Source organism: Brachyistius frenatus, unplaced genomic scaffold (genome assembly GCF_029030835.1).
Source record: "Brachyistius frenatus isolate BFR_SWC_R1_liver_20210118 unplaced genomic scaffold, ASM2903083v1 Contig_76, whole genome shotgun sequence".
Classification (NCBI taxonomy): Eukaryota; Metazoa; Chordata; class Actinopteri; family Embiotocidae; genus Brachyistius; species Brachyistius frenatus.
In genome coordinates this window covers 1499308-1643486 of record NW_027210675.1, presented here as the reverse complement: position 1 = coordinate 1643486, position 144179 = coordinate 1499308, and the positions used below count along the sequence as shown (strand labels likewise).

At 43.5% G+C, this 144179-nt stretch overlaps 2 protein-coding genes across 3 annotated transcripts in view; one reads left to right on the top strand and one right to left on the bottom strand.

Annotated features, from left to right (window-relative positions):
* LOC138626707 (zinc finger protein 239-like) overlaps nt 1-9709 on the top strand; it is a 23043-nt gene extending 13334 nt beyond the window's left edge. The window contains exons 5-7 of the mRNA XM_069708561.1: nt 4313-4455; nt 4723-4739; nt 9123-9709. Coding sequence (XP_069564662.1) covers nt 4313-4455; nt 4723-4739; nt 9123-9709 — 747 coding nt within the window. The remainder of the gene's footprint in view (nt 1-4312; nt 4456-4722; nt 4740-9122) is intronic.
* A 35858-nt stretch (nt 9710-45567) lies between these two features.
* fut8b (fucosyltransferase 8b (alpha (1,6) fucosyltransferase)) lies at nt 45568-127578 on the bottom strand. 2 transcript variants are annotated; one of them, XM_069708590.1, is made up of 10 exons: nt 127395-127578; nt 82593-83196; nt 74317-74435; nt 73058-73220; nt 68281-68395; nt 63617-63854; nt 55868-56114; nt 47299-47475; nt 47050-47200; nt 45568-45940 (listed from the first exon to the last, which is right to left on the bottom strand). In XM_069708590.1, exons 2-10 carry the CDS (start codon nt 82793-82795, stop codon nt 45602-45604), a joined length of 1752 nt encoding a protein of 583 aa, XP_069564691.1. In that variant the 5' UTR covers nt 82796-83196; nt 127395-127578; the 3' UTR covers nt 45568-45601. The 2 variants fall into 2 exon arrangements, with proteins under 2 accessions (XP_069564691.1, XP_069564693.1); XM_069708592.1 differs by lacking the exon at nt 127395-127578 and adding an exon at nt 126787-127351.
* Between the last annotated feature and the right edge of the window lie 16601 nt (nt 127579-144179).

Below are 144179 nucleotides of genomic sequence, written 5' to 3'. Positions count from 1 at the left end.
ACTACAAAATTGTTGACGTTAGACACAAATTAAATATAATGAATGTAGATACAGTTTAATAGTATGTATCTACACTTATAAAGGTCAGTTAGAGGTAGAAATATCCAGCGTTTCAGATTTGAAGAAGTAGTAAGCTATATAAGACCCTGTTCTGTCCTAACTTGCTATCCTCATCTTTATATTTCTATTATGAGCTCTTCCTTGATCCTCACAACAGGAAATCACTGGGTTCTGACCATTGGTATTGTAACCAATTAAATCCAATTGATGTTAAATAAAATTGTACTTACAAACCTTATCTAAGAGATCTTGGAACACAAATACATTTTTTTGAAGTAAAATACATTTTTTGTGTAAAACTGTACCCTGAAGTAATGTACTCAGAGTCACCTTTACTGCATTACATTTTTTAAATTGCCAGAGCGAGAAAAAACATTTTATGCTGATGATAATGTTGCATGATAGGACCATTAGCAAGAACACCTTTAGGCTACTGAAGTGTAATAAATGTCAATGTGTGCACTAATGGGGCAATATCCCGCTGCTCGGGGGTGAGAACCGTACCACCAAGCCGTAATGTTGAAACAATAACAATGAATATCTTTTTCTATAACCTGGCACTTTGTAGCTTGTGCATACTACTGATTAACAATTACAAATAAAGGTTCCCTCCCCAGCCACTATGATTCAATCCAACACAACAGAAGATTATAATATTCAGGGTAAATTTGTAAAAAAAAAACTTTCAGGGGTTGTTCTAGACTGCATAACACTGAAATAAGTTTCTAATATACTTTGGCACCCTTTTTTCTAAATCAAAAATACCAGATTATTTTCTATATAATGCAGTACATTACAACAGCACCTCAGTAATTACGTTGTTAAATGACTGCCTGTCTGACCATGTCAGTCAGACCTACAGATTATTGTCTCAGTAGTAAAAGTATAGTTGAGCTGTTCTATTGAAAAGCATTTTACAGATGTACCTAATAAAATATACACTGACACAAAACAGCATTCCCTGTATAGCTAAGTAGAATTAATCAGACAAAAGAAATTCTGACCATTGAACAATAAATAAAATGTCTATGGACACCGTAACACACACACACACACACACACACACACACACACACACACACACACACACACACACACACACACACACACACACACGGTGTGGCCGAATGGTTACATGCCTGTTTATGTCTGATTGTGGCTGCAGGGGAGCTTTGTTACACGCCATACTGCTCCCTCTCCGTGTTTCCCGTCTGTCTCTCTTCACTGTCAACACCAATCATCAGCGAGTTTTCTTGTTGTACTCACCCGTCTGTACAGCACTCCGTGATCTGCGAACTGAGAAGTCCTCCACAATCTCATGTCCCACTGCTCTCCTCAAGGTTTTTCAAACACCGAGCTGAACGATCTATCCAGGGCCACAACAGGGGACGTTAAAAAGAGCAGAAAGAGCATTTTTCCTCACCGAAGGCAGAAGGTTCCTTAGAAAACGTAGAAATCAGCAATGCCGTGAGCATGATATCCAAACCCAGCTTGCACCTGTTGGTCAAACACAATTGCGAGAGATTGATTTGAGTTACACAGCATGCTTGTCAGGTACGGTAAGTGATAAATCAAGGTAGCTGAAACTGTTTCTTTTTAACTAATGCCGAGGTACAAGCTAACCATTAATCCCCCCTTAACATCTGTTGTGATCCTGACATTCTGTTAGAACATATACAACGCGTATCTTTTACAAAACACAAGTGTTTCCTTTGTGCAGGCACACCAGCTTCAATCTGCTGCAGCTGCTGATCTGATTTATTTCTTTTGTTCCACTCTCACACAACTTATCATGACTTGTGCTTTCACTTTGTAAAGAGTGCTGACTTGAAATGTAGCAAAATTCCTGTGAAGTTTGGCACGCGGCAGGAAAGCTGCATCATGACTGGCTGCAAATGAGCCACAAGAGTGTTTTTGACAGAATGCCACGGGACAAACTGAAATGGATGAATGAAAAAGAAAAGGGATTTTTATCAAAATATACTTGCTTATTTGGAGGAAAGCACAAAAGTATATGAAATAGTATCCAAACAGTTCCTTGTTCAACTTTGACCACACTTACTGTAGTCGAGAGCTTCCACAGTTGTTAACTAACGGATTACTAGCAGTGGTGGATTGGAGTTGGGGTCAGGTTTGAGTATTATAAGACATGACTGGTTAGGGTTAGGGATAGCCTTAGGTTCATGGAAGGTAAAGCAGAAATCAATGGAGAAAACAGTTTCTTCATTTCGATATATTGTTTCTTTAGAGTGGAGTAGGTTTTGGTACTTTTTCATTTGGATGATATTGAAATAAATTAACCTTTTGAGATCCTGTTGTTTGTTATTTGTTGTCCAGTTGGTGGTGTGTTGTTTGCATGTTACTAAATGGTTTGATCAGCCAGTATACGTATATGTTACCCATTGTGTGCTGTTTGTTAGGTCTGTTCAGTTGACCTCTTTTGTGGGCCCAGACCTTGACTTAAACATTTTGTACATTGTTTCTGGGATTTTTTGGGTAAATAAAACCATTTCTTTAATAAACTACCTGTGACCTCTTGCCTGCCAGTTTGGTCTCTTACAAACACACATTGTAGTATTGCCACATCTGAGAATTTCTTCCAACAGTGATTATTACATTTTGGGCGCATTTACTTGTACCAGTTTATCACCTGATTCAGGGGTTATGACCACTCGTTTTGTCCCCATATTTCAGCAACTACTCTGAAAAACAAGATATTATAACAACCAGAAAGGAGAAAACATTTCAAAATAAGGGACAAGACGTATGAAACTGAAATGTCCTTTAAACTCACACATGCTGTAAGAGATTTCACTACCTTGGTTTCTATCCAGTGGTTCTTCATTATGTAACACCGTATATGCTTCCAACTAATCAGAAATCATTGTGACAATCTAGTGTGTACTGCCAGAGGAAGATTACAGGACCAGGAAGCTGGGCTTTGAAGGACAGAGAGCAACAGTGTGTTAAGATTTGAGCTTTAGTTGAGGAAGAAAAGGAGATGCTCAGGCCTTGAGAGGGCTTAGCGGATAAAAAGCATGCAAAAAACAAATACTTACAGGCAGCACATGTAAAATAGCTGGACTCTACAACCAAGGACGCAGCCTAATAACATCTAAAGTGTCTTTACCCATGAGCCCTTTTCATTCCAGGTGTGTGTCAGCTTCCACGACAGAGCTGCGGGTTGAAGCTCACAATTGCTTTTTTGCCAAGTGATGCTGCAAAATCCCCAGGCCCTGCTGACATGTAATGACAAATGTGTGAACACTGGCTGGGAAACCGGCTGTGATTTCTGAAACATTGTCTAAAATAATGTGGCGAGAGGGGGGGCAAAGACATTGAAAATTACAGCTAAGGCAATGGGCTGGAAAAAGAACAGCCTTGTTGATGAAAACACTGTGAGCTTTTGTGAGAGGCCCCTCACTTCAATATCCATCTCTCAACTTATTTCATAAAACACATTGTCAGCTCTGAGGGGAAATGGGCCACTGAATGGTACTACACCATAACAATTCCTGACTGAGATCTGAGGAGATGTGTATTGTAAATGTGTAAAAAAAAGAACGATTGTTGGGAGTGAGTAGTGCTCGCTCCCAACAATCTGATGTGGCACCGGATTGGAATTGATGTAAATATTATCTCAAGGTTAACCGCGAGCTGTTTGCTTTAAGTGTGCATTCTTAAACTATTCCGCCCGGTGAAGCTTCTCTAAAATTTCTTAATGAGAGCGGTTCTTGTGCCATATGTTTCTGCACACAATGAATACGAAATCAATTCCTGACGAGTTTAAATTGCTCTCTGGCATTTTTCACAAAACTAATGGGCCATGAGTGAATTATTGATGAGTTTTGATCAAGGAGAGAGCAGAAAATGGGTTACCTATATGCTCACACTCAAACATAGTGACATGCTTGAATATTTCATCAAAAGCGGTAAATAGGCATTTTATATTATGATAATATTCCGATGCTTTCCGTCTAATCACTAATTTGAAAAATAAAAGGAACTCCTGCGTTGCTATTGACTTGTGTCCTCTTCAATTCACGAGACCTCATTTGAGTGTGAAGCCTGGCTCGGCAGCAGTCTTATCTCTCTTTCCTTTAACCCCTGCGTCCCTCGCTCTCTCTTTCTCCCTCTGTTTGTGGGCAGCGGTAGCGTAAGAGTGATGTGAGTGACCTTGGCCTAGTTCTGTAGGCTCCAGAGGAAGGCCATGTCTCACAGCGATTCGTTCCTCCCCACCAATCCCGATTAGCAGGCGGGCAGCGGGCAAAGGATGGGAACTGTGCAGTGTCGCAGTGCAGTGAGGGCCATCGAGGAGGTGGAGCTGGATCTCTGGCCCAGAAGAGGTGTGAAGAGGGGAGGAGGAGCAGGCATGGGACACGGGAACAACAGCCTGTAGGGTGGATAGGGTGGAGTGTGTGCGCATGAAGAGAGGGTGCTGTAGGACGAGGAAAACAGAGGGATAGTTCAACAGTGGGTCAAGGAGGACAAAGAGTCCAAACTGAACACAGTGGGGAAGGAGATAAGAAGGCATTAAGGCCTGGGAGGAGGCTGCAATCTGGGCTGTGCTGCTAAAGGTTTTACTGCTCTTCAGAGCCTGCATTGCACACTGGGACACAACAGATGTGCACACAAACACTATTAGCGGCTTTCAAACTACAGAATATTGAACACTGGGAGTTCACTCTGTTTCTGTCCACACTAAAGGCCAGAGTATGCTGAAAACACTCTAGTTTATAACAAATGTTGCTCGACCATGTACAGTCATAAATGTTTATACCCGATCCACAAAGGCAAGTCCAAAAGCTCCACCTCAAAGGCATGTATGGAGCTGTACAGAGTGGTGCGCATGTTAAAAATGTTGGAAAATGGCTGTGGAAAGACATAAATAAAAAAATTATTGAAGAGATTTCTTAAAGAACCAAAACCTCACAGGTTCCTCTGTTTTTTGGAATATTTCACATGAACAACGATGTTTGAAATTCTGTAGTGTTACTTATGTAATGTGAAGTGCATCTCACGTGATGCTATAAAATAGGTGGGACGTCAGATGTTACTGGACTGTGACAAGAAAAGTGTTTCAATCTGCAAAAACTAACGTTTTTTTTTTTCCAATATACAAAAGCAGAAAAGAGATGCGGACACAATATTGTCATATAATAAACTTTTAAGTAGTTATGGTAAACATTTCCAGCAGATAGCAAGCAAAGTTACCATTCGTTTGGAGTTATGTCTCTGGCCTCTCGTTTAATCGAAGCCCAATATCCACTTTCCTTTTGGCTCTACTTTGCTCATTACAAACTCGTGATAAAAATCTTTAACTACTGAATGTTCCACTATATTAACCAGCTAGTTGCAAACTCCATCAGTGTCGGGCAAGTTGTACACAAACAGTGAGGTTTTAGATTTTTATTTTTTATTTTTTTTTAGGTGAAAACAGCTAATAATAAAAAAAACTAAACAAAAAGCAATGAAAATGTAAACAGTAGATTTGCCAGCCACAAAATCAAAACATATTAAACAAAATAATTAAACATAAAACATTTCCACTGGGAAGGCAGGCTTCTATCATAATTATTATGGCACTCATGGGTTGTTCAGAGACATAAAAAAAATAGACGCACCAGAACTGTTTGGAGTTTTTTCTTATTGATACACTGAGTTTTAAGAATCATGCAAAAAGTTTGTTTAACCTCCACGTTTTCCATCAGAGATTGCAACTAAATGACTGCATGTTTTCCTCCTGCCCTGAGGCCAACATTATGCTTTGTCCTCCTCAACCTTCTCCACGCAAACTTTCACCGCAACACACACACGCGCGCGTGCGGTCGCGCACATGCTCAGTACAAGGGTAATGTACACACATACAAACACCCAGCAGATGGGCTCATGCCATGACAGCCACCTTTTCAGTGTCCTTGGCTCCCTCGTCCTATTGCCCCTCCCCTTCCTGTAATTCTGCCCTCTGCCATCACTCCTTCTTCTTGATTCAAATCAATTTTAGGGCGCTTCACTTGCAAGACCCACGACAAGGTTTCCCGTGCAGAGGAAAGTGGAAATTTTCTATCTCTCTCCTTGCCTATACCTCCAAACCCATCCATTTCGCTCTCCCACCCATTATACGCTTCTCTTACATGAGGCCCGGGCAATCGACCCCAGTGATAATCCAGTCTTTCATATAGACAGATTAATATTGACTCAGCGTCCAGGCGCTGATGCCCGGCCCATCCTCCAGGTGCTGGTGCATGCAGCGCATGAGAGATGGAGCTTAATATACATTCTGCTCTCCCTCTCACCCCAGAAGAGCTGCACAAGAAACACTGTTGACAGTGAGGAAGTGATTGTGGTGTGCCAGATTTTTAACTATTGCATGCACGCAGCCACACACACACACACACACACACACACACACACACACACACACACACACACACACACACACACACACACACACACACACACACACACACACACACACACACACACACACACACACACACACACACCGTCACATAAGGCATATTCCCTGGCATACATGTATGTATGTATGTATGCATGTGCAGCACATACTTATATCTTAAACCCTTAGGCGGTACTGAGGTCAGAAAGAAACATACTGCGAATGACTAATAAAAGATGTGCTACAAGGTTTATTTAAATATTCTTTATCCATTTGCTCAGTCGAGCAAAAAGTGTGCAGGCTGCATCTGCTTTCCAGTGGAGTAACCATGATGAACACACACTGAGACAGTCATTTTCATGGTAATTAATGAAGATTTGATGAGGGCAAATCAATGATGTTCATTAAATAGAAATCAGTGAGACACATGAAATCGAATGCCCCCGTACACAAGATAAAAATAAAATTAAAAAATAACAAGTGAATATGAAACAAATGAAGACTAAATGGAGTCCGTGGCAGGATGACACGTGAATCCACAGCCATTGATTTATCGGCTAATTTGCTAACATTAAAATGCTCATAAGAAAAAAAAAACCCACAAAAAATGGTGTGTCAACATTAAGAAGTAAAAGCCGCTGTACATTAGTGCTCCCTGGTGTGTGTGAAGCTAAAAACCTCAGACTGGTGGGACGGATTCTGTTTTCACAGTCACGTGGTACAAAATAAATAAAAAAATAAAGCTCAATTGAAGCTTCCGGGTTCAGCTTCGGTTTCCATAGAAACCACCAGTGCATCTTTCCAACCTGTATGTTAACGCGTCAGGACAGACAGACAGACAGACAGACACAGACAGACACAGGTCATCAGTTTAACATCATTAACACAACGGTAAGAAAAAAAAAACAACCTTTGTTAACAGTAACAGTAAAAAAAAAAAAAACTGTCGCTGTTGTTTTAATATTGGTGAGTAACGTCGTGACGTCATCCTGCTCACGTCAGCGACGCTTATCTACTGTTGCTATGAGCTAACAGCAGCTATCAGTGGTGTCTGCGTGTTCTGCAGTTGTAATCAGCTGATTTCAGTCACGTGTGTTTTGTAGCCGTGTTGAACATCACAAGACATCAGTCTGTCTCTCTGTCTGTCTCTGTCTGTCTCTCAGTCTGTCTCTCTGTCTGTCTCTCTCTCTCTCTGTCTGTCTCTCAGTCTGTCTCTCAGTCTGTCTGTCAGTCTGTCTCTCTGTCTGTCTGTCTGTCTGTCTCTCTGTCTGTCTGTCAGTCTGTCTCTCTGTCTGTCTCTCTGTCTGTCTCTTTGTCTGTCTGTCTCAGAATTAAGCTGAGAAGAACATTAGGTGAAATGTATTTTCAGTCAGGGACTTAAGCACACATTTCTTTCTACTCAATTTCATCAGCCACTTTTTTCCTTGACATACAGTCTTATATATATATTTATACATAAATAATCTCTAAATATTATTAAATCAAATGATGAAGGATATTGATGGCCTACAATGTTTTGGGAACAAAACAGCATATATTATGAATGGCTAAGCCCCTATAATGACTAAGATATGAGCTTAAAAGTGAAGGGAGCAAAGCTAAAAATAGCAAAGGGTTCATGCTTCTTGTTATTTATTGACTTATACACGACTTATTGTCTTTGCTTGATCGTGTCAGCGGGGATTCACGAAAGGAGAAGAGTCGAGAAGAGTAAAACCAACAGGAAATGAGTCCATTGGCAGAGGTAAGTAACTTTAACTTGTTGCCACTGTGTGTACAATTTGAAATTTTGCTCATTTGGCCTCTTTGCCACTCCTTAACTGGTAGTAATAATATTTAAACTGGCTGTTAGGAAACATCTGACACACCTACCAAATGAAAACAATCCAAAATGTAGTTTGTGTTAGTTTCTTTTTAAGAAATAATACTAATTTGCAGTGAGATGAAAACACTTGATTATGCAACCCTAGTGATGTTATTGGTCATTTATTTTTTTGGTCATTATTTGCTTCAAGGTTTGTGGATTGAGATTTTGGAAGGGGTCAAATTTTGTTTAATTTACATGTAGTTTAATGGTTGTTGTCATAGTTACCTGCGTTGTATAACTTTCGAACTTGAGCACAAGCTTGTCAGCTGCAACCTATTTTTTGATTAAGTTATACAAACATATTCCCATTTTAAATAGGAGTGACACATTACACATTATTTCCCTGAACACATAAACTCTTGCTGGCATTTGATTTTAATTATTATTATTATTATTATTATTTTTATTTTTTTTAAAGTAAATTCTTAAATTTTGATTAGAAAAAGCCTTTTCTGGTTGAAAGATGAACTTCCGAAATCACAACTCTGAAATTGGCATATCCCTTCCTTTAACTTAGAAAAAGAAAAAACGGCCCCAAGAAACCACTTTTGTATTTGTGTCTACTATAAATGACATTGTCGGGGTGTAGGTCACTGTTGATCAGTAATGGAAAAGTAAAAACACTCTGCTAACATAAAAGCAACATTGGTTTGAATGTTTACCCAAAATCAAATAGACTATTCAGTGTGTTTATTCGGCTATAGAATCACAACTGCAAAACGCCAGGCAGACCTCATGATGAGGATGAGGGTGGGTTCAGTGAAGGACAGCTGGATCAGCCTACCAGCTCTGTAGAGAAACCACACCACTGTGACCAGTGTGGAAAGAGCTTCAAGCAGTCAGGGAATTTCAAGGCTCATCAGCGGATCCACACTGGAGAAAAGCCCTACTCCTGTACCCAGTGTGGGAAGAGCTTCACGACATCAAGGAATTTGGAGATTCATGAGTGTATCCACACTGGAGAAAAGCCTTACTCCTGTACCCAGTGTGGGAAGAGCTTCAAGCAGTCAAGGCATTTAAAACATCATCAGCGTATCCACACTGGAGAAAAGCCTTACTCCTGTACCCAGTGTGGGAAGAGCTTCAAGCAGTCAGGGAGTTTGAAAGGTTATCAGCGTATCCACACTGGAGAAAAGCCTTACTCCTGTACCCAGTGTGGGAAGAGTTTCACGACATCATGGAGTTTGGAGATTCATCAGCGTATCCACACTGGAGTAAAGCCCTACTTCTGTGACCAGTGTGGGAAGAGCTTCAAGCAGTCAGGGCATTTAAAACGTCATCAGCGTATCCACACTGGAGTAAAGCCCTACTCCTGTGACCAGTGTGGGAAGAGCTTCACAACATCAAGGAATTTGAATGTTCATCAGCGTATCCACACTTAAATTTAAACTGTATAAAACGGACACTTTGTAAACATTGTCATGAAACTATCTCATGCACGTAACTAAGTTGTGTTACGTTGTTTTATTATCATTATTAAAAGAAGAGTGAGTTAAAACTGATGCATTCTACAACATCGTGTTACCTTGCGAATCTAAAAAGCATGGTACAGCCTTCCAAATGTAGAGTGTGAGTATCTCAAAAGCAGTGCACAGCCAGGAATTTGATGTCAAGTGGCCCCAATTTGATACAGCGTGCATGCGGACACACACACACACACGCACATTGAATTGAATAACTTGAACAAAGTGGTCTAACCTGATCATATGAGTGAAGTATTATGTTCTAATGTACTTCAATCACACAATAACATTCAATAATACAAATCTATTGGGCTTGGCGCTGGAATTGCTTCATTTTTCTCCTTTCTCCTTCATCCTTTCCCTCTTTTCTTTAGAGCTTTGTTTACCTTTTTGTTTGCACTGTAGAGCAAGTAATTAACAAATCATTTTATTTCTGGCTATCAAATATTATATGGCTTACAGGCCATTTACAGTAGAAATCTGTAAATGGAAGAGAAATTTAGTGTTAACTTTTCTCAGTGTTTGTGAGTTGAACCTTTGAAATGCTCAAACCTGCGGTAGGCCTCTCGCATCGAAGCCAAGCGGCCACCAACTGTGACGTCACTTATTCGTTTGTGAACTGCTGTTCAAAAGCCTCAAGTTCAGTATTTTGGCCTCCGTCATCTGGCTACTTTGGAGCCAGAAGTAATCGTATTATAGGAGCTGGGGGAGAGCAAGCTGTGGATCTGACCTACAGCCACCCACCTATAGTGGAAACCTGACGGCATCACAGGCCTGTCAATCTGTTTGATCTGCCCAAAAACACACTACTTATGACACCAGTGTTTCCCCTCCCATTGTTTTGGGGGAGCGGGTTGCACCCCCAACAGGTCCTCGCGCTCCCATTGAAAAAGAAAAAGTCCAGTAAATACTATTTATTGACTTAGTTCCTGTGCAAGTGTTTCATTTCAGCTGAATGTGAAAGTCGCTCTTGTTTTTTTCTGTCACTGAAGGTGGTGCTAATTTCTGTCCTGTTCCTCCTGTTCGCTCTGTTTCATGAAGAGCGGGGCGGAGCTTCACACAAAACACACAGCGGTGCAAAAAAAAAAAAAAAGAGAAATAAAAGCCCAAAGTTTGACAATCAATGTAAAAACCTTAACTCCAGACTAACCCTAGCAGTCCAACCCAGAGTTGCCCCCCCTGCCCCCCAACCAGCAAAGTAAGACAGGCTTTGATTGATCTTTGCTATCAGAGAAGAAATACTCCATTCATTACAAAACTGATAGTGTTAACAGTAGGTAGTCAAATATAAAATCCACCCCTAACTCCCCACCCTTCAGCCCTTCAGATCACGTGAGAAAAAAAAGCACAATGCTGAGTGCTTTACAACCTTGGCAGTTACATTTCCACCTTTGTCCTTGGGCTTTATCACAAACAACCTGAAGTGCAGAATGATATAAATCGGACAGCAATGTGGCCATAAAACACAACCAGAGTTCAGTGTTAACAACCTCTTGGTCATTTCACCTCTGCCACTCAGAAATAATAACAACAATAACAACATGGTGACTCAGTGCACAAATAAGGAGACTGTGGCGGTGATGTGTCACTGATGTGTGCACAGTTATTTTACCAGCGAACGTACAGTCAAGTTTGAGCTGTTTGGAGTGTGTACAGTGGATGCAGTCATGTCGATGTTATGATTGGGCACAGATGCATGTCGACACTTTCTGTCCAGCACTTCAATTCATTATTTGAAAACTGTGACACAGATCTGCAGGAATGATTCATAGCTGAAAGAAAAATAGCTTTCCGCTTTGACATGAAAGATGCGATCACGGAAGGGAGACAACGAAAACGAAATGTTTGGCCATGTTTGAGAAATGGCTGACAACGTAGGGCCAGACAAGTTGACAGCCAAAGTGTTCCCAACCTTGCTGAATTTTGCTTCCATACTTACGCACAGCATGACTTTTAGCATAAGTTGGAGGACTGCAGAGCATTAGGAAATTATAAGCTTGGCTGTATGCAGTTCCATCTGTATTTCAAGTAGTTTTCAAGTATAAAGCATTTTGGTTGATGCCATCTATCAGTGAGATTAGAAAACAGCTGAGGGGGTATTAGACATCTCATGAAGTGGAAAAAAAAACAACAACCTTTGAACAGAATCTAAATCGCACAGTTGCACTTGACAACACTTGCACCATAATAGGGTGATTTGAAGCCCTACTGTTATTTGTCAAAATGAACAGTTTAGCTAATAAAGCCTCGCATATATAAGACATTTTACATCCCTGAATGTGACGCATCCTTTAAAATGTAACTTATCAGATTAATAGAGTTATTTTACAGATATTAACAATTTAAAAAAAAACAACTAAACAGTCAAATTCGGAGATCATTTAGAACGAGATGCATCTTCACAGTCCAAAAGTCTAAATTTTTTTTTTTTTTTTTTATCTCTTTCCCACAGACAACTCCTACCTTTATTTCTGACCACAGAACTAAACCCAGAGGCTACTGTCTTTTTGAGGCATGCAGCATGGAAATCTGAACTTTGCATGGCACTGCACCACTCAGAGATTGTTGTTGCTCAAGGTTCAGGCTTGACAACGGACATGCTTAGGGTAATGATCCATTGGCTGTGTGTATCTAATGAAGAAATAGATTATATGTGAATGCTTGCCCACTTCATTGGCTTGTTAATGAGCATATTTGTTTGCATGTATGTGGGAATCTAGCGGCAGTGTGTGCATATGTGTGTGCTGAATACATTCGAGGGGAGCGTGCAGTATAGCCAGCTTGTGGAGGAGGGGTTAATGAGCCAATCACAGTCCATCGGGGAAGCTATCAAGCGCTCAGATAAGTCCACTGGTCATTCAGTCTGTCTGGCTCTCCTTTTTACTCTTTCTCCAAACTGCCCTTCACTCTCCACCCATACCTCCCTTCTCTTTTGAACAGCCTCCATTCCCCCCCCCCCCACACACAGATTAGAGTTAACGAGGATATTAGCCATGGCAGTAAACACAGTCCCTTTCTCCAATCCATTTGGCCCTCCTGGCTGCTAAGGCTGGCACTACTTGAGAGTTACAAAGAAGTGTGTGTGTGCGCGTGCGCGTACGTGTGTGTGTGTGTGTGTGTGTCTGGGTAAGAATAGGTGGCGAGCTGGAAAATACAAAGGCAGAGGAGACAGTGCCACTGAGCGGGGTCGGATCACGTTGGCACCAGTTCACGTTAGAGGTCATGTAATTTTACCCGTCTGACTGGAGGAAAGGAAAAACCTTTTATCAACGAGAACACTCACCAGGCCAAAAATCCTCAGGATGCTTGGCTGTGAGGAAACCTACTCCCTCGCTATTTGTTGTTCTTTTAGCACACCCCAACTACTGCTGCAATATTATGTGGCCTGAAATGTGAACCTCATGCCAATTTTTTTTTTTTTTTTTTTAAATATATTTATAAGGTTTGCTTTCTCTGGGGGAGGAATTGACCATTTCCATCTGTAGAGAAGTACACATTTCCCCTGCGAGAGCTGGAGTGATTTAACAAGTACCCTGGGTTCACCTTTGTACCCTCCCAGAACACGCGCACGCACACACGCACACACGCACACACACACACACACACACACGCACGCACGCACGCACGCACGCACGCACGCACGCACGCACACACACACACACACACACACACACACACACACACATTTTGACACAAACCAATGCGATGCAGTGCGTTAACGTGGCGCAAAAACCTCAAGGGGAGGTCGCTTTGATAGAGGGGTTTATGTCCCTCCCAAAGGGCCTGGAGCAGTGCTCACGAAACAGCCACAAATCAATACCGTACACATCTGTCAGGATGTGATTAGATTCTCCCACTCCCTTGACATCACCCGGCCTATGCACACAAACATAACGTGAACGTACACATGAATGCACTTAAAATACACTCTTTGTGCCTGGCAGGGGGTAAATGAAAAAAAAAATAAAGAAATGTGAGAGGGACTTCAAGGCCTGAGAAAAGGTTAGCATGAAGTCATGCCAAGGAACACCCCAAGGAACGAAAGTCTGTAAATGTGATCTTAAAAGCGCAACTTCACATTGAAACAGAAACTTATGGGGTCATTTTCTCTTGACCCTGGTGTAGGGCTTCAAGCGACGCTGACATTTGCCCTGAGGATAAAGAGCGATTTGACCACCAGTTTAAGGCTTCGTTGGGACAAAGTCACAGAGACTGACCTAAATAGATGAATGTGCGTTGCTCTTTTTTGGACACAATGGGCTTCTGCCGCTGAGGTACCAAACGACATGGAGGAAAGAAATTCATCAAAAAGCAATCATCAGCTCTAGGTGGTGACTGATCTAGCGTGGCATCCATTCATTATGTAAATCTTGCAACCTAGGTTTCTTTATCATCAAAGACCCTCATTCTGAAAAAATTAGCCATTCTCTGTCTGTGGAAAAACAACTGAACACTAAAACTGGACTGTTGCTATGGAAACTATGTGGGAGAAACCATTTTAGGGAGCGTGGGCGGCAGGGGTGTGCGTACGTGTGAGTGTGTACGGTCAGGCGGGGAGCATGAGGAGAACAGCGTTAGCAATCAACAGGTGTAGTGGCAACAGCAACATCTGAGCCCCAAATGGAATGGTAAATTAGATTTAGGATGCCGTGACATCGGACAGTGGATTAGTCTGGCAGTGTGATGCCGTCTGTGTCAGCCAAGATTGAGTATTAAAGTGAAGGTGCTGTACTTATTGTCACTGCCGCAGATGGACCTCATTATTAGGAGATTAGTCCACGGCTGCACAAAAAATAAATCCCATTCATTGATGTCTATCAACATTGCAGAGCTGCAGTGGAGGTACAAGCTCCCAGTGTCAGCTTAAGCCAATATGAAATTTCTACTGAGGTTGGAAAAAAAAAAAGAAGCAAAAATAATACAGCCGGGTATGAATATTGCAGGATATTTTCAAAAAATACCACCCCCAAAACCCCAACATCACACATAGTTTTAACCAACTGCAGCTAACTTGGACTTGGTAAAAGATTCAAAGGAAAAAAAGAGAGAGAGGGAGAGGGAAAGGGAGAGCGAGAGCGAGCGAGAGAGAGAGACTACCTTCAAGGGCATATCAAACCCTGAATGATCATTTACATTCATGAATCAATAATCCTTGTCGGATGAAAGCAGGAGATAAAGGGTTGTCTCATCTTTGGAGTAATTTCTGTGTTGAGGGACCTAATTTTCATTACTTGGGATGAAACCCACCAAAGCGCAGGAAACCTCCTCGGTCATCTCTGATGGGCGCCCTAGCTGTTCATTTAGAAATTTATGAGGGCTTTTTATTCTCCCCCTTAGCCATAACTTAAGTCAGGTTTGACAGCAAACAATGTTCTCCATGCCGGCATCTAGGATGTTTGAGTCTGGAATATAAAATGTGATCTGTAGCTCCAGCCGCTGTATTTATTATCTGTTCGGAAAGCGTTAAACGCATCATAAGGAAGGATCAAAGTCTGGCCAAACAGTTTGTCTTTCGCTGTATGTTTGGTTAATGTAAACTGGGGTTAGAGCCAACTTCATCCTGGATTTGTTCTCATGCCATAAAAGATAATAACGGGGAGGTCCTCTGACGCGTTGAGCTGCTTCAACTGACAGAAAAGAGTGCACCCACACAAGCATGCATGTATACACACACTGTAAATACTACCAGAAATAAAATAGAAATATGGTGTCATGCCCTTCCTCATAGAGAAACTTTAATCAGATGGGATAAGGTTAAAAATGGATCGTGTCATTAAAAAAATAAGAATTGAAAAAAATGAATTGTTTAGGCATCTATCGTCTCGTCTCCTTTGTTTTTACCAGCCCTTGGTAGTAATGCATTACTTTTGCCAGAAGGTGGTGTTTATGCACCTGAAAGTTGTTTGGACAACTGCCTTTAAATAAAAACAAATAGGGGAAAAGGAGAACCTGTAACTACCAGGCTCCAGTAAAACGAGTAGACTGTGCGTCCACAGATCGCCAATCAACGGCTGGCTTTGTCACCGGACGAAGATAAGTTTGATGTTAGGCGTGCCGAGCAAAGAATGGCCCTCCTCTCAAAGATGACAGCTTAAAACCTTCTTCTCACCACCAAAGGAGAGGGTTAATAGTGTTAGCGAGTCTCTCACTGTGTGTCTTTCTTTGTGGGGGGACGGGTGGGGGGTGGGGGTGGGGGGGGGGGTTGCTTTCTCTGTGCTGAGCTGTTAACTCTAGCGTTCAGACACTTACAGACGCAAAATACGGCACCCCAAATCCGTCGTGATGACTGTCAGTCGTCAGTGATGTCAGACAAACTCAACGTTGTACATATAAAAACTTAAAAACAACACGAACAACAACCCCCCCCCCCCAAAAAAAGTATTTGTTATTAAATATCCTATCAATTTCCCTCAATATTGTTGTGCTGCTAATCGAGAGCTGAACTTAAGAGGAAAAATGAGTTCACTATCAGGCCATGCGTCAGTGTTGGATACATTTATGCCTTGCTGTTTTGTTTCCAGTTGCAACAGTGAAGCATTCTGAGTTTGCTAAAGCTCCCATTCATGCCTCCAGGACATATCTTCACCATAGCAACAGCTGCTGAGGCTAATGGTTACCATAGTATTTGGAGCAATTTGCCATAACAAACAAATGGAATAAAAACATGACTTCCCAGGGAAAAAAATAAATAAGATTAAAAAAAAATTACAAAAAATGACAAACTATTGTTAAATTATTCTGGAGACTCATGTTGCTATGTGAGGGAACACTGAAAGAAACTTTTTCTGCCAATTTGCATTGGAGAAACAATTGCCTCTTTCCACTTGAATTACACAGGAAGACACCCTCTACTGCCAACCTCCAAGTATCTGTCTCAATCAACAGCTCTATTATAAATCACTCTGATGTGAAATTACTTAAGAACCTACAGATTTCATTCTAATATTTATCCTGATTTATGTGCCATAAAGCAGCATCATGAGCCTAATCCAGCAACCACCCGGGAGCCTGGTAAAACGTGAAAGGATAAGCAAGAGGAGGAGGAGATTAGAGTGATAAAAAAATGTGAGTGCGGTGTACTTCAGGTGACTGGGCGATGAAGACAATGAAGAGGTGTGTGCCCGTGTTTCTGTGCATGTAATGGGCACAGATGAGCAATTGATTGGCCGTCGTGTGCCGTCAACCTTCTCAGGCCTCACAACGATGTCATCATAAGCCAGTGCCTGAGCACCCGTCACACACGATAGATGGAAGGCAGCTGAGTGTAAATACCGGTGTGTATACCCGAGGAGTGAACAACTGCAGCCTTTCAACTCCTAATATAGGAGTTAACAGCTCACTCCCGTCTTTTGCAAATGCACCTGGAGCCGATTGCCTTCTCTGCCACCTCCGCATGGGGAAATTGGCATACCTGCATGCTGAGGGGCATTCAAATCATTAACTTACATAAAAGTAGGACTTGGAATACCCCACTGCAAGTAAAACCCATGCGTAGTTTACACAGTTTATAGTACGGAAATATTTGTTTATGTGTTGTACTTAAAGCAGTCCTCATGAAGAAGGTCTCCTTTCAAAGTGTTAAATAATTGATGCCTTAACGTTAAACGGCAGATTAATTTTGCAGCTGGTCCAGGTGGAGCAAAGCTTAAAGGCCCTGAAAACCCATTTTCTTAATCAGCTTTATACCATAAGAGACGGGGTCCTATTAGAATACACTACTGTCAGTAGAACCATGCAGGTAATTTCTCACGAGACATTTCTGTGTTTGGAATTTTGTTCTGTCCAATTCTCACAATTTTTTAGGCAGGTGGAACTTTGTTACAAAATGTGATGTCATGCAGTTAAAGTCTTAAGTTTGTATAGCTGTTACATAGTGTAAAAAAAATTATTTGTAAAAAAATATAATTGCAATTTTTTTTGTTTGAACATAGGACAATGGTGAGAAGTGTAAAGTCACAGGACAATTTTAATACCCAAGTAAAATAACTCAAAACTGGACCTAAATGTACCAAGCAATGTACGTAGTTACTGTTTTTTGGCTCCATGTTTTGTTTTACATTTTACTTTACTTGATGGCATTCATCTGAAGGCTGTTTTCTCATTCTGCTCTACGCTCACAACACCCTAGCCAGCACACTGTTCAGTGGATATTGTGGCTTTAAGCGCACAGCTCCTGGTTGGATATTTTGTTGAGCCTGAACACACGGCAAACGTTTCTCGGGGATCTGTTGTGGAAAGACTCCAGCTTTTCAATATCAGCTCTGACAACTCTCCAGCTTACAGATCCGTGCAGGCAGACACATTTCTCACTTTTCACCGCAAGAAAGAACACAACTCTGGAGGACTTTATGGTTCTTAAATTATTGAGGGCAAATCATAGTTGTTTTCATTTAATACAATGTATCACACAAGGTCTGGTGCTTAGGTTACATTACTAAATGATTGCAGTGCATTACATTTTGTTTCATTTCTTCTTTTATTTTTTTCAAAATACAGACTTCACTCTTTCCAATCTTTCCTGCATTTAACTGCTGTCTCAGCTAGAAAGATGTGACATTTTGGGGGGATTATTTCCTGTTGCGGTCTTGCAGCTCTTTGTGTGGGTCTCGTGTGAGTGACAGTATAAGGAGCATTTCACAATGTGTATATTGGCGCACTTTGCATGGACGCACAAACACTGACAAAGCAAGGGCTTCCTGTTTCAACAACTAACCCCAACCTAAACAACCATTTAGGTGGTCTGTCCCTGCACCCTATGATCATAGTGCAAATTATATAATCATAAAGGGGGGGGAGGTGTAAAGGGAACCCACTATGAGCTGAAGTCATAATCCTTACAGTCACGTGCTTATTGGATGTGAAGTCTACTGTCTGTAGAGGATAACAAATAAATCCATTAAACCGGCCCATGAGGCACGTACCACACAATAACTTTTGTAGTCAGAGGTCACCAACTTAGTGTTCTGGAGCAAAACTGCCAGCGAGTGAGACTCACACACACACACACACACACACACACACACACACACACACACACACACACACACACACACACACACACACACACACACACACACACACACACACACACACACACACACACACACACACACACACACACACACACACACACACAACAAAAGCAGACCATCATTTCCACACACAGGTCCACATAATGATGTAGCAGAGCCGAAGGCACTAGACACATGCCAAAGGAGCAGTCAGATGTGTCTCAGCATCTAGGCCTGTGCCTAACTAACATTAAAGGCATAAACCACCAAAAATCTAAATATGTATGTCAGCTTTGAAAGTACTTTCATTAAAAAAAAAAAAAAAAAAAAATGTAGATCCTGTACTGGCCTCAATACCAAAATAAATGGATACAATAAGAATCAGTCGATAGGCTCAAAAGTGTAAGCTAGAGTGACTCAAATTGTTTCTGTTAATTCAGAAGTAAGAAAAATATGTCTCCAGTGGAAAAGCTCAACTTTTGTATGAGAGTAATCTCGAAGTTAAAAAACACTTGACAAAGCTAGATTTTTTTTGGTTGTCTATGTCTATAAGATTCAAATAAGTCCTGTCTTAAAAATGATCACTGAGGTATGGGCTGATTCTCCCGGGCTGTCCTCCCTGTGCTTATAGGTCAGACCGGCAACACGTCATCCATTTCTGAGGAAAACAAAATCCTGTATACTGCATTAATGGAAGTTGAGACTTATCTCCAAATGTCTACTTTAAACTAATAACGCAATGCCAAAGAGTTGCTGTGTAGTGGCTAGCACCAACAATAAGGTCAAAAAACAAAAACAATTTATCCCCGATTTCTTTCCCTGGCATGCTCGAAAAAAAAAAAAAAAAAATCCTGATAAAAAGGGCTTTATGGTGACAAGCTACATCAAGTGAAGACAACAGGGGTGGGGGGGTAAAAACTGGAACAAGATTGCCACCTCTGAAGGTAGCCGAACCAGTTAAATTCAGTTATGTTTGACTTACTGTGCCTAATAATGTCAGTTAAGTTTATTTATAGAGACAATAATAACAGACAGGTTCTCAAAAGGCTGCATAGAACCGATGATGCCCAACAACCGTGAAGAGAAACAAGCACACAACCTCCTTGGCAGAGATCCACAAAACATGTAGCCTATATAAAGTAATACAACTGTATTTGTGGGTTTTTTGGTTGGTTGTTTTTACCATCATGTAAAGCATGACAAGCTACAGGGAGTTCATAATTAGTTCCTCAAAGAGTAACTGAACAATAAAGATTATTTTTCTTGAGTTCATAAATTGCATGTAGAGTCACGCTGCTGGAAGCCTGTCCAGAATGTTATCACACTGAAAGCTGCAAAAATGGGGGGTTGATACCGTCACTTCTCCCTCTTAATGGTGTTTTTTTTTTTCCAGCGTTTGAATTGATTTTTCCATTACTAACTCACTTCCATTCCTGCCACTGACACATTTTGTTGTCATCTTCTTGTTTTGTGCCAGGTAGTAATCCACCAGTTTCTGAAGTTTTTCCTCAGGTGGTTTTGAAGTTTAAAGAGGCTGAAGAAAAAAAAAAGAAAAGAAAAAAAAAAATACTTAATCATCTTCAGTTTTCACAGACGTCAGACTTGCCAGGAAGGTCCTGCCTGTGGATTTAAGGTTGCTTTCTTGTACTCGCCTTATCTCTGAATGAGATATGGTCAGACAAAGTCAAATACTTTCACCACACAAAAGGAACAGGAGAGAAATTAGAGAATATTTTTTTATTTAAGAGCCTGAACGGGGAAATGCTGATGATATAAGTTGAGTTAAAAACACAAGAATTGGAAAGACAGGCAGATTAAAGCAGCCTGAGCAATGGCAGATAATGTGCTTCATATCATCCTCTGCAGATTAATATTAATAATACCTATTCTGGAAAATAACTTTTCATTTTTTCTTTCATAACCAAAAGCACTTTACTTCAGCCTAAATGTAATACACAACCACTTGTGTTTACATGCCATTGAGCCAGTTAGCTAGTAAAACCATAACCTATACGGTATACTGCAAGAGGATTTAAAATTCATACACCACTAGAGTGTATTATCACACCTGCTCACATACTGGTGCTGTAATTGCTCTGAGAATTACATTTTACAGCCACTGTCTCTTCAATATTGATTTTTTTTTTTTAGGTTTGATTTAATGCACTGCACCACTGTCCCATCATGGGTGCTGTTTGTGACCCCTATATAAATGCAGTGCATTACACAGGAACACATACTGTTCACATGTACTGTACATGAGAGGATGTTCACCCGTTTTCTCTCAGTTGAAACCAAAAATCAAATCAAGTCTACAAACAGTCGCGAACAAACAAACCTTGTTTTACAATAATAAAAAAAAAACTTCCAAACTGAAGGTCTAAATTTCTCAAACATTTTAAAGATCTCATTTTATGCTACACTCTGGACAGTAAGATCTTTATATTTACAGAAATGATGCATGTCTGTACAAAAACATCTTTGCAAGAACATTATAATGACTTACATTCGTGTCCTATCAAGACCTCCCTAACCTCTGACATGGCATTCCTCATACTAACCATCACTCTAACCTTAGCTCGAAGCCAAAGTCTTTAACGATATGTCTGGTGACATTCTGTATATTTTCACTGTCTGCAACAAAACAATCAAAACTAACAATGAATATATCCTTCTAACAAGTGTGTCTGTGTGCCCACATTCGGATATATCCTATTCCTCTGTACCACAGAACACAACGCCACGCAATTACATTTCCTTTGATTGTGTTGAACATGAGCACCGAGTCCTCCATATATTGTTCTACACTGCAGGAACCCAACATCAAATAATCTACGAGTGCAAATAGTCGCCAACAAATGCATTTTTAATGGGTGTTAAGTGTGTTTTACTGTACAAACAAAGTGCTAAATTAATCAGTAATAATACTGGGAGAGTCAACTGACTCAATATTACTATCTTCCATTCCAAACATCTCACTAATTCACAGGATCCTATACTAACTCTGTGCTTTATGCTCAAACACTAAAGTAAGGAACCACCTATACAACACCTCAGCAACAGGGTGAGGGGTGTGCAGTATCTCACTTGTGTTTCATGGCGTTAAGGCCACGACACTTCAGGAAGGATACGCAGCAGTCCTGGCATCCCAGAACATACTTCCCTCAATACGCACACCCACCAGCCCTGCTCTACCTGGTTAACATCTAAACTAGTATGACCTGTGCCTACATATTTTGGCAAGGTTACCTTTGCTCAAAGCCACAAGATCATACCTGCCACAAATTGCTATGCGTGTTTAAAACGTTCTAAAAAAAAAAAAACTGCGATGCTCAGCTGTTTTTGGAAATGACTTAATATATGACCTGTTTTGAAAAGTATTGACCTACGGGGTTGGTGCCGGGGGCCAAAAACACAACAAAGACAAAAACTACAAAGAGATGGCCTCACAGATTGTTGGCTCTGGTCTTATTGTGAGATCTGCGGAAAAATAAGAAAAACATGTTTTTATTTTAGGGGAAACTAAATAAAACTAAGTCATCTTACCTAAAAGACAAAACGAGTAATTTATGACCACATTCCCCAAAGACCCATATGACCTCTACAAAAACAATAACAAGAAACATTTTGACAGCTAAAATTCCTTCTACCTCTAACAGAAAAATATTTGAATTTTAGATTCAAAAGAATTTCACTGCTGGATTGGAGACACGATCCAACCTGACCTCCACTTTGGGAGATTTTGTAGCAGTGCATCAAAAAGATGCTACTTCCACCTTTGCATAATCAGTCACGCAACCAGAATAGGTTGAACATTGCTCAGTTTATAAGTATTAACAGTGTAGTAAAATGTACGAGTTAACCTTGCGGCGACAGCTGTGTGCTCCACAACATGATGCGGTGTGAATAGCTTCTTGTCGCCACAACATGATTAATACAGGTACACACATGCACACGGCCTCAGCAGACAGACTCCTGAATTTCCCCAGGCCATGGATCCAGCAGACAGCCAGCCTCTCTGTGAAGTCAGCACTTTAGTGTCAGATCAAATAATTGGATTCCCATTTGTCAGCAGAATACACGTGTACACCACGCTCAGCAGGTCTCAGGAAGACAGAGGAGGGGCGAGGGGACATTATTGAATTCAGCACGAGACAGAGGACTTAGACAAATTCTTGCGTGATTTGCCAAAAAGAGAGACGTTATCGCCGATGCAATACGTTACAGACGGCTAAAGAACACACTTCTCTGGAGCAGTCCCTGAAATATCTGACGCAACGGTACCTATAGTCCCACAGCGCTGTCAAGATACATTTAGAGCTTCACTGAGACAATGACACTGCTCTGGTTTTAGTGCCAGCAGAGGCAGCACGTAGACCCTGTCATAAATCATCACTATGCATTCTCCCTTAGGAGCAAAAATCCAATATTAAAAATCTGAAAATTTAACTGGCTCAGTGACCCTTGGAGGCTAAAGGGAAAAACGTAGTCAAATGTGATATGGATACTGTGAAAAGGACAAACCAAGCACATGACGAGTGAAAACTGCACCTGATTACTGTGCATGACCTCCCTTAGATAATAGCTCGATTCAAGCGTTCACATTTTTCATTCGCAGTAATCTGATTTTCCTTAATAATCCAGGTTTACATGATTTATTCGATAATCAGGTTTGTCTGGTCGCCTACAGGGAACTTCTTCACACCTCTACAAGATGGAAAATGGAAGCATTCACTGTTTTTTTTATTGGTTGTCATGTCGTTCAGTTTATTTTAATTTTCCACCACCTCCAGCAATGCAATGTTGTTGTGTTTTTTGTGAAGAAGAATGGCTTGCATGTTATTTCTCTGTGGCCTCTCTGGTGAATGTGCCAGATCAAAATTAAAATGGAAACAAATTTAATATGTGGCTTAGATTCCACAGTAAACTGGGAGGCACGACGATCTGAGAGTGTTATTTGCGTTTCCCTGTGTGTTACCTGCATTTGACAAAAGGCATCCACACTGCAGTTTAGATCGAAGGAAGATTTTCATGATGTAGAACTGAATCATGCAGACATGTTTGCTTTCTGTTTATTTTTGGTCTTTGCTCTGTTGACCCTCTTGAGGCCAGCCTGTCCTGGTCATTAATGGAAGGAGCTTAAGGCATTTCAGCTCAGCTGTCATCAGGTAAAACACTGGGCAAAAGGTCATTCAGTTTGAACTCTGACCCAATGTGTCAAAGTGCATCGAATGACTTCGCAGAGAGTGATGCGAGTGGAAAATAAAGATGAAGAAGTAAAGGCTAATGCGTACCCTTCGGCTTGTCTGAGTTCCTACATCTGTGCAATATTAAATGTTTGAAGCAATGTCACTGCTCTTATGGGGCTACCAGATTTGTGGATTCAGCCGAAGTTACGCAATTTTACCATCCCATTAACAAGAGTAACAAATGTTCAATATTTACCATTTTATCAATTCATCACTTATTGTAATTCTGCCTGGGCCGACACTTGCGCATCAAAATTGCAACCTATCTTCAGGCAGCAGAAACATGCAGTGAAATATAATGAATCTGCAGAACAGAGATATGGACATAAACTCTGCTCTGTAAATATGGTTTATTAAATGTTTACCAAGTCAGTCACACGCAAAAGATCAATTTGTTCATGGCTCAATAAAACAATAGTCCCCTCCTCGTCTCGCCCAACCGGTGGGGGCCGACGGCCGCCCGCCTCCGATTCTGGTTCCGTCACAGGTTTCTTGCTGTTAATAACACCGAACGCTTACTGCTCGAAGGGGATTTGTTGGGTTTCTCTCTATAACATCGTAAGGTTTTGACCTCACATTGCCCTGAGATGACTTATATGATTTAATGGTTTCTACAAGGGGTTATCAAAAAGCTCAGAGAGTGCGCTTGTTGTGTGCCACTGCAGTGCCACGCCGCGTACTGCACGAACCAGAGAGAAGCTATAACCCACCAGGAAGTATATTTACGCTGCTTGATCAGAATCGCCTGCGTTACACACGATTTTTTTTGTGACTGCTGGTCTGAGTGCAGCGGTGATTTCACTGGCTTGAGCAAAGAACACATAAAAATGTTGTGTCAGACTCGATAAATAAGCAACAGAGACCCTTGAAATGACTCATAAAATCGACGGCAATGAAGCAGTGACTCGGGTGACGTGTTTTGAGTGGAGATGGCGTTTCAAAGGGGCAGAACGTCGCGGTCCGAAAGACCGAAAAAATGTTATCACTTTCGGAGCAAACGGGTGTGTTTTCTTTGACATTTGCAGGGTTGAGCACCGTGAAGTCATCTTTCACAGTCAGACCGTCAACACGGAGTTTTACTGCGATGTTCTGAGGTTTCTGAGGGAAAACATTCGGTGCAAACGACCTGAACTGTGGCGCGATGGCACTTTGGTTCTCCCCCGCAACAACCCATTCATTGCCCTCCACCTGAAATTGCCTTCCTGTGACTTCTTTCTGTTCCTAAAAAATGTTTACACAAAAATGTATCAAGCATCAGGTACATTGTTAAATCGGGCCCTTCATAAATACAACATAAATATAACATTGACTTAAATTTAAATCTGCTCATTTGTAAATCACTTTGAATTTCCAGTGTGTACAAATTGTGCTATATAAATAAGCTTGCCTTATCTCACTTTCTTTTCAGCACACAGCTGTACTATCAAATGTGCTTTTCAAATCAGATTTCCCACAAACTTAAAACCAAATGTAAATTCTGTGCATAGGCCCGAAGATATGGACAATCTGTTAAACTGTGTTTTAATCACGAGGCCCAAACCCGAACCCATACAGTCTTTGGGTCCAGAGTTTGGTCGACAACAGCATTGGATGAATTTCGATAAAACTTTGTACAGACATGTAAAAATGCCTTCTGTGCATTCAAATAAAAGCACAGCTGAGCCTAAATGCAGCTGATGCTGACAAAGTACAGCTCAGAGCGAAGATAATTGAGCTAAACGTGGCATTGTTGAACTGTCTGAGAGCCTGAGATGTACTAAAACAGAGCAGAAACCCTTTAATTAATGCAACATTTCCTCTAGCGGCACTCTAATGCTAAAATTATTCTTTTTTTTTTTTCTGCTCAACTAATGGTGAAAAACAAAATCCAATTTTCCATCCACCCAACAATTTTATTCCGGGATGAGTGATGAGCATTGCACCCTCATGAGACCACTAGAAAGAGACTGCTGGTCTTGTTCTATATTTCAGGTACTTTAGCTTTGATTGTTACATTATATGGTCTGCTTTCTTTCTTTTTTTATCTGCATGCGTGTTGACTGTGTAGCAGAGATCACGTGTGGTGGATAAAGTTACTGATGTATATATCATCCTGTCAAAGTAGATTTTTTTTTTTAATGTGCGCTGGAAAATAATCAAATATAATTGATGGGATTAAAGGGTACACTTCATTTGGAACTAAATAATGCCTTATGGCAAATAATAAATTATGCAAGCAAAATTTGTTTTACTCCAATATTGCTTTGGCTTATAAATATTGTACTTGATATACAGTAATTCTGAGCAAAGCCTGAATTTAAGAATTTCTCATTTAATAAAAAAGAGTTCTCTGATATATGCTGCTTTACCAGGGAACACGTGTCCATATTTCCTATCTAGACTTGAAATATGTACACTGCTCAAAAAAATAAAAGGGAACACTTAAACAACACATCCTAGATCTCAATGAATGAAATATTCCAGTTGAAAATCTTTATTCATTACATAGTGGAATGTGTTGAGAACTCCCTACAACGCCTGGGCATGCTCCTGATGAGACCACGGATGTTCTCCTGAGGGATCTCCTCCCAGACCTGGATCAAAGCACCAGTCGACTCCTGGACAGTCTGCGGTGGACGTGGCGTCGGTGGACGGAACGAGACACGATGTCCCAGATGTGCTGGATTGGATTCAGGTCCGGGGAACGGGCAGGCCGGTCCGTAGCGTCGATGCCTTCATCGTGCAGGAACTGCTGACACACTCCAGCCACATGAGGCCTGGCATTGTCATGTATCAGAAGGAACCCAGGGCCCACTGCACCAGCATCTGGTCTTACAATGGGTCTGAGGATCTCATCCCGGTACCTAATGGCAGTCAGGGTACCTCTGGCTAGCACTTGCAAAGAAATGCCTCCCCAGACCGTCGCTGACCCACCACCAAACCGGTCACGTTGGAGGATGTTGCAGGCAGCAGAACGTTCTCCACGGCGTCTCCAGACTCTGTCACATGTGCTCAGTGTGAACCTGCTCTCATCCGTGAAGATCACAGGGCGCCGACGGAGAAGCTGCCAATCTTGGTGTTCTCTGGCAAATGCCGATCGCCCTGCACGGTGTTGGGCTGTAAGCACAGGCCCCACTTGTGGACGTCGGGCCCTCGTACCACCCTCATGGAGTCTGAAGAAACATTAGTGGCCTGCTGGAGGTCATTTTGTCGGGCTCTGGCAGCGCTCCTCCTGTTCCTCCTCGCACAAAGGAGCAGATAACGGTCCTGCTGCTGGGTTGTTGTCCTCCTACGGACCCCTCCACGTCTCCTGGTGTACCGGCCTGTCTCCTGGTATCTCCTCCGTGCTCTTGACACTGTGCTGACAGACACAGCAAACCTTCTTGCCACAGCGTGCGTTGATGTGCCATCCTGGATGAGCTGCACTACCTGAGCAGCTTCTGTGGGTTGTAGACACCGCCTCATGCTACCTCTAGTGGTGAGGGCACTGGCAAAATGCAAAAGTGACCAAAAATCATCCAGAAAGGATGAGGACAGAGAAATGGTCTGTGGTCACCACCTGCAGAACTGTTCCTTTATATGGGTTGTCTTGCTAATTGCCTCATTTCCACCTGTTGTCTGTTCCATTTGCACAACAGCAGGTGAAATTGATTCACAATCAGTGTTGCTTCCTAACTGGACAGGTTGATTTCCCAGAAGTGTGATGGACTTGGAGTTACATTATGTTGTTTAAGTGTTCCTTTTATTTTTTTTTTGAGCAGTGCATTTAAAAGCATCCAAATTACAAACAACACAATGACTTTTATTTCTCCAAAGCTTTGAATCACAGACCATGACAGTGAAAAAAGATGCCAACTGTGCATTTTGGAGGAAATTACGAACAACCTGATGCTGCAATATGGAAACAATCTCACGTTATCGGTTGACGACAAACTGATATGATCTAAGCATGTTTAATGAAAAATGCATCTTCACAGATCATCGCAGACTCTTTACGTTGCATCAAATCAAACTCCTGCCTGAGCTGAATGTTAAATTGTAGATTATAAAAGGCAGCTTCTTTCAAATGTGGGGATACGGGTGACAGAAGAAATATAGAAAATGAAATAGTAAATGTGAATGCTTACATTTTTACAACATAAATCTCATAAACCTCAGAAGAAATATGGTTTTGTTACCTATTAATGTCAGGCGGGCGCAGCGAGGCGGAGGGAAGAGGGAGCCCATTCGCTTTAGATCAGGTGTAAGATTTGAGAACAGACACCACTGCTTGTCCAACTCTGCAGGTCAAAAATTTGCAATGAAATATGATTCATCAGATTGTCTGGAAAATCCCACTGTGTAAGAGGAAGTGTTGGTTGTGAGCGATATCTTAAGCACAACAAACTGCCCGCGGTGCCGGCCGCGTTTCGGTGACCCGAGAGTTTGGACAGAACACCAAAAGGTGCAATGAGACATCCTGACTTCTATGTTGTTAGGGGACAATCCCTGGAGTCGGTACTTTCGGGAAGTTTTCTCCGCCAGCAGCGATGTTTCACTCTCAACTTTCTTTGACCCCAGAAAACTTGGGCTCTGGATCTCCATCCATCTGGTCTGCTTTTGCTTTTAGAGTCAGGATGCCCCGCGTTTGTTAAAGGCACAGTCTGACTTTTTATTTGCTCTTTTACAGGAAGAAAGCAAATAAAGTGTCTTTCCAAAGATGCTGACTAAGACTTTGAAACTGCATGTAACTGCAAATAGAGCTGTGAATAAAGAATGAGGATCAGGCAGACATTTTGTATTCATACTTGTAAATACATAATTGATCCATCACCATCCATTTTTAGTATTATGTACCAGCCCGTTCTCATTCCCAGGGTGTCAGATACTGCCATTTTGTCAAAGCCGTCAGAGATACGCCCAAGGGAACCTTGGGCGTATCTCTGACGGCTTTGACGGAGTAGAAAAGGAAGAAAGTGAATCGGGGAGGAGGTTGGATGCAGCAAACACAGGAACGTCCCACAGGACTGTCCCACAGGACATCAGTGTACAAGTCTGTGAGAAAGCAAAAGTCAACATGGATGTTTTTTTTTTTAAATAACACAAGTTACTTGTAACATTTATGGAAAGTAACTAACATGATATATGTAATGTTACATAAAATATTTCATTTCAACAAAAAAAAAAAAGATATTTTCTTAACATTTAACAACATTTCAGTGCTGAAATCGAACACACTTTGAACGTCTTATATATTCCAAATATCAAAACACAACAACCTCCAATTTATGACATTAGAGAGAACTGTCAGGACTTTTAATATATATATATATATATTTTTTTTTTTTAATGTCTCTGTTAGGTCAAACCAATATCTCCCTGGATGTGTGGGGAGAAATCACAACACTCTGAACAATTTCTTATTGGCACGCCTAAAAGGTCACAACTAGTGGTCTTAAACTCATGAGACCATCGAGCTTCCTGTTGGTCAAGAGATGCCATTTGCACCTTGCCGATATGTGTCGGGTGACCTGCAGTTGCCCGAGGGCCTCCTCGTGCTTTGAGTGCACTTGATATCTATATTACACGGAGCACTCCTTTTTCAAAGACTGCAAATCTGTCGAATGAAGCGCAGAAAGTAGAAGATTCATCTGACGTTTAAATACATTAATCTACTTTGCAAACATGTACACAACATACATTTTTATTCCACTAAAATATCTCATTTGTGTGGTTTATACTGTGCAGTATATCAGTTGGATTTTTTTTTTCATAGTCTCCGTGCTAAAAATACAATAAGCGGCAATGTACTGTGGGCTTATTCTTAACGGATTCTTACCTACTTTAAATACAAAGTACTGTCTTGACATTTAAAGCTACTTTGTGGTTACAGCGCTACCATTGGAAAAAAAAATAATATACCGGTGTCATTTTATATTTTCAGATTCAGATTTTGCAGGCTGTGTGAGCACAAAGAGTAAATTGCGCTTCATGCAATATCACCTCTGTGCTATTTAATTACAAATCCATACCAGTTAGGCCAAATTAATCTGAATGTACTCCATGTTGAAAGATGAACGTTCATTAGCCAGCAATGAATCATGTGGCACTAATGTCAGCTGGATGAAAGGTAAGACCTGCGTGCTGCTTTGTCCCAGCACAGTCTGCCACCCTCGCTACTTTGTCTGCAGGTCTCCCGGGATACCAGGGAACTCATCCATCTGTAAGGAGCAAGAACAAGGTTTTTTTGATTTTATTTTTGGCGTGTATAAATTATTCAGCGTGCATCCCCCTACATTTATCTCCGATGGAGCCTGGCTGTTCAGTCGGTGTCGAACTCTCTCCATCTAACTCTGGCTCCATCTGTCTTTCTCTTGCTCACTCGCGGTGTCTCACAACCCCCTCTTCTTCTTCTTTCTTACACACACAACACACACGCACACACACGCACACACACACACACACACACACACACACACACACACACACACACACACACACACACACACACACACACACACACACACACACACACACACACACACACACACACGCGCGCACACACACACGCACACACAGTAGATAAGATCTGTCTTTACCTCATCTCAGAGGAGCCTTGGCAGGCACTCTCAGGAATATTGATCATGACACCCTTGTGTGGCAGCCGCTCTCTGCAGCAGCGGCGCACGGGAGACGGTGCACAAAACCCCTTCGGGAAGGAAAGACTGGGATTTTTTGTTGTTGTTCTGCGCTGTGAACTCTTAGCCGGCTTGTTGGCCCACAGGAGACGGCGGGTAACGCCTTTGCACGGAGGTACCAACATACCGTGAGGCTCCGTGGGGCGTGGGTTAGCCGTCTGAATAGTGGTCACCGCATTATTAATCTAGAGGGAGGTTGAAAGTTCCTCTGTCCTGTCCCACTCCACAGGCGAGACAAATAATTGCTGGCTCTCTCAGACCTGCTGGAGAACAAATAAGGCTCCACCTTACTGCTCCCGAGGTGCTTTTGAGCGACAAATTTGATGCCGAATTGTCTCTGTGAAGAACAGCAGCTGACAGTGGAGCTCCGTGGTTGCGCTGGGCAGCTCCCTGGTGGAAATTTATCTGCTATATAGGAGTCGGACGATAAAGTAGAGCAGAGCCAAAAAAAAAAAAGAAAAAAAAAGCAAGTATGCAAAAGAACATGCCTGCTCAGCAAAAACGTTGCCGGGATGAATAAAAGCTCAACTAAATTAATCCTATGACAATCTGAAGACACAGCCCAGCACACTACTGCTTTCCATCTCATTATTCAGGTTGAACCATCAGACGCACTACGTCCCCATCATAATCTGCAGCAGGGTTACGGTATATTTATGTTGATCTGCAGAAGGCAAAGTGGAGCCTTTATACTGTATATTGTTCTGCTTTTGAAGAGGAACAATTTTACACACTAATGGAGACTTTTAAACCCTTAAACGTAACACGCAAATGGTTCGTTCAAGTATTTATCAACAGGAACGGTGAAGATGTTTTTAAAATGTAACAAATGTGAATATAATAACATTTTAGACAAATGTGACAGCTCACATGCCGGTAAGTTAATACATTATGTTATGTTACTTACTACAGTTACTTAAATGACAGGTTTCCTGGGTAAAAGTCTCATGTTTGTTCAGTTCAGCCTCCTTCAACCTCTTCCTTACCTGTTCTTTCTTACTCGTACCGTGTCACATGACCTCCTTCTTTGAGTCTGCTCATTCATGCGTGGAATTTCATGCTTAAATGAGGCATTGACACCGTATCTAGTGGACTGACAGGTGTAATAAACGCTCTTTCGTGATGCCCGAGCTGGAATCGTGGTAAAAAAATAGTGGAATAATGATGCCAAATACTCAATTTGCCACCTCAAAGCAAAACCTTTGCTGTTAAATGCTGAGAAAATTGGCAGATGGTTCATTTTATATTTCTCAAATATCTCAACATAAAAACAAATCTGTTCCTATGCATGGCAATTTTTTTTTTTGCTTGAGACTCGGACTTTTCACTACCGGGATCAGCACTCTCGCAGTGCACTCAAACGCAGAGACCGATATCAGAACAAAGAAAACACAACTCGAGGTAAGAAAAGACGCTGCTGTAATTTAGGTGAAACAACCCTTTGAAGAGCTTCGAGTGAAACGGGGTTAGCTGCATGCAGTTTAATAAACCCAGAAGCATTACTGAACCTCCGCCGTGCGCTCCCCCGGCTGGGTGACATTAGAGTTATGTCATGTTGCATGGAGACTGACAGCGGTGGAATCAGCCTCTCGGTGAGTAACCCATGATCAGCCAGGCAGCTTGTTTGCTTCGGGGTATTGCGGATACGTTACGGGTGTTAAGTAAATTGGCAAACATCTTGGATGATATGAATAACCTGAATTTTCCACAAAACTTGGGGATGAAATAACCCCCACTGTGCAGCTGATGAGCAGCGTGCTCAGGCATCCTAATAAATACTCGCTCATAATTTCAAGCCGCTCTCACGCTGAGAGAGGGCGACAGGCGAAGTCTCCCTGCTCTGAATGGGGGCATGAGAAGAAGAACACCGCCATGTGCGAGAGTTGGGTTAATTTACTGTCTGGGCTCTTAATTCAAACCGAAACTGCAGTTAACAATGTGATATTGCTTAATGTTTGATTAATCGAAACAAGGTTTTCATTTGAGCATTTTCATTTGTGAGAAAACACTCTGGCTGAAATACAATTTGACACCAGCTGTGATGTGTGTCGAGAGTAAAATTACACCAAACTGAGAATAAAACAGAAAGTTATATGCTGTATGTCCTTTCAGTGGCGTCGACAAAAGGGAGCAAAAGCACCCATTGATTTTGGAAACTGTCACCAAGGCCATATTGAAATACAAGCCAATGCACAATCTGCAGGGCTAACAATAGACTAGTTGGAGGGATCAGGTGTGTGTGTGTGTGTGTGTGTGTGTGTGTGTGTGTGTGGGGAGGGGGGGGGGACAGCAATCAAAGGGGCATAATGAGTTTTCCAGGTCATCAAAAACAGAAAAAAACCTCCACAAATGTGTACAAGAGCTCAGCCATGTGTTAACGTGCACCTGCATGCTTCCCAATAGACGTGTTTGTCCTCACACATCTACACACACACACACACACACACACACACACACACACACACACACACACACACACACACACACACACACACACACACACACACACACACACACACACACACACACACTGCAGCCAGCAGCTTTTACTACACCCAAGACGACAGTGGCTAAGATCACAACGGAGAGTCGGGTCAAGGGCGAGGCCATCATCACAGGGAGACCGGAGCTCGAGGCAGTAATCTAACAGCATGTCTAATCGAAGCTCCAGACTCCATGACTTCACCCATATGCACGCGGAGAAGAAGAAGAAGAAGAAGGAAAAAAAAAAAAAAAACTCCTCTTGGAATTATAAAACCTTCACCGGGGCGAGCTTCAAAAGCCTGAACTACATGCTCATGTCTTACAGCCCAGCGTTCCTGACAGACCAACTTTAGAGGGATGGTGAGGCTGGAGACAAGACGGAACATTGTGCTTTGCAAGATTAAACAAAACTGGTTTTTAGTTATCCGCCAAAATAAAAGAGTTACATCCTGAAAATAGCTAAAAGCACTATCCTTTAATCCCTTTTAAAAAGAGAGACAAAAGTAAATGGTGGCGAAAATATCCTCAGTAGAATTACTCCGATGACTAACATGGATGGGAACATTTGGGGCTTATTCATAATGAGGCTTATAGGTAATACCTTTCATCCAAGGCTCCTTTTACACCTGCTTCCTCTAATATTAACTGGATCATTGTGGGGTGATGTCAGATACATGTGCCTGAATTAACATATGATTAAACTATGCACAATCAAGCTGACAGTGAAACCTTTTTTGGAATTCAGTCCAGTTAATATTTCTGGGGGGGTCTATAAAAAAAAAGAGAAGAAGCCTGGCAGTGGATTTATCATAGCTGGAGAACTTTATGAATAAGTATTTTGCTGGTTGGGGGCCAACTGGCAAAAGCAGATACATTTCTACTGAAACGCCACAAGCACAGTCCATCATGTCCCCGGGGTTAATGGAAGAATTCTATTTTTTTTTTTTTTTTTTTTTAAGAGCTTCAATTTCCACCATGCTGCGCAATTAGACTCTTGCTTTTCTGCATTATGCGTTTGAGATGGAGACAAATGTGCAGCAGATGTGAAGAGAGGCAGCTGAAATGAGCGCGGGCAGGGATGCACACGGCGGCCTGCACGACGGCCGCACCGTCTGAAGCTTTTTCAGCCGTGCCGGCGGCATTACTCCGAGGACGGCGGCGTCAGCTGGTCGATCGGCCACTTTGATCCGCACCGAAATACCTCAGAAACTACAGGATGAATCACGGTGACGTTTGGTGTAAATACTCTTCCTCCCGTCTGACGGACTTTCAATAACTTTCTGAATTTCCCTCAGCGACATCATGAAATGTTGATGCGTTCAATACTCTGATTCATGGCCACATAACTGCAAAACTAATGACATTCCCATTACCCAGAGCTGTACGTTGTGTTTCGAGCTAATTAGTAAATGTTACCGTGCTGACAGACTGGGAGAATTTTGAAGGATATCGGTTCAGTCCTGCGTGGGATTTAATGACACGGCACTCCAGAAATGCGGCCCACCAAGCGTCCGAAAGTGAATCAAAATATTTAAAGAAAAACTCCAACTAATTCACGCTGGTGCTTATTTACATTCTTGTTTCTAAAAGTTGGTTCCTGGCACCTCCAAACGTGCACTTTGTCATTTGCCATGGCGGACGTGCGTGACTTTATAAAAGCCTAATCTGACACGATAACCCTTTTATCAGGCAAAAATATAGTGTAGATGATCCAGCATTAGTTGAGCCTGGTGGTAGACTCTAAATCTGCAGTCACCTCGGCATCCATTCAGCCTGCTCATCTGGGGGTGCAGGTCTTTAACTCCCATCAGAGATGACAGCATATTCCTCACCGCAGCTCCAGGAGTTGCCATTTCGTCCGTAAACCTAGAAAACATGAACACGTACCGCCTTTACCTTGCAAGCTTTTAATGTGACATGTGAATGTAGAACGTTTCGTGTATGCGAGGTAAGAAAAATAAATAAATAAAAAATAGTGTATGTGGAAGCAAAAAGTGGGTATGTGCACTTCATGCAGTTCCACCAGCAGCAACGTGCATTCAAGACTTGGGCCATAAGATGGAGCAAAAAGGTATTAACCCTGTGCAACGCAGTTAATTGTAATTCTGGACTCGTGCTTGGTCAGCAGGTTTTGAAGGGACAGAGGCTAAAAAAAAAAAAAAGCGAGCGGGAGATGGAGGACCGAGAGAGGGGAAGGAAAGGCCGAAGGACAGAGGAAGAACAGAATCTACTCTCTTAGTTTGTCCAGAGACAAGAGAACTTTCTGTCCTTTAGCTGCTGCCGAGGCTATTCTGCTGTCGCACAATGACACCATAATTACAGAGCAGGGAGCAAAGGAAGACAGCCACTGCCCACTTAGCCACTACGGGGTAAAAAAAAAAAAAAAAAAAAAAAAAAAAAAAGCAAAACACAAGGCAATTACACAAGTCCTGCTCCACATCTGAATTCCGCCGTCTTTACATCGGACCTCCTCCGGATCTTCAGCGTGTTTTCCTCAAGATAGCGGGCATTTTTCCCGCCCGTGCCCTGAAGATAGCAGATATCGCCTCTCATATGCGCATCCAAGAAGGATGAAGTAATCCCGTGTCCCGCTGGAGGCCGCCCAATATGTTGCGGCATGAAGATTGAGTCACCAGTCAATGGACGTGCCAAAGCCTTCAGAGCGATCAGTGGGAGTGATATTTGTGTCACTGTCGCCGCGCCGTTCAGTGTCAGAAAGCCGTCACCGACACACAATGCCGTTTGTCTGCGTCGAGGCATCACAACATCTTTTACCAGCCCTCATCGGTGCACCTGCTGTGATTAGTGTACGGCCCTGTCCATGAATGGTTGATGCACCGCCGCCCGAGGCGGTTATTATCCCCACCGCATTCATCTCGCCAACACGATTGATTTACAATTAGTCCAGGGGTGATGTTAAACACTCGGGTCTCTCTCTTCACAACCAGCTACAGTATCTCTCGTGCGCTTTGCTCAGCTGTTGTTGTCGAGTCCCGCTGCGTCGCCGCGGGCTCCAAGTCAGCGTGGGTAAAGTGTTCGGCCGATGACGGCGTTATCAACTTCCGCCGTGGATCCTCCCGAATTGTTGCGCGTACAAGCACGCGGGCGGAGTGGCGACGTGTCTCTCCTCGGTCTCTCCCCCCTCCCCCTCTCTCCCCCTTCGCGAAGCACGCAGGAGGTTTTATCAAACGCTGACGGGGGAAGACAGATGGCTTTGAATAGGGGCGCCTAATGTAAAAGTGTGTGGAGTATGGCGGAGGGGGAGATAAGCAGCAGCCGGCCATTCCTCTCTGGCTGTGTTGGGGTACAGGGCCTTAAATCACCTGTTATCTCCTGCAGCCTCAGCCAGACGCTAATGGTCATCACAGCGGGCTGAACCCTGCAGGCAGCAGCGGGGGAGGGAGAGGGGGGGGGGCGGAGAGGGAGGGGGAGCTTCGGACTCTTCCTCTCCGCTGCGGCTGCAGTGGGCTTCAACACAGACGCACAGAGGGATGGCGGACGTTACCGCGGGAACGTTATTTCTCTGTGCTTTACAGTCGAGCAGACGTCCCATTGACACACTGCCCATTAGTTTACTGTAAGATGTGACATCACCATCTGGGCAGAATTGTAGCGTGAAAGACGGCTTCTTTTTTTTTTTTAAAGACATACGCCGTCTCACAACCGGGGCCGTGTTTTGCAGCTTTGGCCACGATTTAGATTTGGTACGATAACACTGCAGTCCCTAAAGTAGTCAGTGGCATCGGAGAGGACTACACGGCACTCCAAACGGGTGATGTTCAGACGAGCTGTGAACAAGCGAGCGTTTGACCAGACTATGTAAATCAGGCACAGAGGCAGTGGTGGTTAATTACAGAGAGCGTTATCACAGGGAGATAAAGTTAGACAGGGTCCCTCATTAGTTTGTTTTACGAGTCGCGCTGTTGTGTTGTGCCATTTTCGGTCCAAGCCCGATTTCTCTCATTTTGTCCACGTGACGCACAAATAAGCCTTAATACAGATTAGAAAGTTACACAAAGAAAGAAACATGAGAAAGGAGGTGATGACGGTTTACTTTGAAATTGTACCTGTAATTAAAAGTTTAAATATTGTTGTTGAAGGACATTACAGGCGTCACGTTTTGCATCACCTAAGAGTGAAAAAACACGTCGTTTGTAAAAAAAAACAAAAAAACCCCACCATGTGGTTGGGGTTAGTCTCACGCACTACAACACGGGTCTCCTGGGTGATAGTCCAGGATTTGCTCTTTCTAGCCAACCACCTTGCGTGGACTTTTGTACTTTTTTTTTTTTTTTAAATTGACCCCCGTCACATGACCTTCTTCTTCGACCTTGGTCAAACTGCTTATGCTTTTTACGTCACGGCCGGGCAAAGCGTGACACTGACACGGCGTCCTGTAGTGGACTGAAGGTTTTGCATTACACGCTTTGGTAAGATACCAAATGGGCTGCAAGGCGCGATGATGAAACGTACTGCACAGACAGACTCCGCTAGTGTAAAGTTAACTATTGCAAAAACAAAAAAAGAAAAAGGCTTAATAACAATATAAAGTTATGTAATTCAGTTTTTATTGGCCTATCGTTTTGTTGACTTGCGGTACTATAATGTAAACATTAAAGTTGACCTTTAACCTTTGGGATACATAACATCCCTCTGATCTAAACCATTGTATCTATTGGTAAAACTGGTTAGAGGCAGTGATTGATTATAGCACATTTTAATAGTGTTCACGTACAGTACTACAACAGTTATTATGCTTAAATCAATGGTCGAAGACCGCCTTTAAACTTTAAAACATGTTAAAACATGACTGTCTGGTTAATCGTTTTATAGTTTGCCACCATTTTTTGTCAACTAAATCGGTTTGAATAACCCGTGAGTTTGTTTAAAAGCTGAATTCCTATTTTCTCACCCGATCACAGGCGTCTCAGGTCTCGTCAGTTCACTTGAGCTGTGGATTGTTGTTATTAAAAATAGGGGTAATGAGTGACTCTGTCATGAACCACAATTATCCTTTAAAACACCATTGCTTATCATCACAATGACATATTCACTGCCTTCATTATCGCGCATTAATATGCCATTATTATGACATCACTTCTAATAACACACTCGGTCTTCATCATGCTGGTAACACAAAGGGCTTTGTCTGTTTCACAACAAAAGGAAGTTCCACAGAGTCGAGTGACTGCAGCTCAATTATCGGTGACATCACCGAGCTCTCGGACCAGCTGCGTTCTTCGGGAAACCGTCAACAGCTCGTCGCTAAGAGCGCTCTGCCGACATTTTTTTTTTTGGACTTAAAATCGGCACGCTGCTCTCGACACGATCTGAACGTTAACGGCGGCAGGTACTTTAAATCTTGTAGCGCCTACTGTTCGGCTCGCAGGGTGACAAACACGTAGAACTTTTATAGACTGCCATTGCTGGGAATACGAAAATGTAATAGACTGTATATATATATATATTGAGATTAGACCCTCATCTGTTCAGCCTTGTTCTAAAAATAATGTCGGCGCAATGCATGGCAGAGTACACAAGTGAAAGTTCAATCGGGAACAGTCTTTATGCTTACACTGTTGATTTACATTCTCCGTCTACCCGCTCACAACTCAGCTCATCAGCTCGTTCCGACATCAGATCACAACCCTGTTTTTTGCTGCTGGTAAATATTTGATAATAATGATAAGTCTAATTTGTATAGCTCTTTTAAAATCTAGTGTTACACACATATATATATATATATATATATATGTGTTCACAAGCTCGACCAATAAACTCAGAGAAGACAAAGTTGTCGCCATGACAGCAGACAACACTTCAAATGTGGATGTAGCTGCAAAGAAGTCAGGAATCCTAAAGGGTTGATGCTTCGCGCGTCTTCACACCGACGGCACGGAAGATCGAAACTATGAGGAGTTTCAAGGTGGACACCCAAGATTAGTGTCTCCAATTTATATTCCACAAAATGTGAAATATGGTCCGAAGCTCCTCTTCTGTTCCTGAGTTATGGTGTTGAATAATGGAGAGGAAAGTTTTTGCCGAACATTACAATGTCACAGTGAAGTTGACCTTCGACTTTAAAAAAAAAAAAAAAAAAAAAATTTTTTTTTTTTTTTATACACGATATCATGACTTTATCCTTTTAGACCCGAGTTATATTTTCTCACAATTAGTGTCTGAATTCTTGAGTTATGGCAACAAATGCGATTTGTGAGATCACAGCGACCTTTGACCTTTGTCCACCATGATGTCGTCAGGTCATCCTCGAGTCCGAGTGAAAGTTTGCGCCCGATTTGGAGGAATTCCTTCCCGAGGTATCGCGTTCGCGAGAACAGGACGGACGAACAACCTAAAAACGGTCACAAACACGCAGGAGTTTCTAATAAATACGTTTTAAGAAGTGACTCAAAAGACAACCCCCTCCCACTCACCTCCAGCATCCAGGCAGCTCGTCAGACGTCCTCCATCCAGATCTTCCTTCCTTCTCCGCCACCGGCGTCTGGACGCCATCGGGCGGGGGGGGGGGGGGGGGTATTCTTGCACACCTGATGACATAATGACCCTCTTAATGTGATGTCGGGATGGGGGGGGGGGGTCACGCATTTCTCAAACTTTTCAGCTTCCACGTGTTTTGCGCACCGTGTAAAATAAGTTTGTTGAATCGCTCCCCGTGTCCGTCTCTCGTGCGAGTCTCTCCCGATTTAAAAAAAAAAAAAAAAAAAAAAGTGGTATCTCGGACCGACGCGGTCAACGTTCTGCCCAGACTCATCGCCAGGATCTTTCCGTCACAACACCCGCCTGCCTTCAGAGCGAGTGGGGTTTCCACGGGAACCCCTGATCTACTGGATCTGCAGCTGGGATCGCGGTTGAGCGCGAGTGGCAAAACAAAATGCCTTCGTTCCTCCGAGCGACGACGCGTTTCCTCACGCGCCCGAGTCGGCGCCGCTCCGTGCCGCGGATCGGATTTACAGAACGAGGCTCACAGCGAGCCGAGATAACAGGTGGGATTAAAAACGCAGAGTTTATGAAATCCCCCCCAAAAAAACGGCAACCCGATTGCCGGGTTGATTTAAGGCGGTGAGGAGGAGGAGGAGGAGGAGGAGGAAGATTGACACCTACAATCTTCTTTGCCTTGAGAAAACCTGACAGTTTCTTGTTGGAGTTCCTCCCCTCAGCTTTGATGTGGGCCGGGTACCGCGGGGCAGACTTCGCTTGTTACCGCAGCGCCGACGGAGTTCTGATTGGAGCCGGCCAGGACGACAATAGTCATCTCCATTCCCTCTCTCTCCCTCCTTCTCCATGAGTCGGTCGGAATTAGTTCAGCCGCCCTTTACAGGATTAGGATTCGGGCAGGCGACGGCGTACCCACTTATCTCTATAGAATAATAACTTATCTCTCTATGGTGTGTCCATCGGCGATACGCGGCCGCGTCGGGTTCCCATTTTTTTTAATTTTTTTTTCAAAATGGTTTTGAAACAACATTCCCGCGCGCCGAAGGGTTTGACGGTTCCTCGCTGCGTCGTCTGCGAAGGTGCCCGCGGCGGTTCCTCCGGAGGAGTTTCACGCGAAGCCGGCAGACCTTTTTTTCCGCGGACCCGGCAAATTTTGAGTTCCATCAAAGTGTCTCGATTAAAACGGTGACAGCGGAGCAAACCTGCGCGAAAGTCATCGTTGACGCACCGGCGCCTTCCCAACAACAACAACAACAACAACAACGAGACAACAATGTTTGCCGTGAAGAAGGTCCACATGGAGGGGCGGTTTGCTCGTGGGCAACTGGGAAGTGGGAAACTACACCTAAATACCCGCTGAACTCCAAATATTCCAGCGGGAAAGCGCGGCCTTGCTGCACGCACTGATGAGGTAAAAAAAAGAAAAAGAAATGAGCAGCAGCCCGACTGGGTTGGTCGAGCTGACCTCGTTCACTGGCTGTTCAATGTTAACTGCAAGAAATGGTGACAGAACATGAACGTGTAAAGATGTTTTGTACAAATAGTGTTACCTTTACGCAACATCCTGACCTCCATCTCGTCCCTGTCTTGGTTTATATGGATGACGACGAGGCTGTTTGTCACTTTTCTGGATCCTGACAGTAGGAGTAGAGATTTCTCGAGGGGGCGGCGGCCATGTTGCCGCCTTCTTCTTCTTCTTCGGTTTTTAAAGGCAGCTTGCTTCCATAGTGTTGCTCTACTGCCACCTCCTGGTTCTAGTGTTCTCCAGTGACTTACATCCCTTTAATCAGTCCAGTTCTTACCAGGAAGCTGACCGAGCACTTTTTTAAAAAAAATTTTTTTTACTAGGCCTCTGGTCCCCACAGTCCCAGACGCCTTTCATCCCTGTTTAGTCATGTGACCATGTTGCCTGTTTGGCAAACCTGAGGACGCTATGCCCCGCCCACCTATACAGGAAAACTGAGGGCAACACAGACCTGTCAATCAAACAAGTAATGATGCAATTATTTTTATGAATGAATTTATCATTTAAATGAATGAATTTAATGAATGACACCATTATGACTTGTGGAAAAAAACACAAAAAAAACCAATCACTGTATTTGACGAGAGAAGCCGAGTCATATATTTGGAGCCAAGTGGCCGTTGGTGGCATTGCAGTTTAAGTCACCTCCTCATTGGCGTCACTTTTTAGACCAGGAGACTGTGTCCATTTTTATTAAGCGTCTATATCTGTGAAGTGATCCCCTCCCCAGGCGACTGCAGTGCAAGAGGTCATGTATAAGTCATATATGGTTATCTCCTGGCTGCATGGCCTCCTTCATGCCCACGTTAGTCCGTCCACCACTTTGGTCCAAAGCAAAACATCTCCACAACTATCTCGTGGATTGCCGGAAGATTTTGCACAAGCCCACGTGACTCCTGCCGTCTTGGGCGATCCTCTTCTTACGTCGCCGCAGGCAATTCTGGTTCAGTCCGAAACATCCTGACAAATCCTGGATAAGTTGCTCTGAAATTGAATCACATATTCAAGGTCTCTGGCGGATAAATTAGGACTTTGGCGACCCCTGGCTTTTCATTTCCCATCGTGCAAAAATGTCTTCGCGCCCGACACCTTATTTCATCACCAACCCCCTGAAAGATCTGTGACATTCCCATCAGCCTCAGCTCGTGCTTAATGCTAATGAGAAAAATGTCCCCCATGTTAGCAGGCTAAACTAACACATTACCTGCTAAACATCTGCACGTGGGCACGCTGATGTTTAGCATTTCAATCAAATCACTTCTGTGCCTAAATACAGACTCACAGAGCTGTTATTATCCTCCTGCACCGCAGCTCAGCCAGGAAACACCGTCAGGGAGGAAAGAAAGGACTGTGGGTTTTGTTGTTTATCTCTTACGCCGTAGACGCCTGAAGAGAGAATCTCTTCGTGACCCGTAAGCGAAGGAAACGACAAGTCACTCATTCTGTTCGTCCGTGGCTCTGTGACAAAAGACAAGACTTGGAACAAAATTTGGACCCGTCCTGTAAAGCAATGCGGAGGGACAATTTACCCTGTCGGCACGCGTTGGTAAACGGATGAGGCACTCGGACGGGACGGTTTCCCTTGTAGGTCCCAACTTTTATGTGGGAGGCCCACAAATGCTCTCAACAATTAAGACCACCAAATGCAGAGAGAGAAAGCAGCCTGCTATAAAAAAAAAACCCAACTAAAAAACTCCTGACTGCTCTCTATCAGGAGCGGCGGCCAATTAACAGAATAATTAACTGAACTAACGTCTCTCTTAAACGACTGTTACAGGCCACTGTGACAGCAACGAGTGTATTTTAATTAAAGTGCCCTCCAGTTAGCGTGTGCGTTTACAAAGCCCACGAGGGACTCTTTTCCAGTGAAAAGAGATGTTCAATGAACTGCTGCGCGCTGTATGTGCATTGTGAACGCTTTGTCAGCGTGGGCTAAATTGGTTGCGGATTGTTGTCAAGCACGAGAGAAAAAAAAAACAAAAAAACCCCAATAAAACTATTATTCTCCCTCACTCGCACCAAAAAGCTCATCTCCTCTACTGCTGCTGTGGCTTTCCTTATGGGTGTCCAATGAAGCATGCAGATCAGCATCGAAATTAAAGTGGGATCGGTAATGAAACTCCCAGAGCCCCCTGAGTAAGAAAGTAACAAGACAGCCCATAAATAAGACACGGAGAACAAGATCATAAACGATTAAGACGTCCAGGAAGTAGGAAATAGGACGCGAGACACGAGCAGGAAGTCGACTGATATGCCTGTACCTGAACTGTGGCTCCGCGGGGAGAAATGTCTGGTATGTGGGGCAGAAATGTCATGTAGCTGTCGAAATCAATATCTAAATGAAGGCCGGTAACGTCTCTGTTGAAAGTACTGATCTCGGTCGTCAGTTTGAAATGTAAATCAATGACAGATTTAAGAGTTTCTGCTGAGAAAATGAATTCACTTTCTCCCGGAATGATTTATAAAACAAACTGCCGCTGCTTTTTTGAAGATAAGAGGCAGCTATAATCATTGGATACCAAAGTGATATCGGGTTTTAGAGGCAGGGTGCTTCTTTTAAACAGAGATATCAAAAAGATGAACTTCAGGTAATGACTTCTACTCTTCAAAAATAGATAGATGCCCTTCAGGAAATGAACTCTTCAAATCTAAAAAAAAAAAAAAAAAAGAAAAAAACAGAAAATAAAAAAGCCTTGATTCTGCATTTTTAATGTGTGTAAAGTAGTTGAAGCCTGTTTAGCCTGATTGAATGAGCAGGTGTCGCCCGTTAAAGAGACGAAGTGAAGCAGATGGTGAACAGAATCATACCGGAGCGGGGTGGGGATGAAGGGGGGGAATAAATGTGCCATGTTGGTTTCTCAAGTTTATTCGATCTGTGGTTATCAAAGACAATGCCCAAGAACATAAGTTATGAAAAAAAAAAAAAAAAAAAAAGCCTTCATGATTGGGAGTTTGATATGACATAGTGTTACTATTTTTAAACATAGGCATATTTTCCTCATTTATTTGAAAACAGCAAAAGTAAAAAAAAAAAAAAAAAAAAAAAAAAAAGATCGAAACAAACGGCTGGACAGAAGAGACAGCAAAGATGCTGAAAAGGACATTATCTCAGTGGAGTGCTTCTTTCGGTGAGCCTCGGGACGGCTCTTGTGTCTGCGCGTGTGCGTGGGGCGTGTGCACCATGAGTTCACCAGACTCCACATAAATCTTACCATTGTTCACCGGAGGTCACCGGCGCAGCGACTTGGGAGTTCACCATTGTTTCCAAGTGCTGCGGGGCGGAGGACAGTCCCCCCCCCCACCCGCTGTCACCGCCAGGCTCCGGCCGGCCACACAAACACTATTCGGGTTGTGTTGAGGAGGAGGGGGGAAGGGGGGGAGCGAGAAAAATTAAAAACCAACCGCCAGTAACCAGGCACCTGGTCATGACATGGCCCCTTAGACTTAAAACAACACACACAGGCACGCTTGATCACACATGTATCCATCCTCTCGCTCGCACACACACACACACACACACACACACACACACACACGCACACACTGTACAGTATACAATGCACAAGCCCCATACATACAAAATTAAGACCATTAGAAACACTTGGTAAAAGCACAACGTGGTTTTCGTAAAATTAATTGCACATGAAGAGACGAGGTGGAGGAAGCACAGTGAAGAGGAGGGAGGGAGGGAGGAGGGGCAGCGGTGAGCATGGCAAGAAGGTACAGTACATTCAGTAAACAAAAACAAAAAAACGGAGAAAAGGAAAATAAAAAGGCAAGATTAGAACAAAACCACTGAAAAGAATTAAATAAAAATCAAAACACTTTTTTTTTTTTTTTTTCCCAGTTTATCATTTTCTTTTTCTCAGTCACTGATTAGGCGCTCACTCCGGGGCGGGGGGGGTGTGTGCCAGTCTTACAGTAGTCCCAGTGTCGTCTCGGTAGAGCGAGCTCGGTCAGTTGTGTAGATTTGAATTGTTTTCTTATTTAAAATCGATGTTCACATCTACATCTCTACAGACCCGACGTCAGGAGCGTCAGGCGGGGGAGTAGTGGTAGGGTGCAAGTCTTCCATGACCTGACATATGCACAGGCATTTAAACACACACACACACACACACACACGCACGCACACACACACACACGCACACACACACACACGCACGCACGCACACGCACACACACTCACACATAAACACACAGAGTGCATTTTCATTCCTATCACCCCTGGGTACAGGCTTTTTCTTTTCTTCTCAGCTCAGCGCGCCGAGTACGCCTCTCTCCTCTGTACAAAAGCAGCCTCCTTCCCTGGAATCGGAGACCGCGTGTTTCTCCTCACTCCTTCTCTCCTATTTTAAATTTTTTATTTTTTTATTTATCTCCCCTATTTTTCATCTTCTTTTTTCTTTCATTTTTTTTTTTTTTTTTTTTTACTTCTTTTGAGAGTTGAGCAGTTTGTCTGCCTCGGGGTACATGGGATACTTCACGGTCTCGATTTTCTCTTTGACCTTGTAGGAAGGGTAGAGGCCGGTGCGGCCCAGTTTGCGGTTGATGCCTTTGGAGTATCCGTCCCAGTGGTTGCCGGCCACGCCGATCACGTCGCCGGGCTCCAGCGGAATGTCCTCGCTGTTGCGCGGCTGGTGCGGGTAGATGGCGATCTGATTGTGGGCGTTTTGACCTCCGAAGTAGTAGATGTCGTCCAGGGAGTAGAAGAAGGACGAGGCGTCCGGATGCAGGGTCTGCATGATCTCGTAGGCCACGCGGCAGACCTGAGAAAACGAGCAAGGGGGGGGGGTTATTTTCATAGTGAGATCTATAAATGAAGAAGATCTGTTCGAAAAGCATGAAGTGGAACAAAAGGACTCCTCACTCTCTCTCACACACACACACACCTTTCATTTCAGTCCAGCTAAAAGAGGGATAAAATGTGCTAAGCGACTCATCCCGGTTAGATCCTTGAAGTGGACTAATAAGCCCAGAATGTGAATAGGAATTACGAAGCTCGCATATTATTTTCAGGGCTGGCAGGAAGCCTAACCACTTCGGCGTTGTAACTATAAAACAGCACTTGAGAAGCCGAGATGATCAGAACGGCGGATGAAAAATGCCACTGTAACGTCAAAGCTGTAAGAAGCAGGCTAATTGTTCCTTTACTTTGAAACATGTGAGAGAAAATGGGACACAGACGTTCACAATCATACGACAGCGATTGTCAAATCGCTTCTGGTTTGCCTCGTGACAAACCGGAAACATGAACCGACAATTATCTTTCTACAGCTTTGACATAAATGGCTTTTTTTTTTTTTTTTTTTTTTTAGTTTGATGTGATGATGTTTTCTATAGCAGTGTTTTTAATTTATAATCAAGGTATTTCTATTTTTATCGTTTTGTTTTTCATTTGTCAATCTTTTTTTTTCCCAGTTTTTGTATGTGCGCTATTAAAATTTGTATTTCTCCTTTCTTGCTGGAGTTCGTTTATTGACCTGAATCTTCTTCCTCTCCCTCTAATTATTATTAATACAAACTGTTTTGAGCTTAGAGGTTGAATTTTGATCTTAAAATTTGTACTTGTCATAATATTTTTGGCACAAATGCCACTTTTCAGCCACATTGCGAGATCTTTGTCAGTAGAGTTGACATGGAGATGGTTGGATGTTTTTTTTTTATATGACCTAACAGAGGCTGACGTGGCTGAGAGCCCTGAAACACAGGATCTTGTTCTTTTTGTTTGTAAAAACAATCATCTATTTCTAACTGTTGCACATTATGGAAAAAAAATTGAGAAGAAAGGAATTTTTTATCAGTTTTATGTAAAAAAACAAAACAAACAACAACAACAAAAAAACACCGCTTCACGATGTCTACTGGATGAACTGACCTGCGAAGAGAAGGTGCAGACGAGGAAGTCGGTCTGCGACAGGAAGTGGATGTCCAGGATGACTCCTCTCAGCGAGTTCTCAGTGTAGCGGTTGTGGAGGCCTGCCGACCACGAGATGGAGTTATCGCTGATGAACTCGTAGTCTGGATACCTGAAAAGGGACGTGAACACAGCAGCTCGAATACGGTCACGTACCGATGCAGCAAAACACACACACACACACACACACACACACACACACACACTGACTTGGTCTTAGCTTCTTGCAGCAGGGAGGGGTCGTCGGTGGCCAGGTAAACCCGCTTCTTGTCGATGTGGACACGTCTGGCCAGATGTTGGAACTGTTCCTCCACGTGCAGCATGTACTCCTCTATCGGGTGGAAGGCCGCCTCCGTCCCCACTTTATCTGTCCGCCTCACATGGACTCTGCAGACAAGACGGACGGAGACACGGGAAGGGTTACAGACTCGGTGTGTATCTCACAACTAAAATTCGATTTAAAATCGGTGATCGAAAAGAAAGCAATACCAAAGAAAAATATGAAGAAGCTTCACTTTTTGCCAGTATTTTACAAACAGGAATTTGACCTCTGCATTTGACCCATCTTTGAGTAGTGAACACACACACACACACACACACACACACACACACACACACACACACACACACACACACACACACACACACACACACACACACACACACACACACACACACACACACACACACACACACGTGTGCAGCAGTTGGCAGCCAGGAAGCAGTGTGGGGGTGAGGTGCCTTGCTTAAGGGCATTTCTTACAGTTATGGTGGTGTAACACCTTCTTCTATAATTTAATGCACGGTTCATGTGTTTGGATGGCTGGAGGAACCACGGTCCTTCAAACTGAAAGATAACATCAAGATTTAGAAAATGCTGATGGAAAGATTGAATCTGTAACAATTCGTACAACTAAAAAAACTGTTCAGGTAAATTTTTAAACCGAAATGTAAAAATTCACAAGTGTCTGATGTGAGTATTTTCTGAATACTTTACCTTTCTATCATGTTAAATTTGAACTGTTGTTGGTCAGACCAAAAAAGGATATTTAACTGGCTGACATTTTAAAGACCAAACAATTACTATATGTGAAATATTGAGAAAAGAATCGGCTATTTAATTAATAATGAAAATGATCATTTGCTGCAACTTCACAGCTGCGACATGTATAATTCAAACTTCCAAGACATCACCATTCACTTCATTTACCATCGTCCTATTTATACCTTGGTGCGGTTATAATAAAAAAAAAAAAAAAACGGATACCGCAGCGCTCGTTTTTTCTCAAAATTAAGAGACACTTGATACGCCAACTTCCTGTTTAACACAATGAAGCTCTGCAAAACCAAAAACATTCAGATCCACTTGTGTTTTCAAGTATAAAGTGCTTTAATGCTGAACCATGGAAAATTATTATTTTTATTCAGAAATACACCCATTCTAATTTGAATTACAAAGTGAGTTATTAAGTAAAAAGTGGCGCATTTGAAACAAAATACAACACTTTCTATGTAATAAGAAGACACATTTTGTTGGCTATTATATTAAGTATTAAAAGAAAAAAAATGGATGAACAAAAGGTAAGGGAAAATTATTAAATGCTGATTATTAAATAACAAAAGAGAGGGTCTCACTTCTAAAATGCACACACGCAGTGAAGATAAAAGAGCCCAGTTTTACCACCATTATCAAAGTAATGGTAAATTCACATGTTCACAGCAGAATTTCGTCTCCAAAAAGAAACTTGAACTTTAATGGCATATTTGGGGAATATTTCCATTGTGTGGCGTAAACACAAACCAAAAATGATGGGAAAGAAGATAAGGGGGGGGGAAAAAAAGAAAAAGAAAAAGGCAAACGGTGACAGCCAGAGAGGACGTTTAAGAAACGGAGGCAGGAATAGAAATAACCAATCCAACTGTGTTTTGTTCGCTGTCCTTGTCATTGCTTCCAGTGAGGAAGGACAAAGAGAGAGAGAGCTGTCACCGGCCGCACATTTGAGAAAAAGAGCACAGCTTGAAGACAGAACAAAGGGCGAGCGGGAAGGGGAACTCCTCTTCTGACACAGACGCATTCCTCGAACTGATGGATGCCCAAAACGCAATTTTTTCCCCCCATCAAGAACTATTCAATTACAAAACTACCCAGCTACGTCTGCATTGTGACTTCTGGCCGAAAGGAGCAAATGACATTTTTCCAAATTTGAGAGGAGAATAAAAAAAAAAAAAAAATTTTAACCTTCACTTTTTTGTGAATATGTACTTTCCCCCCACATTTCTCCACATTCATAGAGTTCCACCATGGAAGCTGCCCAGTACAACCGGCTGTCTACCGCTGGCCAAGGAGCAATTCCACGGGAACATCCAGGATCAGGAGCTTTTTGGAGGCACCTACGTGAAGAACATTAGTCTTTTTCCTTCCCCCGTTCAGGATCTGTCGGCCACTATGTGTGTGTGTGTGTGTGTGTGGTGGGGGTGGTGGTGAGTAAGACGGGGCCGCTCCTAATTTCTACCGCCGGCCAGAGATCAATCAGCGACTACATGGGGATGCCCGCCTTTATTTACGTGGCAAATAACCCCCCCCCCCCCCCCAAAAGAATGGAGGTGAGAACAGGAGGCTGACAAGAGTGGGTGACGTGGGTGTCGGGAGTATTTCGCTCGGTCTCTGCGTCTGATCGAACAGAGGTCTTGACATCAGGCTTCTCCATCCTTTGTCAGGGTCCCTCTCTCCTCTGCTGCTTTCATGTCTGCCGTGTTTTGTCCCCCGAGAACCTTTTTTATTTTTTTTTATTTATCGCCCCTCTTCTCTCTCTCTCTCGTCGGAGCAGAAGAGGCCGCGCCGAGGTACGACTCGGCTCTCAAGCCGTCTCGTCCTCACGTCCCGCCCGCACTCTCCCACACCGCCGGCACAATAGCTCAATTCATTTCTACCCATTTCACGCAGTATTGGCAAGGCAGGGCCGTTCTCACGGTGGGCGTTGCGGAATACATTAAGGTATCAAACACGCCCACGCTCGACACAGCCGGTGCTGAGTCAGGCAGATTGTGACGACGGCATATAGACTGAATAAATGATTTGTCTGGGAGCGACCTCGGCGTTCCGGTCGCCTCGTCGGCCGCCTGTAAAGAAGAGGACGAACAGCAACCCGTGACTCGTAGCTTCCGTCAGCATTTTAATCTTTAGAAGAACGTGTCGTAACTGCAACGTGCACTTTGTCATCAAAACCACGTCAAAGTTGTTATTAAGATCGATCTCTGAAGACTCCTCATGATTATAGGTGATGACAAATCGAAGAAAAAGCCAACGTAGGGTGTCTTAATAAGCGGTGGGAGCTATGACGAGCCTCCAGACGAGCTTCAATGGGTTCAGTATAGATCGTACAAGCATCTCTAACACGGAGGTTCCCAAACTTTTCTGACCGTGTACAACTATGTACCGCTTCCCACAGCGGGTACGAAGCGCTTCTGACTGCCCGAAGCTGACGTTAGCATTGTGCTATGTCAGATGTAGCGTCCTCCGACCCGGCAGCTTTTAGTTCCAGAATATTTAAACGATTAACGAAGAATTTTGACATCATTGTAATGAGATGTGCATGTATGGAACAACTGTTATCGGTAATAAAGTGAAATTAAAATACTTTTTTTTTTTTTTTTTAGCTGGAATGTAACTGTTAGGCCTTCCAGCAAAACTCTTGAGTACCACCAGTGGTATGAGTACCACAGTTTGGGAACCACTGCAGGACTGGGTAGATGGACAACTCTCCCTCTACCATACTAATAAACATATTTTCTGACCGCCCCTGAATGCAGCATTATTCAACTTCTGTGAATTAGTTGGGTTTTGGGGTATTTTTGGGGGCAGACAGGCAGGGAACCGTGCTGATCGGCACAAAGCCGGGTGGACTTTGTAATCTGCGAATGTCGCGCTACATCTGTATTATGATCCACATTTTGTGCCAAAAATAAAGTCAGTCCTTCCAGCAAAGCAGAGTTCCTGAGTTTTGCGTAGACACATTTTCCTGATTGGCGACGGGAGCGAGATGCAGTTTGTTCCGAGGAGCATGGAGGTGTCTCGGAGCTTTTCAACCAACAAGACACTGTTTGAATCGTCAATCGTTAAGATGTGTTGATAATTTACCGGCGTGCTCGGGAGCTGAAAGAGAATCCGACACCTAAAATGTAAAAAAAAAAAAAAAAAAGAAAGTTGGATGCGACGGCTCCTCGTAGACGTTTCATGTGCCAGTTTGGCAGACATCGCCCGACCCTAAATCGCAGCTCTAACACGTCTAAAAGATACTCTCATGTTTGGTGTTTTGACAATGGCGGCAAGACAGTGAGATCCCATCGCTCCAAAAATCTCCCAAAGATGTTCAAATGGACTGGTATTGGCTGACAGGGATGGCCGTAGCACGTGCTCCACATCGAACAGCGAGCCCTCCTCTCCTATAAGGAGGCATCTAAATTTCTGTTTGTCCACTCATACGTTCAACTGTTTTCCTTTCATACTGCAGATATAAAACTGCACGTGTGACTGACGTGTGATATAATAGATTGTGGCACATTTGTTCTCCAGCTGCGTGAGATATGTCATAAATAAATCAAACTTAGTGAAAGTAGAGTACTGACGTGATTGTGTGAACATTTTCAATATAAAGTTGTACTAAATTTTACATTAACGATGTGCCATAAGGCATGTATATATATGTATATGTATATGTGAAAGTGGGCACACAGAATATGATCATGTGACTGTCATTCCTCTCAACTCCATGAAGCGTTTTAGCGCCTTTAAGGAAATTTTTTTTTTTTTTTTTTTTTTTTTTTTACGGTCCAGCGCTTCTCCTGTTTGCTTCACTCTTTCTCAACACTCTCATCGCTGCCAATTTTAGACACAGAGGTCAGCTACCTCCTTAATGTGGCCAGGAATACAACTTGAAATGAAAGCTAATCTTTGCTTGGGTTTACATTAGCTACTGTTGGCCAACACGTTTGCAATATCAACTGTCAGTGTTTGTGTTTAAAGGTTGTTTCCATCTCTGCAAAGAGGCCAAAAACTCCGTTTAAATTGATGCAAGCTTAAATTCTTACCACTGAAGCATGGATTTAGCATTAAGAGTCCACTTCATGAATAACATCCATCAAGTAGCGAACAGGAAGCTCTTACAAATTGTGAAAATGTGCTGCTGCTGATGCACCAGAGTCTCTGTAAGGGAGAAAACAAGTTTCCAGTGCACATCTTCAAAGTCATATTCTTATATAGATGTTTACGTCATTGATTTTCTTTCACTTTCTTTTAAAATATATTTTTACCTGTGTTTTGCACAGCTGAGAGAGGTGAGAGAGATTTTCTTCATAATGTTATTGTAAGGTCTAGCCACATCGAATACGCCTGGCATTATAAGAGATATATATAGTAAATTGTCTTGGTAACCACGATGCCATGGTAATAATGCTGCTGTATCTGCAATGGAAGCGGTGGCTCTACTTTCTCTTTCTCTCTGATTATTCCTTGCCATCATTAGGCAGCATTAAATCGTGTCAGGATAGAGTTATGCTGATGGCTGCTTTTAGTCCGTGGCTCCCAGCCTTCCGGCAAACCCGTGTCCAAAGGGAGTAGCGGGTAAGAGGAGCAGCGGTGGTGACGGAGGCATGTGGGGGTCGGCTGGCAGTTGTTGGGCGCTCTGGGGACAGGCTGCCTTTCTTTCCCCCTCGGTGCTCTCTCCGTCAGCTCCTGCCTTTCCCACCGCCGCCCTCTTCGCCTTTTCCTCGCACCAACACTATGGATCTCTTTCAACCACACTTTTACAACTCATATTCACCCCCCCTCCCCCACCACCACCATCACCATCCTTCTCCACACACACACACACGCACACACACACACACACACACACACACTTATATCGCCTTCCCCCACAGTGCTGATAGAAGCACACAGGCACTTTGTTGCAACAGCGGAGCAGAGCCGAGTAGAGTGAATGTATCAAGAGCTGAGAAGGGAAGTGGAAAAAAAAAAAAAAAAGGGATAAAAACTTTGTTCTTCCCAGCGCTTCATTTCAATAACCCTTTCCCGAGTGATGTGGAGGGAGAAAAGAATGGGATATAAAGTGCGTGTGCGTGCGTGCGTGTGTGTGTGTGGAGTGGGGTGGAGGGTAGAGTGGGAAACATAAAGGAATAGTGATAGAGATGTGTGGAAAACTATGAACGAGAGAATCGTGGGTCTGGATGTATGCCTGGGGAACATGAGGGTGACTTGAGTGTGAAATATCAAAAAAAAAAATTGAAAAATCTTGGACCAGCGTGAACAAATGAAGACGGAGGAACGATCACAAATGAGGGGATGTGAGAGGACGGGGAGATTGAACGGGTTGGAAAGAGACAGAGAAAATAAAAAAATAAAAGAAATTGCCCCCAAAAGAAAGAGGGGGGGGGAGGGCGGAGAGTCAAAAAGGGCTTGGGAGAAGGAGACGGTAGCTACCGGTGTGATGAAAGGCAAAGAGGTAAAAACCAAAGAGGATCTGAGAAAAGGGAGAGACAGACAGGGAGAGAAAGAGAGAGCGGAACAAGAGGGAGCGAGAACTGAGCGGATCAGGACAGAAAAAGCGAAGGGAGGCCGGCGACGATCGCTCGCAGCGAAATGTAAAGAAGAAGGGGAAGAAAAGAGAAGTTACGAAAGGCAAAAAGCTGGCACAGAGACTGTGAACATATGGATGAGAGAGTTATGAAGAGGATGACAGAACTAAACCAGGCTCTGACTTCACAGAACTATTAAGAAATAACTCTTAGCGTTCATTTTAAACTACTTCCCCTACGAGGCGGGTGGAGTCAGCCTCGTGGGACGGCGCAGAAACTTTAGATAATCTCAGCAAAGTGCCTGAAAGTCATTTCACATACTTTCCCATGATTGACAGCCCACCAGCTATTATGTGTATTATCCTAATATGGTAGGCTCCTCCCACCTACTAGACCAAGTAGGTTAAAACAACTGCGGAGAATTATTTGCAAAGTCTTATTTGATCCAGTTTCCAAGTGCTGCTGGGAGAAATTATTCATGAGCAACGAGAGGCTGGCAGACAACACATGCATGTTGGTTGACTGAGCGCCTGACGGGGATGCAGCGAAAAGTAAACAAGTAAATAAAAAGCTAAACACCTCCAACATGCTTCTTAAAAAGCTGCTATCGAAAGTGACTCGCAGTATTGTCGGCTGCGTGCGTTCCCACGAGGCACGGCCCTCGGGGGTACTGATCACCTCACACCGGTGAATACTTTTCAATTACGCCGCAGCGGACAATGAGGCAGTTTCAAACAGACATTCAAGAATCTGTGGAGATGACACAACGCTAGGTACTCAGAATAAAAGCGGAGGTGATATCAAAGACTGAAATCAGATCCTGGGACGGCATATTTGCGATGGCTGGCTTTATCTGATCTGCGCTATTTATGTTTCAGTTTCAAGACGAGTAATATTTGAACAGTGAGGTGAATAATATGGGAAGGTGCACACCGTGCTGTAATACTGGAAAAATGGGGACCTTTAAAGGAAAAGGCTGGAACTGTTTGACATTTTTCTAATTTTCAACATATCTTATTAAAACTGTTCAGTCAACTTGTGCAGCACTTTTCACTTCTTTCCCGTTTGTGGCATTCAGCCTGTTTATCCTCACTGAAGATGTAATTCTTTAAAAAAAAAAAAAAAGAAGACATCTCGGTGACATAGTTTTGTTTTTCTAAAAAGGCTAAGTAATTTCCCAAAACATTTTGTTGCCAAGGGTTTTAGCATATCTTACTCGAACAGGAGGAAAAGTGCATTTGTTGGGTCCTATTTTTAGCTGCGGATTAATACTACCGAGTTTTTATGGCACCAGCACTGAGCAGTGAGGTCGACTCATAATAAACTAGAGCGGCTGTGTTCCTTGTAACTAAGGGACATGCCATCCGATATCCAGGTGGAGCTCTTGTGGAGCTACAGTGTAAGCACTGTGTACTGTGCACAGTGTATGTGCATCACATTTTGACTGCACAGATAATACTTTTTTTCTAAAGTAGGATTCATTTATTGTTGGTTTTGGCCTTTTCATTGCTTTTGTTAACAAAAAAAAAAACAAAAAAAACAACAAAAAAAGAATCCTTTAATCAACAAAAACCATTGAAGATAAAAAAATAAATAAAAGCTGCCAGGACATTTATTTTTACTTCGGCCATACAGGTACTGTCAGCTTCTCTTTCAATTGTCTGGTTTGGATTTACTACTTCTGAACAGTTATTCTTTTATCATAGCGTTAGCTTTATACAAAAAGGCAAAAATATCAGATGAGTATTTGGGATGGGGTCACTGATGGGGACAACAAAAAACAGGCAGAATCAGACATATAACTCCACCAAAACACAACAGTGATGAGGGCAGAGTGATAGAATTTCTTAAACAAGTTGATTTGCCTGAACATGAGCTGTATGAGTGTAAGCACTGCAGTGGTGAAAAAGAAAAAGCCTCGCAAAGATAAATAAAGGTAGAGAATAAACCAAACAAAATACTACTCTCAAATTAAGTTTCTTTTAACATTGTGTTAACCTCGTATTAACCTCGCCTAAAGCGCTGTTTGTGCTTGGCTGGGTCTTTGAATTATTCTTTTCTGTTCGCTTCGATTGTGAAGCACTCTGAAAAATGATATTTTGGAGGAATGCTATACAATCGCAGTCACTATAACCGAAGGGTTTATAAGCACAAAAATGAGCATGTGTCACACACGTGGAGAGGCGAGAAAGCGGAGCATCCTTACCCGATGATGGGGTGTTTGAAGCCCAGCTTGGCGGTGGTCTGCTGGATCTCCTTTTCTAGCCATGCCTGAGGGCGAACCAGGTACTTGACAAACTGGGACACCCACCAGACGGACGGGTCACCGTGCAGACGGTGCAGGCGTGGGGCCAGGTCCTCGGGGATCGCCAGGGGCAGGTAGGGGGGCCGAGGGTGGAGACTGTCCACTATGGGCAACTCCACGACTTGGACGTCCTTATCATGGGCTTCTCCTACATGGACCAAAGAAATGCAGGAAGGAAATTAGACACTCAAGTTTAGGGATGTAACAAAGGATTCTATACACTATCACCAAATTATGTTTTTCCTATTTATCAGGTTTAGTCTACGAGATGTGAGAAACCTCTGAAAAATGCTCATCACAGTTTCCCCGAGTCAAAAATAGGGACTTCAAATTGCTTGTTTTGTCCAGCCGACAACCCAAACATATTCACTGAAAACAGAAAAGCATCAAAGAATCAGTTTTAGAAGCTGGAAGCGTAAATGTTTGGCATTTGTGGTTGATAAATGGCTTCAGCGATTCAGGGATCATCACATGCGAGTGTGCCTTTTTTCTTCCTGTGGACAGACAAAAAGTTTCAGCACGACTCAAGCTAAACACATTTTTTTTACGATCCGGAGGGTGGTCTGGTTGTTAAAGAAAATGTTTTTTTTTTTTGTTTTTTTTAAACTTAAGCTCTTTTCCTTTTTTGTCACTTCTAAAACTTTCATTAGGGAGTTTTTCCTTATTCTAACCAGGAACTGAAGGATAAAGGGTGTGGTATGTTGTAGAAACTGTAGAGGCAAAATTGAGGCAAATTTGTGATTTTGGGCTTCGTAGAAATGACTTGACGGGTTTAAACTTTGTTTTAGGGAAGGAAACTTTCAAAACAGTATATTAGGTTTAGAGACAAAACCAGGTTTTCTTTTCACTTTTCCCTCTTTCAGACCTAAAATGAGGTCTAATTACAGTATTTTTGCCAAAATAAAAAAAATAAAAAGCATACTGTGATGCAATAGCATATCTCAGTACCCTCTCCAGGGCTATTATATTAATCCCTGTTCTATTTCCAGCATCAATCCAAACCCACAGTGAGTCCAGCTTTTGTGACTAACAGCTGCTCTTTGCCTGCCCTTGCTTTAAGGCCAAGGTAAGCTCCTTTCTATCAAGGCTGCAGAGGGCCACAGGCTGAGGCAGGGACCTGGATTGGAGGGGATGGGATGGGGGAGCGGGGAAGGGACGGGGTGGCTGGTGTTCTGGCTGGGGGAGGGGGGGGGGGGCTGAGTCCTGCTTGGCAGAAGCCCTGGGCAGAGGGTTGAGCGGGGCTGATTATGAAGGTCACCTGTTTGGGCAGCAGAAAGGCCCTGGGCACTGCCAGACCTCCCTGCACTTCCAGGCCAACTGTCTGTATACAGAGACACGTACGTGTGCACGACGCACACCTGCATGCGTAGTATAAAAAAAAGTGGTAAACACACACACAAGCATACAAACGTGCATGCACCCACTCATAACGTTGTCCGTGGAAACACATAGAAATTAATCTGCACATGTAAAGGATGTTCTGGAAAAAAGGTGGTTTGATAATCATAAATCCAAATATAATAACAATAAAAAGAAATATGCATTCACACAAACAAACAAACACACACAAAGAGCCCCAGCTAATCTCATCTCACCAGAAGGGATATGCCTGGCAGACACAACCTTCACTCTCTCTCAGTCTTAAACCCTGAGCAGAGGTTGTTTTTTTTCATGTGTGTGTGTGTGTGTGTGTGTGTGTGTGTGTGTGTGTGTGTGTGTGTGTGTGTGTGTGTGTGTGTGTGTGTGTGTGAGAACTCCTTTTATTTATGTAAAAACAAGTTTGAGGCCTGCGTTCTGTCAAACTACAGTGTCTTTTGTAACTGCTACATGCAGCGGCAAGCAGCCTCCATAACACACTTCCAAACAGATGGCATAATGAGTCATTAAAAACGGCCTTTCACAGAAGAGGCTACACAAAAAAAACATGTTAAAAACAAGGATAGAAACAGAAGCTTAAATTTGTGTGTGTGTATGCTGGAACATGAACTGAATATAAATTGGTAGAAGCATTAAATATTGAACAGAAAAAATATTCCCAGGCCTGTCTTTGCTTATATAACAGCATTGGCAGGATTCACATAAGGGGGAATGGGCATATTTTGAGGCCTGCACTTCTTGGCACAAATGTACAGATATGCAGTACGTCTTCCTCCCACAGCTACTTAATTAGATCACAAAGCTATTCTAAATTTCATCTCAACTCCAAATACGTCTCCTCTGCATACATCTCCTGTGTGCATCATCACTTCAAGCAAAAAGGTCTGCACTGACACAGAATTCCTACACTGTATTTTAAGCCCATGATGTATACCGAGCTTAATGAATATTTCATAAGATTAACATGGCTGTGAAACAGGAGACACAAAATACCGAGCCTCTACCTTCATAATACATTTGAGACACAGAGTTTATGAACTTGGAGATCTCTTGTTCCCCCCTTTACATGGCAGGGAACATTATGTTTCTCCTGCTGCTCTTACACTCACATATAAGGCAGTAATATCTCTACAAAGAACCTCAAAGGAGTCTCTTTGGCAAATTAGCCCTTTGATCAACGAACCATTGTTCCACAAAGAAGACTTTGTGTGTTCATAATTTGGTCTGCTAGTCCCTGCGTGATGGTGCCGAGCTCTCTCATGCTGTCCATTGAACATAAACGTTGTGGTAGAGAGGAAACATGCACAAGTGGACTAAACAGGCAGTAGTGCTGGCTGTTGAAACTTATTACTGAGATCACGGACAGAAATGTGTCCAGAGCACAGAGAATCCCCAGGAAGTTTGAAACACGTGCCTTAAATATGGTTTTAGATTTGTGATCATACTTTCCAACGTCTTAATGTCTAGCAGTGTTTTATTCGGGCAAAGTTTTCGCACAGCAGCTTGTGTTAATGAGCGTGGCTTCGCTTACATCTTCAGTGTTTGCTGTGATTTTAGTCTGGAAACCCTGTAAGGTTTGTTTAGCCACTCTGAAGGGCGAACCAATCAGGGATCAGTGGGCGTAGCAATGACGTTGAAGTCAAAGCGTTTGTTTCTAATTGTAGTTCCAACAATGGCGGAGGTGGTAGGGCTAGAAGAAGCGATACGAACAGTTGTGGCAACGCAAATATTTAGGAACTGAGGCCAGAACAAGAACAAAGCTCCTTAAATTTACTTTAAAAAAAAATCCTGTCATGTTAAATTTGCCGACATGGAGTTGCACTCGGCTCACATTGGGGGAGGATCTCGGTTGTTTACAGCTTCGCTGAGTTACGGCGCGCAACATATAACGTATGGTGGTCAATGCTCATTGGTTAGATTTATAATTACCCGAGGTCACGCCCAGCAGGATTTTGCAACTGGAAACTATCATGCAGTAATATTCATACAGTGAATTGTGGTCTGATGTTACCAGGTTTTATGTTTAGACCATGTAGTTTAGACCTTTGGCTTCTTTTGTCAAGTTAATAGAGTCTTGTCGAAAATGATTTCTCTGTCCCTCAATAAAAGGCCTGAAAAGTATTGTTTTTGTGCTTCAAGTCGGGATCTGTATCAGCACTGGTATCGAGTATCCAGCACCGAGAGAGACGGAGAGAGTCTCTATCAATAGTCTCTGTTTATCGGGACCAATATCAAGAATGAAAAAATACTAGGAGAATAACAAGCTTTAGAGTGAGACCAACTTTCTTTAATCACATAATTTCATGAATATTTTTCCTTTTGTTTTTCCAACAACTTGTTTTCTCCTCTGAATCATTTTATTTAGTCTCTTTTTTAGACACTCACAGTTTTACCTCAGCCGCAGAGCAAACCATAAATGGCTACCCAGCATGTTGTGATCATTTCAATGTGGATTTTCCTGTAATGTTTTGTTTTTCCCATTTGCGGGAAGAAAATCAGCAGGTCCCATAATGACTTAGGAGATCTTTGATGTTCCACCCCAAGCAATATGTTTTCCTGACAGAAATACCCTGTCAAAGGCACATATACTATGCATCCTCTCTCCGACTATAAGTGTCTCACATCCTCGGGGGAAACACTTCGCAAAAAGTGGGCTAACCATGTAAAGATATGTGAGGAAATTGGAATTTGGTAAGGCTGCGAAGTACAAAAATACCAGAAGAGTGCCGCATAAACACAAACAATACAAAGAGCAATGTAGGAACCAATCGCAGTTCTATATGAAGGTCACCGCAAAGATTTGGTGGCATTTACCAGCAAATGATACAACAGTCTTCCCCATAGGCAGACAGCCTTGGGAGGGCAGAGGTGCTAACATTAGCATCCTCGCTACTTTCCAGTAGATACTGGTAGGGTGTATTTAAAAACTGATATTCTGGTCTGCCTTTCAGCGTGACTTTCAGTGACAGAAAGATGCATGAGTGGATCTCACAGAGAGCTGAAATGAAACAGGTGCATAAGAACTAAACAAAGAGTAGTTACTGGACATAACTGCAGTGCTATGAGTATGTTCGTATTTTGTTTCTTTCAAGGGGGGCGGGGGATCCCGTTGGCGGGGCTAGACCCTTCCAAGACAATGATAGGGGAAACACAATGTACAGCGCAGACGTGATTGTAAGAGTTTAGGAGCAACAAAATTAGAAAACTACAACATGTCTAGTTGCAGAGCTTCCAACCATCCAAGCAATTCAGGGGCTTGTTTTGGCACCACTGCAGGGTTTCAAGAGATCAGTATTCACCACATTAAAAACACTGTAATTGTACTGAACAAACCTTCCACTTAATTAGCAAGATATTCAATGCATATCTACTTATTAATCCAAGGCTTTAGCATCCCTTTGTGGTCCAGTGCCCCAAGGAATGTACCCACTTGCACTGTTAACAAAACAGGCATGACCACGGGCATAGCCAAGTACCCAACAGGCTTACATTAGCTATGCCCAGCTAGTTGGCCGGCTTCATCTTTAGAAACTACTGCCTCTGCAAATTGCTGGTTTTTATAAGGACACAAAAGTCAGAGTGCTAAAAGACCCAAGGAAGGGGAGAAGGCGTTTGCGGTAAGCTGCCTGTTGGGTGTGAGCAGCCAGATGGCATATATGGATCCATAGGAGGCTGTTTGTAAAGACAGACACCAGAGAAATACATTAGATAGCGTAAAAGGACACATGAAAGGCAGGAGAATAAGAGAGCCAGGGCGGTGGGAGAACAGGAGATAAGAAGGGAGAGCCCAGGAGAGCACAAGCCAAATGAAGCGATAGGAGAGGGAAAAAATGAAGAGCTGAAAGGACGCAGCGAATGAAAACCAGCAAGCAATGAGAGAGAAAGTGATAGAGAGGGAGGCCGGCACGGTCTAATGGTGAAACCTCCAAATCAGAACTGATCTCCATTTACAAATGCTTCGGTTTTGTCAGCTTAGCAGAGGGAAACAAACGTACTGTTGGACGAGCCATTAATCATGTTAAAATCACAATTTCAATTCATACAACTGCTCAATTCCTTCATGAATGTCTCCGCTGCCTTTGCATTCGTAGGAGATCCATTTCCTCCCAACAAGTACATCAATCTTTTGTCTCCCGTGTTCCTGCGCCAGCTGTACGTCTGAACTAACTTCTGCTTGAACATGGTGTTCACTATAGAGAGCCTATAACTGGTGCTGAATCCTAATATCACACATAAATAATAAGACAACGGGTCTACAGACATGCACTGAAAATAATGCAACGCTGGAGCTGACGGGAATGACATTAGTTTAGGAGGGGTTTTTTTTTTTAGTCATAAACTGTTTAACAAACTAAGATTTTGACCAGATGATGGCGCTAGACAAAATTTCAGAGGACCATCAAGTCATCCTGAGGGGGGCATGAATGTTGCACACACATTCATGGCAATTTGTTCAATACCCGATGTCACTTTTCACTCAAAACCACAAATGTGAACCTCATTGTGGTAATGAAAGCACCAAAGCCGTTAGGGTGCATTGTCTGGAGACTACGACTGACCATGAAACACTTGTCGATGCTGAGCTATTTCACAGGATAGGCGAGGACTTTAAGGAAGATTAGACTTTATTAATCCCACAGCGGGGAAATTGAGTTGTCACAGCAGCTAATTCAATAGATGAATATCTTTATTAACTCCAATGGCAATCGATCTAACAGCTGATTGGATTATTTCAGGTCTGGAGTTGAGCGGTTTGATGAATGACAAACCCCTGAAACTTTAAACTGGAAGACAACAGTTACAACCTTCCTTTTCCACACCTATAACGCAGTCGTCTTCAGCCGATGCCCCACATAGCTCAAACAACAGCCCTGTTCCCCTCCCACAGGCCCATCCTTCCAGGCCCTTAATGACAAATCTCCGTCATATCTTTAAGACCTCATAGTACAACACTTCGCTCTCAGAACGCAAGCATAACTGTGATTCCTCGAGTTTCCAAAAGTAGAAATGGAGCGTTTGGCTTTCAGGCTCTCCTGTGGAAACAGCTCCTAGTTTGGGTTCAGGAGGCAGAAACCGTCTCTACTGCTTAAAACTTTACTTTAAAAAAAAAAGAAAAAAGCATATCGTTAGGCCTGGCTCAGGTGACCCTGAAACGTCTCCTTGTTATGTTGTTCTTTTTGCCGCTTTTTTTTTTTTTTTTTTTTACTGCTGCTGTGCTTCTTTAATTGTTCTTTGCAATTGTTAAGTGTTTTGGGACCATGTTATGCTGATTCTACACTTTAAAATAAATATAATTAATTTGAAATAAATTGAATTGAGCTAACAACAGCCCTTTGGCACATACTTTAAGTTGGTGCTGATTTAGTTATGTTGCTACACCGAATAGTTAGAGCGTTAAATATACACCAAGAACTTCAGTTTGAAAGCTAAAAAAAAATGCCCAAAACCAGCATAATATATTTATACTCATTTGAGACCTCAACTCAAAGGTACTTCAAATGTTCTTCTTAAAAAAAAAAGAAAGAAGGTATTTAAGGCTAAAACTGACTGATTGTTTAAAACAAATGCAGAACCATTCCAGACGGCACTAGTTAAAGTAGATTTTTACTCGTGTTTAGAGAAGCACTATTTTCACATTCAACACTGCATCAAATATTGATGTCACGATGGATTTTTGGCAGGGAAATGTGTACGTTGCACAGGACATGCTTTTAATGTGAAAATATAAGGCAAGTCTACGCAAAAGCCCGGGGCTGCGACTGCAGTCTTCCTGAGCCGAGGTTTCATACATTTGCTGTGATCGCTGAAATTCATTTCTGCTCAATCCGCGATGAAGCATACACTAAGTGCGCACGAAATGACGAATCAAAACATGCCTGCGGTCTCGTGCCCGACAGTACAAGGATACTGTAAACTTACTGCCGGTCAGAGGAAAGAGCTGTTTACAGAAACCTAGACAGAGGATTTTTTTTTTTTTTTTGGGCTATGAAGTCTATGAACAGTAACCTGCTGCTGCGACACTCGCTGCCGAAGTGCTTTACCAGGAAATGAATAGTCCTGTTCAACCAAGGAATTCACACTTTGTTTTCAACATGGCAGCTCAACAGAGAGGCCTGGCAGACCCTGTTGTTGGCTGGGATGGCCCAAGGGCTGTGATTTCTTATCATTAACCAACCAATCACAAATGTTGCTCCTAGTGCTGAGGCTATAACCGGGTGTAGTTTGTAGCGGTGCTGTTCATGTATGTGTGTGTGTGTGTGTCTCCGTACCCACCTGACCAGTGTCCGGTGGTGGCCCCGGAGCGGTCGGTGCAGGTGTTGCTGACGGGCAGAAAGACGGTCTCCCAGCCGCCGGGGGCGTAGCGCCAGTTGTGAGACTCCAGGATGAGTGTGCGCTGGGTGCCATAGGCGATCATGAAGCAGTAGACGACGTGGTGGAGCTGGCAGCCGTAACCGCAGCCCTTATTAATGTTACACACCAGCTTCCTCGCCTTACTGCAGTCTGGGGGGTTCTAGCAGGAGAGGGAGGAAAAGAGACATTTTTTTCATTGCTTGAACCTCACCTTGTATTTCTCAAAGACCTGCTCTGTGACTGGTAATAACACACATTGTTTTCTTCGTTTCCTTTGCCTGTCTCATAAACCACTTCACTCTAATTTCATGTTACCTGGTTGCTGTTTTTTCCTCTGTTGCACCTTTTCATTTTCATTTTCTTATTCTCTTTTTCTGCTCATGCAAATTTCTTTCATGTTCTTCTAAATTAAATATTTCACAGTATTATCTGTTCAGTCAAAGAGAATGCCAGGTATGACTTTTTCTTTTTCCACTATTGTTGACCAAACACAACATTAAAATGAGTCAAACTTATTGTGCTCGGTGATATGTGTCCTCAATACAATCAAAATGTGCACTGAAGGTTATTTGAATCCAATACCTATTTACTGGCTCATATTACATGCAGCAAAATATAGAGCTCAGCAAATACACAGTCGGCTCCTGTGTGAGTAATATTTGTTAAGACTTTGAGTGCTGTTTTAAGAACTTACTGAGCCTTTAAAAAAAAAAAGGGCTGAATGCCACTGGATAGAAAGTATTGAAAGATGAACGAACCCATTGTTTGTCTTTTCCTCTGATTTGTTGACAATAAGAAAAATGCCAGCCTTATTCTTTAATATCTCTTCCTCCTTAATCGCTTTTGGAGCTCATTCTTTTACTTTTCACTTTTAAGCTTGCTGTCCCGTTTCCTTTGTCTTTTTCTTATGCTCATTCTAAATATATTTTCTCTTTCCCTTCATTCTCTCCCTTCACTATTTTGTACCACTCTTTCTTTCATCATACTCCTTTTTTTTTTTTTTTTTATCCCTTTCCTTTTCCTAGACTCTCTCTCTGATTCCCTGTCTTCCCCTCAACCTCACTGTCATTCCTCATCTCAGAAATTAACTTTCATATCATACAAAGTCTGAGGGGAACAATACCAAATGAGAGGTGCTTTGACAAGACCAAAAAAAATGTATTCTTTTTTCTGTGTAAAAAAGAAAGAATAGAAACCAACAGAGTGACACATGCTGTGCTGTCGATGAGCTGCCGGGCGGGCTGCGATTCGCTCGGCAGCCGGTCTGAGCGACTCTGCGACGCTCGTGCCAACCGGCTTCCTAAACAGCAATTACTGGCTGATGGGAGTGTTTTCCTCATTAGACCGCTGCAGCTGTGGACGGTTCACAGTAATCAGGCCGCCCGGCACCCACCGGCTAACGTTGCCTATCACACACTAGCAGGAGAGGAAGAGGAAGGGGAGGAAGGAGGAGGAAAGGAGAGGGAAGCGGAGGATTCAAAAAAACAAAACAAACAAAAAAACAGTGGAGATGAAATGCAAAAGAGGACAGAGGAGGCAATGGAAAAAGGAGCGAGGGCAGGAAATTAGAAAATAAAGAAGGGAAAGAGGGGAGGATTCTTTACGTGCAGAAAAGTGATTACCACCGCTGCTGTTCAATAACATGAACACATATTTCACATAGTACAGCGGCCATCGAGCTAACTGACAGAAAAAGCCACGCCGGTATTCCCTTGGAATTACAGGCTGCCACTTCGCTACAAGCCCCATAGGTGTAAGCTAACGTACTGTACTAATAATCTACAGGGGTGTCCTGACAGGAAGGACCTCTGTAAAGCTGGTTCTCTGCGTGAAAAGCTTGGCAGCCGAGTCAACGTGAATGTATGAGATTGTTGTATGGCGCGAGGTGCGGAGGCCACCGACGGATCCCCGGTCGGGTAATGGTGTAGCCGGAGTGACTCTGAAGCGCCGACAGACGCGGTTCAAGGATAATGACGGCAGATGCGTGCACAACGGCAGCCTCTGAGTGCCGCTTTGTACTGCAGGTTAAGTGCCTGTTTAAACGGTGTTCTTTTGGAGTGTGAAACGTGGGGCCGAGTGGCAGTGATTCAGTTCAGAGAAACTACAGTGATATTGTTTATTTAGGGACTTTGGCCGAGAACAATCGAATCTGAGGCAATAGTATGGCAAGCTCAGGTAATTATGCTGCCCACATTCATTCACTTCAAGATGTTCAAAGTGAGACTTCAGTACAGTTTAAAAGTCTGTTTTGCGACTCTCTGTTGGCAGCAGATTTACAGTAATATGGTGAGACAGTCTATCCAGCGCATTAAAGTCACCTGTAGCGCACAGGCTGACACATTTAATAATAAGTGCCTTAATCAACTGTGACTGAAGACAGCTTTACCTTTATTATAAGAAAATGCAATGAAGACAATAGCTTTTAGCATTTCATTGAAAGATTTTATTACATCAAAACCTCGTTTTTTTTTGTTTTTTTTTACTGCTGGCAATTTTTCCACAACAATCGTAATCCAATGTTTTGCAGTTGAGTAGTTTTTATTGTTACTAGTGGAGGAGTCATATCTTTTTCTTTTTTTACCAGCATGGGGTTAACACTGTGTACTGTGCCTATGCACAAACTCGGATGTAAACACTGAATGAGTCGGGAAGTCAAACACTGGTGCCATGTGCAAGTTTTAAATACTGCATAAGACGGCATTTAATCATAGTGTCGCTATCATATCACAAGTTTGACTGTCTTTTTATTCTTCAGAATTACCAACGTGATGTAAAGAAATGTTTTCACTCAAACTAACTTGCCACTACCATCAGTAACTGAATGCTCCACTATGTTCATCAGCTTGTTGATAACTTGGCTATCGTCTGTTTGGTGCAGGAAGTGTACAGTGGTTTTTCCGCCTGCTGTGGCCAACAATAATACCAATGAATAGGGACGGGTAGTGTTCAACACTGTTCAATAGCAGCACTAATACCCTTAACGTGTCAAATGTTTTCGGTAGGTGCTAGCTGGCCAGCTATTACTGCGGTGCAACTCAGACAAGTATCTGACCAAACATTGGTTTAAAAAGACTGAAACAAATTGAAACAGAGTGATTTCATCTATGTGGACGAGCCGCCCAAGCCGAGGCTGCGGATGGTAAATATTGTGGTTCACTGACGTTGATGGGATTTAGTCATAAACACAGCATCATTTAAAAGTAAAATAACAAACTCAAAGATACTACAAAGCTCTGCAGAGCTGAGGAGGGTGATCATGAAGATAAATGAGCCATTGTTAATTGAAAAATATGTTCGAGAACAGTTTTAAGTATTATAAATTTAAAGTACTGAACTCCTTTGCTGAGTGATAAGTGAACTCTGGGAAACGTAGTGCAAAAGCACCCATGATAAAAAAAAAAAACAACAACACTTGTTCATTACCAATTAATGCCTCCATACTCAGGCTCCTAGTGCAAAAATAGATGAAAAGCTCGTCCAGCAGAGCTCCATCTGAAGGAGCCAGCCGTGGGTACTGAATGTGGTGAGTGGACAGATGGAGCAGACGCAGAGATGGAGTTAGTTAAACCAGGAATGAAGGGAGAGCCTGGTGCGGGTGGCACAGACAGCAGGACAGGAGGGAGGAGTCTGTCAGTGTGTGTACATATAGATGTGTGAGTGAGACAGCAACACACACACACGCACGCACGCGCGCGCACGCACGCACACGCACGATCCCTTTGCGTACGAGCATGTGCATCAATCTTGTGGCTGAGCTTGTGTGTGTCTGTGTGTGTCTGTGTGCATGCACCACTTGCTTGTGTAGGTGCGGGTGAATCCATCTGTGCACGACTGTGTGTGTGATGAATTAGTTATGGCAGCTGGTAGAGCGGTGTGATCCCTCAGCGGTGGTGACAGCAGCTGTTAGTGGTGCTGTCTCCGCCCAGCCAGACTGACTGGGTCCTCTTCATCAAACACACCGGCTCATTAATGCTGCAGGGCCCGGTGCCGCACCGCCCCACCCGAGAACCCGGCAGCACCAGAGCTGGGAGTAGAGGAGCGGGACGGCTGGGGCGGGTCTCAATGTGTGTGTGTGTGTGTGTGTGTGTGTGTGCGCACGCGCGCGTGTCTCCCTTTGTACTGCGTGGACATTTGTGCATGTGCGTGTCTGCCAATCTGTCATTTTGCATCTCCATGTCTGTGTGTTTCTGTTTTGCTGCATGCGTGTGAAGAAAAAAAAAAAGCGCTGACAAACAACAAGAATCCTGCTCGTCAGATGCGACTGCTGAAAGCGTCTGCTATCACACCCCTCACCTGCTGCTCATGCAGACTGACGCTGACAGTTACGGATGCTGCAAATGAAACAATCAAGTGTGAACGATGTCCTCAAAAACGCATACGTGTGATTATTCCAGAAAGGGAAACATTCGCATGAATGTAGCTGTTTCTACATGTGGGCGTGTGTGTGTGTGTGTGTGTGTGTGTGTGTGTGTGTGTGTGTGTGTGTGTGTGTGTGTGTGTGTGTGTGTGTGCGTGTGTGTGTGTGAGAGGGAGAGAGAGCGCCGGCCAGTTTGGCTGAACAGCAGGTGTTTCTCTACTGTAGATACCTGTAGGTAGGTGATTCTGTTCTGGACCAGATCCGACAGATCTTTAGCTTCCTTCATTCTCCATTCACCAACTCCGTCCGCCTGGCTGAGGTAGTACAAGTCTGTCATGATGGACCTGCAGACACATGCACACAAATTTCACTTTAACATTTAAATAATCGTCTGACAATAAACACTGAATACAGTCTGTGGGGCACAAAAAAACCCCAAAAAAAACTACCACCAGCTTCTCCAGATGTGGACATTTCCAATAAGAGGACAAAGAGCTCACCAATTCATTTGCTTCGCCTTCACTGTTAAAGGAGTCAGAGCAGTTCATGTTCAAACAGAAAAAGTACATTTCTGAGCGGCTGGTACTTAACATCCTTCGCAAGGAATCTGTCTAAGAGACTGTTGTCAAACATACCACCACAGTTTTAGAACAGACACTCTTTTGCTCTCATTAACAATGTCAACATCTGGCACAACTGTTGAGCTTTTAAATGCCATTAACACACGGTATATTAGGTCGGCACTACTTGGTAATATGTGTACGTTCTCAAATATAATAAAACATGTCTTTAACATGTCAACAACCCAGTCACACTTTGCATGTTAAGTGTTTAGTTTTACATTGTGTGTGAGAAGGACGCAGCAATAATGAATAATTTGCATTTTAACTTGTCAGCTACAATATGTGAAAAACAGTCCACAGCTCTTCTGACACATGTTGTCACACAGACAAACAGAAAGAAACACATTTCAGAGGCTGCATTTTAATCCATTGAAGTCAATTTAAAAATGGTTTGACAATTTTGGGGAAGATTTTTCATGGGTCTGTTTCAGATCTGGTCCAAAATGTTCAACCTCCAATCTCTGGTTGTGCGACACAGCTGAGACCACCGCAAATCAATGAGCAGAACTGAGTTATGGTGAAATCAACTTGACAGGATTTATGCATTAAAATGATGAAGAACCTCGACCTGGCTGATTTTAACAGTTTGTTGGATCTTTAGAAAATGTCCCACCATTCAACGTGTGTGGGAGTGGTAGAATGATATGCACGCTGTAAAGCCCTTTGAGACTGCTAAAGCTATAAAACACCATACAAGCGCAGGCCATTTACCGTTCACAGTATCATAAAGCATCAAAATCATATCAGAACATAGAAGTACATATTCAATTCCATATGAAGGTGTTACCAAACGTGAATGGTGACTTTAGACTCTGCCTCTGATTTCCTGCACAGACATGGTCCTCAACCAAAGTTATTATTGCGTTAAGTAACTGTTATGTTGCTGTAAATGTATGAATCTTGTGAAGCCCCACCCCTCACCTATGAAAGATCCACCGGACAGCATTTGTTGACGTAATACAGTATGTTAACAGTGCCGAGGCTCGACATTTGTTTTTGTATATTTATAGTTTAATAGTTTTAGTTTCTGTGATGCTGACTGACAACAACGGCGTCTTCCTGGTTTTTGGATTAAGTCTGCCGTCTGCACGCCACTGACAGCGAATTTATGTACGTGTCACACACTGCCTAATATTGCGACCAACCACTTACAAACATGCCCGAGAGCTCTGATACACTCAGCTGAGGGCAGACGTGAACACATCACACACACACACACACACACACACACACACACACACACACACACACACACACACACACACACACACACACACACACACACACACACACACACACACACACAGACAGACACACACAAACTTATGCAAGCCTAATTTATTGCTCACTTCTTTGACCCAAATCAGTCACATCCAGTGTGACAGGGTTCTTATACATATATTCAGGAGTGCACGCAAAGACACACACACACACACACACACACACACACACACACACACACACACACACACACACACACACACACACACACACACACACACACACACACACACACACACACACACACACACACACACAGAGAGCAGATGAACGCACCATGTCCCGTTTCAACAGTGCAGCTCGGTGATGAGTGCCTTTCTAAGCCAACTAAGACAGTATCATTACTCACTGTCCCATTCTGAAGCCGGACCCACAGTGTGAATGGATGTCAAACTCTCCTGCAGCAGCGCATAGGGGAGCCATCACCGCCCCGCTGCGGGAAGGAAAAGCAAACCTGGCCGCCCGCAAAACTTAACAAGGAGGAATCAACAGACAAGCCCGCAGGGATCTGGCAGCAAGACGGGGGAACACCACACAAGCATGAAGTCCTGCATATGTATTGTGTGTGTGTGTGTGTGTGTGTGTATAAATGTGTGTGGTCTTTAGCATACAGTATGTGAAGACTTGTGGGCTTCCCCGGTGCCTCTGATTGGCTCATCCTGCAGATGTTGAGGCTGCAGCTGCGCAGCTTCTCTGATGCTGCACCGATAGGAGAGCAATTATAAGGTTTCAGGTTCGGGTTACAGCATGAATCACGCGGTCAGGTGAGACAAAGGACGGGCAAAAGGAAGGACAGACAAGAAGTACTGTCCTGAAGCTCCGCAGTGCTCTGCTCTATGTCATAACATGAGACACTTGGTAAGCAATGTTCAGCTCGTCCGTGTTGTTTTCCTGCTGAAGACACAACATCACCAGACACACTATCCCGTTGCATGGCGGAGCTTCGTTACATACTATATAGTTTGACAAACTATTATTTTCAGTACGAGGTTGTTTCTTCTTCTAAATATTTTTAAATCCCTCGTTTCAGCTTATTCGTTGAATTTCAGTTGCAAACTTTTATCTTCTAAGAGCATAGTGATAAAAGTTCAGGCTACACATATATCACACTACAATTTACAAATCCCTCAATTTTCTTAACACGTACTAATTACCTCAACAGTAATCATAACAATTACCATTATCTGCACACAATTTAATATTTCTTTCTTTATTTGCTTTATTCAGGCTGCTAAGTAAATCAGATTGAGAATATTTTTTTTCCGTTCATTTCTGCTTCTGGAGCTTTTGGCCAAATCACATGATCTTCATCAGCAGATGTTCGAAATTTCTCCTTTTTTTTTTTCAGAGCACTTAAAGTAACATTTTAATTCTAAACCTCTACTTTTTTTTATTCGTTTTTTTTAGGTTCAATTTACACTGAGTGTTAAAATACATCTTGATTCAGTGTATATCTGTAGAATCAGTCCTGAAGCTGTGACACACTCCTCTGTAGATGCACAGGTGTTCATTTGTTTCACTTCCTGTTGCAGTTTGAGCTTTGAACTGCTGCTAATCTCTGTGAGCCGCCACTTTATTTCAGCTGCCTATAAAAACTTTGTGAAACTGAAAGCTTTTCGGTGATCATGTTCTCAGGGAGAGCAGGGAAGCACTTGCATACTTTTTTTTTTAATGTGCTTCATTTTTATTTTAAATAAAAATCTTCACGACAAGGACCTTACCCCCCCCTTTTTCCTGCGCAGAATTTAAATGAGGGAGCCGTGCATTTATTCAAGTCAAACGTTTCATTGCTCTTTCCACCTCTGTCCCTATCTGTGCTGGCTCACTCGGCCTCTGCCTGCAGCACATACAAAGAAAATCTGAAATGGAAAGCGAATGCATGTGAAAATCTGTGACTAGATGTGAATGTGTGCATGCATGTCCGTGTGTGTGTGTGTGTGTGTGTGTGTGTGTGTGTGTGTGTGTGTGGGGGGGGGGTCTTTAGCGATGACTAAGACAATGGGTCCTGCAGGCCACTTGCGCAAGATTACAAAAGAACCACTTGGCTCAGTGACACGGGGCTTTTCTTCTTTGGGCCGTGTGGAAAGCTGCCGTCCACATGAGAGACGGTGATCTTTGTCCTCAGTTTCTCAGCAACCACTGCGAGTGGTGCTTTCTAACCCTGGTACTACCAGGAGTCTGAGATTTTTCTTACAAAGGAGATAAACATCACAAACATCATTTATATTCTGTTGATTCTTTTTTTATTATAATGAATCTGTTGATTATGTTTTTGAAAATCGAATTAATAGTTTGGTCTTTAAGATGATTAAAAAGAGCCTAAATTTCAGGGGAAACAGAGAATACTTGGGAGTTTTGCTTTAAAAATTATTTAAATGAATAATCAATTATCATAATTGTGGATTTATTTTCGGTCAGTTGTCTCTGTTTTTGTTCTGACACATAACAAATTTGCTGTGTCTTTTTTTTTTTTTTTACCTTAAAATGATAGTTAAAAGAATGAAGAGCTGCAAGGAAAGCCACCTTATAGGAGAAGGCAATGTTTGAAAATGTTGATGTTATACCCTCGCTTTTACATCGATGAATTATTTTGAAAACTACAAACACTTGGGATTAATTTAGCAACTAATTTATCAGGACACTAACCAAGCATTTGATGCCGACGTTGGGAACTTGACAGCTTGATCCTCTGTGGTCTAATGACCTGGATATCAGTTATTTGTGAGGTAGAACATCACTTTCAACACTTCACGCTCAAAGATAAATAGAAAATAAAACAAATTGTTCAGAAGCTAGTGCTGTGCTTCACTGGTAACCCGTCTAAGGTGGAATCGAACTGAGTCCTGCTCAACCTACAAAGAGGAAAAATGGGTATAGCTAAAGGATGGATGGATTATGGATGATCAGATGCTGTCAGACTGCTTCACAGGGCAGATTTATATTAAAAGGTATATAAATAGGAAATCAATTCATGCAGCAACATAACAATACATGACGTTCAACGGTGCCATTCGCTGCCACAATAACAACAGCTGGCTTGGTTTTTACTTGATTTCGCTGTTTGTGTTTTTAAGAAGAAGCGACTACAGTACGTGTGCCCACCTCTCCTGGTGTCCCAGGTCCTGCAGGAGTGTGTCAGCGTACTTCTGTCTCTCGCTGGGCTCAACAGTGGCCAATTTCTTCACCTCGCTGCGAACAAAGTACCAGAACTCCTTAACGCCGTTCTCCACCCTCCTCCGCAGCTCCTCCTGAGTGGGCCCGGGGCCTGCAGGTAAGAGAGAGCGAGTCAAAACTCCCAACAGCTCACAACAAAACACAACACAGATACTCAGCCGGTGTGACATTTGGGGCACAGGTATGATCTCAAACAATGAATCGATGACGTTAACTTCAAAGCCGCTCCGTGGGAATACAGCCAGAGGAAACAAGGAAGGAGATGATGCCAGGAGGTCTTCAAGATTGTCTGAGCGTTACATAACGCGAGCATAAATAACCTACTAGCACGCAGCGAAGTTTTGAAACATTGATAAAATGTTCTTCTTTCATACTCTGTCCCTGAGTGTTACTTTGACCTCATTAAGAAACAGTTGATCGCTGTTTTTGTGCATCATGGCTCTCTCTAAGGTTTTTTTCTGACACAGGAAGGAACTCTATACCCCACCTGAGCCAAACAATGTGGAGTAACCCACATGGACAACACAGCTGCCTGCTCTGGTTTCCGTGGAGACACGCAGAAAAAAAAACACATGGAGGGAAGAGAAGGACAGCCTCAAGCAGGAGGAGAAGGAGGCGGTGGTGGCGAGGAAAACGTTTTTTTGTTTTGTTTTTAACCTTCCTATCTCACACATTCTCTCTTCTCTCCTTTCCCCCTCCCTTGTGGAAAAAAAAGGCTGGAGGGTATTTTTAGCTTTTTCTTCCCCTGCAGCAAGATGGAAAGGATGACCCTGCGCTGCCCTCCACGTTCGCATGTCCTTTTTTATTTTCTCTCCGTCTCTTTCCTCTCCTCTCACTCTCCCATTCTGCCAGTGGGGCATTCACACTGCTTCCACTTCATTCACACATTTCCCCGCTCACCTGACACCTTCCCTGCCCCTCTGACCGCTGCTTAGAGTGGCAAATACACACATAACTCTGCCCATCCGACGGTGACACCGTGCCATCGTTGCTGCTGAGCTCCAGCAGGTTTAACACCGGACTATACTGAGATACGCGCTGCAGGCGAAAGGCTCACAAGAGTCGCTGACTGGTTTTATACCATATATAGAGTCAGCCTACGCACCTTCAAAATCAATTCTTTAATATTGCTCAGCTCTGTGCCAAATCCTTCCCTGCAACCTGATAGGTGGCCCTGCACTGCTTACCATCTCCAGTGAGTTTCTGGAAGCTGTGGATCTTCTGTTTGGCTCTGGTTAGTTGGTCCTCCAGAGAGCGCAGCCTCCCCGCTGCCAAGGACCCCGCTTCTGCCTGACCCTCCGGTATCCTGGGGGACACGAGAAGAGGATGTGATGAGTAAGCCTGGGAGCACGAGGACATCACAGAGGGCAAAAGAAATCTTACTTTGCAGATATACTCTCTTGAAACTGTGAAACTTTGTGCTTGTAAACCAAAAAAATCTGCAGAACTATATTTTGTGAAACTATTTGCATTATCGAGTAAGCCATTAATATCTTATAAAATGATAATAAAAAAAAAAAATCATGTCCGTCAGATTTTCCAGAGTCGAAGCTGGTGTCTTCCACTTTCTTATTTAGAGTGAATAACAGTAAAACTAAAAATATTACATCTAGAGCAGTATTAAAGAGTAAAGCATCTGAGCAGAAGGGAATTTTTATTTTCCAAACATTAAACAAAAAAAACAAAAAAATCTTTAAAACTACTTTAAAAATGGATTAAACTGCTTAGTTAAAATCTAATTTGAGTTATTGGATCCAAACTTTCCTACACCTCATTGGTTGCACTGCACACACCACCCACATGGGTGTTTGTAGTTCGCTCCTGATTTTCAATCTGGATAAAAGTAATTTCTGTTCGGCAAATATTCAGATTTGATCTTTGTCTATAATCTGTGCATAAATACTGCAGGTGCAGAATCATGCCGTCTTAAACACCCAGTTTTAAAAGTAACTAATGATGTTCAGGACTTTGACAAAGCGGTGAGAATGTTTATGTCCACTGCGTCTCGACTTTTTATGCCTCGACTGACACGTTGCTGTGGAAAGCTGTGGCGGTGGGCGTCTTGTGGCTTTCACCACTGAAAATTCCATTTCATTTGCTAATCCAGCACAGTGCAGCCTACCGGAGAGCCGTCCTGGTTTATTTATTCTGTGCTCAAGTTTATGTACAGAATACTGAATCACTCTCCATGTTTGTTGGATCCAACCCATCTTCTCCTCCACCATCCATCCAAGAAGAGCGTCCATCCAGAGAATTTAACAGCTGAACGTCTCGCAAAGCCCAGTTGTTCATTACAGTTGAAATGATGCTTGGGCTGCGTTCCAAGTCCATTCATTCTAATGTAATGACCAAATCTCAAGTGCGTACATGTTAACTGGTTTGTGTCACAACTGTATATATTCAGGGTTTCATCAGTTATCTCTCACTTATAAATGCAAAGATACAAATTTGCATTTCCATAGCTCTGTGTGAGTGAACCATGAATAACTACAGCATGCATGTAATGAAAACAGCAATGAGCACTTTGACATGCTCAGAGCACCGAGTTTAAATCAGCCGAGGGGGGAAAAGAAAACTGTCGTTAACATTATACAGAATCAGTTCCTCTACATAAAAGTATTACAAATTTGAATGTGTCCGAATTCACAGGGGCATTGGTAAAGTGCTGCAAAGGCCATGCTAATGAGTCATCAAGGCATGTAAACTCAATTTGCTCCCTGAGTGAGGAACATCAGTCACTGGCAGACATAAAGATGAGACTTTTACAGTTGCACCAGCCCCTCTTGCTGCACAGCTCCACCCTTCTGTGTTCGAGCTCCGGTCCCTGAGAAGCCTCCCACTTCACTGAGCATTGAGCTTCTGAGCCATGAAAACTGAGGAGAGACAAGAGGAACGTCTGCATTATGTAACGCTGTGACGGACAATGCTAAACCTTTGTACACCTTTGTGGCATCCTGGTCGTGTTTGTCTTAAATTCATGCTTCTTTTCTTCGTGGACTCTATGGTGTGTGACATTACAGATACCTGACACAGATCTTTTGAAATCAGACCCGGGTGCTTTTCCTCTCCACGTATCAGCTCTGCTATCTCTTCTCGCAGACAAAATGTATTCAAAAATCTGTCCCAAAAAGGCCACGCCTTAACCCGCCGGTTACACCACTGTACAGGAAGTAAAGACTGTTTACGGTGTGACATCATTTCCCAGGCGTTTTAAGTGCTGTTATGGTGAGTGACATGAGAACCTCCTTGAACGAGGCAGAAGGAAAAGGCCCGATGAGCCCAGGCTAATGAGTGGAGATGTGCTAGCTAGCGACATAAACTGCTAGTACAACTGTTACGGCGCTAGTGCAGGCGTAACACAAGCACCCCCGACCAAGATATGTAGATGTAAAACATATCCAAACACTCAGCGGTATCAAAAATCCACAGACACACGCGCACACAGGAAGGAAGCAAACACGCAAACACAACTGATCCCTGACGGTATCTCTAGAGGACCTGAAGCAACGACTAGACAAGGCAGTTGGATTCAACAGCATCTTAATCAAACGATACAGGAGAGGTAACAGATGAGAAAAGCTCTTGAGTCGGGGGAGGCGGGGTTGCGACGGTGTGGGGGGGGCGCAGTGGAATGAAAGACAAGCTGTGAGAGCGGGGGTTGATGAGCCCCACCGGCACGGAGCGCCGAGCCGGAAAGCAGGTGAGGTTCAGCGCGTAACCCAGTTTCCTCTGAAATGCCGCCCCAGCTGTCACTGCGCCGGCTCCCGCCCCTGCACCCGGCAACCGTGGAGTTCACAGGGCGATCAGAGGCGGGCGGAGCAGTTTGAACGGCGGGGACCCGGGTGGCGCCGCGGCACACTCGTATTTGGTGGTAAGAGTCGACATATTCTGGTTGACTGCAAAAGAAAAGAGCTACGTGCTGACCTGGAGAGCCGCGGATGGAGACGTAAAGTGTTCTTAGAGGTGTAGATGAAAGAGGGCTACATCGACACAATGGGCCTTTACATGAAGCCTTTGAACCCTGGGCTATTTTCAGGGTAATTTTGCTACTTTCATTTTGAAGCTCATATCATTATAGGGCCGAGCCATTCATGCTGGATCTTGTTTTGTTTTTTCAGGACAGTCTAGGCTATCCAAATCTTTCATCATGTAATTTGCTCTTACTAGAGCTCTTTTTTATAATTGTGTAGAAGAGACTTTCTAGAATCTGACAGTATCTGAACCATGTTTGTGTGACACTTAGTAATTTGAAATAAAATATGTGCTTAGTGCCTGACAGAAAATAAATGTCATTGTTTTATTCAGTTACATCTTGCAGATCTTTTGACCACAACTTTTGTATCAGTGCTGATAGAGGCAAAAAAAAAAAAAAAGTGTGTTACGTTTTTAAAAAGTATTTTCAGGCGCATTTTGTCCCTTTTTGGATAGTGACATTATAAATTGACAGAAAATGAGAGGGAGGAGAGCAGGTGAATGACTCCGGGTGGCCTTGGGGCCCAAACCAGTTACTCAAACTGAGGGCATACGCCCCTGTGATATGCTTGCTAATAACTCGGCTGTTGGGTCGGCCCACAAATACGTTATGTTTTTGTTTTTTCATACAAGTGGGATGTAACATCCGCCCTGTGTTGGAGACAATGAAGTCAGCCGTGATTCCAAAATTGCATTATAGACTTCGGGCCCAAATCAAGCAGCGAAGGTGGAGATGGACGCAGAATGTAACGATGACTTAATCTGATGCAACTTCAAAGCCACTGACATCGTTGGAAAGGTCAAGCTGTGGTTTCACAGAATAAAGGCTTGTGCGCAATTAAAACCGGAAAAAAAAGTGGTGGGAATTTGGATGCGATTTGCCTCCATCTGGGTTCAAAGGGTGAAGCGTATGTGTATCTGTACATTACCACACCGTGATGTGTCTCGGATTGGACTGACACGCTCCAACCTTCCCTGGGAACTCAACGTCTTTAACCACTTGACTCCAATAAGTCAAGCTAATAAACCGCAGGACTGTGAACGCCCAGTAAACACTACAAATGTGTGGAAAAGTCATGTCTCACCACAAAAACCTGCTCCGAATCGGTTTGAAATAGCTGTAAGAAGTTCTTAGTTTACAGAGATGATAGGATAAAGTGTCATAATCTATATATGTGTGTGTGTATGTGATCTGTTGTGTTTGTACAAATATTTATGCCCCGTATCCAATCCCCTAATGCTTGTGTCTCCTTCCTTTGCTGTCCATCCGTGTTACATCCACTGACTCCGACGGCATCTTTCCAAGTAAACCGATTGTGAACGCTGCATTCCTGCCTCGCATGCTCCAACGCCTCACATCCAGAGCGAGCCGGCTCTACTGAGCCGCCCTACTTGACAGAGATGTCCCGACCACAGACAGCTCCAACAATAGTGCTACTGTGTGCGGTAGTAGACCTGCTATCGCCGGGCTTGAGCGACGGCCGGGTCGATGGGAGTTCAGGCCTGGAAGCGGCGGCAGCATCTGCTAGCCGGGGCCGCGCTGCATGGGCTTTAAACATTACAGGATCAATGAGCACTCACACTGTCAGGACTCTGACCCCATCGCACCAAATTACACACATCAGTTTTTACAGTTTACATTTTGATTGCCCTTTGACCTAATAGCTAGGGACCCATGTGAAGTAGCACCATGTGTAGCTTTTTCACTGCAGCAAAAGCAGAATGAGAAACACGCAAGGACACAGAAAGTGAGTCAATGAGCTGTAATGGGGCAATGGCCTAAAACCATTAGAAAACAATTCCACTGGAGTATGGACATTTTTTTTTGGCCTCAATCCTGACTTCTTCTCGGTCTGATAGATCTGGGTCACATGGTGTCATGTATGCAAATAATTCTTTGCATCTGTTTTAACTGGCAGGACATATTACATGGGTTTACGGGCACTGGGTCAAATGAAATAAGTTTTATGCATACATTAAAGCCCGTTATTTACACTTTTCCAGTCTTTTAGTCTAAATGTCCATCAGAAAATATTTCTGTTATTTTAAGTACCAAAAAAACCATCTCAACCTACTTTTACATCTCCCTTAAGCTTCTCTGTATTGTTTACCAAGAACAGGCTGTTTTGTGTCTCTGTCTTTAAGGCGTATTGATATCAAGGATCCTCTCTTCTGATTGGCCGATTCTTTTCTGAGTGACACACAGCCAGGCCAACCACAGCTTTTCTTTGAACATCCTGTGTTTCTTTCACATAAAAGATTGGACAGTGGGCCGTGTTGAGGTTGGACATACGACATGAGTTTGTGACATCACAAATTAACGGGAGTCCAAACGGCACAGTTGCTGAATACGGGCTGTGTGCATTTCTCAGTGGACTGAGCATTTCAATTCTTTCACAGTACTTGTGTATCACCCAAACCTGCTTCACGATCAGAAATGAAACAGAAACTTGTATTTATACAATCCGGGACCTTTAATCTAAGAGAATTGTACTGCACTGCCTTTTATCACCTAGTTTTTGATGATATTGTACAACAGCAAACATCTCATCCTGTTGGCACTGAGGTAGGCTGAAATAACATATAAAGCAGATTAAGGCAATGACTGTGGTCTCTGCAACTCTTCTCATCCCCTCAGTCCTCATTTTTCATTTCCTTCTTGCTGCTCTTTGCTTAGTGCAGTCCTCACGCCATCCATCATGCTCCCATCCTCTTCGCCTCCTCTGCATCGTCCCCTCCCTTTCCTCCATCCCTCTGTTGGCATGCCCGAGGGATCGATCAGGTCCTCATCGCTCTGCCCAGCTGTCACTCTCACCCCTCGCTCCCTCCGATGTCACACCATCAGGCTGGCGGGTGTCATTGTCTCCACAGGAGCAGTGGCTTCGTGCCCGAGGTGACTGACAGCTGCAGAGAGGGCGGAGCCAGACAGACTGAGCAACTTGACCTCGTGCTCACCGCTCATTAATGCTCCTGGGTGATTGGTAGGCTGGCACACTGCCTGTCTGTCAAATCACTCAGGAATGGCCTGAATACCCGAATCACTGGACTGGAGCTGTAGGCCAGGCAGGTGATACTAATTTGAATCCAAGCGTTGACTGATAGATTGATTAATTTCACGAGACAATGCCACTCTAAAAAAATATGGAGAGTTCAGCAAAACCAGGTAAAATGTGGGCGGGAGAAGTACATTGAACATGTTGAATAACCAAGTATTTTCGTCTTCTCAGCGATTCTGCTAATTTGCGAGCGAGAAAATCGATATCCCACACAAACTGCTTCAGCATGACTATCACTCTCTATCATAAAGTGAATAAGACAATGTAAACAAGATCCCTTCAGGTATATAATGAATGCAGCACGCTGCCCGACAATGCATAACACATCTATCTCGTGCTGCAGTAGTGTGATGACACAAACTAAGTTAAATTCTGGTCTGAGCTATAAATCAGTCTACAATGCGGAGGGGTTCTGCTGCGGAAGAACTCAAGACAAAGTGTAATAACGTCACTTTCATGGGTTTAAATCTCTCCAAGCTCACTCATAAAAAATTAATGTACTAATGTGGTACTGGCGAAGAACTGGTTCTGCTCTTTGTACAACGTTTAGAGCTTCATGCGTCCCAGTTCCAAATCTGCAGAACGTGTAAGCTGGTGAATTGGGTTAGGCATTGCGTTGAGCTCGTCGATCAGCGGGCTAGTGAGTTGTTACATAGTCAGTCATTCTGTGACAACCTGGCGTCTGGCTCCGTGCCATGCCTCTGTCAGCAGTTCTGTAGTGGAGTGAGGAAGAAGAGGAGGGACGAGAGAGGAAGGTGAAGAAGGAGTGGAGCGGGGAACAGGAGGAGGCGATGAACAGAGGTGTGTGTGTGGTGGTGAGGGGAGGCGGGGGTAAGGAGGTGGGGCAGGAATGATGGGCAGCTCACTAACAGCCTCTTTGCGTCTATTAGGACTCTAATGTAAGGATAAGAAACACGACAGGATGAGGTGCTGGAGTTCTCTCCTGGGCCTGTATCTGACCGTTAAACACACACACACACACACACACACACACACACACACACACACACACACACACACACACACACACACACACACACACACACACACACACACACACACACAAGTATTGAAGAGAAGACAAACCAACCAACCCCTGTCGCCGTCGATAGTTCATAAAGCTTAAACCCAGCAAGCCAGTTGCTTGCTTTTGGCTTGCTGTGTCGGATACTTAGCCGAAGCTTAGAGGGACTTGAGAAAGCACTGTAGCTCTGCCCCAGTAAACAACTGTGGAGGCCTCGGTCCCACATCGGCAACCCAACTCAATAACAAGCAACAAGCGTGCAGTGTGTCGAGGACCCATCTGGACACTGGTCGACTGAAAGCTGCAACTTGTTTTTTATGCCATGAATTCCACCTTTGTTTTTGAGCCAATTTTGAATAATTACAAAAGCAAGGGATTTAATCAGGGACCAGCTGTCTGAAGTAAAGTGTGTGTGTGTGTGTGTGTGTGTGTGTGTGTGTGTGTGTGTGTGTGTGTGTGTGTGTGTGTGTGTGTGTGTGGTTTTATGTTTGTGTGCACTGATGAGGGCTCCGCATCAAAGTGAATCAGGATATCACAGAGGAGCAGCAATGGCAACATCTGAAGCTCGAGTTCCCTGTTAACACACCGCAACATATCACCCTGCACACGCAAGCGCGCGCGCGCGCGCGCACACACACACACACACACACACACACACACACACACACACACACACACACACACACACACACACACACACACACACACACACACACACACACACACACACACACACACACACGTAGAGGCCTCGTGTTTATGTGTAAAAGAGAGACACTGTCAGCATGCGGAGATAAGAGCAGAACCATCTGTCTCTCTATTACACATCGCTCGAATGTGTGAAAGCTGCTGCGTGGTTAATGGGCTCGTTCAATGTGCTATTGTCTTCCAAAATAACACAACAAAATCTGGCGCATCCGTCTGTCTGTCACACACAGCAGCTCCGATCAGCTTCAGAAACTGAACACTGATCAGCTGATAGAGCCCCGAAACTGCATTCGCTTAACTGGACATAACACATAAGATGCTAATTTAATCAGACGCTGACTCAATTTTCATGAGAACTAAAGAAACAATCATCTCATTGCCACTTTCGGAAAGTTACTTTGATTGGACCACCGGGGAACGAGAGGCCGTACTTCAGGGAATGAGGCGTTGCACCATAAAACCTTTTCAAAATCAAAAGTATACCGAAAATGCAGCAAAAGTGGTGCATTACATTTGTTTTTTCAGTTGCGTTTTATCAGATAAACAACAGTATTAACAAAAATATGCATTTTACCAAATTTGCAACGACTGACCTGCAAATACTAACCAAAGCTGGAAACCATTCGACTTTGCCGCTCATCAGAAAGCTCCTGGTTTCTTACCAGAGCCAAGGACAAGAATAAGACATCCCGTTGGCTGTTACCTGAGCGATTCGGCCATGCGCCGCAGGTCTTCATTCTGCTGCTTGAGCCGCTCCAGCTTGGCCAGGATCTTGGAGAGCTCCCGGCTGGACCGCTCCGGATGCTCGCTGTCCCTCACCAAGTGCCCGCCGATGTAGAAGAGGAGTGTGCCCCAGGCCAACAGCACCAGGGTAATCCAACGCCATGAACCCGCCCAGGGCCGCATGGTTCAACCACGCCCACCCAAAAAAACGTCTTTTGGTGTGCCTGTACACCCACCGACCCACCGGCCTATCCTGCCGGATGCGCACGCACACTCTGTGCCCCGTCACCACAAACGCCACAGTGCCAACCTTGGCATCTTTGCAGGGATGGCAAATGACAGATGACGGGGATGTGTGCGCGGTTGTGACTCAGGAGGGTCTCTGAAAGGCCCGTGGGTTTCTCTCCGGCGATCAACCAGCCCTTCCCGCGCGCTGAAGCATGTCTTGTACGCTCAGAAGTCTGTCTTCTGACGACCCGACTGGTGTCTTCTCCCCTCCACCCAGCTCCGTGTTGACCAGTTTATCCGACACCAGCTTTCGGTGTCCTTCCAGTTCCACAGGATTATTTTATTCAAGCTGCATCCTGTGAAAACAAAGAAAGACACGGAAAGTTAGTTGAGCCTGTTGCACAACATTTTGATTTGCAAATACTTTCTGACCTTTTAGGTCTGACGAGGATAAACCACTGAAGTATTCGCCAAGTTAGCCTGACAGACAAATACTCCTGAAGAGGAGAGCGGAGCATGAGACAGAGAGTGCCATGCAGAAACAAAGAGCACAGAACAGGGCAGACAGACCGACAGCCAAGATGCTGCTGACTGGTCCCGACATAACCCCGTCTCAGCAGCCTGCAGGATTGATCAGCGTGACACTGCAATTTGCATTCACATGGCGATGTTGAGTCCCTGAGCTGCGCTGCATTGCTGTGGAGGCAAGACAGGGGATGTTCCACTTTCAACGTCTTGCCCGCTGGTACATCAGACACACATTCAGAAGCCACCATACGAACAAGAACGCATCTTTATTTCCTCAAAACCCAACACTGCATCCTCACCCACAGCCTACCACAACCCACTCACCTCCTCCCCTCCCACTCTTAGTTGTTGCACGACTAAGACCCACAGTTAATGGATTTTTTTTTTTTTTTTTTTTTTTTTTTGCAAGTCGACTAAATCCCACAAACTTCTCCCCGAGCATTTTTCCCCCCACATCGCAAATGCCCACTGTCGTCCCGGTAGCCCTCTGTGACAGAATGCAACATTGTCAAGGTGATGCAGCGAGCTAATGGAGCAGAGGGAACGAAAAATCCCTGGATCATCACTTCCCTTCATCCTAAAGCAGCGGGGGAGATGGTGATGGACGCGTGCCGGGTTTATGAAGCAACCTTCGCTGTCAACTCCCCAACAAAGCCCTGCCACACAACTGAGACTCGGCCTGTGATGCGATGAAGACTGGCAGATGCGTGCGTGTGTAAGTGTAGCGTGTGTGTGTGTGTGTGTGTGTACGTGTGTGTGTGTGTGTGTGTGTGTGCGTGTAAGTGTGTGTGTAAGTGTACGTGTGTGTGTGTGTGTGTGTACATGTGTGTCCTATCATCTCGGAGTGTGCACCACAGCATGCTGGAATAATTCCAAGCATCTCAGACTTTGTCAGTGGCGCTGGTGGGATGGGGTTGATTGACAGTGTCTCTGGTGTTTCTTCCTGAGTGCCTTCAAGAGAGAGGGAAATGTTCCTGCCGGGGTTCGCCCGGCACCATAGAAGTAGGTTAACAGTAGCTCATCATGTTTACCGTGGCAGCATAGTTGATATGTAGGACATAAATGGTGCCATGTTGTAATACCATAGAGACTGTTCATGCTTCATTGTTGCACTCTGCCCCAAAACGCAGCAGCTGAGATCACTGAAACAATGAGGTGCAAATGATTCTCCCGCATTTCCCATTGAATGATGTGGGATTATTGAAATATGTGCAGACATGCCTTCTTTGCTGGTGCTCCTGTTGTGACTAACCCAGGCTGACACGAGGGTGGCTCCTATTTATGCATGCAGCACAAAGATGTGCTGAGCTGTGTTTCATTATGGAAAATAAGAGGCGCAAGAGGATAGCACTCCACCGGCTAATGCACGGCTAGGACTTTACTAAAAGCCAGTCTGCATAAACCCTTGTCACTGTGTTTGACGAACCCTAATAGGGTTTGTGTGCAGCACACGAAAGCTGATAAATATAAACCATCTGGATGGGACGGAAGACTGCTGCCAAATCGGATATAAAAACATTTTGGGATAAAATTTCCAGCAAGATGTTCGACTTATACATGAAAGTTAAGCTCGGCTAGAAATACTATATCGATATATTAGAAATTTGTGGAAAACAATAATGATGTCTCAAGTTTTTTTGTCCTCGATTTGAGTCCTTTAATATTGAGTATCTGCCGATACCGAGTCCTGTGCCAATACTTGTATTTTCCTAGATAACTGAGCTGCTCAGTGAAAACTTCAACTTCATTACAACTCAATACAATGTATATGCTTAAGATGTAATAGGTATGTGATGCATTATGGAAAATATTGCCTGCATTCTATGTTAAGGTTTTTTGGGTTTTTTTTTTATGTCAGAGTACACTTCTTTATCTTGCCACGAATTGTACTCTTTGTTCATGTCAACCATTGCGACAGTTGACGTAAAACAAAACATCAAAGCCAAAAATTGTTCAACATAGCAGAAACTGATCAATAAAAAATAAAAAAAAGCCTCGATCAGCCTTGGGATATCTTTAGAAATGAACATCCAGGAATTGTCTTCTGTGGCTCTGGAGGGAGCTTTCTAAAGTCGGAGAAGTCACCATGCGGTCTTGAGTTAGGCCTTGAACATTCAATTAATACAAACTGGAGGCATTGAATTTCACACGAGGCCACTTCACAGTTGGAGACTTTGTAATGAAAAACGATTGGGTTGGTTTATGGGAATCGTAGGACTCAGCTTTTCTGAAGCATCACTTACACAAAACATTAAAAGTCAGGATGTCTCACCCAGTGCTCATCCCCGGCCTTATCAAATTGCAACACTAAACCGCCATAGTGGCCTAATCACAGCCTGAAAAGACGACGCTATGGTCGTTTCTATAAATAAGAGTGTGTGAATATAGTATTTATATAAAAGAGCAAGCACAATGAAAAACACATCCGCTGCAGTTTTCATTTCTGGAAAATCACAGCCAAATTTGCTTCTCACACTTTAGCTGAACTTGTTCCTCAGTCTAGCAATGGTAATAGCAAAAGCAAATTCAACATAATGCTCTTTGTCTATGTTGTTGAACAGCGCGAGATAATCTGGTCACATCACTGGGAGGTTAGGTAACACAACCTGGGATCAACCGCTCGCCATGAACCCCCCCCTAATGATCATAATTAAAGAGACACACTCCATCTGAACAAAACCTGCAGGATTACTCCTTAATTCTGTCTTAAAGTTAGAGGCATCATTACTAACGGCACATTATGACAGTTATCAAATCCAGTCAATGGCTTCAGAGAATGAGTGAAGACTGGTTTTATAGCTCCTTTTCATCCTGCCTTTCAGTTTAGCCTTGGCTGTGATGAAGTGGCAAAGGACATTATATAGTTTCAGATAGCTGAGTTTTATAATTAAAAGAATGAAAAGACATCTATTGAGTCTTGTGTCTGCAGAAATATGGCCTGATTAAAGAGAAAATGTTACTCTACGATGATACTCGACTACAATTTGTTCTACTGATGAAGATCTGCCAGTGGAATATTCCACCAGAAATATTGCCGAGTTGAGCCAAGCGCGGAACACTTCTGCAGTTTCTCAAACCTCCTCACATTTGCCATCGAGTCCAAACAGGGATATAAATAATGGAAATTATAATAATGTCAAATAAATAAATAAAAGCGCCCCACTGTGGCACAATCATTCTAAGTTGGACTGTGTGACAGATGTGCTGACAGTGGGATTTCAGAGCAGTTGGCCTTTTCTCTTTTTTTTTTTTTTTTTTTTTTTTTTTTCGATTTCTTCCTCCTCCTCCTCCACCCCCGCCCCCCGCCCCCCAATTCTTCCTCATGACCTTGCGTTTCCAACATCATCCCTCTCCCCTGACGCCCTTCACGGAAAACGCTGGTGCGGTGCATGTGGTACTGCAGGGTGGACGGTCGCGCTGTCCCCGTGCTGCAGCAACATGCAGGAGCCTGCGGGGTCAGCACAGATGACCTGCTTTCTGCCCTCCTGGCGATTCTTCGGTGTGACTAAGGGCCACAGCAGAGGTCATCTATCAGCCGGCCTGCGGTCCCCAGACAATAAGCACCGCGATGAGATCCACTACTGAATTATGCATGGGGCTCGGCCGAGAGCGTCTCCTATTACACCGGCGCAACCACTCCAGTTTGAGGACAACTGGAAGGTAGCGTCACCTACACCATATATAGCTCTACTGTCACGTATCATCTGTGTGGGTGCAGGAGATTGTATTGGTGTGTGTTGCTAGGGGCAACCCTAAAGGGGATGTGATGAGATGTGGTGCATGTCACGGTATGTAGCGCGGTGGTGGAGATATGCGTGTCTGGAAAACAGACAGGTAGGAGAGGATCAGGAACAAACGCAGAGCAGCACTGAAAGAACGCCGATGGGGACAAAAAATGAAAGTGGAAAAGCTGTTTACACATTCAAAGCTGTGATGCAGAAAATATCTACCTGACAGATGAAGCTAAATCGGACCTATGATTGAACAGCAGATGAATTTGTGCTGATACTGCCAAAGTAGTCAATACCGTTTAGAATTTTCTGTCCCGGCATATCACCAGTTTGAGACACCCGATTCTCAATATCAGCTTATGAGCAGAATGCAGGGGGACATCTTGCAGGTGTTTGGACTGCAGAAATGCAGCAGGAGAAACATCAACACCGACTCCGGTGGCAATTTTTAACCATTATTTATCCGGGGAGGGTTGCTGAGCAAGCTGTTCTTGAGAAACAGCCTTCTTTAGCGCCATAAAGCTACACTCATTTCCTACAGTTTCCTACAAATGGCCTCTCTTAGCAGCTTCTCTGGTTATTTTCTCAGCTGGTCTGGAGGCTCAGTGCAGTGACCTTTTCAGACCTCCTGTTCCCACGGGACGGATCATACCAGGGCTGACACATTTTTATTTTAAAGTGTACAAGCACCAGAACAAGACGATTAGTGGTGGATCAAAAGAAATGAGATACGAAAGGGCACTTAAAAACAGATATTAATGTATTCATTCCCAAATAGAAGCAGCAGCAGGGGAAACAACACAAATGTTGCAGGAAGAAGGATTGTAATCTTAAATGTTCGCTCCCCGGTTTCCTGCCATTTGCAACAAAAACATTGCCATTAAATTTTGAGTGGGACGCTGTGGTGTTTTTTTTCCATCAATATATGAATACCAGCGCACGTCTGACTCACTCAGCAGCGGAGTGCTCCCACTCCCAGCGCTCCCGCTCACTTCTCTGTTGGCCCGGAGCCAGGAAGCGGAGACACCCTGAGCTTTTTGGGGTGCCCCCAGGTGTTTCATATGATCTGTGTGTGCGCCCATGAGTGGGTGTGTGGGAGTCACCTGGGTCGGAACAGCTGACTGGCCCCGCAGCGCACACACACACACACACACACACACACACCCGCACCCGCACACACACACGAGTGGTGAATATTTCATGAGCTTCTGTTTACTTCACAACATTTCTAAGCTGAATGTGCAGGAGTCCATTAACTTAAGCTGAAAGGCAGAAAGTGTGAGAGAGAGAGAGAGAGAGAGAGAGAGAGAGAGAGAGAGAGAGAGAGCCTGGCGGGGTGTCAAGCGGGGGGGGGGGGGAACTAGAAGAAAACCGATCAAGGGTGAGCCGGAAGAGTAAAGGGCAACGACGCCCAAAGTAAATGCAATGAGTTTTAATATATACAGCTCACAGCTAACACCGGATGCACCGAGGTCACGTCCTCAGTGTATCCAGAGATGATTAACAGAGAACTTACACATGGTGGCTGACTGATATTGGTGTAATATTTGTTGCAATTTTTCAAAAGTGTTTTTTTTTTTTTTAGACTGAGATAAAATAAAAAAAAAAAAAAAAAAAAACATATCAAACACAGACATTCGTGACAACTTCATCATTCAGTCTGAAATTTGAGCTTTTTTCAAAAAGGAAATACTTTGACATACGTTTACCTCCTTGTTTTAAAACTTTGACGGCATTTAATATGAACATTGGACAGTGTAAGATAATTTCTATGACAGGAAACAAGAGTAAAGCATAACAGGTCCTCTTTAAACTGATTGATTGCAAATTTTGGCAAAAAGATTTGCGCCACTTAAAAACAATCCACTAAGCCGGGTCTTGCATTGTCTTATTGACAAGTAGTTTTGTTTAACCTTAAGTCAAAAATGTAGTTTGAAGAGCTTTTATTCAACCTTATATTGTTTTCACCTGATGCATATTCCGAAATTGTGTTAAATGTGTTAATTCAGCTGCGCCCATAAAGTACACAAAAAACGGCCAATAACCAGCCTGTGAATGTTAACATTCAGACTCTAATGGAGAAATGGTCTAATTTAATAAGAAGCAGGGAGTAAAAAAAAAAAAATAAATAAATAAATAAAATATTTGCCTCCTCTTTTCAAAGAAGGGTCGTGTCGTCAGACACACTTTCATTTTGGAGAACCAACTATCTGAGCAGTGCCTCCACTCGAGCACTGAAGGCAGCCCACCTCATCGCAACTCTGGGATTAAGTCTCACAGAAGTGGCTAAAGGTCTCAGGGAAGTTCCAGCCACGCAGCCGCTGAGCCCGCTGCAGCTTGGCATTCAGTATCAGAGCCGAGCACACAGCCTCTCCTTCAAGGTTATCTCTGTGGAGAATTCGCTGACAGCAGGATACACGCGCACGCCCATCCACACGTGCACGCGCACTCTCACACGGTGACACAAAGATAGGGACCCCCGCACACACACACACACACACACACACACACACACACACACACGCAACTTCACACACCTCAGTGGCCCAGTAGGAGGAGGGGTGCAGCTTGTTTGTGCTGACAGTTTATGCAAACAAGTTTTTAATTGGGACGGAGGGACATATGATTAGCAGTAAAATGCACCAATCATTCTTCGGTTTTTATGACTTTTTATGTCCAAATAAAAACGAGGACCTGGGCGGGGGCCCCACCTGCCAACCCAATCTGTCTCCTGACAAGTGAAGGTGGGTCTCGGGGGCTCAGACGTGGTCAAGGACGGCATTGTAAATTCACCGTGTCAGTGAGGGTGATGAACTGTCTCTGCAACGGTGCAAGTGTGTGTGCGGGTGTGTGCGCGTGTGTGTGCGTGTGTGTGCGTGTGTGTGCGTACGCCATGCAGGGGGCAGACGGGACGTTAAGTGTCGGTCTGTGTGTGAGAGTTTGACTGAGTGTTTATTTGGGGGGAAATTGCATGTTGATCCTGTGTTTTATGCACAGCGGCGTCAATAAACAGAGCGCGCGCAGCGAAGAACCTTGACCGTCATTATTTGCGATCAACGGGAAAGTGTTAGAACAAGGTCTGCGTTATCTCTCTACCTTGAGCTAGATTGCTGCTGGGATGCGCACACTCTCACTGTCGGTTCCGGTTTCCGTTACTCATAATGAGTCCCAATGACGGCTGACCTTTCGCAGCCTCGGGGGCCAGGGATGAGGTAGGGGCGGTGGGGGAGCGTGGCGGGGCCTGTAGTGACCCCATACAGAGGGTGCCAACCTTCATTCAGTCACTTTAAAGTGCTCTAATGAGTGGCTGAATACACAAGAGAGACACGGGCGAAGAAGGAGAAAATCAGTGGCCAGGCAGGGGAGGAAGAGGAAGAGTAATAAAGAGGACAGAGAGGGAGAACAGTTACTGTTACACTGTGCTAAACTGTGTGATTTTTATCATCTGAATATGCGGCGACGCATAATGTGATACGCCTGGATCCACCGAGCATGGATTCCGCTCAGATTACAATCAGAGCTTTGAAACGAAGCTTGGAAGTGGTCGGGCTCAGATTGTGATTACAAGTCTTATAATTTGTCTGCAATCCACTCCGAAAGTGATACAAAATAAAAAAAATAAAAATAAAAGAGGCTTTAAAAAGAAAGTATTTCGGTCAGAGTGATCTGATGGCACTCTCTTATGTTCGCTCATCCCTCTTTCTCATTTCGAGATAATCAAACTCAGGAGATACAACAGGCATTTCAGGCTCTTTAGCTTCAACGTGCAGGCAAATCGGATTTTAGGACACGCAGTGTGTCTGCACTGTTATTTGCAAGTGAACAGATCTGATTTGTTTGTGTCCAGATGTCACCAACCTATCTGCATGGGTTGCTGTGGTAACGACGTATGTGCAGCTACGCTGGTGATGCGGATTTCCAACATGGAAGTGGCAGCAGACGGTTTATTTCGGCGGAGTGTTGTTGTTGTCGTTGTTGATTTCCACGGCGACAGAATCTACACTTTGTGATCGCACCCTGCACAGACTCCGCTCACCGTCTCTCTGAAAATGATGTTAACCGCGTGTCGTGTCGTAAGTGACGCAAGAAATCCCGATCTGAACCAGCAGAGCGTCCGGACTGAGACGCAGGCATGTGTAGAAATCTGATTGGAATCGCATTTCAAACCACCTCCATACGTGGATCTGGATTTTAAAAAAAAAAGAAAAACGTATTTTACATTTCAAAAATCTGTCCGGATATGCCATACATCGGCTCTGGGCTCGCAGTCTGTGCATAACCTTTGTAATCAACTATCAGAAGTCACACTGAGACGGCCCGACGTGCAACCACAGCCCAGGTTAAGAGGGCGGGTGGGAAAGCGAGAAATGGCACTGCAGTGGGAACAGACAGGGAGAGAGTGCGTCTGGAGGCTGGAGCCAGCGGTTCTGGGACACCAGCCACAGAGGGCGACGCTGAGAAAAATGGTTCTGATCCTGCATCGCAATCTCCCAATAAAAGCCAAGATTGACGAGGACAGGGGGCTCGGCGGTCTCTCGTGCAATAAGTTACATTTCCAACACAATAAACAGCGCGCCCCACCCCGGAAACATTTCCTACCTCACTCATCTTCTGCGACAGAATTTACTATCGGCGGTTAACTTCCATTATACCGTGGCTCAGGGCAAACGCACCCCTCCTTCCTCCCTCCCCCTCCATCCCTCCACCACCACCACCACCCTCCCCACAAGTCAGAGTGCCCCCTCCGTGGCCGAGGCTGATAAAGCAACGACCGGGGAAAGTAAAAGATGGGAGAGTAGCGCTTTGGCAGAAGGGAAGGCTAAGAACAAGGAAGAGGGGAAAGTAAACAGCACAAGAACTGCCCAGACAGCAAGAACACCGAAAAACAAAATAGTCAAAAGGAAAGACAGATGAGGGGGGGAAATAATTTTTAAAAAAAAGTTAAAAAAAAGAAGAATGTTGGAGGAAAAGTGGGCGCCAGGGAGGTGGTAATCAGAAGAAAGATGGCCGCGGTAGACACAAAGACAGAGAGGGAGATAAAGAGTATTCCCCGAAGTGCCCAAGTCCTGACTAATACAAAGAAGTTCTATAACCAGCAGTAACACACCTCTCTCACAGATTCCTCTTTCTCTGCTGCATCATTCTCATCAACCCTCAGCTGCTTTGCTCTGTGACCTTAAAATCCCCACACTGCGAAAGCACGTTGGCAGGAACGAGTGACATTTTTTTATCTATCCTCTACTTGGCCTTAAAATCTGTCTTCTACCTACACGAGCAAAAAAAAAAAAAAAAAAAAAAAAAAACAGCAGAAGAGAGTGGATTGTAAAACTTTCATTTCTGTTCAAACAAAAGCCTTCCTCTTAAAACAAAGCGCCATTTCATACATTTTGAAATGTCACCCACTTAAAAGAAAGTCTTGCCTCAGACAAGATTAATGCATTTTATTCCATTAGTCATTTAAAACGGTCTGGGAGTTCAGTGACAGTCAGGATGTCGCCTGCGAGCAAGAAGTCCCCGACTCGTCTTCAACCTCCATGTATGCTTTTTCTCCTGGAGTTTCCTCCAGATGCTCCAGTTTCCTCCAAAGACAATCAAGTGTGATGAAGTGAAAACTCAAAATTGCCCACAACTGCACGCTTTCAGTCTGTCTGTATCGGTCGTGCGACGGACTGGCAACCGGCACGAAGAAATGTTAAAGCCGGCTACGAAATTAATAATTGACAAGTGGAGATGGGTGTTTTTGTGGCTCGTCCACGCCTCACTGCATCCTCGCGTGTTCGCGACCCTCCTCCTCCTCTCGACTCCCCCTTCTGCTTTATTCTGGTCGCAGACTTCCTTTTAGCTCCACTTCCACTTCCTCATCTTTATACATTTTTGCTTAAGAGCTTGACATTTAAACCAAAAGCCCCACAGGGATCTGCCAAGAACCGACTTGGCTACGCTCGCACTGAATTTTCCGTTTAATTGCTTTGCTTTGGGTCGGGATTGTTTGAGAAAGTTAAAATACTCTTACCCTCACTTAATGAAGAGAAATTACATTGTAATGTGGGGAGGGGGGGGGGGATCCAGGAGGCTTGGCTTGAACGGTTTGGTTGACGATTACAGGCGACGATCTAATGTCTGCGCCTCATGACCTGCCGGACGTCCACCTCCGTCCCCTCTTTAAAGAGTCTCGCCTTTTTTCCGTCCCTCCGCCGCGGCAGCCTGCGCGTCACGACCCGAGCCGTATCGACAGACCTCCTCGTCCCCGTCAGCTGGTGTTTTGTGCTTTGGCTCCGTACTCGTATTCGTTCGCCCGACGTCTCCTCCGTCTCCGACGTCTCCTCCGTCTCTTCCACTCCGGCGCCACGTCTGCCGTTGTTGTGTGCGTCCGCTCGGCCCGTCGGCTTCCCCTCCGACGCCCCTTCCACTCGATGGGAGACCCGTTTGTAAGTCTTTTGTAGTTAAATGTACAGATTGTGTAAGTTTCCATGTGCGGAACGGTTTCTTTTTCTTTCTTTTTTTTTTTGTCCGAGATGTAGCAGTGCAGCGGCTGCTGGCATGATTTCCTTTCACTGGTTCAAGAAGAGTTTACTCTGGTGTTGTAGGAAAGCAATCCTGCTGAAGCGTTTCTGCTTTACTGGACACACTAATCACATTCACTTCATTCAGCCTTGACTTGCTTGAATTGGATATACCATTGGTTGTTAGTGTAATGAAACTGACAATTACAGGCTACAGTGCAAACATTCTCTCGGTGGCTTTTCATAACCAGAGGCTTTATTTAGTGTGTTCAGTCGTGCTCGGCCCTAAGTGGTTCAACTTTGCATTCCTCCGGAGGACAATAATAAAAAAAAAAAAAAAAAAGATACAAGAGTAAATGTTAAAACAAAAGAAATCCCTTTCTCACCTTTAGGGGATGAAGTTTCCTAAATGCGATTAAAAGGAAATACTAGCGCGCCGTCTTTCGCGACCCCCATTAACGAAGCCGGAGGAAACCGCCGCCGCCGCCACCTCTTTCCTCTCCGCTAAGCAGCACCTGTTGCTCAAATCACGTTGGCTAAACACAGCACATGGAAAAAAAAAAAGAAAAAAAAAAAGCTCAAAACCCGGCTTGGCAGGCGGCGCTAACGCTGAGCTGATGCAATCACACCCACAAACACAATCCCTCCTGTTACGACGCCGTCTCTCCCGCCGGAAAAATAAGAGGAATAAATTCACGAGTTTGCTGCAGACAAGTGTTTTCCGCCGTCCTTCCTTCTAGCCAGTTCAGGCGCCACCGAGGCCTTGTTAGTACTCGGTGGAGCCGGAGCGGGAGTTTACACAACATGACTTTGGGGAGAGTGAAGAGAGAGACTAAACACTTCCTTCACTCGCTGGCGGAACAATGTGATCCAACAGGGAGCAGCTGCATCCTTCTTTCGATAAGACACCGGCAACACGCCGCGTCCCCCCCCCCACCCCTCACAGGATCAGACGACCCGCGGGGACGGAGACGCCGTCCTTCAAGGCGGTCTAGGACGAGTCAACCACGCCGTACATAAGACATCATTTCAATGGCGCGTGTACGTAATGTTGCACGTGCATGGTGTCGGTTGTCTCCAAACATCGGTGCTAACTCCAGTCTGGAAAACACGGGGAAGTACATCAATCTTTCTCTGGGGAGGGTGCTGGCTTGTTGCTTATTTAGTTCCCTTGTGCAGTGATTGAGCTTTCACCCCCTCTATTTGCTCGCAGCTCCTATTCTCTGAGTGTGCAATCAGCCACTGCACACAGCTGTCATGTGTCTGGTGAGAGCGCTGTGACTGACAAGATTTGTATATATATATATATATATATATATATATATATATATATATATATATATATATATATATATATATATTTTTTTTTTTTTTTTTTTTTTTTTTTTTTTTTTTTTTTTTTTTTTTTTTTTTTTTTTTTTTTTTTTTTTTTTTTTTTTTTTTTTTTTTTTTTTTTTTTTTTTTTTTTTTTTTTTTTTTTTTCTCATTGTTCAAGATTGAATATGCATTTCTCCCTCCAGGACTGACGCATGCCAAATGAAGGACATTCCCCTGATTGATGACATCTATTTATAAAAGAGCTCTCCCTTTTTTTTTTTTTTTTTTTTCTTTCTCTTGTACCAACTTTCTATTTCTCCCAGTGTGCTAATGCTCACCTCTGACAGGCTCAGAGCTGAAATCCACCAACTGGGTAAACAGAAGGAGCTGAACTTGAATGCCGAGTCAAAAGTTATTGGAAATCTGTTCGCCCAACTTTCTAATAAGAGGGTGAAAAAAAACCTAAAAACCCGACTCTTTCGCTTTAGAAATTATGCATGGGTACGGGGAGGAGGAGGAGGAGGAGGAGGCGGCATACTCCTGAGCACCAAGGTTAGATCACAAACATAATCAATAATGCACTGCCTATTGTGCTACGGCACTGCAGTCAGCTCGGCTCCGTTCAGGTGAATCCACGGAGCAGGACCGGCCGAGCCAACGCCGGATCAACGGCGCGCATGAAAGATGGGTCCTCCCGAAGGCACGGGGAGAAGAAACAGAGAGGAAGAGGAAGGGGGAGGATGATGATGATGGCCTGAGCAGGTGAGAGGGAACACAGGCGGACTTGGCAGGAAAACAATACACTGAGGGAGTGCCTGCTCGCCACTGCTGCAGATGAGTCTTTACACAATGTTTCACTTGATCCCGCAATCCACCAAAAGAGATGGCGAGTGGGACCCTGAGCTGCGGCACAAGACAACAAAACGAGGATAGTAATGAAGACGGAAACACTACCGTCTTCTCTACTCGCGGTGCGATGCAGTTCATCTGATGTAAAAACCACTAAAAGAAGTACCTGTGCCTGCATGGCTCTCCCGCCCCGGCTCTTCACTACTTCCCCGCTATAACTTATCGATACTGGCCGAGTCGAGAAACCCAACTCCTTCCTCAACAGCTAGTCCGCCGCCTCAGGCGCCGTCGACGGTTTCAACTCTGCAAACCAAAACCGTGGCAGTCAGCTGCGTTTGGGCTCTTCCTCATTCTGTCCCTCAAACTGATCATTTGTTTACGGGCCCTCGGAGGCCAATGAAATCTATGTTGTATCCAAACATTTATTACTACGCGACACGCGCAGGAAGAAATATCCCCGCTGCTTTCCATCCGATGCTGCTGTGTTGCCTTGTCATGCAGATGACTCGGGTGTCCTGCCTCTGAATTATTGATCCGATCACGTGTAACGCAAATACAATAAACCGACCATGATAACACTCCTCTATCACAGCACACAGGATATGACTGTGTATAGATCCGTTATCATAACCAAACATGGGCCATCTGGAAACCACTAAACCCGAGATCATAGAAGCAACTCGACTGTGAGCGGACGTTCAAACTGCTTTCATGTACTGAAACACCACAGGCGGAGTTTGTTTTTCTTATTCTATTTTGTATCTTGAGATGAAAAAATGAGTTTTTATTCGATTGTGCTGGAAAAAAAAAAAGTCAGCTAAGATGCTGCCCATTACCAGGTCCACCCGATTCAAACAGCCGCTCACCTAAGAAATTCTAATCACATCCCTGTGAATACATGATCCCGGAGAATCACATAAACCTACGTGGCACATTTTGTACAAAGTGCGCATTGATCTTAGCGCCGCTCCACTAGCATTGATATAATGCCAGGTCTGTGAACAGGCAGGGTGCTAGCTGGTGTGCCTGAGTGTGTGTGTGTGTGTGTGTGTGTGTTTGTGTGTCGGTAATGGTCTGGTCTGGGTCAGGGTCTGTCCGGAGGTAGAAATCCCCCCCCCACTGCGCTCCCTTCTTTCCTCCTCAGTCTGTCGGATCCGATCCTCCCAGTGTGTCCTCTGTGGTGTCTGCTTCTGTTCCCCTTCCTGTCGGTGAGCCGAGGGCCAGCAGAGGGGAACGGGCTGCCAGCGTCTTGGCCCGGTTGTTGCCCGGCTCCCCACAGCCTTGTCATTACTGCTGGCTAACAAGCAGAGAGCGAGAGGACGTCTGCGGCTGCTCTTCCCCTTAACTAACAAAGAGAAAGACCTCATGGGTAACTGTGGTGGCGGGCGGCGGCGGCAGCAGCAGCAGCAGCAGCACAGAGGCGCAGGCTCCTGCTGGACCCATAATGGTGCTTTCTCATTATAGGCTGTCTCCTGGGGGGGAAAAAAAGTTGTACACGCTGGGTTACAGGTCCTTTCAACTAGGCAACTGTGGGACTGCATGGGCAGAGAGGAAGGAACATTATGTACACGACCTGTCACATGCCACTGCTTTGAATTATCTTTCTGTAGTGACGCGTGCGTGTGTGTGCGTGTGTGTGCGTGTGTGTGCGTGTGCGTGTATGCATGCATGTGTTCTGCGTCGTTACCACATGCACTCAGCTTGATGTCTACCCGCTTCCCTAATGTCATCTTTTATTTTTGTTCTGGACTTCAGGGGAGTTCCTCAGATGGGGGAGGGGAAATGAAATGAGTTTGACTTGATTTGATTTGATTCCAAGAGCCATACAGGCCGTGCATGCTGATAAAAACATAGATCATACACACACACACACACACACACACACACACACACACACACACACACACACACACACACACACACACACACACACACACACACACACACACACACACACACACACACACACACACAGGGGGGGCTTATTTGAAAGCCAGCAAACTTATATATGCAGCATTTCCCAAACGCTGGCAGCCAGTTTCAGGTGGAGGCGTGGGATATGTTTACTCATGGCTCTTAAATCCTCGGCCCACCAGTTGTTTGACACCTGATTTCATCCATTTTCAGTTGTGTATTCGTACTGAAGTAGGCTGTGTTTTGGCAGCGTTTAAGTTGACATTTCATTGAGTCAGCTAAATATCTCATCCTTGCTCAGGCTCGAACGTCTCTCGCTCTATTATAAACTAATGAGAGCGGCGTTACCTAACTTGGTCATACACATCGACCGGACTGTGAAGACTCCCGACTGATCGCCTCCAGCTTTGTGTAACAAACATACAGTCCAGCCAATTATCTCCACAGCGTCTTGTACAGGCTCCGGTTCAAACATGTCACTATATTGAATATATTGGTTGCTGTCCCCAAATACCATAAGGTCTGTAAATTCTAATGCAATCCAATGCAACATTTGGGTAATAGACAGTATGCTACTTTTGTGGGGGTTATAATGCATTTTTTTGTTGTTGACTGTCTCAGAGCACTGGTAATTTCTACAGCTGTGGTGTGTGCTGGGTTTATACAGGATTACATTTTGTTGTCAATGTTTTCATTTTGTTTCAAATATATAACAGAAACACTGTAGTATTGTGCTGCAATATGCTACTGGATGTCAGTGTTTTGGACAAGAAAGGAGAAGCTTCACAAAAGTAGACTTTGTGTTCTTTGCAAGGCTGTTTCATAGCATTGCATTACAGTTTAATAGTGTTGATGTAATTACATCCACCCACTGCATCTTACATTGTAAGTGAAATTTATTATGATCACTAAGCCACTTTTACTGCTTTGGTTTGATTCATGACTTTGAATCAGCACAGATTTCAATGTAAAATTACAATAATTGCAGCTGCCTAAAATCACATAAGCTGCCTGATAAAGGGAGAGCCAAGTTTATCAGCCTGAAATGCATTGGGTTTAGTTTGCTTAAATAACATTTTGATGTTGGGATTCCGTTATCGGTGCAAAACAAAGAAATGAAAAAACTCGCAACCATACAAAATGTACTACTAAACAGTAGGAAGTCAACTCACTCACAAAAAATGAGCTACTTCTGTCTTCGCTAAACACCAAGACAAAGACAGTCAGTAAGAGGTATTTTGTTTACCTAAAGAGTTCATTATAAATCCACAAAATTCAACACGTGGACAGGAGGAGTCACATCAAAGCTTCATTAAATCCTTGTTTGAAAGACATGCCAGTCATAAATACCATTTCAGTGCATCGCAGCAGCCAAATTAAATGTAAAACCACAATCTACTCGAGGGGCCGTTGGTTCATTTGGACGGGTTCAACAATATGTGGTGAAATGCAAACAGCTGTAACCTGCCTCATTTCTTCAGCGGCTCATGCACAGATGATCCACAGCAGACAGAAGTTACCTTCTCACAATCCTGACATCCACCCCACCCCACCCCCCCGACATATGTACTCAGGTCACGACACTGATCTTTGACAGGTTGCACACGGAGGGCTGCGCAATGCAGCTGCCCAGAGCTCTGACCCCCGGTAATGGGTCTCTGGGGTGGGGGTGGGGGTGGGGCGTTGGTTCAAGCCTATGCTGCTCGGTACAGTTGTAAACTGGCTGGCTGATCCCCTGGGACCAACTCCCCCATGCTGCAACCTCCCATCACCCGCCCTTCCTCCTCCACACTCCATCGCAATGAAGTGACGCTGTTGCCAAGGTTACATGGGGATGGGCGGGGGCTGGGAGATAGGTGGTACAGATGAGATGGTTTGTTATCTGCCTACACTGTCAATGGGAGACGAAATATGATGAAGGGTTGTTGTAGGAAGCGCGAGAATTTTGTACGAGAGGGGGCCAAGAGGAAGAGCAAATACACTGCACATGTTTCTGAGATACTGCAACTACATCAGCGCGCGCGTGTGTGTGTGTGTGTGTGTGTGTGTGTGTGTGTGTGTGTGCACGTGCGCAATATGTGTGTAAAAGTGTAAGCAGAGAAGGGGTTGGTGAAGCTTAGCTGACTCTGTGGAATGTAAACTAGGCACTGCAGCACTCCTGCCTGGCCTCCGTCAGTCACCCCCACCAGGGACCAGCATGCTCTTGGATGCCCACCACCCTGCCCCCATATTACACAACACACATCCAGCACACAGGGCCACCATCCCGGCCACACCTGCAACCACCTTGTGTTCCGGTCGCTGCTGTAATTTGCTCGCATTGTCTCCGTTTTCAAGCATGCGCAGGCGAGTTTGAGCAAAAGCGAGCAGTCATTTTGCACGCATTATCATTTCACAGTTATTTGACACCTGCAGAACCGCAGCTATCTCCCTAGACGATTGCCCAAGGGAAGGTTCAGTGCTTTCATCTAATCTGAAGACAAATGATTCGATTAGCGTGGCCGCTGATTAACCTCTTCCTCTGCGTTTTGTTCACCTATAGCTGAGCAAGTCTCGTTCCATCCTTCCCCTCTCGTTGGATGTGTCTCTACAAATGTCAGAGTTGGCTGCATGTGCCACTGATTTGATGCATCGTGTTGTTCAATCTGTGTGTGTGTGTGTGTGTGTGTGTGTGTGTGTTTGTGTCTAACGGTGGCTCTGCTGCACCCATGCCTCACCAGCCATCTGCAGCCTACTGAGGGACACATGATGATGACGGCTGAGTCACCCATTAGCCCAAATTAGAGCCATCCTTCCACCATTCAAGACAGGGCCGCTGGCAATGCCACGCAGTCAAAACCATTACGGAAAACACGCACTAAACTGATTTTGCTCTGCAAATAACATTAGCTGGTGCCCCGAGATTATAAATATCCGAACTCCCGATCTGACAAAGAAAATGGGCTCGGATCGGGAACCATGTTAAGAAAATTCTGCATCAATGTCATGGACTTTTTCAGTGGTTGCCAGAGGGCTGAGAGAGGCGGGAAATGGCAACAAGAAAACTAAGAAAGCTGAAGGAGCAAAGAAAAACAGCAGCGATAAGAGAGGGTGAACATGGACAGCTACAGTTGCTGCAGGGGGAGTTTTGTGAAGAAGCCACATGGTGGGAAGATGAAAAACAAAATCCTATATTTTAGCAATCTCAAGTAGTTAAATGCACAGCAGCTTTACATTACCTTAAAAACTCAGTTATCACAGTTAGAAATCTAAGAAAATGGCCTGAAATTTCAGAGCTTTGAATAAGAGCTCTTGAAAATAGCTGCAATAATAGTGGTCCATGCTGTTCAAATGGCCTTGGTTTGGTAAACAACTGTCCTGCATGTGGGCCAATTTGTCAAAACAACGGTCACTTCAGGCTGGGGGGAAATTGCCATTTTGTCCATACAACCTATTTTGCTCCACTCATGTTTCTGTTTCGCCACAAGCGCACCCCCAACCCAACCCAAACGCCTCTTTCACCATCTCCTTTACTTGAGGATTCCTGTCAAATGCCAAAAAACGGTTGCCTAGCAACTAAATATTCACCCTGCAGAAATCTGCTAGATTATTATTTCTTTCCAAGTTTCACATTTCTGAGAGCAAAAAAAAAAAAAAAAAAAAAAAAAAAAGAAGGAGTTTACAACATCCCGGTTGTGCATCAAATGAAATGCACGAGCCTTTGTCACAACTACGGAGCCGAGCAGCTGCACACACACCACGGGTATTTCAGGGCAGATGTATTAATTAATTGGAGCAGTGTTAATAATAAGCACTAAAAATCAACGCAGTGCACTGGGTGTAAACATGACATCACAGATGAGCTGCTGTGCATGTGATTACAACAGTGACAGAGCTTTTACACTTGGAGGTTTTTTTCTTTTTCTTTCCCATTGACTCGTAAGAAACACAAGTCAGAAAACATCTTTATATTTTCAGATGCACACTGTGAAGCACTTCCTTCCTCTTCTAATGGATTTCTAAACGTGGTTGTTTCTAAGAATAGTAAACACCATTTAACTGGAATGAGTAACATCTCAGTTTGGAAAATCTCTTCTGTGTTTATGTCACAATCATTTCCTAACCATCTGGATTTCTGAGTGTTGAAAGTTAAAGTCATATTTCAGCCTACTCGTGTTGCTCCAGTCCAAATGCCGGGGCAGTGAACATATTTTTCTTCTTGAAGACTGAGCGTGTGCCTGTGGCTAGCCAGCAGTGTGGGCTGAACTCTAGACTCCCAGTAATACGTCTATTTATTCAAGACAACAAAGGCCCTGTGTGAAAAACACCATTGGGTGGGGACTCCCAATGCACATCGCCAACATTGTGGTAATGTATCATTTCTCCTACCAATTTTTGTGTTAGATCTCATACACAATGTGCGTTATGCCGTATTATAAATGTATTTGTGAACTCATTTCATGCTATTCGCTATCCGTGTTTCTTTGCCGCTGCAGTGTGTGTTAATAACAGAGGCGTCATTTAGTATAATCATGGGTACAACAGTAACGTGACATGTGGAAGACAACAAAAGAGAACAAAATGACAAACATTACCAATGAGGGAATTATTTACTAGGTTAAAAAAATAAATCAAACTCTGGTTTAGGAACTGCAATGTGCAACTATCAAGCTAAATCTTTTGGGCACCAAAATGAGGATGAAGTGAAGTGAAATTTTCAAGTGTTGTTTGCTGATGTGGAATAAAACATTAGTTTTACCTATAAACTGTTTGTGTTGACGCTTCACATTTTGCTAGAGAAAGTAAATCACTGACATTTTAGATAATCAATCTGTATCTCGACGCGCCTGTTGGGATGTCCTTGAATCCATCTTTTCAGTAAAATTGATTGGACAACCTGTGTAAAAAGATTTAATGAAGCATAGGAGAGTTCTGATGCTCGCAGTGGATACATTTGCACATCCACCATCGTGACTGTGTACTCAGGGAAGTCAGGGAATAAGTGTACCAACAGAGGGGCCTGTTCTTTTTTTTTTCTAATTAATGATGTTCTTCTGAGACCTAAATGAGTCTTCTTATCTGATGCAGCCTCTATGCATGGCTGCTTATTGGGATCATGCCATATTCAATCTCATGCAAATATATGAAAATGATAGAGCAAAAGCCCGTAAAACTGTTGGTTTGGAGCTAGAAAGCAGACTAGCCTGAAAGCAAGGGTGACAGGAGTTCATGACCTGACCTGTAGTGATGTTCCCATCGCCACATCCTGAACCTGGACGCCCGTCACAGACATCCTTCCTCCTCCACAGGATCTGGATCTATGAGGATGTGAATAAACATCCGCCAATGTCGAAAACAAACAAATATGGCCACACCAATCTCTGTCTGTCACACAGGCCCACCTTCAGCACTTACGCTTATGCAAATATTTATCTGAAGTCACACTTGCCTTAATTTGACAAGAGCAACCCAGTCTTGAATGGCTTGGGATGCAAAATGGTAATTATTCCTAAACCAAGCTGGAATAATGAACTCGTTAGCATGCTCAGCCTCCTGGAATACATTACCCCGCCCGACACCGCGCTCCCGATGAAGCAAAACCCGGATCCGTTTTCATTCCCCAGTCCGACGGCAGCTCTCGATCAAACAGCCACGTTTGCTCGTTACATGTCGAGCAGTCACTTAAAACCACTCGCACACATACAGCGGACACACATGTATCAGCTCATTTGAACAGACTGATGGGTCTTGTCCTGTGCTTCGTAGCGTCTCGTGTGATTACACGCAGACTCTTCACAGAAACTGTAAATCAGAGAGCAGGAAATCCTAACCGATCCATTTTACTGAGCCGTGTGAGAGAAGGTGAGTAAACGACAGGCAGAGCAACAAACATGGCTTGATGAAGGATGTTAACATCAATGATGCCAATTACACTGATTAGATTAGCTAAAGAAATGTTTTTTTTTTACTAAAAAGAAGGAAACCAACTATTTGGCTATGTGAAACAGATTAGTCCTCTGCAGGGAAAACCACACTTCCCCCCAAAAAAAGAGACAAGTTCAGCCTAATTTCAGTAATGCACTCACATTTGAGATTTTCTGTCACCATTACTTTTTGAATTTTTCTCCGTGCACGCCTCGTAATTAAAGACAATTTCTCATCAGTTTTTACCGAGTCATCGCTGGCATTTAATTCCAAATGTCAAAGGAAAACAACACTTGAGGATTTCAGGTTTTCAATATTCAGAACTTCAGTAAGCGTTTTTTTGTAAAACGGTGTCAACATAAAGGCTTTGCCATAATATAACATTCATGATAATATCGTTACAACGTTGAATATGATCAATAAACATGTTGACATTATGCCATCGTACCGCCACCCAGCGTAACAGTATGACAACAAGCATGGCTGAAAGCAGCACTACGGTGGAGGAGTTCATTTCCAAAAAGGAGAGCCACTTCAGAAGTGTGGAAGTGGTTTGATTTTAAAAGATCAGATAGACAACAGTCAAAAAAAAATATTTCAGTATTTTCCAACATGCTGTCAAGAAAATCATCATTGCAGAAATACACTGAAATATTGTGGTGTATTTTTAAGGCCATATCGCCCACCTCATCAAGATGTAACCATTTTTCAGAGGAATTTGTGTGCACATTTGAGAAGACTGGAATAACTGACAAGAGGAAGTCCCTCTGTTCCTCTTCTCGTGTCTTTATTTCAAAAGACACTTGTGGTTTCTGAGTCCGAGTGGTTTTCTGTGGCCAACAGACAAACCGACGGCTGCTGCTAAAAGTTACACTTGAATTCTGCATTATTAAGGCTCAAAAAAGCCACCCACAGCAGCGTTACAATGATATCTATGCAGAATCGGACACTTGCTACATGCTGACAGTGAGAAACAACAAAGACAAGTAACGAGCAGACATCTTATTAAAAGATAAAAATGACTCGTACGAGGATGTTTGAAAAGTACGGGAATGCTGAAAATGGTCAAAAACGACTAAACTGAAATCGTCCTTTCTTCCCGTTTTAATATCTTCATTAAGTAAACAGTTTTCAAAGCACCCCGTGAAAAGAGTCCCTACTTTGTACACTGCTGTTTTCTCTCCGTCTTCCCCACCAGCACGGTCAAGGACAGATCAGGGCTACATGGCATTTGTCCTTTTTATCTAAGGAAAATGCTCGCAGGCACTCTGCCTGTTTGTCCAACGTTTGAGTTAATCACACCACCAAACAGGCTTACAATCAAACGCACACATAGCTGATTACATTTCAGATGGGTATTTGGGAAGTAAACATTTGAATGACAGTACAAACAGACACATTACTGTGACAGACACTGCTGTGAGCCTCGCCAAGTCTGTCACTCTGCAGATTCACCATCACATTCTGTCACAACGCAGCGATGCCAGGTCCTTGTAGAGACCGATATTTATTAAATATTGCTGAGCTCTAATGTTGGAAATTTACGAGCAAAAACTAATTCTGTTGTTGCCCTCCCTGTGACTCACTCTGGATACAAGCGTTGGCTAAAAGCCGAATAGCTATAAAATATACCACAGGTCTTTACCCGCATAATTCAGCACCTGGAAGTGAGAAAGCTTTATTAGGGTTGTAGTGTATCCGGTGACAGTTAAAAAGAGATGTTCGGGACTGGAGCGTTTTAATGGAAACAGCTGGGCCGCGTGCGAGTTAATGTAATGGCTTTGCATGTTGAGCAGAAGTGGCGCTAAGCTCGGGCTATCAGAGAGTCATCGACGGAGCGGACCCGTCGCTCCATCTCTCTCACGCTCGGTGTCGCTGGCCCTGCATCTCCAGCTCTCCTTTTTCACTCCCCTCTAAGCACCCATCAATTGAGGCAGTGAAGCCATCAGTGCCCACGCTTAGCCCGCCTGTCTCATTGCTTGGATAGCTGTGTGTGTGTGTGCGTGCGCGTGCGTGTGTGTGTGTGTGTGAGGGCTTCAGTCTTTGAGGGTGCTTGTGTGTGGAGCCTCTTGATTGGACTCTACAGCAGCGGCTGGAGCATTAATGAACACTGTCTGTCACAGCCCCGGTCCTCTTTGCAGATCTCTCACCCATCACTCCGGGCGATGGATCAGCACGGCCTGATCTAAATGGGCTCTACTTTACTATTCTCCCTCCACGGCCCGGTCCGTTGGCTGGGGATCACCGAGATCAGCGGAGGCATCTAATCCAGACTCTCACTGCCCCCCCCCCCCCCCTCCCGACCCCTCCCTGCCCACCTCCCTCAAGTGTTTGTTACAACTCCCCCGGATAGAGTCCAAGTCAAACTCAGGACCAAAGCGAACAAATACATACACGTATGTCATTCATACACACATGATACACCTCAATACAGCACCGCAAAAGCTCAATGAGAACAGCCCCCTGAATACTTGTACTATATAATTAGGGTTCTTTTATTATTGAGCTCAGAATTTAAGCTTTATTAAAAATGAAGCATTAACATTTAAGACTTTTTTTTTTACCATCTTTCAATTGAATTATTTTAGACTGAAATCTGGTTCCTAAATTAAGGAAAAACATAGAATACTACGTTAGAAACACACCAGCCGGATCCACCAGACGGGTATTGGCACCGATACTGACCACACAAACAAAGCAGCTCGGGTACCAGATGCAGTTTATTTCTTTATGAGGATCCCTGTCTGTTTGTCTCGTGCACGTGTGTAATGCAGCACATTCCTGCCAATGGTTTCACACGATTCAAATGCTCCACAGGTGGCTGTGATGTGCCAACAAAAGCGGTCTGTGCAAATGTTTTACGAAGACAGAAATGCATTTTTGGTTTTGGTCAGAAACACTCAATGTACACACAACTTCTGTTCAAGGCACCTTTTGGTAGATTTCCTCCTCCAATGTAACAGTAAAAATCAGTGTGCCTGTTCAGTAGCAGTGAGCCACCAAGTTGTTTTGAGTGACAGCAGTCTTCAGTGCATAATGCTGCCTTATTTATCACTGCAGGACATGAGATTGGCGGTTAGTAGGGCTGGGTATCAAAAATGTCCAATACCGATAGTGGTTCCTAAAAGATATTTGTTTTGTTACCAATTTGAGGAAATATTACATTACACGTCACGAAACAAATTTTTAGTTTCCATGCAGTTTAAACCAGGTCGTCTTCTGTGGCTGCAATTAACAGATCTCCCTCAAACGCCTCAGCAGATGCTAGCTACCCGGCAGCGCCCAGAAAAGCCTCTGGAAATTTTAGCGTGCGGGCAGGACGCCCGAGTACAGCTTATGATTGGGAAACGCTGTGACTCATTGACACTGATGAGATTTACTCAGGCTTAAATGGAGCAAAAGTTTAAAACAAAAAACATCAAAATTTGGTACCGAATGACGAGGCATTTTTTTTTTTTAAAAAAAAAAAGTAGATATTACCGAAGAAGTTCGGTATCAGGCCCTAACAGGTAGTAAGGGTCATATAGTGTGTTTGGGGAGAAAAAAAAGTTAGACTGGTTTTTCCCTTTCGTAATACAATCCATCCAGAATTATACAAGGATGAATACTTTTAATGCTTTCACTAACAATTGATGAAATTCCCATTTTGGCAGCGACATTCAAGTTTTTGCTCTGGAATTACAACAAAACATTAAAAGTCACATTTTGTGGTTGATGCTACAAAATATCACTTCAAGGGCCTTAAAAATGTCCAAAATAAAAGACTTCAGTTCACATCATTTTTTTACATTTATTTTTATTTTTTTGTGCATATTTCAACATGTGCTGAAACTAAAGAGCAAAACACTGAAGCGTTACATTTGAGTTATAACGCCGCAGCACATTTTTGAGCGCAACAAAATTTTGTGCCGCAATCTCTGACTGGAAAGTGTGTAACAGAGCGACATGCAGCCAAGGAGTCGCCTCGAGACACCAAAAGTCAAATGCTGAACCCGAATGCGCGCGCGCGCACACGCACGCACACACACTCACACACACACACATAGTCTGCAGAACAACGGCACATACAGAAGAAGCACTCAGCCACATAATGTCCTAACATCCTTCCACTCCACATTAGGACGGCGCGCTCATTATTAATATGCTGGGTTACAGTAGAAGGAGGCTTTTGTCCTTACTCCCATGTTTTATTTAATGAGCCTGGGGTTGGTTTGACTTGATTTGCATGTGCTTGTTACAGAATCACACAGTGCCACTGCTCATGCCCACAGAGTCCCTAATATAGGGACATTTTGATTCAATTTTTCGCTTGGCTTGCCTGTCAGTTTACGCGAGCAGAAGGACCATGACTCAATTTTCCACCAAAGGGGGATGCTGGGGCTTTCATTTGTGTGCATCAAGGATGGAGGGTCTGCTGTTCGAAGTATGTATACGCGCATGTGAAACACATGCGGCCGTGTGATCTGCGGTGCGGCGTTTGAAGCGGAGCGCGTAGGGGAAGTGGTAGCTCCCTCGCGAGGGGAAAGCTCGGAAGAGAATAGTGCTGATGCGGTCCCTCTCTACGACAACAGCCAGGGAATACCAAGTGAGGAGACGGCAGGATAGGAACTACATGAAAAGGCCTAAAAATCTGCAGCCATCTGCAGTACGTTTTTGATAAGGCAACTGGAAAAAAAAAAGAGAAAAAAGGACAAAGATATGAAAGTCCCTCGTCTCCGTTCCCCTTCTAATCTGAAAAATGGCATGGATGAAAATGGCTCCTACCATACTCGACAATTAGTAGCCCCCGGGGCAGAAATGTGTCCCATTTTGATGAAGTCAGTGATTTGGAGTGAGGGACAGGTCAGCGCCAGCGTCACGGACATCAGAAGCCCGTAGCGCTGCGGCGAGATGTCAGCGCGGCTCGCGCCATCACCGTGTGATGACGCCCGGACAGACGCGCGCGGGGGCCAAACGTGACAAGGCAAGCAGAAATGGGGATGATTCAACCCTGCAGTAAGGACGGAGGCAGGCGGGGGAGAGACAGAAATGCAAGGAGAGGAGGAAGACAGAGGAGGGAGGGAGGATACACTGAGCACATGGCGGAGAGGAGGAACACTGAAGGAGAGGGGAGTTTAAAAAAAAAAAAAAAAAAAAAAAAAAAAGCCAGAGCGGGAGAGATGATCATGATAGGGACAACAAATGGGAGTTCATATATACGGCACAGAGGAATTCACCGGGAGGGGGTGAAAGGAGGAATGTATTAACAGAGACCAGCACGGAGTAAATGAAGAACGTTAATGAAAAGGGGTGCTTGCTGAGCACAGACAGACGAGCGGCAATGCATCTTTTGAACAGCTGCACCTTGTAGCAACATTGGCTGAAAGTCATGATGGGGTGGGAACAGAACTAAAAGATGAACAAGTGGCCCGAATCAAAGTTCAAAAATGGAATGCTGCAACAAGTCAAAGAAATGAGACCAGATGTGTTCAGGCTGAGGGTAAATCCCCCCCCCCCCCCCACCACCACTCCGCCCGCGAGCGAAGCACACGCTGTCCAATCTGCTGCGGCGAAGCAGTCCTTTGGACTGTAGCACAAGCAGGAACCAAACGTGGTGTTCCTCCAGGACTCCCCCGGTGAATTTGAGTTGCTGTGTGAATGTGAAACGGGGCATTGTGCAAAACAGGAGCGCGCATCCTCTGCAGACTTTGACTGAATAATTTAATGATCTGTGTTTTGTTTTTGTTTTTTTAAATTAAATACGAGGTGGGTTTTTTTCAGTTTTTTTGTTTCCGACACATCCAGCACAATTCAATCTATAGGCAGCTCGTGAAAGCGCTTTCAGGGTAAAGGAGAACGCCTTGTTTTTGAGAGGCGGGCCTCTCGGTTCACTTCCGTTTATAGGTCATCAGACGAAGGCTATGTTCAAACTCACAGCCCAAATCCATTTTTTTTTTGGTCATATCCAGGTTTTATCCAGATTGATTTTTGATAGTCTGAACATAAAAAAAAAAACAACCACTCAACCACATTTGGAGGTGGTCTAAATGTGTTCCCAATCCGATTTCTACGCTTGCCTGGACACAACAAATCCGATCTGTTCACATGCTAGGAACAATGGGGACAGTGAACGATCTGATTTTTGTTAAAAAGAACAAGATTGGTCTGAACAAAGCCAAAGACTCCACACATATTTCACGTAATTCAAGATGTTTCCATTCACACAGCTAAATGAAATCTGAAGTAAACTGTAATTAGTTGTAGTATAAAGAACAACTTGATTAAGAGTCTTCTGGCTTAAGGCTCTTAATCAAGTTGTTCTTTACACTACAAAGCATTAATGCCCTCAGATGAAGAAAGTGCCAGAAATCCCTAAACTGCAACCACAACAAGAAGATGAAAGCTAACGAGGAATTTGTGTAAGTCATCTTTCACTTAATTTGTTACCGTGCGCTTCGTTAAAAGGGAGTAGGGGGCGTGGCCGGGGGCTGGCAGGATGTAGGGAGGGTCATGTGAGCCAAAGGTGTGGTGCCGACACCCTGGCCATCTGGAGGGCTGGTGGGGGCCGAGCACCTGACGGGGAGCGCAGCCGGCCACCTCCTAACACACACACACACACAGGCACACGCACACACACACACACACACACACACACACACACACACACACACACACACACACACACGCACACGCACACGAGGTCACGCCAACGTCTCTCTGCCCGGAAAGAGAGACATAAACGGATCGAGCGCGAGGAATACAACGGTTATCAGGAGTGATTTGATATGACTCTACATGTCCGTCAGCCGCCCGTGTTTGTATGAGCGGCCATGTGAAAGAAAAGCCGGTGAGAAGTAAAGGAAGCATGAGGGGACAGTGACAGATGGAGAGAAAGTGAGATATCGTGAGCGTCAGATCATATTGACGGGAGCACCTCTCAGCAGAACTATTGTTCCTTTGATATTAATCACAGGACCCGAACCTTTTCGCATTTGCATGCCACAGAAAATCTGAGAATGAATGACGAATATGAATAAAGAAAAGGATTTGTTCGTTTTTTTTTGTTTTTTTTAAGCTTAACAGGAAAAGGAAAATCCAGAGACGAGAAAGTAAAAGCAAACCATATATTTACAAACTTAAGGTCGTGGAATGAAAAGGGAAATAGCTCAGCGGTCAAAATACAGGCTCCAATCCTTCACCACCTTTATTCTAAAGAAAGGGCCCTTCTCTGGCAGAATTTACAGGCTTTAAAGCCAATAGTAAACCTGCTGTAAAATTAATTTCAGTGGATTCTTGCACAGAGAAGGAGGCATTTGAGGCTAGAGAGAAAAAAAAAAAAAAAAAAAAAAGCCATGTATGGGCATTAGAGGCCACAGGAAAGAAGGACGGCTGGACCAATCAAATCCTTTGCAGACGGGCCTCTACTGAAGACCACTGGAAACTGAAATAAACCATCATGAGTGCACTGACTAGGCCCGTAACATCAGTACCGGGGCTGATAAAACACACCTTGATACTCAGTCTTCACACCAGCAGTTTAATTTTGTTGAGATTTGGCCTTTACTTGACAGTCTGTGTCGACATAGACAGGAAATATGGGAAGAGACGGTTATAACACGACCGTGGATGATGACATATTTTTCTCCTTGCGCGATTCTTACAGAGTTGTCTGCCTTTGCCAACCAGTCAAGTTGCAATTTACATTCATGTCTGCCCAGACTCGTAATGTATTAAGCGAAAAGGTTAAAGGAATTTGGCCAAAATACTGATTCTGATAGAACACAAAACTGAAGCCATGACAGTAGACAATGCTTCCTATACGGATGCTCCACAATCTCCCGTTCTGTTCATGAGTTATGGCGTAACGGCCAGAAAACAAATGCATGAATTAAGGATTCCAGTATTTATAAAGTAACTTCTGTGTATTTATTAGACTTTCTTGTAACTAGTTGAAATTGTATAGTTTATACCGAGAGGCCTCACAGGTCCTGTGTTTTCATCTGTTTTCCAACATCCTGCAGCCAGCTTTTTCAAACTGTTAAATTATGAAACACTATTTTCTTAGCTTGTCAAAGGGGGTATCTTTTTACGGTCAACCATCAGCTCAGACAGTGACTCAGCTGTTCCTTTTGCCAAGATTTTTGCTTCACTGTGTGGCTGTAGAAGAGAATTTAGACTTGAGCTCTTCCCAGTGGTACGGCAAACAAAACCCCCCAAAAACACTAAAGTGAGAATGAGAAGTGAAACGTCCAGTTGCCACTTTAAAAAAAAGTCTTTGGATTATTTTTGTGTGTGTTTTAAATGTTCTAAAACGGTGAAAAAACTCATCTCTCAGGGCTTCAGGTGATATCGGTCTTCTTATTGCTTATTCCAAAACCCCAAAGACATTTAATTGAAATCTGCAACTCACTTCTTTAGCGATTTCAAACTATTACCGTTTCCATTATTTGTTTAGTCAATAAAATGTCAGCAAATAGAGAAATTTCACCACCATTATCAAATTACTAAATTTCCCCACTGTGGGATGAATGAAGTCCAAGTCTAAATACTCAGCTAGCGACCGACCAGAAAAAAGGAAAACAGTTCCTTGATTCTCCTCTCGATCAATTTGTTGGTTTAACATCTATGTTCCAGTTTCCAAGCGTTACGTTGATCCCTGCTACAGACCGCACAAACAATGCAAGGCTGCATGCAGAATCTGTCCGCCGAGCTGCGTTTGACTCTTTCTACTTCCGGCAACTTCGAATGTGATGTGATTCCACCGTGGCGGCCTTGAGCCTGGTTGAAGCAGGTCCGACACAGTCCGGGTCGAGTGCCTCTTGCAGCGTAGGTCAGTGCGCAAATCAAGTTTAAAACCACGCGAGTATGCGTACCAACACGCACACACTGACCTACCCCCCTCCCTCCACCACCACCACCCCCGTACAACCACTCTCCCTGCCTCCGATGTAATATATGTTGTTAGTTTGCTGGATCTGTGCTGGCCAGCAGCATTAGCCCGACGCAGCCAAGCGTAGCCTGCACTGGACACACACTCTGTCAACGGCAGTAAGCAAGCGGAGTACTGCGCTGCCAGAGATACGGAGCAACAAATCTATACCCCTCATAGGGTGGAGCGAGTGGAGGGGGGGGGGGGGGGTCTAGCTACAGTATATGATAGAATTTGATAAACAGTAGGGGTCAGGAGGCAGGTCAGCACACCATTTAGTTATTCTGGCAGTTTTGATCCATTGTGTACTGGGACGAGGCAACGGGCGTCACCTGAGAGGAGTGGGAGGGGGGGGGAACTGGCAGGAAGCATAAAACAAACAGAGACGGTCTTTACTGCAGGAGATGAGGAGATAAGAAACATCAGAGGGAGAGTCTGCTTTATCAGAATGCAACGAGAGAAACTGGGAGGAGAAACGCACTTCCTCCGGGGAGAAGTGAGGAGGAGAAGGGATGGGCGGCGTGGAGTGGTAGAGCTGCAAAAAAAAAAAAAAAAAAAAAAGGAAAATGAAAGAGTAATATCTTTTGACTCATTGCAAGACTGGAGTGCTTCTAATGACAAAAACCTGAGTGCAGATTGTTGTGAATATCTGAAAATGGACTATACGAGACAATTCTAGAAAATGGAAAAGGAGAGTTAATATTCTGCTCTGCATTGTATACAACAGCCGTCGTCTCTGCGAGGAGAGTTTGGGACTCAACAGGGGGGAAACTGAGGCCCTTTGTTTTAATTAACAGTTCAATTATCAGGCAGCTAATGGCTTGGTAAATATAATGGGTTAATAACTCAGCATGCATGATCAATCTTCTGATTGTCACTTTGTGAAGCTGGAGAAAGTACTAATTTAAGTATGCACATGTGCAGTATGTGCAGTATGTGCAGTGTGTGCTGTGTGTGTGTGTGTGTGTGTGTGTGTGTGTGTGTGTGTGTGTGTGTGTGTGTGTGTGTGTGTGTGTGTGTGTGTGTGTGTGTGTGTGCGCGCATAGAGCAGCAGCCGTTCCGGAGATGGGTTTTCTGTTAGAATTTTTTTTTGTGCGAAAAAGAAAAACTGACCTAGTATCAGCTCTCAGCTGTGCATAGCGAGGAGTCACTTTCTGTAAGCCGATGATCCTGATGTTTGGCAGTCTGTCATCGCTCACAGAGTAATTGTTAGCAGCTTGTAGAGTGTAGGTCAACTGCCTCGCGTGGATGAAACAGAAAAATTCTCTACTGTAACAGACACACAAAAAAAAAGACTGTAGGGGAAATTGTTTTAGGCAGCCTTCCTACCCTTAAGGTATGTCGAATCACTTTTATTTCACAATAAATTAATTTACAGTGAACTCATTCAGATTTAAACCACGTGTATGCGTGTATGTATGTGTGTGTGTGTGTGTGTGTGTGTGTGTGTGTGCGCGTGTTGGGCATGAGACCAATGAGGCTGAAAGGGTGCCAGTATAGTCTTTGAGGAAGGGAGCATGTGTCCGGCATCCACAACTCAACTGCTGTGCCGGGTCACAGATGTCACCTGCTCCAGCAGCCTGCCTCTCACCGCTCACCCCCCCCCCCCACCCCACCCACACAAACTTGTAAAGAGCGGACGGCGGCGGGTCGACGGGTATTTTGATTCAATCGCGTTGTTTTGCTTGAAAAATTAGATTCAATCATGGGTCAAAGAATGATCACAAGGATCCACAACATAAGAAATGTTATCCGGAGCTCCTGGCTATGTTATACAGCCGCAGTCTTGCCAAATACTGACGGTGCAAGTTAAACTGAATTACACACTGCAGGCTGGTGGGTTGGTGGCTTTAAACACAGAAAATCAGTCCAGAAAAAAGCCTGGCAAAGGATAACATACTTAGATAATGTCAGCCACGGGAGAAAAAAAGAAGTGTGAAACCACAGTCCCACAAAATAAATGGGACAAAGAAGCGTGTGTGTGTGTGTGTGTGTGTGTGTGGGGGGGGGGTGTCTGTGTGGCGAGAGCATATAGACTCTGCTAATCGTTCAGAGGAGCTCCCTTTGCAATGGTGTGGTCATCTTTTTTTAAGCGGGCCTGAAATTCCTTTTGCACACCCCACCACTTGTTTGCTCGAGAAGCCGAGAACACTCTTACCACAGGAATCCTCCATGGAGATTGTTGATGTGTGCATCGCTCGCTCTCTCTCTCTCTCTCTCTCTCTCTCACACACACACACACACACACACACACACACACACACATTAAATGTGCCCACCCACACATCACTGACATTTCTTTTCAGAGTGTCTTTAAATTACCACGCATATTAGTGAAGCACTGCCGAGAACCCTTTTTATTATTCCTCTTAATCTCGTGTGTTTACGGGGTCAACGCCTCCCCCCCCCGTCCCCTACACACAGACACACACACACGCACACGCGCACACACACACACACACACACACACACACACACACACACACACACACACACACACGCACACGTACACTCCCCTCTACGCCTTTCCTCACCCCTTCACTCCTCCGCCTCCGTGCTCTCCAGCTCCCCTCTGCCAGCGGGAACAGACAAGTGGTTCCACCCAGTCTACCGCGGGAGCCCCTCGTGCTCTGCGACGGCACATCAGGACAGGACAGTGCATCACGCTCCTGTTCCACGCCTGCCTCCTCTCCCTGCACTCGCCACTAACCACCCACTTCCTACCAATTGTGACTCACTCCTCATAAAACCAGCCAGGCAGTTCTGCATGCCAGTATAATGTTGCTGTTAATACGACATGGTTATTATATCATTTAGTAATGTGGAGCATTTTTTTCCCATGTTTTCAAGTTGCGTGTCTGTTAGTTTATGATTTCCAGTAAAGATTAAAGGATCACAGTGCTTTTTGCAGCATCAAACTGCACCATGCTTCACGCAGTGATTTGGTCGGGTGTCCAGAGGTGAGAGGGTAACCAGAATCTCTGCCAAGCTGGTTTTTTATTCTTCACACAAGCAGTTCTGCCACGGTTTTGTAAGTACAACTAAGTGCAACATGAATTCAATCTTGCTGTTTGCCAATAATCTTTTTCCCCAACTCTGACGAGTCCAAACTGTTTATAAAAGTGGACGTAACTTCCATATGTGAAAAATTAGGCCGATGCAGACGCTCCTTAAGCTGCAATACCACCGAGTGCCACTGGAGGTTGGCTCCAAAACACCTCCAGCTCCAGAGACTCCCATTCAACTGGTCCCATAATATTTTCAGTCAATAAAATATCCCTAGGAGTTATTTTGGTCGTTAGTTTTCTGGCAGTTCATTTGAAAATAATGCCCTCATTAATGAGAAAATAAGCATCAAAAAGTCTTGTTTTTGAGGTCGCGCCCTGTTTGATTAACAGGCCTGTGGTGCATTATTTTGTATGGTGAATGCAGCACAAGAAGCTTGGACATAGTTGGGCATTTTTGTTCAGCTTAAAAAAAAAAAAACAACAAAAAAAACAGCCTTGTCTACTTCAGTCTTTTAAGAGAGAGAGGCAGGATGAAACCTGCGGGGCACCACCTCATTGTGATGGCTTTAAGTTTTGGAACAAAGTGCCACAGTTTAACATTCAGGTAGGGCGCGGCGTGCCTGATACAACGGTGAGGTAAAAATCGTGATTACCTGGTTTTGCCGGTAAAAAACATTCAAGGGCACAAAGAGGGTTCACGCAAGTGCGAAGGCTGGGGCACGAGCGCAACGTGGGGGCCAATGCTTCTAATCCCAGTTAAGACAAGCCCGGCAGGCGAGCCGACACAAAGGAGCTTGGTCCAGTGTTTGTGGAATTAAAGCAAAGCCTCATCTCTGTTGTTATGCTAATCCACAAGACAATGATTATCTGCAGGGCAACGTTGCCACGGTGATAAACATGGCTCAAGAGTGCCTCAATTAGGGCGCCAATTGCCAGAGGAGAGCAAAGACCGAGTGAGGCGGATGATGCTGCTATGAACGGGAGAGGGAGGGAGGAGGGGGGGGGACAAAAATAATAAGAGAAAGAAAGGAAGAGTGCGAACGGCGTTTTGTTATTTCAATGGAGTGGCTGGGTCAGCTTTCAAATAGAGTTTACGGAAGAAGCTTGACCTTTGCAGCTTGACCTTGACCCTGTCTGACCCTCTCCATGCTGTAAAGACTTTACACTCGTTGAGGCAGGTAGCTCCCGAGCGCATATAACCGGCTCTGAAATGCAGACTGTAACTACAGGTTACCGATATAACTCTCAATAACACGTTTTATAATCTGTGCACAAAGAATAAGTATGCCATACAGGCTTGCCTCATTCATCCTCTAATGTGACAGCACAGCAGTTCGAGCGGTTGCACTGTTTTAGTTTTTTGTTTAAACATCAAGAGTCGGAGGACAACCATAACACTGGACTCATCTAAAATAATCCTTCATTTACTCCACTTATCAGAGTCAGGAGGCAAAGCCCTTTTCTGGGTGTTTAAAGCTCCTCACCGAGTTGATGTGCCAACTTTGATTCTTTGCTGTTGTCACAAGATCAAAGAAAGGTTTTTTGTTGTTGTTGTTGTTGTTAAAACAGGCGAGGAGAGGCTGTTTGCAGTTTCTGGAGCAGCTTGTCACGCAGCTATTTTACAGATGCATATTTGAAAACCCGGCAGTGTGGCTGACATCACACGAGTGTCTTCTCGATCCTCGTCAAAGCTAGCTGTGGGCCACCGATGTAGACAGACAGGAAACATCCCACTGGTTCAGACTAACTCCATCCTGTCTATGCAGCCCTCTGTCACAAAACCCTGCCGCTTCATCTTTTTATTTGGGGATGTGGTCAGTCACTTCCCCTTTCTTTCCCCATCTGTCCTGCAGCTCCTAAAGCATAAAAAGGCCTCAAACTGCTGTGTCATGTCATTGGGTCCTATTAGGGGCTCTTACGTCTGACTGGCATGTTGTTATCGCCGTCCACCGACCGCAGCTGGAACTGAGGAACGGGTCTGCCAGACGGGCCCTTTAAAAGTCCACTCTGCATTTGACGGCACCGGCAACAAGGAGCAGCGGGGTTGCGGTGGTTGCAACGACAGCATTAAAAGAAAGGAAGAGTGGGAGGCGACGCCGTGCGAGGCAACACCCCCGCGGCTACATGACAGGTATACGTCAGATGCAAGTGGTCTCCTGCTGCTTTAGCGAGCGGGCTTTGCCACGCGTGAATGCCAGCGCTGCCACTCTTACAAATGCTGAAGCGGGGGCCATCAACGAGGTACGCAAGAAAGAAAAAAACAACAAAAAAGAGTGCTGACGTGGTAAAGCTAAGATGTCTGATTGGAAGCTTAGCACAGGTGTTGAACTTGGACAAGAGGTCCTGCAGGGTTCACAAGTCTTTCTCGGCCAAAATAGCACTGCAAGATGTTACAGCTGCAGTGTTTTTTAGCCCTGTGACCTCCTCTCCGACAAAAAGCTGAAATCAGAAATGAAAGCATGTAGGAACCAGCAGAAGGACAAACCCGAAGGGTGAGAGGGGCAAACGAGAAACATCAGGTGTTTGAGGGTGTTTTATTCTCTTTGTTTTCCCCCTCTGAGGGCATGAGAGGTAAATATTTGCTTCAACACAAGTTTCACGCTGATAAAATCACATTCAAACCGCAGAACTACAGACAAACTGTATGAGTCACCATCTCGATGCAGAACAAGATTATATCATCTCAAAGAATGGTTACGGTTGTACTCAATAAAAAAAAGTAGACCCGGTTAGAAGGAAAGTACACTCTGGTATTGCAAGGTTGCACAGTGCCCTCAAAACCAGATGCAACACGGTAAGAAGTTTCTTTCCTGTAAGGCATGACAGACAGCGGACATGATGGTATAACACAGGAAGAGGAGTCGAACTGAGGCACAGCAGCGTACCAAATGAACAGCTCCATTTACCCTCAACATCAAGGCGACTGTTTACACAAGACTCTTTTTCACTTCTCCAATTACATATTTTAGGAGTGATGTGGAACTGAAAAATCAATTTCGCCCCTTTTTGATGGAAAACCTCCGGCAGCCAGTGATGACTGTGTTGTCCTGAACGTAAATACGTGTTACTTTTCACAAGGACATGCACATTACTTGCGTAAACTGCCCCTACGACCCACTAAATAACTGCCATCTGCACTGTACATGGGCTGGAAACTCGTATTGATATTGCAGTATCAAAAAAAATGCATTATATTTATATTGCACAGCCTGCAACAAGACTATTATAAATTTGTTTTATAACTCAATCAATAACTGAGACATTGGGAATGAGACTTTTCTGGCACACGCGCTCCTTAATACCCAGAAATACCATTAAGCAACAAGAGATTGGACATCAGCATCTCATCTCCGACGGGAGACATTCTCACTGTGTTCCAGCTCCTGGAAACGTTTCAAGTTACATCTATTAAGTTAATATAACCTTAAATCTACTCTGCAAATGCATGGCAACAGCAATATACGTCAGAACATGCTGACGAGATGCTTTGTGCCCGTTTTGCAGATCCAGCTCTGTGGGACTCTCTTTTGTCTTCGTGTGTCCCGGTATAAATGAATGCCAACTCACTGGGAGGATCAAGCAGCGATCTGCTCCTTGATATCTCTGCGGAGCTTCAGTTTGCAGAATGAACATGGAAATATTTCAGAGGCGAGTGTGCTTATAAACTATAGGTGGTTATAGTAGCCATATTGTATCATGTAAACTGTGACGTACATATTTATTGTCTATGTGGAACCACCACAGTTTACACGATTACAACTGAAAGTGGGCTATGTGTATTTAAAACTTTTATTATGATTCTATTACAATTTTATCCGCACACTCGTTTGTTTTTTTGTTTTTTTATAAAGATCTGAATGTATTAGTGTGTGTGTGGTATTTGTTGATGATGTCTTCTTTTTTGATGCATTATTGTATAGTATGTACCACTGTGTGTGGGGGAGGAGGGGAAGGGAAGGGGAGAGGAGAGGAGGGCACTGATTTACGTTGTACGGCCGTGCAATGACAAATAAAGGCATTGAAATTGAAATTATTAGCGGAGTCTGACCGTCAGAGAGAGATCACATTAACGCGAGAAACAAATGGGAAAAAGACTGCACACCCACCGTCTGAGCTTGTTGACGAGGTGTTAACGCTTGTTTTGACCTTAAATGAATCATGAATCTGACCCTGAACATCAAAACAATCAACTTCGGTCTCTCGTCTTCTCTCATCAAACACGAGTACTTTTCTGTGTGTTTTCTTCTCACCGAGTTTATTTTTCTTTCTGCCAGTTTGCGCTGTTCAGCGTCACGTGGCGTGACACCACGCTGTCATTTGTTAAGGGAACAAAGTAGTAAAATGTTCCCAAACGCAAATGCGGCAGAAGTGTTGTCTTTTAGAAATGAGATTAAATAAAAGGTATGAATCGAGATTGCTTTTTTTTTTTAATATGATAAATCATGCAGTCCTCCTGTATTCGGTCTGTCCCATAGAAGTGTAATGTTTTATTCAGTCCTGCAGAAATGTGTTTACACATCAGAACAAAATGTTCACTTTGCACGGTTTTAAATCAAAGGAAACAACAGTGTTTCTTACTTGTTAAATATAGAAGAAAAAGAAAAGTTTCCAACATAAACAGAATCCAAACTAATTGATTTGGGGTTTTGTCAATTGATATTGAATTGGGAGGTCAGTGCCTGGATGCAGCCCTACTTAAATCTGTGAAACTAAATCTAAAAGGCTCCATTTAAAGATTGAAGTTGGTCATGTATGGTATTTAGTTAAGACTCTCCTCCTTCTTTGTGATTCTTTGCTGATGTCCTCGATTAAAATCCACCTCAGCCATAAAGCAGCGAGTTGTGAGGAAGGAACTACAAAGAATTCCACCCTCAGAAACACTGAAAGTGAAAATCATCAATATGTGATGAACAATGCAATGCAGCAGCTATTCTGCCATTGTTATAATTACTATGTTGTTGTACCACTTTCCTTCAGCTTTCCTCATCTAATTTGACTTCAGTTAGTGATTTCCTATATTTCCCAGAGTGCTTTTCAACAACCCCCGCAAAAAAAAAAAAAGGCTCGACAAGCGCAATGGAACAAGCTGTTTTATTCAGCTGTGGGTTAAAGACCCATATCAGAGCTTTTTGGACCTTGGACCTGGATTCTGGACTTTTTAGGCCACTTTACATCCTGGTCAACAATGGATTTCTCTGAGTCATTATTTAGGCTGTTCAAACACGTCTCTATTTTTTATTTTTATTTTTTTATTCTGAGGTGTTGAAATCTGAAATATATTCATAGGCATTGTCCAAACTTGAACCCTCTGACATGACACTCTTCATTTGGACAGTTTGGTAGGCACTAGAGCGCCCTTTAGGGTCCTCCCACGTACATAGCTGTACATGTTTGCTGGGAATTTTTGTGTATGCAGCGCCTGGATGCAGATTTTGCATTCACAGTGTGATCTGCTGTCTGATTGCTCCCCTGCTTCCTTCCACGCCTCATGCTGTGCACTCCAACAACGGAAATCCAATCAGGCCAATCCCGCACGATCCCAGGCAATCCTCTCAGACGCCGCCCAGCGCCGACAACCTACGCTAACACACACTATAAATGCCGCGCGCACTTGTCGTGTACTCTTTGATAGATATGGAGATGGGCACGTGCACATTAGCCACCTTACCTCCCGTGAACTTGGCACAGACAATCAGGGGGCTAAGTGAAACACTGAATGTCTTCCAGCTGGAGTGGCTATGCAGAGTATCTGACCCTCCGTTCTGGCCTCTCAATGGAGGTCACACAGATGGATTTATCCCTTGAGGATCACTAGTGTAACAGCAAATACCCACAGACACTCCCCTCACCAAGACAAACAAACCCTCCAGGAAGCAGGTCCGGCACCAGTGACATAAATAACCCCATAAAATATAATGCGCGCCTTTCATCTTAGTCCAGGTCCCACTTTCCAGGAGGCTGGGGTTGGACCCTCTGTGGACCTGCGTGGAGGTCGCACGTAGGCCACACACTAATGGCCGGAGCTGGATCAGATACCACTGGCTAAATGGAGAATATTCAGTAGTCCTTGTGTGTGTGTGTGTGTGTGTGTGTGTGTGTGTGTGTGTGTGTGTGTGTGTGTGTGTGTGTGTGTGTGTGTGGGGAGAGGTGAAGTGGCTTCTGGGAATTTGGGCTTGCTGTTGAAAACAGAATAATATCCACAAACCCCCATGCTGAGGAGGGCCTGTCACACAACCTTTTTTACCAGAGTGTGGAAAATGCACCCATTCTGTCAGATGAGCTCATAGTCTTTTTTATTCGTGTGTGTGTGTGTGTGTGTGTGTGTGTGTGTGTGTGTGTGTGTGTGTGTGTGTGTGTGTGTGTGTGTGTGTGTGTGTGTGTGTGTGTGTGTGTGTGTGTGTGTGTGTGTGTCCTTGTGGGCCTGTGCAGTCTGTGTTCTGGCCGCAGAATGAATTTGGGCCATTGTCACTGTGATCCTAATGTCCAGCATCTGGCTCGTTGACTCTCTTTTTTGAAATATTTTTTGGGGTTGGGAGAGGGGGGGGGGGGGGGTGGGGGGGGTGGGAGGTGGGGTGATGTGGGTGATCTGAATGCTTGTGCCTCAAGCTGCGCAGCTGTCCCAATTACTACCTCTCTCTTCTCTCCTAATTTTCCCTCCAAAACCCATCTGCCTCTCCTCCACTCCAAATCTCTGTCCCCATCCGTCCGTGGATGCCACCGGTGTGGGCTCTGCCTTCAGGATGCCCCCATGCTAGAAAGAGTCCTTAGAGACCGGAGTAAGTTTAGATCCCGTTTTAAGTTGGACGCTGCAGGGTGCATAGACCCAGAGAGCATCTTTGTCAGGAAGGCTGAGAATTTTCAGCAGCATCACTGACTCCCTGCAGCCCTCCGTGTCCGCTCTGATCCCGGCCTGAGCTGTGGACTCAGAGGGGCTAACAAGGCTGTTTGATGGGCCATGGGCACTGAGCATCGGGGGATTTTATGTAGGTGGGTGGTTGGGTGGGCTGTTTGTGTCCCACAGTGAAGCCCTGAGTAACTTCTGAGGAGCTAAAAATTCTCACTGTGTGTCACATGGATTCAGTTCCTCGTGCAGAGAAGGCACTACAAACATGCATTCTGTTGTTAGAGCTAAGCATTCACGGAAATATAAACGAGAATAAAAACATATACATGTATATATATATATATATATATATATATATATATATATATATATATATATATATAGAGAGAGAGAGAGAGAGAGAGAGAGAGAGAGAGAGAGAGAGAGAGAGACACACAAATTAATGCAAAGGCACACAGGAGGCTGAGCAGCAAGGGGGAGTTAAGTGCCTCCTACTGAAAAGAGGGGAAGGAGGGAATTTCAGTGCTGCATGTGGATCGGTACATGCCTATTTCTGGACGGCTCCAATGAGCCGAGAAGAAATGTCGTAAGACCCACTTCCCGGCTCAGGCAGCGGCAGCAATAACTCCCCGAGATACAGCAAAAAGCAAGCACACATAAGTGAGTGTGCGCACACAAATACACATCCTCTCTGATGCGAGTGCGCTGCAGGCCGGCTGGCCTCCCCGCAGGGCCAAACAGAGCTGGGGCAGCACACTCTTTGAGGGGGGAGTCCAGGTCAGGATCTCTGACTGGTCACAGCGACAGTAACGGGAACAGGGCACACTCAGAGCTACACCCTCCACAAGTTCAGAACATCCTCTAAACCCATCCAAGACAGCTGTGGCTGAGGCATTATGTGAGCTGCGTCCAGTTCCTACACAAATCCAATCCGATGCCACACGGCTACCGGGCCGAGCTCCTATTGTGCCCCGTCTGACTGAATTCCTATTCAGAACTTCCCTCCTTCCGCCCTGTCTTCAGACATTCAACCGAGTAAGACAGGTAGACAAACAGCGAGACATTTAGACAGGCAGACAGCAGGGCAGGCCTTCTGGGGCCTTTTCTTTTGCCGCTGCCGGAGAAAGCTATCAGCCCGGATCTGGCTAGCCTGCTCAAGCTGAGCTTCGGCAGCATCACGGGCCGGCCCGCTTTTCTCCATGGAAACCTGCCCCACACTCGCCCCGTGATTGGCTCATACAATCACTAGACAGACACTCCGTCTTACAATACAGATAATAATGTCCCTCCGGCAGGATGACAGCAGGAGGAGAGTGATGCAGAAAGGTCTTTTTCCTGCAGATTTTGCCTTTTAGGGAGGCTGCATCCTGCAGGTGGATGGGAGGGGGGGGGGGAGTAGAGACTGCTGCTCACGTGACATGCAGGTGGTTGGATGTACAGGCCTTCCGTTCACACGCATTATATTTTCCACTCACTCATTAACCATTCAATAGGTTCATTATTGTTTTCTCATCTCTTTACTGGTGTTTTTTTTTTTTTTTTTTTTAAAGCCCCGGGGGGCGAGAGGAGACAGAAAACAAACACCAAACAGCAGCCTCACAGGAAAAACGCCAGACAAATGCCAGCACTGGTCATCTAGAGGCCGCTCACTGAACCACATTCATGAACCAGCCGTTCTTTATCTTTCCGGCCCCTGACGGACCGAGTCTCGGAATAAGACTTAAAAATGTGTGCGTCTACGTATCTATATATAATCAATTCAATCTTTCCCTTCTTCAAACGAGAGAAACAAAAGCAAAAGCTTCTTTTCAATGGCTTGGGCTCTATTTACAGTACATTGTCTGGAATTGAAATGCCCTGCATAGAGATTAACAATACCAACAAAACAATGCTTCCAGATGAGCTTTCCGCTTTTGGTAACATTGTTACTGCAGCTCGCTACAAGCATTGCCATGTCTTGCATAGCCTCCTCACTTCGATGTTCATTGTATTTGTTTAGCGCGAGGCCCCAAAAACTAGGAACACGTCTTCAAAAATGCATTGTTTGTTTCCTCCACAGCTCTATTCAGCTTTCTCCTCTCATCCGTCTGACGGGGGTTTTTTTTTTTTTTTTGAATAAAATAAAAAAGGATATATCTGGGACAATATGGGGGGGAAAAAGGGGATGTATACACAGCACACTGAAGCCAATATCAAGTATTATACACACACTGTACACTGAGCCAAAACACTGTGATGCTTGAAATTAGAATGGCTTTTCATGCAAACAGAGGCGCTTGCTGTGCAGGTGACAGGATGGTATCGCAGACAGAATTGAAATGAAAAACAAATCCAACTGCTATTTTAAATAGAACTCCACTCGGCAGCGGCTTGCTGCACTAAACCAAACTGAGAAGAAGAAAAAAGGTGCTCGCCATGTGACAAAATGCATACATGTTGCAGGTATAACTACCGAATGAGTCACCGCTGCCCTTTTTCGCTTACCGCACCACATCCAACCTCTTTGGCAGAGCAACACTAATATGTTTAATGAACTCATTAGTCAAAAATGAAGACAGACAGTGGCATGAGGCACGGAAAGGTGGAGGCACAAAGGGCAGAGAGAGAGAGAGGGAGGGAGGGAGGGAGGGAAACGAAAGAAGGGGAAGGAGTGAAAATAGATCAGCTGAAGTAAAGGTGTGTGGGGAGGGGAGGAGGAGGAGGGGGGGGGGTTACTCTCCTAGAAAGCACGTTCTCCTGTATTATAGATGCGGTATCATGTGTTGCAGTAGGTAAAACGCAACATTTGTCCAACGCAATCAAGCCAACGAGCGGAAACAACCCGGTCGAGGGTGTCACTCTGCGGAAAAACGTCAAACCTGCCAAAGAAATTCCAGAGGTTACTTTGAGTGTCATCACCACTATTTGATTTAAGTGCTTCATCCGAATTTACGCGGCCTCGAATGAGCTACCCTTAAGTAATTATTTGCACTTGGCTCGTACGAAAGAGTCCATCAACGGCTGTGCCTTTTCAATCCAAAAATGGCAAAGCCTCGATCAAAGCAAAACTTTGCCAAAACCATGAGTCACTTGGCTTTATGTAAAATAATTGGCCCCTGAATTTAAACAGATGTCCCGTCTGAGGCGGCACGGTCTCGTGCCACTGTAAACCCAGGGACGTGGGCGCCGCTGCCGCGACATAGGCTGCTGTCACCGCAATATACACAGCTGTTTACTTATTCATGAATGGATTAGGGCTACTAACTCAATCAGTCTGCTCCCAGTTACCAAGGCTGACTTTATTAGATAACATTAAGGGTGCATTAGTTGTCCATTGCTGTTGAGTTTCTCCCTTGTCAGCAACCACAATTCGAATGAGAGAACAATGGATATCGGCTGTAAATGGATCGAAAGTCCGGGATAATTGTGGCACCAGACAAACACGATGAGCTCATAATTTATTGCGAGACAATGTGCTGTCAAAGAAAGAGAAATCACAGCGTGCTTCGCAGAGTTGAAATATGTCTTGTAATAACAGCTGCAGACATTGAGATATATGAAATAATACAGCCATACTTCACCCACACCGCAGATCGATTTCACGAGAAAGTAATAAGACGGCGTACTTATTTCCCTACGAATCCGTCATGTCAAAAGAAGCTTAAAAAGAGCACCATGGTATATATATATATATATATATATATATATATATATATATATATATATATATATATATATATATATATATATATATATATACTGTACCTCGACATGCTCCCGAGTTGAGCTCCAGCTCTGAGCTCATGTCAATATTGCACCCATCCATATGCTGGAGAGTTTGCAGGGCGAGTTGTACATTCATTACAAGCCGTTTGGTGGTGCTTTCACATCACTGTGAAGGCATACATCTTCTAATGAGTAGCCCTGCTGGGAGTTGAACCTCAGGCCTCAGCAGCGCCGACGCCAGACCTTATCAGTCGAGCTACACCAAACACCAAACCACATACTTTGCCTGTGCGCATGTGGGCGATGGAGTCTATATTGTCATCAGCATTGTAAAGTAAGTGTGTAAGTGTGTGTGTGTGTGTGTGTGTGAGAGGAGATCACCCTCCCTCTGACAGTCCTGATGTGATGAAGATGAAGATGAAGCCTTCTTTTTTACATAATCACATACCACAGGCCTTAGTATACATGAACCACACCTCCAGACGCTGGCAACAAACTCATGGCTGATTATTACACAGCAAGCCAACATATTAACAGTAGTGCTGTACACGCACGCACGCACACACACACACACACACACACACACACACACACAGGCAGCTGCTTTGTCTGCCCGCCACACATGAAACACAACGAAGGAACAGACACTGGAGGACACACACACACACACACACACACACACACACACACACACACACACACACACACACACACACACACTTGTCAAACACCTACCCAATGTCACGTGTTCTTTATTTTCCACGTTGTGTGCGCGAGGCTGGAGGTCAAACGCATTTCACTCTCATTTAACGGCGCGAAGCTTCGTCCGCGGCGCACGGCGCACGGAAAACAAACGCACGCAGGCAAGACGGCTAGCATTGAGGCTACACGCGCCTAGCACCGCTGACGCCTGTAACGAGGCTGCCACATTTAACGCCCGTGTTCATTCCCACTCCGCGCCGCGGCCAAATTATGCGGTCCGGCGGCGGGTTTCAGGTCCGCACGTTGCGCGGATGCGCCGTTTGTTTTGAACACTCGAGCCGCGCAGCGCAACAAAAAAGGAGGACGCGGTGCGGTGCGCGGGCACGTTAACGTACCCGCTCATCAGCGCAACGGCACCTCCGACGGCGAGCTGAGATACCCGCGTAACGGCGCGCACATAACGGGACCAGAAATTCCTGCCTACGGGTCAACCGCTATTTGGTCACCATCGGCGACGCAGTCAACAGGCCGGGATGGAGCGGGGAAATCTGGGGAGGAGGGAAGGGGGGGGGGGGGGCTGAGCGCTGCCTCTGCCTCTGCCACATTTCCGCCGTTGCAAAAGCTGGGTTAGTAGCGCCTACCTTGACGTGATACGCCGGCTCCCAGAGGCATCCGACCGGGGCTGCGGGAGCTGAGTGTGACGCAGCGGCAGCCCGAGATTTTGTTGCTCCAGAAAACTGAGTAGGAAAGGCTGCGGCGGAAACAGGAACTGAGGGAGCCTGGGTCTCTGAATTCGGCAGTCGAGGGTGCTCTGTGGGGATCTGCTGAATGGCCGGTGTCAACACAGACCGGAGAGGGGGGGGGGGGATTTAACATCCGGTCTCAGATTTAGATTTTCAAAATAATGCAGTAACAACGTAAAAGGGTGCTAGTTCGTAAGATGTAGTTTGACTGTGGCAGTTGTCAGACTTTAATAGTTAATTGATACTTAATTAGAACACACACACACACACACACACACACACACACACACAAAAGGCTTTCAGTTTGAATTTTAAGTTAAATACCTGATAACTTTAACATACAATTCTGTATAATTCTTCTTTTTTTTTTTTTTAAACTTCATCTCGACATTGTGACGTGCATTTGACCCCACCGATGGAAATGAACTTGAGTTTGGCTGATCTTTTTAATTTGAATTATAAATTACAGCAGTTTTTGTTACATTTACTTTTAAATGTGACAAAATAATTTTCTGTCTATCAACTTTTGTGCTCTGTGACTGAAAGTCAGCCTAAGCAATGCCTTTTATAATAAATCTCCTAAACCTGTCTAAATAAGCCTTTTTTTTGTTGTTGTCTTTTGCTATATTTTGGGATATTTTTACTACATTGAAACTCTATCAGAATTTTTACATTTGTAATAATTTGTATTCAACCTCTGCTTCAATTGATTTTTTATTTTTTTTCATTTTTCCTCTTCTAGTAATATTATGCAAAACACTTGTCTCTGTGTTAAAAGTGGCTTTACAAATAAACATTCCCTTACTCGTGTCTGACATTCTGAATCTAGTCTTTATTCTCCATTTTTGTTTTGTTTTGTTTTGTTTTGTTTCGTGGTTAATCGTTGGCTCATTTATTTTGAAGGCGATGCGGTCTGATTTCCTGATTGTGTGACGCTCTCGCGGGCTGACTTGACTGTGGTTGATGCAGACACTGATGATGACTCGAGAGGAGTGGAAGCTGCAGTGCGCACACCAGTGTTAGGTTGATGTACTGCAGTCGGGCTCAGTGGCTGACAGACCAGGTGCCACCGGGTGATGGAGGCCACTACTCCCCCGCTAAGCGTGACAGTCTGCTCGACCTTCTGACTGGCTGATCGGTGCAGGATGGAGCCACATGTCCTACACAGTGTAATGCGATCAGTATCACTCATATCAATAGTGATCATGTTACCTCCAGCTCCCCAGCTCCGTCACTCAAGTGATTACTCTGTGCATATTGTATTTCCTATAAACATTGCCAGCCTACTTCAATTCCTTCTCATTGGACTGATAAAATGCCAAAATAGGTTTTTATATATGTTGTTTACATCTTGCTCAATAAACTAAATGCAGCTGGGAATATTTCCAAACAGATGAAGCAAAATTTTTTTTCCACCAGGTGGAGGAGACCTTGCAATTCTCATCGGGCTGCGTTATTTCTAAGTTCAGCCAAAATAGATTTTCTGAAGTATGGTGTTCATATTTTACATTTGTTGAGAATTGGGATGTGATTTGTGATGGCTGAAATCTCAGAACCAGATTTCTCAGTACCCGGGCAAATAAACCAAAACTCTGTGCAAGGTTACATACAAGCTGAATAGGTCAGAAAATCTTTTTTTTTTTGTGTGTCTCCGTGTGGTGTTGTTGAACCAACACGTTACTGAGAATAACATAAAGATGCAGAAGATATAGGTTATAGAAGAAAAAGTAAGAACTCTGGACATCGATTATATTTGGTTTAAGTGACAGTTTGAGTAAACTGAAAAATAACATATTGGCCAAGCTGGTGTTTAAGTAAAGTATAACTGCTTTTCAAACACTATTTTTTTTTTTTTACATTACATTTAAATTACATACTTTTAAATTGTCAATGTTGATACATTTTCAAGAATCGAAACTGCATTGTATAAAAAGTTAAACTTTTTTTTTTCATGCACTCATCTGCGACACACTTAAATAGACCCAAAGACCCAAAAGTGGGTCGCCACCCACGAGTTGAGAACCACTGACTTAAAGGATGAGTATGAGAACTGAATACAAGTTTTCTTGTCTTTTAACATAATACAATTAATCACTCTGTACATGTCCGCTTTTGGAGAAGTTGATTATTTATATGCAGTACAAAATGACATAATGCTGATTCAAACCTCATTAATTTACAGTTGTTAATAACATACTGGAGTGGACAAGTCATCAGTCACACAGCTATAAACCGCTGCCGTAAAGGTTGCACATAATCACACTCAGCAGTCGAAGGCCTGCTTATTCAGTAACTCGCTGTAGTGGTTCAGATTATATATTTTTTTAATTAAAAATGAATAATTTTTTTATTTTATCTGGTCAAGTGTACACAGCAGAAGTTCATTAACTTGCAATTGACACAACACGGGCACATCTCTCACACACCTTTTCTAGGTGTTTTATCATGGCGGTTGCTATTTCTTATGCATAAACACCATTTTTATCTTCATTACTTGACCCCAGTTGAGGTCAAGTGTGTTTCCAAGTCAAAACAAACGGAGGAGGAGGCCTGTGAATGTGAATGGACGGGTGCTGTGAAACAGTAAACAGGCTCTTGGGTAGTAATTTGTTGCCCTTAAACATGTAATTTACTGTACCACTCTCTGTGAGCTATGGGTGTTTTTATCCCCCCACCGCCTGTTCAGTCTCACTTGAGAATTAAGCCACTAAGTCAAACTCATAACGCCCCCGAGGCTTTTTCATGTGTTGTTGCTTTCCCGTCTGAGAAGTCTCTCTCCTGTGGCAAGGAGCTGAATCACAATAACAGCCTTCTCCCACCCACATTTGTTGCACATATTTTCCATCTTCCATCTCGGTCCTGAGCCGTAAAGCTGACGCAGTACCGCCACCGTGTGGTACAAAGGCCACAGCGCAGGAGGGGAGCAGATAAAACTGTCTGTAGCATTTTCTTGGCAGAAATGTGCTTAAACAGGAAGGAAAGACTCAGAAGACCTTTCGTCAAGCAGCTCTTAAAATCAGCAGCACACACAAACGCATTCATTCCCACCACACAAGACATTAAATTGACTTGCATTCATCTCCTGGAGACTTCAGCTACAATCACAGCACACACACCTAACATCAAACCAAGTCTTCATACTTTAACTGAAATATTTCAGTTGTGATGGGGACCCGTCTTGTGTAACACACAGTCCTTAGCCCCCCCCCCCCAAAAAAAACCAAAACAAGGACACAAACTCTGCCGACCACACACACCGGGAGTCAGCTGATATCATCATCAGTGTTGTCCTCCTGGTGCAGAGGCGGGTCGATCCCTCCTGACCTTTGTTTGTTTTTTTTGTCTCTACTGACCTTTTCAGATTGAGACAGAGTTTCTAAAAGCGAGCATGTGAACTCTATTCACCTGAAGGTAGCGCTGGTGTGGGAAGGCAAAGAGGGCAGATTTTGGATGCCGGGGTAGCACCAAGTGTCAGATGCTGCTTTACGTAGGTAAATCCTGAGCACACTGGGGGGGTGGGGGACTAACCTTTTTTGTCCTATATTCTAATATAGGTGGATCTTATAGTACTTTTATGCCGAAATCAAATCTGGTTTTGTAATTGTTCGACCAGGAATGATTTTTAATTGACACCTCTGAAATGTACACATGTATCCTCTTTATGTCCACGTGAGTATACTGGAACAAAACATACTCTTGTAATTGAAAAAAATCTTGATGAAACAGGTCATTTTTTTAGCATTAGGACAAAATCCTTGTTCACCAGTGTGAGCACACTGAGTTGCCACATTAAGTCACATGTCAGTCTTTAAGCTATGAAATGGCTCTCTCTCCAAAAACCAAAACAAAATGGAACAGACTAATTAAAAGATCATTTGAGTACCGCTAAAATATGATTACCATGTCAATTTGCAGCACTCGGGAAGGAAAGCATTGCCATGATACTTAGAAAGCATTTCCAAAATACATTCTGTGCAACAGCGCACTTTATGCATGAGTGACATTTACCAAATTTGAATGACGGCATTTATTTACTGGGTTTCCTGGTGATGAGCAAGTGAAGATCTCGCATTCATAACATGTTGACAGACCGGTATCTCACCAATGCGTGTAATACACCACTGGAGTCTACGAGCGGATACCATGTCAGTGTCACATTTTCCCTCACCTGGAGGAGTGACATGTGACAAAGTACAAAGAGTTTTGAAGTCTAAGTGGGGAAGCAGGACATTCACCCAGGAGATCAGGCTCTCCGTAGACTCTCAGAAAGCAATGTCAATTTCTTTTATGAAATCTTTTCCAAACCCTAAAAGTTTTTTTTGCAAAACATAGCTACGTGTTGTTGTTTTTTTTGTGGCAAAACCTAAAGCACCTTACTTTTTACACACAGGCGAGCAAAACGTGACCCCGACACGGCATCCCGTAGTACACTTCCAGGGTATTGACAACTCGGCGGGATACCGAGTGGAACGGCAACGTCCCTGATTCAGTCTATTCCGGGGAGCTTTGCAGTTTAGCAACATTTGGGGGATGGTATCACCCTTCTCCCTTCAAGGAACATGAACTTGATCTTTTTACATCAAAGCAATTCATGAAGTTGGGGATTAATCTAAGTTTGTACACCTGCAGTAGTGGCAATGAAATATAACATTAAGTCTGATCCAACATATCAGAAAACATTGTATTTTTGATACCGTAGCCTTTGTGAATTGAATCTGATTCATTTTTAATTTGATCACAATGATGACAAACTATTAGCCTCCATGAATTATATTCAGAAAATTTAAACTGCAAGCGGGGCTATGCGGTCCCTCGCACGCGTGCAGTGTACAATGTTTAAAAAACTTTCTCGTTTCCTGTTGCTAGAATTATTTATTATTATTATTAATTAATTCAATTCGTTAAATTAATTCAATTTTTTGTTTTTTTTTATTTAATTATTTCATATTTTTTTTAATTAATTGAACTCTTTCGCACCATCGGTGCTCGTGGCCCTAATTACAATGCATTTATGTCACGAGGGACTTTCAGACAGGTCACACAATTATTACTCTTCAGGAAAATGAGGCACAGACTTGACTTGGGGCGCCTTTTCTTTTTTCTTAAAATTAAAAAAAAAAAAAAAAATAGATTTACTATAATAATATTTGACAACTGCTAGTGACCGTTACCCTGTTGCTCTGACTGTAAATAGTGAGATCTACAATCTGAACTGAACAATAGCAACAGAGGGAGGATGGACTAGTCTGGCCTTTGTTAAAACAACATAAACTAAATATGCCAGGCAAACCGAGCTATATTTGAATAGCCTGCTGATAAATTAGCTCTTAATAAGTGTAAAATAAAACAGTGAAATAAATATTTCAGATGACGGAGGCCTTAAAACAATATTGTACTGTATGTGCTGAAGTAGAAATTAAAAGTAACGAGAATACTAAGACGGCTGAGTTGCTTGTAAGACAGATGCAAATTAAAACTTATAATGGATTTCGGAATGAGGTCAGAACCAATAAAAACCCCGTCAGCCTCTGAAGAATGAATGGAAGAGATTAATTTTTTTTTATCTATGACAGAAGTATTATTATGACTTGTTTAATTGTGTGGATAGCAAAAAGTCCAGCCTGCTGTTAATGATGTTGACTCAAGAGTGGAGTCTGATGAAGTGTCCAAAGCTTCAGCATCAAGAATATCTCCGTCCATTGTGAGAAGAAAAAAATATGATTCACCGGAGGATGAATGCTTTGGGACATTTTGGCACTGCTGGTTAAAAACGGATTTACAATTAAAAACAAGAAGCAAATGAAGAAATAGTCAACAACAATAAACTGAGGAAGAAGCTGGAAAAAAAAACACAAAAAAAATACAGATTTTTTTTTTTTTCCAACACTTGTTTGGGTTCAGAACACTGAGAAGTTGCAGAGTGTGATTCTGGAGCTCATATTGATGGTAGCTATGACGTTAATCCCGATGAAGACAGTATTGTTGTATTGAACCCTTCACCCCCCCTCCCCCACCTACCAAGGAAAGAAATCACATCACACAATATAGACGTCATCTGAACTGTGTCGCTCCTCCGGCTTATATTCCTGCAGCTTCTACGACAAAGGGCCCATACTGACTTTCCATCTGCACTGTTTCCATGGTACCAGCACGTCATTTTAACACATTACGTGCCACTGCCCGGTAATGCAGTGTTAAGAAGTCGTGGTTATTTCAGGTCGAAGGTCATTTGATGAGAAGACACTAGACTGTTGTTATTCCTCTACAAACGCTACAGCTGGCTTAACTTCTTTTTTTTTTTGGAGGGCAGTCTCGTCCGGCAAAGAACAAACAGACGCTTCCTCTTTAATGTTCATTGCTGGTTAAATGAGCGATGCAACAGTCTGTTTTATGCAGGTGAGGCAAATGATGGATTTGAATATAAAACAAAACCTGTATTCTAATTGAACAGAACTAATCACACACAGATGCTGATTGGTTCACTGGTGTGTGCTGTGGGAGCCTCCGACCACTTTCAGCTGCAGCTAATTGAATTCAGTATTGACATTCAGGTGCTTATAAGTGAAGCTCTGCCTGTGTATTACGCAGCATTGTAATACCTAATGGGGAAATTGGATCATAACGATATGATTATATTCGTGGCTTGCAGAATGTATCTGTTCAGTTTAAAGATAGAAACATTTCTCATTGCATTTTTTGTTGCTCATGAAGAGGTTTAGCAGAAAATTGACTTAACAGTTGAGCATTTTCACGACATAATATGTACTTTGCACACAGGCAGTACGAAGACATTGTGTGGATGCGGACAGTAATCTCCCCGAGAGATTAAGGCCTAACGAATGTACCCCAACTTGCTCCATTACAAAAAAAAAAAAAAAAGATCTATAATTTCAATTTGTTACAGACGACACTTACAACATACATAAATCCCCTTTTAATGACGTAAAGATTAGTTGTTAATCATTAGAACATTCGAGGAACAACATTTTCACCGCTGGGTGACGTGACGTAGCATAATTAGCTTGACACAATCGCATTCAGACTCCTCAGTCGTTGATTTTTAGCAATGATTGGATTTTTGTAAAGGCTAAAAGGTTGTTGGGAAGTGGCGCTACGACAATTGCAGGAATACATTTGGTTAACAGTGATTCTGATAAGTTTTAATTGTAGTTACTTTATGTGATGATGTGTTCATGTTGTGTGCTGTCTAGGTTGCGTGGTTATAATGTGTAATGGACTGTTATGTGGGAATATTGTTTTATTAATTGAATTTGTAGACCGTACATGGTCTGCTTATTTAATCCATTTAATTACTCCAGTTAATTTGACGTACAAATAAATATACATAATATTGATATCTCAATAGGAGAATGCATACAACGTGACTGAGGACCTTGTTAAATTAAATGTGTTTTCCAGTGTACACAACAGACTTCCCCCGAGTCTCAAAGATGCATTTTCCCCAAGCATCACAAATTACTGGGATACTGATTCACATACAGTTATATTGTATCACTTAATCTTATTTACTTTGTGCGTTGAAAGGCACTTGGTACCCCAAGGTACATTATCTGCATGTCAAGACTTTCATGCCACATTTCATGGTATAAATGCTTTTAAATGCAGCATGTGATCCTCGGGGCCCTAAAGTTAAATGGGACATCTTGTTTACTAACGCATAAGCATTTCCCAAAGCACAGTTAATTTGAATTTTTAAAAGAAGCTGGTTAATGGTGAGACATAAATTCAACTGAATTCTGATAAAACACAACAGATTTAAAACTCGTTTCATGAACCAGTTTGATTTGACTGATATTCTGCCTGCTCTTTGAGTATAGACAGACATACAATTAGGGCAAATATTGTCCAACTTTACCGCTCCAATAAAACACAAGTCTAGTTCTCAATGTCAATTAAAGAAAGGCCAGTTGTGAATGACTCCGTGTTAGTTTTGTTGAGGGATGGAGTTTAAAGTAGTTGTTATTGAGGTCAACACAAGTTTGGAAAAAGCAATCAAAGATATAAAAAAAAATTTAAAAAAATCATGAATTAATAAATAAATTAGTACAGTAGAATCACGTTTTCAACCAATTTAAGTGACACGCTGAGATGAAAAGGTTGTTTATTAGAAGGCTATTTATTTATCGTTTTTACATTGGTGTTCCATGTATTTCATGCTCTGACGTCGGTCCACATGTTGATGTCACATGAGAGTCGTTACGTGTCATTTGAGAGTCACTGGAGCCACATGAACTGAGGTGTGAATTGTCCTTCGTTCAGGGACTGTTGTTCTAGATTATCACAGATAATCTCCTTCACTCTTCCATTGAACTGTGTGACTTGATGTTGGCAGACTGCTGAGTCTCAGCCTGAGGACGTAGCCTTTCAGGAATCATACGATTATCGAGATATACGTACATGGTGTAACTTTTGGGAAAGGTTTTTTCAGATGTAGTAAATCCAAAGTTACTGTGTCGATACAGTATGTGAATGCAGGTGCTGAAAAAAAATAAAGGCCTTTAATGGCATTGTACAACTGCAAACCAGACTCCTCAATCTTGATAAAAGTACATCTTCTCAAATTGGTCTTTTGCTATAAAACAAGCACTTTAACTTCTGCCATGAGAAATATCTTCAACCTCTGTTATGCTGCGGGGCCCCAGTCCAGTCCTGGGCTGTCTGAATCCATCAGGCCTTTCCTAATGCTTCCTCAGCCACCACACAGACCCAAGCAAATTACTGCATATTAAGTTTGAGTCCCCATTTATTCTAATTACCGCTGTAAAACAGCTGTCACATAAAATATCAGAATTAGCTCTTATGTACAACAAACTGCTTTTGGGGCAACCTTTAGGAGAGTAAATATTCAGTGACATTTACTTTTATGGCTTTACTCCCTTCGAAACACTAGATGGCGGTGTGAGATCACGTCTGTTGTGTACTCACAATCCCGTGCAGTTTGACAAACACAGCAGTCCACAGAAGCATCTATTCATATTGCTATTTTTTTTTAATTTGTATTTAATTGATGTATCGTGCTGGACTCTGTGTATGGATTACACTCTTGTAAAATCTTTGTTTTATTATGTGCACTTCACGTTCCCTGTTTATGCTTCTCTTAAATGTCATGCACATCACCTCATTAAGGCCACCTCCTGGGATATGTAAATATGCCCTGTGATTAAACTGACTGAGAATGTGACACCTTCCTGTTGGTCACCTTTAGACAAACACTGTGATTACAGGAGGCCCTCTCCTGCGTGTGACTGCACCAGCAGGTGTCACTGAAGCTGCCTCACAGCAGAGGAGCGTCAACACAGCAGCTCCTACTGCAGTCTCCACCACTCTGCTGCTCTCACCATGCCTCTATCTTCTTCCAATCTCACTGCTCGCCGTCACCACTATCACCAGCATCATTATCGTTTTTCAAATCATGTGAAAATTGTTCTTTTTCTAATCATGGTAGCAGCATATACGTGTGGTACCTTAAAATGGAGGGATTTCTGAGGTAAATGTAGGCAGATTAGTATTAAGTAGACTCAACATTTAAAATTGTCACACCATCAATCACTATTTCCATGAAATGTAGAAAAAGGTGCATCAATGTGACATCTTCAAATTGGTTGTTTTGAACAAACAACAGTTCAAAATTAAAACATATGTAGTAACTCATAAAGAATCTATCTCATTATCTAGTGGAGAAACAGATTGTGCATGGGCCAAGGCCAAAACAAGTAATGATGCCACAGACTTCATACATTATAAGGCATTAAGAAATAAATGCTTAAATTGATGAAAAAAGAAAAGAAAAAGTGAGTTCCACCTTAACTTAATAAAGGAGAACCTTAATTATTCCACTAAATTTGGGAAGTTTTTAAAATTGTCATCACCACCCAGTCGTCCTGATCTTTTCAAGGTAAATTAAAGCAAAATAGATGGTAAACCTGATAGACAGTGTACATACCACATTAAGTTGCCTTTGAATAGTTTTGTGCTTCCATTTTTAATCTCAGCCTAAACCGAAATCAGCATTTGTCCCTTTCTTTATTAAGAGGTGGAGATCCCTCAATCTCAAATAAATATCTCCCTATTTCCAGACAGTCCGTTACGGCTTAAGTATTCAATCCCTTGTAAACAAACAGCTAAAGCACTTGTCTGACAATAATAATAATAGACTCAGTCAGTTTTTAGATGACAGCAAAGCATTATTACTGCAGTCATTTCAGTCACAAATCATATTATTACTACTCTAAATGATTAAAACAAAATCATGTGCTGCACTTTCTATTCATTTATCAAAAGCGTAATGCAGTGGATCATGGTCTTCTCCAGAAAATACTCAAATGTAAAGGGTTTAGTGAAGATGGGTCTAAATATATAAATGATCTTGGTGTAGAGTTAAATCCAGAAAGTTTCCCCTCAATGCAGATGATTCTATTATATATACCACATTTTAAAAGTTGCAATGGGTTCTTTAAAGACTTCTTTTAAATTATTCAACTAATTACTCTTAAATTAAAGGTGGTATTAAACTTTGTGAGAAGACTATTTTCTAGTCCAAACAAAAAGATTTCCTGTATTGATTTGACAGTGTTTGTGTGACAAGCTAGTTGAGGTGAAATTGACTAAAAATGTCAAACTGCATTGGAATAATGCTGAAATACGTAAACTAATTGATCAGTTAACAGAAAATGACATCACAACAATTCTAATTATTGATAAGTTGTCTGGTTCCAGCTTCTCAAATGAGGATTTGCTGCTTTTCTTTGTTCACTACATTGTTTGCTTTTGTTATGGTGGTTGAAGAAAACAAGCAATTAGGCGACATCTGGGTCTCAGGGAGATCGTAATGAGAAATTTTAAAGGTTTTCTGACAATTTTCTGAATACCCAATAAAAAAAAAAAAAAAAACAGTCAATAGAATATATTAATTGATCATGTTAGCTGTAGCCTCAATTGGAAGCAATCCAAAGTTTCAACCCTCTATATACACTTGCTGTGTAGCCTGTCAGATATTTTACCATTCATTCCCAAGGGTTCATTAACTCTACTGACTTGTGGCAAGTTCCCAGCATTTGTTTATTTTCAATGCACCCTTCCCAGCATTTCCAATTTCATCTCTGTTGTGTGACTCATACCTTTATTTCCCATAAAAGCAGTTGAGTCACATAGCTGCTGCTGCCCGGCAGATTAAATGACTATGTTGCACACTCCTCCGCGACACCTTGAGGTCAAGAACTTTCATTACTTTCACCTATGTTGAGAGGTTCCAAGGTTTATAGTATGTGATTTTAAGAGCTATGTATTGGCGGTGAAGCTGACATCTGCTTCCAAATTGTTGTACCTGTACAACTTCATGGTTGATGGCAGTACCTGTGTTTACTGTCACAAGCTAGGTTAAATGACTCCAGCTCCTCCATCTGTGGCAGCGCCTGACATTTAGACTTAATGAGGGAGTAAACCTGCACAATATGAAACTCATCAGTAGCTACACTCAGTTTGAAAATGCCACCCATTTCACTACATTGTAAAACAAGTGCGCAAGGTCAAGCGCTGCAAATAAGGGCATTCCCAAATCAGGTACTGTACTCAGCAGCGAGACTTGCCTTGGTGGTAAATCCTTGTCACCTCTGCAAGAAATATTGTTCTAAAGCACCATCTCATACTCAGCATGTCAAGTGGAGATTTAAATTGAATCTTGGTGGTTGAGACTGTCACAAATCCGCTGCCGTTAAGGAATGTGCTGAAGAGGAGCTGGCTGAGTGACTATTCTAATTTGTGAGATAGTGGGTTATCTGGGAGATCTCTTGCTGTAAATGGGAGATGTGGCGGCAGTGAATGGTTGGAGAGATATCGTTTATATTGTGTGCACTATGTGTGTGGCAGGTATCAGCGTTTACTATATGCCTGTGCAGACTGTATGAACGAATTCCAAAGCATGCAGAAAGTAGTGAGTAGGTATTTATTTTCATGTGATTCTGAATGCTCTGTATTTGACAAAGAAGGTGTGCAAGACTTAAGGAGAGTGAGAGATAAAGACACTTTGACTTTCAACCTTCTTCTCAGTATCTGATGAAGATTCGAGATAGCAAACATCCTCCCCAGAAAAAGTTTTCATACCCAATGTCATGGAGAGAGTTCAACATAAAGTACAAGTAAATAGATGAAACACTATCAAACATCTTCTCTTTGTGAACACAAATGTTGCATTTATAAAAAAGAAAAAATGCTGTAAAGAAAATAGAGGCCAAAAACCCTTTCTGACAAAATAGTTCCAGGAACTGTGAAGTCACAGGAACCTAAGCAACACAGAGTCTAAGCAAGGAACTAAAAATGAAGCTGTACGTAAGTTAAGTTGCAGCAGTTCCACCAAACAGCGACAAAGGAAAAGTACGCTGGAAGTTCCTGTTCAAAATAAAGGAAAAGTTCCTGAAACAGTTCCTGTGGTGGAAACGAGACACATTCATAAATCTAAAATCTTGAAGATGGGATGCAAGTTCTGGGGAACAAAACAGAAATATGTTACCACACTAAAAATGGATGAACAGACTGGTGATTAGCATGTCTCCCGCTACATGTAGCCTATATACATATAGTCAATGTGTATAGCTAATATCTCCAACAGTATCACCACCATGTGTCTCCATGATCGACTTCCTTATTTTTCATACTGGTCCACTCATTAACAGCTGGTGGCGGCAACATGCCAGGAAACATAGCAGTCAACGACCAACATAAAAGAAACAGTGAAAATAAACAGTATAACAGTGTTTCCCTCCAAGTTAACTCCACAGGGTACATTTAAAGATAGCATCTGCTGTCACAGTATGAAAAACATTATTAAGACCCCACGCTTTTGCATGCGTCTGTACTTTAGATGAGACAGGCAGAAACCTTGGCCACAACATTTAAAAAAAAACAAAAAAAAACCTTGCTGTATTTTTACAAGTTAACGAAATGGCCAGCTGAGCTTGTACAAACAGAAAATTAAGTAAAACCACGCTGATTTCCTTCCTGTAGCGTACACGGACCCAAGATTAAACCACTCACCAAGAAATCCTCCCCCAAGCTTATCACACCATTCAGCCATTTTAAAACACACCGAACTCTACACGCTGAGGAAAAACAAACCTTTCAGTTTCAGACAGACAGAAACAGAGACAGAGAGAGAGAGAGGGAGAGGAAGGCAGCTGCCAAATCGACAGCAGAGTGGCCACGTGTTTCGTTTCTCCCTGCTATCTGCCTTCCTTTAATGATAACACGACCAGAGTGACAAGCATGGATGCAACGGTGGCCATGCTGGCTTCAGTCTGCTAACCCGCAGGATTGGAGACAGGGCTCCTCTCCCACTGATAGCTATGTTAAAGAGTATGCTAAGCAGAATAATGACGAGCCTCCCACAGAAATGCACCAACACAAAGACAGGGAGGTGTGTGGCCTTTGATTTTGCCGCATTCACGGAAATGTAACGCCACAGTTGTATTAAAATGATCAAAGCAACTTGGCCGACTGTCATTTTATTATGATTTCGGAGCCAAAAAGAAAAGAACCTCAGATGACAAATGGATATGCAAGGCAAATAATCCACATTTAGACAAACTTGCAACCCAATAACAAAACAGATCCCGGGTACCAAATCACTGTGACTCAGCACAATGTGAGAGTATGTTGTGTAAGCGTATGCAAACTCAGTGGAGGATGAAGTTGTAAAGATGTCGATGGAGGACGTCATCGCGCCAGCCTTGTTTGGCAAGGGCATCTCCTCCCTCTGACTGAGAAGAGAGAGACCGTTCAATAAAGCCGGATGGCAATCTGGGGGCCTAAACATCCTGACCTCAGACAAGATGAATTCACTTAATAATGAGAGCAGTAGGGATTTATGGGCAGCGGCGAGGTTAGCCCCATCTCTCAATGGGCTCTGGCTCTTAATTCTGGCCAAATTCACTGACTCACGCCCTCCCTGTGGATGTAGCACCTTTTCACTCTTGTCTGCACTGCACTGCCAGTGACGGCAGTTCCTCCGATGAAGCCTGTCGTGCTCTGTTTTTGCAGATGCACAGTGAGGAGGCCAAGAAACCGTGGAAGAAATATTTGGACGCCTGTGACGGAGAAATTACTCTCCTCTGTTTTTACTAAATAACTTTTCCACACTTCCAAAGCATCAGAAAAGTGGGATAGGAAGAATACACATTTACTTGTTTGCTAAATATATTCAAAAATGTATTATACCCTTAGGAAATAATTTTGGCCTGTATAATCCTGTGTTCATGCCCCTGAAATAAACTGGCTTTCCTCCGAAGGGAATGGCTTCTCATCGTAGTAAAGCGTTTTATGAGCCGATACCTAAGACTTTTGTAGCAATGTTTTCCAACAGGTGATTGGAGCCCTCCAAGGAGTGATAATAAATCTGAGGGGTAGGAAGATGATTAATGAGATGGGAAAGTATGCATTTTTGTTACGTTACACAAAATTGGATTTATATTCCACACATGAATCTTTGCTTTTTTGCTTATCAAATACCAGGTAACTTCACCTCCTCTGGCCTCTAGAAAATACAACAAAAAAAACCTCTTTCAACATTACAAACACAGAGTGCACATAAAAGTAAAGCCAGTGTAGTTTCTGGGTCTGAAAAGTGAAGCCAGTGTGGAAGTGTCTGAAAGTGCAATACCACCGAGGGCCACTAGGGGCTGGATCCAAAAAAGTCTCATTCAAAAAAAGAGTCAACTTCTCTCTGAAATATGATGTCATTAGTTAAATTCTTCTGAAAATAATTTGTGGGGGGCTATGGGCTCTGTTTGGGGGCCGGCCTGGTTTGATCGACATGCTTTGGGTGCAGTTATGTTTTTGGTATATGTCAGCTGGGATAGATCCAACCCTTGTTTCTCCCCAGCTCATCCTAATATATTCACCTCTGGCTCTAAAACATCTTGTGGTGACAGACAAAGTGGCAGACTGGAGGTTTCAAAACGGCAGTTCTCAAACCACTGGGTGATATTACGGTGGGTTGCCACTTAATCACAAGGACACATTGCATTATTTTAAAGGGAAAGTTCAAGAGTTTCATAATTCATGGGTACTATAGCAACAGGTGTAGATTCTGAGGCGATGCCGCAGATAATCCAGTCCTCTTCAAGCACCTCACAATGCATTAGGGCTACGGCAGATACAGAGACACCATGTAGAGACTGCAAGCACTGTGATTGGCTGTTTGTCTTTTTGGTGCTCTGGAGCCAGCAGGGATTGTTCAGAGGGAAGACAACAAAAAACTCACAAGTCTAATCCCTTTCAGGAAGACACATCTACCAAAGCCATTTCCACTGCAAACCTTCCACGAACTGCTATCGCCACTCCCTTTCACAGTCAATAAAGCAACATAATAATGGAAATTTCATGACAATAGACTTATTCAGCAATGACACAAGGCTGAACAGAACCACCGTCGCTATATACAGTGAACCCTCGTTTATCGCGGGGGTTACGTTCCAAATAGAGACCGTGATAGGTGAAATCCGTGAAGTAGTAACCTTTATTTTTTTTACAATTATTATACAATGAAATACTCCATAATACATTGAAACCAAAGAACAAAACCTTTTTACAGGCCCAAGCATTTGTTTAACAAATAAAAGTACTGTATAAATGTTTTTTTTTTACAAATAACTACTGTACTGTAAAATAATAATTTTAATCATCAATACGAACTGAAGGCTTCAAATTGCTGAGATCGGCACCGCCCCACTGCGACCCGAGTCATTGGATTAGAACGGGAGGAAATGAAAAATGATTATGAAAACAAATACAAAGTACAGTAGGACAAATAGTGACTCGTGTATTTCACTGCTCTTCTGACTGAGCCGCTGCATCCTGACTCCGCTCTGCAGCGGTTCTTTCTTCTAAAGCCGGCGGTGCAGGTGTGGTTTTTCGAGAGAAGAACATAGTTATCGGTAGTTGTTGTCGCTCTTTTTCTTCTGAGCAAAAAGATTCTTATAAACCGACATGCCACCATCGATTATTTTTAATTTGGCAAGCTGTTTTACGTACGTGTACATATTAAACCGCAACGTTATTGACAAACAGGTAGAGAAGAAGCGGAGAGACTGTTTAGCCCCGTGAAAGGTGAACCGCGTTATAGCGAGGGTTCACTGTATATATATATAAAGTAATTAATATCATTAACAGCAATTGTTTTGAAAACTATAATGCAAGCATGATATGGACACAACTAAAACATCTCTTCAACGATGCAGTCAAAGGGAAAAATCTGTTACAGACCTATAAATCAAAATCTTTGCAGTAGTGGAGGCCAAAGCAATCCCATCCAGATTAACTACATGGTTAGACAGTGAGTTTCTAAGGTGATGGGTGCCAAATACTGTAACTTCAGTTTTGTCTGAATTAGTAAGTAGAACAGGTCATCCAGGCCTTAATCTCTTCAAGACATGCTTGAAGTTTGACGAACTGATTTGTTTCATCTGGCTTCAGAGGTAAACATAGCTCAGGTGCAATCTGCACAACAATGGAACTTTATCCAGTGCTTCCTAATAATGTTGCCTAAAGGAAGCATTCCTAATGTAAAAGTATGAGTCCTAGTACAGATCCCTGTGGAGCTCCATGACCAACTTTTGCCAGCATTGAATTCCCGGAAACATAGAAAAATGTAAAAACAACACTTTAGTTTTT

Excerpts from the sequence above, each read along its gene's own strand:
- fut8b (XM_069708590.1), bottom strand. The coding sequence starts at position 82,795 with ATGCGGCCCTGGGCGGGTTCATGGCGTTGGATTACCCTGGTGCTGTTG. Across the intron at positions 47,476-55,867 it reads TTCAAACACCCCATCATCGG|AGTCCATGTGAGGCGGACAG; the intron begins GTAAGGATGCTC and ends TCTTGTCTGCAG. Across the intron at positions 47,201-47,298 it reads CTGCAAGAAGCTAAGACCAA|GTATCCAGACTACGAGTTCA; the intron begins GTCAGTGTGTGT and ends GTCCCTTTTCAG.